Below are 144,179 nucleotides of genomic sequence, written 5' to 3'. Positions count from 1 at the left end.
AGAAGCCCAGGTTAACACCAGAACCTGGGCTTCTATGGCAATTCACAAGGGCCTATTATCAAGCCCATTATCGCAGCTTTATCAGCAGTTTCCTGCCGATAAAAGCAGTGATAATGTATCGCCCTTTCTTGATAACATGGCCCTAAGTTTTTAGTATGATCCCAAAGAGGCCTTCGCCTAGAGGCAGATAAATGAGGTCTGGTAAGTGAGACCTAAAAATACCCTGTGATCGCACTTGCCACATGATGGCCAGGCCATGGTTTGCAGGAAGTGGCAGGTACACCCGCGGAGAGGTGGCAGAGTTACAAGGAACATGTAAAGTGAAGTGTTTGAACGAAGGGCCCAGAATTGTTTTAAAAACTATGACTGCAGCCAAAACAAGGTGGCTGCAGTGTGAGAAACGCAACGGTGCATGGACTTAAGGGGGCCGTAAACACGAGGATAGGGAGAGGATGAAGACAGGGTTAAAAAAATAACATGTGACACAAACACAATATTGCATCTGTGGTAAAACAAACAAAAGAGGACAGTAGGCATGGCGGGTAATACATTTACTGACATTTAAACTGGTCAAAGACTGTGTCTCCATAATTCTTTTCTGGTTGTTGTAAACCTCACAAAGAAGAAACGAAAAAAACAAAAACATGAGTTTCTGCCCAAAAAAACAGTATTTATGGAAAGCAACAGAGTTGTGAGTAAAATTGGGTATACTTGCTCAGGGAGAGAAAAAACATTGACCTGTCTGAGCCACGGTCTACTGAGCATCATGGGATAGGTCAGCTTCCACGGTTCTAAAAAGTGCAGGGTTGGTTTAAGAGTGAGCGCAAGATTTTTTACTTTAGATTTTCTTTGAATATTAAATTCCTACATTTATATTTGAAGTCAAGTGTACTGATGTGGTTTATTGGAATATTGTGTGTCTATAAACTGGAGAGATTGTTGTACCAAAAGGCTAGCTTTCCTTTATGCTTGTTTGGAGTAAAAATGTCTCTTTTTTTTAATGTGGGATCCCACACATGCAAGGAGATATCCCATCTTGTATGAACTCAGACAGACAAGGCGCGATGGATGTTAGGATTGCAGGTAACGGGTAGTGGGTGTGCTGCTCATGCCACAGGGGAGGAATGGAACCTGGTGATCTCATCGCAAGAAGTCTGAGGGCATCTGTAGCTCAGATACCCCTGAGCCCAGCAGCACCTGAAGCCACGTCTAGTTCGAGACTCGCTTCTCTCCTCAAGGGAGCAGGAGCTACAGGACAATCGGTTTCAGATTCCATGTGCCTTCCACCCTTGACGAGTGTGCGGAGACTGCCACATAAGGGTAGTCACTGGAGAATCCCCACTCTGGAGTCAATAATGCTTGATTAATGCTGATTAGCGATGGTGAGGTCAGGAGAGGAAGGTTCTTACACTGTGGCCCAGACCACCAGACCATCGCACTGCCAAGACAAGATCTCTCGAGAGGTTCAAACAAGGTTTATGGAGCACAAAGCAGTCTTCAGAGACCTGTGTAACACAAAACACAGATCCCTTTAGCCCAGGACTTCTGGCAACCTTTAGACCTCTCATATTTTTCGGTAGGATTGCACATTTCAAGGTTGTGCAGTATGCAAACAACAAAGTGAGGTATTCAGGCTCAGACATTCAAATGCTTTACAATTAATTAAAAATTACTATGTTAAAACTGGGCTTTTAATGGAAAGAACATTTCCAGAAGAAAAAAGATTTCTTTTACTAGTAAATCATCACAATTTGGTAAAACGGTTGGTACATGATGAAGAAGTAGGTGATCAAACATGGCGGCTGCAGAGAGGACGCTGCTACGACTGGGACAGCCTGATGGATAAACACTACACACAATGTGTAGTGGTAAAAACGCTTATTACTGAGCACGAGGGTGTGAGAACTGCTCGCGGCATGTGCCACGAGGATCTTCTGCACTGGAGCTGCATTGGACTTGTGACACCTGCTTCCAGTGAAGGTTAACAATGGATCTCACGAAGACCTGGTGCAAGGAGAGGGACCCTCGTGGACAAGCGACAGGGAAAGTCCTCGAGCCTGTCGTAGGCACGAGCCTGGACTGAATACATGATATGGGAGTTCTGCACCTCCAATGCATTACATCGTCCTGTGATGAGCCGCGTAGTGCCTCCGAGACAGAAACATTACTAATACAAGGTCAAGGCATCCGTAAAAAAAAAGTGATTAGGAATTCATTATAGACAAAACCTACAAAAATTGGCACAGCTTGAATGCTGTATGTTTAAAATTACAAATGTATGTGAGCCCTTGATCTCAAAAGCACATCTTTGTAGCACTTCAGAGTTGCTGCTACCATGTATCCCATATCTGGTCTGGATTTAACACTGTGTGTAGGATAATCCACCATTTGTTGCTAACACAGTATGGGAAATGTCTGCCTTTGCAGAATAGGTCCACAATCCTGCAACACGCCCAAAGTGGACATCCATGAGGCTCCTGTGCGTTCTCGTTCGTGACCTGAGCATCTGCACGTATTAAAAGTTTCTAAAACATGAGGACAATCTATTTGTATAAATTTTGAAATGAAAAACATAGCGACGGCCAGCCAGATTCAAGAGCAACACAGATCTGCCAAATCACAGAAACAGGATCAATTCTTGCAAGCTCAAGCTGTGCTACAGCCAAAGTCAATTCTGTTCACAGATCGCTGTGTTCCCGGTGCATGCCGTGGAGATGCTGCTATGAAGGCCTGCCATGAACAGACATTCCCACCTCACCCGCTGTCCAACCTCAAGGACATGTCTTATGGGGCGTCTTCATAATTCCACGTATTCTTAAAGGTGCATAATTCGATATGCCATGGATAAGCCCGGACGTTGGCCTGCGTTGTGAGATTACACGGGTCACAATAGGACTCTAGGTGAACACAATACCTTCACCTGAAATGGCTGGCCATTTGTAGAATCCAGCGGATACGGCTAGGCCTGCTTCCTGGAGTGAGAGCACACCCAACACTACTCTCACAGACCCTTGCCTTAAGCTTCTTAGGCTGACCTTAAGTTACCATTACTTCCTCAACTTTAAAGTACACTTATGGAGTATTAACCCACATGAGAAGGGTAGCAGTCACATAGGTATATAAAACATATTTATTATAATGTACTTTACCAAACATAATCCGCCATCGACGGTTAAGGAAAAAACGCAAACAAAGCAGCACCTATCTCCATTATGCAATACTTTAGTGGCCCCAACAGGCTTCCCATATGTCCATAGCTTTCAAGGACAGCCCTTTTCCTAGTATGTTTTGCTTAAGTTACTGCTCTAGTTTTACACTTCAGCTTTTCTGCATGTCTTGTTTTCAAAAGAAAGGGTCATAGTTAAAACAAATAAAAACAATTAGCAATTAGTTTTAGTTCCCTCATTTTTTATTAGCCTATTTTAGGATAGTTCAACAAGATGATAACAATACTCTATATAAATATATATAAAAGTATAAGTGAATGTTCTTATTTCAAAATAATATATATTTTTAATCCTTAGTTTGCCACCATAATGGAGCAAAGTAACACCTACTTTTTTTTTTCAATTACATTTATTAGTTCAGAGTTGTATCTTGTTTCCAACGAGTCTGATAAAGACACTGGACTGACTTTTTTTTGTGATTTAACAAGCATTGTTTTGGTTTAGTGTTCTTTTTAGCTTTTTTTCTTGTAATATTTCTTTCTGGATTTATTTTTTTCTATCATCCTACAGTCTTTGTTTCTTTTTTAAGAACGAAGGCATGATGTCTTTTTTTTTATCAAAATTAATAATTGTTGCTCCCCTGTACAGTATTGGCCAAATCCTATTCCATATATTTTGGGTTAAATCTGGAAGTTTATCGTCCTGCTCCTTAAGTGTCTTCCTAGTAGAAAAATAAGTATTACCTTGATTATAATCTGATTGTATAAGTTGTTCTTAATGGTTTTCGGAGACTGTGTTTTTGGATAATGGCTCACACACTGGCTTTGTCTTTGGTATACTAAAATTCTTTTTGTTGTGTATTTATCTTATGTATTTGACCTTTGTAACTTTTTTCTACTGTGGTTCATTTAAGAGGGAATAGGCCCCTTTGTGAATATTGGTGCTAAGAAGAACAAGTTACTTACCTTCGGTAACGCTTTTTCTGGTAGATACTATATCTGCCTGTGGATTCCTCACCTTGTGAATATCCCCTTGCTTCAGCAACATTCGGAATTTCTTTTTGTAGCTTCGCGCCGGCGACGTCATAGAGGCACGGCATCGCGTGCGACTCCGCTGACGTCACCGACACCATAATAGGCCCATGCCGGCGTGATGACATCAGTTCCGCTCTTTTTTCCGTGCCTTCGAGGCACACGGACGGACCGATGACAGTAGATATATACATAGTATACACAGTACACAAATGTCAAGATAACACACACAGTGTGAAGCAAATGAAGTAATGCAATCGAAATAAAACATTTCCTTGACAATAAAAAATATTTACCTTACAATAAACTCAGGCATAGAAGAGTGGACAACGGGGAGGCGGGTGGGTCAGTGAGGAATCCACAGGCAGATATAGCATCTACCAGAAAAAGCGTTACCGAAGTTAAGTAACTTGTTCTTCTGATAGATACATCTGCCAGTGGATTCCTCACCTTGTGAATAGAGTCCCACAGCAGTCCCCACTCCCGGAGGAGGGTGTCCACTCTTCTATACCAGGAAATCCTGGAGGACAGCGCGAACAAAGTGTCCCTCCCTCCTCACCTCGGTATCCAAGCAGTGATGCTTAGCGAAAGTGTGGAGGGAGGCCCAAGTTGCCGCTCTACAAATGTCCTCAACAGGCACACCCCTAGACAAAGCAGATGTAGAAGACTTTGCTCTAGTAGAGTGAACTCTTATACCCTCAGGAGGCTCCTTACCCGCCAGGGCGTAGCAGATCTTAATGCAGAGGATAATCCATCTCGAGAGCGTGCACTTGTGTACCGCCTTCCCCTTCTTGCAGCCAGCAAATCCAACAAACAGCTGGTCATCCAACCTGAACTCTCTTGTCCTGTCCAGGTAAAAGCTCACCGCCCTCTTAGGGTACAAGCAGTGAAGTCTCTCCTCCACCTTGGAAGGGTGAGGGGGAGGATAAAAGGTAGGGAGGGTAACAGACTGCCCCAGATGGAAAGGAGTAACCACTTTAGGCAGAAAAGCAGCCCTGGTCCTAAAACCCAACCTTTCAGCATGAATGGATAAAAAAGGGGGCTTTGAACTAAGAGCTTGAAACTCATTTACCCTCCTTGCCGAGGTAATTGCTACTAGAAAAATAGTCTTAAAAGACAAAAGTCTTAAGGGACATTTGTGTAAAGGTTCAAAAAGGTGAACCCATCAAGAACGTAAGAACAAGGTTCAAGTCCTATTGAGGTACAATTAAAGGAGTTGGAGGAAATTTATTGGTAAGGCCCTTAATGAAATGTAATACAATAGGTGATTTAAACAAAGAGGGCTGGTCCGACAAACAAAGGAAAGCCGATAAGGCCGACAAATAACCCTGGATAGTTGCCACCGCAAAACCCTGCTGGGCCAAAGAAAGTGAGAATTGAAGTATATTGGACAAACAAGCCCCTTAAAGGGTCAACGGACTTCTCCCCACACCAAGCAACAAATTTAGACCATCTATAAGAATAAATGGACTTGGTGGAGTCACGCCTGGCCGATAAGATGACATCCACCACATCGTGCGGGAGAGAAAAGGAAATCAGGTTGTCCCGCTCAATCTCCAGGCATGAAGGTGTAAGGTCTGGAGGGAGGGGGGGAGGGGGTGGTGTAGAACCTGCCCCTCCATCTGAGAGAGGAGATCTGACCTGTGAGGGAGACGGAGCGGCGGGCACGAGGAGAGGTGGAGAAGATCTGTGTACCACACCCTTCTTGGCCAATCCGGGGCGATCAATATAACTTGGGCCCGATCTTGGCGAATCTTCCTCAGAACCCGAGGAATCAAGGGTATGGGAGGAAACGCGTAAAGGAGTTGCGAGTCCCAACTCAACTGAAACGCGTCCCCCAAGGCTCCCTGCATCGGAAACTGGAGGCTGCAGAATGACGGGCAGTGAGCATTCTCAAGAGTGGCGAACAGGTCCACCTGAGGAGTCCCCAAGTCCGAAAGACGTGACGAACTACCTCTGGATGGAGCCTCCACTCGTGGTCGGCGGAGAACTGCCGACTGAGACTGTCTGCAGGAATGTTCAGAACTCCGGCCAGATGATTTGCCATCAGACAAATCTGATGGTCCTGAACACAGGACCAGAGACGCGGAGCCTCTCTGCAGAGTCACTGCGACCCCACTCCTCCCTGCTTGTTGACATACCACATCGCGGTTGTGTTGTCCGTCAGGACTTGAACTGACTGACCGCGAATGGAAGGAAGGAAGGCCTTGAGTGCCAGACGTATCGCCTGCAATTCTAGAAGGTTGATGTGAAGGAACCTTTCCTCTGGAGACCAAAGACCTTTCACCTCCAGATCCCCCAGATGAGCACCTGTAACTACCGAATTTTCAGACCAGATAGAATCAGCTCACCAAGACACCACCAACCCAGCCGAAACGTAACCACCTCCCTCCTCAGAACCTACTTACCATGGCACCTGGGTACCTACCTAAGGATGGGGAATTAGCAATATACAAGCTTGGATCTTCTAAAACACCACACTCCTACCTTATAGTCTCGCGGCAACATAGGCCCAGACTAGACTACCCTGAGGCAGTTCCAATTACTTACCATTACACACTGATCACAATCAGTGCTCACACAAGCCACAATCCTGTGGGTATAGGCACCGTGTCCCCCCGGTGGTCTCACTCTTTCACACAAGCCACAATCCTGTGGGTATACACATTGACCACAGTCAATGTTCTCACTAACGCCCCTTTCCCTGGCGGCGATCTCACTACGCACCGTGTTCTTCCGGTGCTCTCACAAGCCACAATCCTGTGGGTATACACATTGATCACAATCAATGTCCTCACTAACGCCGCTACACAAGGACGATCACTGTCCTATGAATACCTTCAGCTTACTCTCTCTCTCTGTTGGGAAGTTTCTCTATATATCTAATATCTACTGGGGATGTCTCATATACAATTGTTATATTTTTTCCCAGAAGGCTATTTTATTCCCAGAAGGCTATAAGATCACCCGGAGGGACCGCACCGCCAACCAGACGGGAGGAGGCATCGCCATCATCCACAAGAACACCGTCCGCATCACGACTAGCACCGACGACACCCTAACCACCGCCGAACACCTGCATTTCCAGATCCACACCGACCCGAAGACCACCCTCAGAGGGACCCTGATCTACCGACCCCCGGGACCACACACTCAATTCAGCGAGGACATCGCCGACTTCATCAGCCCGCACGCCCTCCGCTCCGCTGACTACATCCTCCTGGGGGACCTCAACTTCTACCTGGAGAACAACAACGACCGCAACACCAGCACCCTGCTCGACAACCTCGCCAACCTTGGACTCAAGCAGCTGGTGTCCACCCCCACCCACCTCGCCGGACACACACTCAACGCCGTCTTCTCATCCAGCACAGACATCGCCTTCAGCCACGCCACAGGACTCCACTGGACGGACCACAGCTGCGTCCACTTCACCTTCAAAAGAACGACGATCCACCACCACCAGCAACAGGTTGCTCGAAGAAGCTGGAACAAGATCACAGCCGACCAACTCGCCGCCTCCCTGAGCCAGCACCCACCTGCCAGCTCAGAGAACCCCAGCCAGGCCGCCGACAACCTCACGAAGTGGATCAGCAACTGCGCGGACGAACTCGCCCCTCTGAGGACCCCGCCCAGCAGACCCGGCAGCAAGAAAGCACCATGGTTCACCGACGAACTCAAGAGCTCCAAGAAGAACTGCCGAGCCCTCGAGAAAGTCTGGAGAAGGGAACCTACACCGAACAACATGACCACCCTCAAGCTCGCCACCCGGAAGCACCACCAACTGATCCGCACCGCCAAGAAAACTGCATTCAAGGACCGGCTGGACAACAACGCACACAACTGCAAGGAACTCTTTAACATCGTGAAAGAGCTCTCCAACCCCAGCGCAGGAAACAACGACATCACCCCATCGCAAGACCTCTGCAACTCCCTCGCCTCCTACTTCCACAACAAGATCGCGGACATACACAACAGCTTCAGCAGTCAACCGACGCACGCCACGACCGCAGCAACGCCACCCACCACCACCCTCCGCGCCTGGACCCCGATCAGCACCGAAGACACGGTCCGCATGATGAACTCCGTCCACTCCGGATCTCCGACCGACCCGTGCCCTCACCACGTCTTCAACAAAGCCGACGGTATCATCGCACCCCACCTACGGGACATTATCAACACCTCCTTCGACTCCGCCACCATCCCTGAGAGCTGGAAGCACGCCGAACTCAACGCTCTACTCAAGAAACCCACAGCGGACCCCACCGAACTCAAGAACTACCGCCCCATCTCGCTCCTCCCGTTTCCAGCAAAAGTCATCGAGAAGACCGTCAACAAACAGCTGGCCGCCTTCCTCGAGACGAATGGATCCCTCGACCCCTCACAGTCTGGCTTCCGAGCCAACCACAGCACCGAGACCGCCCTCATCGCTGCCACCGACGACATCCGAGCCCTGATGGACAACGGAGACACAGCGGCCCTCATCCTCCTAGACCTCTCCGCGGCATTCGACGCGGTCTGCCACCGCACCCTAGTGCATCGCCTCAGCAACGTCGGAATCCAGGAGAAGGCACTGGATTGGATCATCTCCTTCCTCGACGGAAGAACGCAGAGAGTCCGCCTACCACCGTACAAGTCAGAGGCCACCGAAGTCATCTGCGGCGTCCCCCAAGGATCATCTCTGAGCCCCACCCTCTTCAACGTCTACATGAGCCCCCTCGCGGCCATCGCACGCCAACACAACCTCAACATAATCTCCTACGCCGACGACACCCAGCTGATCCTGTCCCTGACCAACGACCCCGCCGCCGCCAGAGCCAACCTGCACGAAGGGATGAAAGATGTAGCCGAGTGGATGACGACCAGCCGCCTGAAACTGAACTCAGACAAGACGGAGGTCCTCATCCTGGGCTCCTCGCCCTCCGCCTGGGACGACTCCTGGTGGCCCCCCGCCCTGGGCACCGCACCCAAACCGACAGACCACGCACGCAACCTGGGCTTCATCCTGGACTCCTCGCTCTCCATGACCAGACAAGTCAACGCCGTCTCCTCGTCGTGCTTCAACATCCTGCGCATGCTACGGAAGATCTTCTGGTGGATCACCACCGAGAACAGGAAGACCGTCACCCAGGCCCTCGTCACCAGCCGACTGGACTACGGCAACGCCCTCTACGCCGGTACCACCGCCAAGCTCCAGAAGAGACTCCAGCGGATCCAGAACGCCTCAGCCAGACTCATCCTCGACATCCCTCGCAACAGCCACATCTCCGGACATCTGAGAGACCTGCACTGGCTCCCCGTCAACAAAAGAATGACCTTCCGTCTCCTCACCCACGCACACAAAGCCTTACACGACCAAGGCCCGAGCTACCTCAACAACCGTATCAACTTCTACGCTCCGAAACGCCACCTCCGATCAGCCAGCCACGCCCTCGCCGCCGTCCCCCGCATCCGAAGAGCGACAACAGGAGGAAGGTCCTTCTCCTACCTCGCCGCCAAGATCTGGAACTCCCTCCTGACCGACCTGCGCCTGACCCAAGACCACCTCTCCTTCAGGAAGAAGCTGAAGACCTGGCTATTCGAGCAGTAACGGCACCCCCACCCCCCCCCAAGCGCCCTGAGACCCTACGGGTAAGTAGTGCGCTCTATAAATGTCTTTGATTGATTGATTGATATTTTATATGGTAGATAGACAGTTCATTCCTCTCACACAAGAATGGCCAAATTACAATATGCAAAGGTTATTCTCTGATTCAAGTGCTCCCCTGCTCCCTTGCACCATTTACCCGGACGGGAGACGCATCCGTCCACATAACAGCATCTGACTAGAAGAAAGGTTAACTTTATTATAAGAAAACAACAGTTACACAATGGTTCACTAAGAACTGGGGTCCCTTTATTAAACAGTAGTAAATTATAACAACAATATAATACTGAAATATGACATATAGCCTGAAAAGCAAAAGAAAGAATTAGAATGTGTGTGCACGCTAATAAGAAAGGGTCGACGTCACCTTATGAATACGAAGTCTGGACTCAGTTGTCATCCGGGTTCCCTTCTCGTCTGTGCCTTGGCTCCTCTTAGGATCACCCCTGCAGTCACGGATACACGTCTGCACCGCTATGCTCTGTCTCCTCTGCTCCCCTCCAAGTCACTGGAACCTCCTTCTTATTCTCTGTTTCGTCTGTTTCACTCTCGCTGTTCTGCACTACTCCTCTCTCTCCTCTCGATCACGGACTATCTTCACCTTCTGACTTCGATCTTATAACTTAGTTTCTACCTCTCTGATATTTGTTCGCTCCGCTAACTTCTTCACTCTGCATGCTCTGATCTCAGTATGAAAGCACGCCAGCTGCTCCAACTAAAATAACTTCAATCTTTCTGAGAGAGTATCAGCCCTCGGTCTTTTTCGGACTTCAATGAATAACTGACTTGAACTCCTGTGCTTTCGCTAATATGGAACCTTGTTCCTGCATGGAAATTTCCGGCCAGTAACCTGCCGCCCACCAAATTCTTGTACCACCCTGTGCCAAGGACACGTTCTCGGCCGGCCGGCCTGATGTTATGTCTTCGACACGAAGAAAAATACAGTCTTTCGATAAGGGCCAGCCTGAGCCGGTTCTCTCCAAGCGAACAACACCTTATAACTAAACATTACATTTGACCTAAAAGCATCTCAAGCAGCCGAGGCAGAAAGAAAGATGGAGTCTCTCCCGTTCGAGGCCTACAAGGCCCGAAATAAGCATAACTCCATCAGAAATATACTAGCAACCTTACAAAAGGACGTATTAATATTAATACTAAGGAATCTATCCCTTAACATAAGCTTATAAGCCCTAGAATAGAGAAAAGAATAGGGAATTATGTCAAACACCTTGTAAATAGGCCAGGTCTAATGTTCTAATCCTCCTATTGGAATGATAGCAGGCTAAAGTCACCTTCACTCAAAAAGGGGAACCAAAACTCAGTCAGAACATTTCACCCTTGACTTTAGACTACTAATCATTCGCTAAATGGAACTAACATCTGTCGAAGAATAATATGGAACCTTGTTCCTGCATGGAAATTTCCGGCCAGTAACCTGCCGCCCACCAAATTCTTGTACCACCCTGTGCCAAGGACACGTTCTCGGCCGGCCGGCCTGATGTTATGTCTTCGACACGAAGAAAAATACAGTCTTTCGATAAGGGCCAGCCTGAGCCGGTTCTCTCCAAGCGAACAACACCTTATAACTAAACATTACATTTGACCTAAAAGCATCTCAAGCAGCCGAGGCAGAAAGAAAGATGGAGTCTCTCCCGTTCGAGGCCTACAAGGCCCGAAATAAGCATAACTCCATCAGAAATATACTAGCAACCTTACAAAAGGACGGATTAATATTAATACTAAGGAATCTATCCCTTAACATAAGCTTATAAGCCCTAGAATAGAGAAAAGAATAGGGAATTATGTCAAACACCTTGTAAATAGGCCAGGTCTAATGTTCTAATCCTCCTATTGGAATGATAGCAGGCTAAAGTCACCTTCACTCAAAAAGGGGAACCAAAACTCAGTCAGAACATTTCACCCTTGACTTTAGACTACTAATCATTCGCTAAATGGAACTAACATCTGTCGAAGAATAATATGAAACAAAACTGACTGATCTATTTCTAGTACTGCATTTGCAAGTTTGAAGTAAAGAAGGAATACACTGAATAAAACAGCAAATAGCAACTAAGATACAAACAGTAAGCAGGATACCCCCTAATATCTGACGTAAAGAATGTAAGTCTGGTAACCAATTGAAGAGCCAGTCAAACCAGCCCTAGTCAATGTGTTTTCTAACTTCTTTGGTCAAGTCGTGTAATTTGTCAATGTGAGCCTGAATGGACCTAGTGTGGTCTGATAAATTGAAACAACAAAGACCCTCAAAGTCAGAACAGTCGGGGGGAGGAGCCAAGCTCGCGACCGCGATGGCCGCACTGTAGCTCGGCTCCGCCAGCCTTCCTGCCCACAACACATATCCTGTCAAGCATCCTGCCCCGAGACGACACACTCGGGAAGAAATGGAAAGGTGAAGCAACGCTCGTACTCACCGTCTGACCCGGGGGCTCCTGCGAGCCGTGGATCCGAAGCTGTGCTCCTGCTTGATCCGGGGCCTTCGCGGCGTGGAGACTGGGGACTTGCCTGTGAAGGTCGGCCGGAGTGACGGTGTTGGCGGCGGCCCCTGGTGGAGGAGAGGGGTCGGCTGGAAGAGGCCGTTGTGCGGTTATGCCGGTGGAGACTGACCGGGCCAGATCCAGCGGCCGGGGAGCCCCGTGGTAGGGCGCGGCACGCCGTGGATGGGGGAAGACCGCGCAGGAGGATACCCCCTTTGTTGCCTTGTTCGGCCATCTTGAAGCCCTGCGCTCGGAGTCGGCGTGTGACGCCCACGGGGCAGTGGCGCTGGCGGACCCTCCTTTTTGGTGGCTCTCCTTTCTGCACCCAGGTTGCCATTTCTGGGGCTCGAGTGAACTCCAGCGGTGGCCTTGCTTAAGAGCCCGCTCCAGAAGTTGAGGTGTGTGGAGACGCGGCTGGACCCGCAAGATGGCGGCCGACACCCTGGGTCACGGATTTACTTAGGGCGGTGAACTTGTGTCGCTGAAGTGCACGGGGCCTGGTCCTGTGAGCGTGAGCCCACGCTTGGCGATGTTCTTGACGCCCTACAGTCTTTACATGCAGCCATGGCCCCCATCGCCCCTGTGCAAGATAGACGGTCCGCCGCCATTTTCGTTGGGCCGTCCCTCATGAACGCGGCTCGAATTCGAGTGTGCGCTGCTTCGCCCCCCTCAGTTGCTGCGGGGAGTGATGCCGCCGTGCATCGACAAGACTGTACGGCTGCGGCCCCGAATCTCCAGGTAGCTTTGATTGTGGCGGGCGCGGGTGTGAGCTCCACGCTGGGGCCCGCTCCTGCTCGAATGTTCGGGGAGCGATGTGGATTGCCGATTCGATCTGTTTCGCTGAGGTCCCGTTGTTACTTTGCGGGGGAGACTCTACTTTCCTGTGCTGCGAGACTGCACCCGCACTGTTTGCTGCTCCAGTTGTCACTAATGGAAAGTTTGGACTGCGGCGAAAAGATCTTGCTTTGTTGCTGGTTGCCGGGGTCCCCTGGTGTACACCCTTGTCCCGTTTTGTTCCAATCGAGTGGCCTCTCCACCTTGAAATGTTTGCTGCCCACTACTTTATCACGTATGGTGGCGATGACTAGAAAAGGACAGGGGTGAGGCGGACTGAACCCGGAGGACTACTGGTTAACGGATGGAGATGAGAATGCCCCCAATTACGATAATATGGACGATTCCTTTGAGGGTTTATGATACCTGAGATTGTGTTGATCTCGTTTTGATATTGCATAAATGTGTGGGAGGGCGGGGGCAGGGGCTGAACGATTCGATTGATGGTCTCCTCCCCCCCCGGTTCTTTTTCCTTTTTGCCTATTTTGCTTCTATCCCTCTCTCTGCCTTTTTCTATATTTCGGGTTCTTATTTAGGGCGACAGGCACGCTGCTGGGGGGGGGGTAAGGCCATAGCCTTCTGCAGGGGTGCAGGGCAGGGTGGGTGGGTTGGGGCCTCTTATTTGTTCTTTTTCCCCTTAGTTCTATGGCTCTTTTGTATTCCTTTATCGGGGCGCCGTGTCTGTACGTGTCTCCCATGGTGTTATTGCAGGTGGGGATAGGGGGGTGAGTTGTTCTTCTTTCTACGGTATTGATTGCATATATACTAAGACTTGCACGCCCTACCCCGATAGCGTGATCCTCAGTCACTTTGCGCGCCTTTATCGCTGTGGGGCGCGTGCAGTAGCGCGGCGTTCTTTCTTTTCTTCTTTATAATATTCCCCCCTTCCCCTTTTTTCTTATTAATTGGGTTAGTATAGAGGATGACTGTAACCATTGTTGCTGTTCTGGTTCCTCCGTTATGTATCAGTATGATAATTAGGTGGTCGGTGGACAAGCGGCGGGCCACGGTGGGCACTGATTTGAACTATGGCGTCTATATCCTGACTGATGTGAACTGTTGCTGATAACTGTCTTTATCGATGCCTTTGTGTCTTGATGTTTGATTCGTGGCCCGCTACGGGAACTCAGATGATTAAAACTGCAACGGATCCTGCTATACTCCCTATTATAAAATTAACCTTCTTTGATCCTGTTTTCAGCGGTCGTGCTCAGCTTTTCTCAGACTGAACTACTTGCTTGCACAATGCTGGGTGCTACCGGGAAACCTCCTTTTAGCTTTATGTGCTTCTCATGTGTCGTGGCCGGCCTGACTGGTTGTAGGCCCGTATTTGTATGCCTCTATCTGCACAATAAAGGTTTAAAAAAAAAAAAAAAAAAAAAGTCAGAACAGTCATGTCCATGTTTAAGTAAAAGATAATCGATGGCAGCTCTATTTTGTAAAATAGCTCTGCGTTCACCCTGGGCATCCAATAGCATGTCAGATAGAATTGTAGAGGTGTGATTGATGGATTTAACCATCCAACAGGCCATTTTCCCAATAGATTTAGCATTGTAGACTGCCAGAGCAGGGACACCCAAAATAGAAAAAGCCAAACTAAGATATTCAGATTCAGAAAATAAATGTAGTGTAGAGTCACAATTGTCTTTTAACATTACTGCATCACAGACAACACGGGAATGCACATTAGGATGTGAAGAAAACATTAACAAGCTTAATCTAGTAATAGCACAAGGTCCTCCGGTGATATTTGCAGGGATGTAAGGCCAAGATGTATTGCCACAAGAGAAAAGCCATCCGGAAGGTAATAACATTGTACGATAATGGCTAGGGGTAACTACAAGACTTTTGCAGGTCATGTTATTTTTAAGAGAAACACACACTTTGGGCGATCTCCGGGAACATAGAGTTCTTTCATGATCTGTAAGGAAGAAACATAAATCACCCTGCGTGATATTATATGTCATTATTTGAGAATGAATCGGTGGTACTGGATCTAATAACACAGTACATAAAGGGCAGTATTTATGAGTGGCAAAATCCCCAAGAATAATATTAGGACAGGCATTTGATATATTGAAAATATGGGCAAGGGTCTCCAAAGAAGCCGGGACGCAACCAAACAGGTTGCTAATATGTCAGTCACCGAACGCATCGGTGTTAAACAGAAATGTGGGAAATTTGTCACCCTTCGTGCCAGGGTAGTCCAAAAGTTAATGATGAATCCCACGCAGCGAAGGAACGTGTCAACCAGAGTCTGGGGTTTCCTTCCTCTCCCGACGTAGCAAGCCAAAAGGAGTCCAACGCCGGCACAACCTGCAACAGCAATCCAGAGAATGATCTGAAACAAAATCAAATACAGGCATTATTCATTCTTGTAAGTAACATTTGTCAGCTGGGACAGCCTCCCAGCTATCTTTCCCTGGTCTCATGACAAGTACTGTATTATCATGACCGGTTGCAATAATTTCAGCTTGTTCAGGGGGATTTTTAGGCGATTGCACACACACTCTCGCTCCTGGATTATCAGTGGAGCCAAAACCTTTTTGTCCTCGAACAGTTAACAAAGTCGGGGCAGTGCCTTTCTGAATCCCACCACTGAAAACAGGCATAATTAACAATTGAGCAATTCGGTCAATCTTTTGAATCAGTAAATCAACCTCACTACTATTTAGCAGGAGTACCTTAATCTCTCCCTGATAATCACTGTCAATGACTCCTCCAAGCACTTGAATGCCTTTTAAGGCCAGGCCTGATCTAGAGGCTATCAGGCCAAAATTTCCAGTTGGTATACAGACACCAATGCCGGTTTCAACGATAACTCAATCTCTGCCTTTTACAGTAATGTCATTCATAGCATGCAGGTCCAAGCCTGCGGAACCTGGGGTTGCTCTGCGTGGAGCCAGGGCTCCAGGGGAAATTTCCCAATACATTACAGTGTTTTTAACTGTATTTGGTTTAGCATCAACAGCTGGAGGAAATAAACGCATTATTGGAGAATCAGCATTTAAAAAGGGACGATTATTCAAAATCAACAGTGCCTGAAACAAATATTCTCTCCAATTCTTATATTTATTATCAGTTAATTTACGTAATTGATCTTTCAGCAAACCATTCATTCTCTCCACAAGGCCTGCTGCCTGTGGGTAGTACGGTATGTGAAACACCCATTCAATGTTGTTCTCCACACAAAATTCCTGTACCAATCTTCCCTTGAAAAGGGATGCATTATCAGATTGAATTTGAAATGGGACACCATAATACAGCATAATCAATTCCAATGTTTTAATGGTGTTTACTTGGGTAGCTCGTTTACAGGGAAAGGCCACTAAAAGTCCACTGTACGTGTCAATGATGGTGCAAATATATTGGCAATTTTTACTCATAGGGAGTGGACCAATATAATCAATCTGCCAAATTTGAGCGGGTAATTTACCTCGGTGTAAATGTCCTCTAACAATTTGGGGTACTTTTCGTTGTCTAGAATGTTGACAGATAGGACAATGCAGTATAGTATCTTTAATCAAATTTAAAGGAATATAAATTCCTCGATCAGCAGCCCACCTGCTAGTGGCTCTCTCTCCAAAATGTCCTGCTTTCTGGTGGGCCCATTTCGCCAATCCCGCCAAATCAGAATCCTGCATGTCCACCGCTGCCTCAGCAATTTTAGATTTTTCATCTGCAATGTTGTGAAAGAATTTGTCAAGGGAGTCTATTGGTGTATGAGAATCCACATGAAAGATTGTAACAGTACTTTGCGGAAGTAGCTCCCAAATTTCTTGCCATAACTCTTTACCCCAAAGTTATTTAGAATGCAATTCCCAATTACGAGCATGCCATGTTGGTAACCAAACCGCCAGTCCATTAGCAGTGGACCAGGAATCAGTAAAAATGTGACACGTACCATGTAGTTCCTGCTTTAAAACTTGATAAACAGCATACAATTCAGCAAATTGACTACTTTTTCCTTCGCCAGTTGTACTCAGCAATTTTTGTGTGATAGAATTATAGGACACAGCCTTCCAATGCCTCTTCTCTCCTATGTACCTCGCTGAACCATCCGTAAACCACACATGGTTTCTATCCTCCGCGGACAGATCATCAAATGGCTTACCCCACTTAACAGGGGATTCCTGCACTATAGGTACGGAGCAATCACTTCCAGTCTCATTCCATGGCGCCTGCGCCACTTGCTCATGTAACGTCGCAACACCTTTCGGCCCCACACGTGCCCTGTCTTGTATGTACCATTTCCACTTAATCACACTCGCCTCTTGAGCATGTCCAATTCGATGAGTTTTCGGCGAACTCAAAACCCATTGCATAATAGGAATTTCAGGTCTCAACATCACATCATGTCCCAAAGTCAATTGCTCAGTATCCACCAGAGCCCAATAACATGCAAGTAACTGTTTCTCAAAAGGTGTATAACGGTCACCAGCATCCAGTAACTTTTTAGTCCAGAAACCTAGCGGTACTTTATTTCTGCCTTGTTTTTGCCTCAAACTCCAATTTGCATAAGGACCCTGCACAGACACATTCAGATCCACATCACCATCACGCACGGGCCACAGATCCAAAGCATACTGAATTGCTTCTTTCGCCAAATCAAACGCATCTTGCTGCGATTTACTCCATTCAAACGCATTCTTTTTACAAGTGACTCTGTATAAAGGGGCTAATATCTGACTCAAATGTGGATGTGTTGACGCCAAAAACCAAATAAACCAATACATTTCTGGGCTTCTTTTCGGTTCCGAGGAACCGCAAAATCAAGAATTTTCTGCTTCACCTGTGGAACCACTTCTCTGTTACCTTTATGCCAATTGATACCTAGAAATTTCACACTTTGTGACGGACCATGTAACTTGTCGGGATTGATTTCCCAACCTTTTTCACGTAAATGATCGATAACCTGATCTAACGGAGTATGAACTTGATCCTGTGTCTCACCTTGAATCAAAATATCGTCAATATAAGGACAAATTTGTATTTGTGGGTTTATTGGTATTTCAGATAAATGTTCCGCCACCAGCCGGTGACAGATCGTAGGACTATGTACATAGCCTTGGGGAAGACTTCTAAACGTCATTTGACGTCCATTCCATGTAAAACTGAATTGTTCCTGACACTCAGGGGCAATTGGGATTGAAAAGAAAGCATTAGCAATATCAATAGACGCATACAACATTCCTGGATGTTTCTGAATTCTTTCATTTAAAGTAATCATGTCTGGTACTGCAACAGTCAAAGGGGGTGTATGTTTATTTAATTCGGGGTAATCAACAGTCATACGCCAAGAATTATCACTTTTACGCACAGGCCAAACGGGAATATTCCAAGCAGAAGTAACCGAATTTTGACTCCTGCATTCACTAGATCCTGAATTGTAGCACTGATCTCTTCGTGACCACCTGGAATACGGTACTGTTTTTGGGAAATGACTTTTGTAGCCGGAGGAATCTTTATAGGAGGCATTCTTAGACGACCAACTCGTACAGGTCTGGATGATATATAACCTCTACTTCCAAATTGATAACAACCATCATCTAAATGCAATGTCATACCTTTTAGGATATCAATTCCAATTATGTATTCCAAAAGTGGCACAACTAAAACGGAATATTCCTTTCGGGGAATTCTACCTATTTTCATTTCAACATTTGTTTGTACTGCGGGGGTCTCCTTTCCACCTAAACCAGTAATTGTGAAAAATTGTCCTTTACATTTCTTTGATTTTCCATGAATTAGAGTGGCCTCTGCTCCTGTATCTACCAATGCTCGGGCCCTTTGTATATTACGATGTCTCCAAAAAATGTCAATATCTACATAGGGTCTATTGTCTTTGTGAGTCCAACTGCGTACTGGAGCTTGACCTATTTCCTAGTCATTTTTATTGCGTTCTGACAACCAAGACAAATCAGGGTAAATGCTCTAAAATGTTTTGGACGATATAATTTCCTGTTCATATCCATCCCCATTACGAAATGGATTTTTGTCATCTGCAAAGTATTGTGAATTTCGTTCAGAAAATCTGTGTCGATCCTCTCTTCTCCTCATCTCGGGGGACTGATCCCTTTCATCTCTATATCTACTTTTGACACGGTCGTCTCTCCCCCTCTCTCTTTCCCCCTCTCTCCCCCTCTCTTTCTCACGCCGAGGGGACACATCTCGCTCATTACGTCGTCTATCACGCCGATCCGAATTATCACGACGGCTATCATCCCCACTGTCATCAGAATATTCACGATCACATTCATTCTTCCGCACACGTCGAGCACCCTCCATCCGATCCAAACTACGCTTGCGAAACAAATCCCACAAGCGATTATTAGGTTCACCATCAATGTCTTCTCTCTTCACACCATCAGCCAGCAAAGCAAGAAACATATCACGTCTAGAAAACTGATAATTACCAGCAGTACGACCCTCAGGTCTGGACTGTCTTTCAGGTTTAAGCCATTCACCCAATTCACCAAGCTGACGTACAGATTCAAGCACTAAGGACAACGCGTTACCAGTTTGATTGATCAACTAGGTCATCATAACTTGTTTATATGCAACAGGGGAAGAATGGATAATACAGTTTCGCACAGAAGATGTCAACAAACCATCCAACAACCTGTCAGACGTATTCAGAAAAATCGCAGTTTTCATCACCTCCTCTTTCAGTCTTTGTGCCGCATCGCATAACGTATACCATGGCTTGTCATTCAGAGGCCAATCAGATTCAGTAGGATATTTATGATCACAACCATCAGTCGCTAACTGAAGCAAACTAATTTGGCCAGCACCATTATAGTTTTGGAAATTATCTTGTACAGTAGAATCAGAACTCAAAGAACAAAACTTCAAAGCATCTCCCGCATCTAACATGATGCCAGCAGCACCCAGTTCATAGAGACGCACCATCCAAGTAAGCAAAGCCTCACCGGACAGCTGTCGAAATCGTTGCAAAATGTCACTAACTTCGTGTTGAGTAAAGTCTTCTAAACTATCCAAAGGAATACCATTTGGATTACCAGGAGCCTGCTGTAATTTTCTACGAAAAACCGGATGCGCAGAAATTTCAGTACGAGCATCAGAAGAAGCTCGATCAGTAGAATTAGAGGGACATCTAGAGTGAGAAATGTCATCAGATTTAGAACACCAACCATGGACATCGGAATCATCAAGTTTGTCAAAAGTATTAGATTTACAGTCACGTCCGGTGCGAGAATTCTCGCGTCTGTCAGACTCGTCAGCCGAGGAGCCAGAATCATTCGAGTCCCAGATATTACCGTCCCATTCATCAGGATTCCAGTCCAGTCCGGATTTCGCCACGACCAGACGTACCTTCCGTTTACAACCACGACCACGACGATTCTTATATTTGTATTTAGCAATGCGAACAGCAGCTCTTTCAGCAATCGTCTGATAAGTCTTGAATTTGTCGGCAAGCAATTTATTCTGACATCTCAAAAGAGTGTGAGCATTCTGCACTTCAACAAACTTCTCTTCCATCTCCACATATTGTTTCTGCAATTTCAAAAATTTCTCATGTACAATCCTGTACGCAGATAAAACAATCCAACGTCTGCGTCCCAAAATAGAAAGCTCCTCACCCTTCACAACCGGCGCTTTTTGCAAACAAGCAATCACATTAGTTGGATCCGCCAGTTCCAAACAAGAATTCCAATTTTCACTCAAACCAGTAGAATCAGCCCACTCACGGGCCAATGCCTCGTAAGGCGTTGATTCCCAGCCGGGAATTTCAACAGGCAATTTAAAAGTAGATTTCGACCTTCTCAAAAACATCGTGCCAAAAGAAAATATATGTACAACTATAAACAAATAATATACAAAATGTACTCCGTACGTGCCAAGCGCAAACCAACAAGATAGAAACAACACCGCGCTAACAAGCTTACGTAAACGGTTCGTGACGCCAGATGTAACGACCGGATTTTCGGACCAGATAGAATCAGCTCACCAAGACACCACCAACCCAGCCGAAACGTAACCACCTCCCTCCTCAGGACCTACTTACCATGGCACCTGGGTACCTACCTAAGGATGAGGAATTAGCAATATACAAGCTTGGATCTTCTAAAACACCACACTCATACCTTATAGTCTCGCGGCAACATAGGCCCAGACTAGACTACCCTGAGGCAGTTCCAATTACTTACCATTACACACTGATCACAATCAGTGCTCACACAAGCCACAATCCTGTGGGTATAGGCACCGTATCCCCCCGGTGCTCTCACTCTTTCACACAAGCCACAATCCTGTGGGTATACACATTGACCACAGTCAATGTTCTCACTAACGCCCCTTTCCCTGGCGGCGATCTCACTACGCACCGTGTCCTTCCGGTGCTCTCACAAGCCACAATCCTGTGGGTATACACATTGATCACAATCAATGTCCTCACTAACGTCTCTACACAACGACGATCACTGTCCTATGAATACCTTCAGCTCTCTCTCTCTATTGGGAAGTTTCTCTATATATCTAATATCTACTGGGGATGTCTCATATACAATTGTTATATTTTATATGGTAGATAGACAGTTCAATCCTCTCACACAAGAATGGCCAAATTACAATATGCAAAGGTTATTCTCTGATTCAAGTGCTCCCCTGCTCCCTTGCTCAGTTACCATTTACCCGGATGGGAGACGCATCTGTCCACATAACAGCATCTGACTAGAAGAAAGGTTAACTTTATTATAAGAAAACAACAGTTACACAATGGTTCACTAAGAACTGGGGTCCCTTTATTAAACAATAGTAAATTATAACAACAATATAATACTGCAATATGACATATAGCCTGAAAAGCAAAAGAAAGAATTAGAATGTGTGTGCACGCTAATAAGAAAGGGTCGACGTCAACTTATGAATACGAAGTCTGGACTCAGTTGTCATCCGGGTTCCCTTCTCGTCTGTGCCTTGGCTCATCTTAGGATCACCCCTGCAGTCACGGATACACGTCTGCACTGCTATGATCTGTCTCCTCTGCTCCCCTCCAAGTCACTGGAACCTCCTTCTTATTCTCTGTTTCGTCTGTTTCACTCTCGCTGTTCTGCACTACTCCTCTCTCTCCTCTCGATCACGGACTATCTTCACCTTCTGACTTCGATCTTATAACTTAGTTTCTACCTCTCTGATATTCGTTCGCTCCGCTAACTTCTTCACTCTGCATGCTCTGATCTCAGTATCAAAGCTCGCCAGCTGCTCCAACTAAAATAACTTCAATCTTTCTGAGAGAGTATCAGCCCTCGGTCTTTTTCGGACTTCAAAATGGCGACTGTCTGCCTTAAGGTGATTAACTGCAATAATACTAACGATTAGCTGCCGTCTACTAACTGACTCAATGAATAACTGACTTGAACTCTCTGTGCTTTCGCAAATATGGAACCTTGTTCCTGCATGGAAATTTCCGGCCAGTAACCTGCCGCCCACCAAATTCTTGAACCACCCCGTGCCAAGGACACGTTCTCAGCCGGCCGGCCTGATGTTATGTCTTCGACGCGAAGAAAAATACAGTCTTTCGATAAGGGCCAGCCTGAGCCGGTTCTCTCCAAGTAAACAACACCTTATAACTAAAACATTACATTTGACCTAAAAGCATCTCAAGCAGCCGAGGCAGAAAGAAAGATGGAGTCTCTTCCGTTCGAGGCCTACAAGGCCAAAAAATAAGCATAACTCCATCAGAAATATACTAGCAACCTTACAAAAGGACGGATTAATATTAATACTAAGGAATCTATCCCTTAACATAAGCTTATAAGCCCTAGAATAGAGAAAAGAATAGGGTATAATGTCAAACACCTTGTAAATTGGCCAGGTCTGAGGTTCTAATCCTCCTATTGGAATGATAGCAGGCTAAAGTCACCTTCACTCAAAAAGGGGAACCAAAACTCGGTCAGAACAGCACCCCACCCTAGAGTGGATGCATCCGATATCATTGTGGCCACCGATGGAGGTAGTTGAAAAGGCTTTCCTTGTGACATATTGCCTTCCACACCCCACCAAGACAGATCCGCTGCAGTTTCTCTTGAGATCCTCACTGACTCCCTGAGATCTCCGCTGTGCTGATACCACTGCCTGCGGAGGCACCACTGGAGTGCTCTCATGTGCCAGCGTGCATGGTTGACCAACAGGATGCAAGAAGCCATCAGACCGAGCAGGCGAAGGACCTTCAGGACTGGAACGACCGCTCCATTGTAAAATAAAGGAATCATTTCCTGTATGTCGCTAATCCTTTGAGGACGGAATGCACAACACACAGTAGTGTCCAGTACCGCACCTATGAACAGGTTGCGCTGGGAGGGCACCAGGTGAGATTTGGGTACATTTATCAAAAAACCCAACCTGTGCAACAACTGAGTTGTCTCTTGCAGATGATGGAGCACTATCTCCGGATACGGAAATACCGGTATCCCCGATCTTCTGAGATGTGCAGCCACCACGGCCATCACCTTGGTGAAGACTCGAGGCGCAGTAGTAAGACCAAACGGGAGGACCGCAAACTGGTAGTGTTGCGACCCAACCGTGTAACAGAGATACTTCCTGTGCGACTTTAGGATAGGAATATGAAAATAAGCATCCTGCAAATCGATCGACACCATCCAATCTTCTTCCAGCAGCGCTTGAAGAACCTGCGCAAGGGTGAGCATCTTGAACTTCTCCCACTTCAGGTAGAGATTCAAGATCCTGAGATCCAAGATAGGACGATGTCTGCCATCCTTCTTGGGGATCAGAAAATACATGAAGTAGTATCCCTGACCCCTTTCCTGCTCCGGAATCACCTCTATCGCACCCTTTCTGAACAGTGCCAGGACTTCTTCCTGCACGAGAAGCAGGTGGTCCTCCGAACAATAAACCTGGCAAGGAGGGTATTTTGGGGGGAAATTCCCGAAAAGAAAGAGCATACCCATTCTCTACGAGATTGAGAACTCAAAGATCTGAAGTAATCAATTCACAATCTCGTTGAAAATGGGTAAGCTGGCCCCCCACTGAGCCCACATGATCCTGAATGGCGGATCTAGGGCTGCTTTGCTGTGGTGGCAGGGGGCTGGGAAGGGGAAGAGGAGGAGGAGGGGACTTGGCGACCTCTAGGACGAGCTCTCTGTCTGCCCCTGTATGACTTGTACAGCGTATTCTGCTGCTGCTGCGGCTGCTGCTGTGATTGTTTGTAGGCCCGAAAGGAAGATCTGCCAAATCCTCTGAATCGTTTTCCAAATGAACCCCTGGTCTGAAGGCCCAAAGACTTCGCTGTCGCTCTGCTGTCTTTAAACCGTTCTAAAGCAGCGTCAGCCTTTTTACCAAACAATCCTGACTCATCAAAGGGCAAATCCATCTAAGCGGACTGAACATCCACAGAGAATTCTGAAGATTTCAACCACGCAGCTCTCCTCGTGGCCACAGATAAACCTATCACTCTCGCCACCGAATCAGCCGTATCCAGCCCACTCTGGATTACCTGCCTTGCTGCAGCCTGAGTGTCAGAAATAACCTCCTGAAAATCCTTTCTATAGTTTTCAGGGATTTTAGGCACTAACTGCTTGACGGAATCCATCAAAGCATGGATGTATCTACCCATCAGGCAAGTTGCATTTGAAGACTTTAGCGCCATGCTGGCTGATGAAAAGATTTTCTTTGCCGCCTCGTTTTGTTTCCTTGCCTCCTTTTCCCCAGGAAACTGCGGAAAAGCACCTGTTGACTTCTTTGAGCAGGCTGCCTGCACAATCAAACTCTCCGGCAGGGGGTGCGTTTACAAAAAGTCCGGGTCACCAGATGCCACCCTATACCTCCTCGCAACAGCCCTTGAGACAGCAGGAGCTGTCAGAGATTTCTTCCAAACTTCATAAATGGGTTCAGCCAAAGCGTTAAAGGGAAGCATTGGTTCAATAACGGAGGAAGGCGAGTGAAGGACGTCAGTAAGAATGTTTGACTTGTATTCAGCGGTAGGCAGAGTAATATATTTAACAAGTCTGCAGCCTTCCTAATTACAACGTGATAAGGTGTCACATCCTTGGAAGGCACGTCTGACACAGAGGCCAAATCCCACTCAGGAGACAGTTCAAGTCCACTGGCCTCTCAGGTCATCAAAAGGATCCTTCGAAACCTGTAACTCTCCTTCCTCCATATCCGCATCCCGATACCTTTCTTCCTCCAGAAGTCTCTGGGCCTCACGCCTCGACCTCTCCTTCATAAACGAAGTCGACGGATCCAGGACAGACTCCGCCGGAGACGGAGCCGGCGTCGAACCCGAAGTCGGGCGAGGCAGCTTAACCCGAGGCCGAACGGGATTCTGCATTGGAGTCGTGGGCAACGGCGTTGATGGAATCGGCGTCGATGGAATCGGCGTCGATGGAATCGGCGTTGAAGGCCTCGTTGGCGCCGGGAAATGCCACTGCGGTGCTAGAGCCAGCATTTAAGGCATAAAGGGCGCAGGAGCATAAGCCTGGGGGACACCCAGGTTATACGCTAAAGGACCCGTGGGACCAACAGGCGCACCAGAGGGGTACATTGCCCTGGAGTAAACTCCAAACACAGCATTCAGGAACTGGGATGGATCCTGACCTGGAGCTGGAAAGGCTGGATAAGGGCCCCCAGGTTGCTCTCGAGGGAGCGGAGTCGTCACGACGTCGACCTCCTCCTCAGGCTGGTGCACCGGGGTCGACGGACCCGCAGGCAACGGAACTTCGCCTTCACCAACTTCCTCCACCTCACCTTCATCCTCCTGACCAGAAGGATTGGACGGAACCGGAGATGGATTCACTATCTGCTTTGGTGACCCAGGCGAATCCGCACGCAAAGCCTCACCCTCGGAGTCATGTGCTTCCGAAGCCGAAGACACCACCTCCTTCAGAAGTAGCTTAACCTGCGACTTCGGTCTCGAACTCGAGTCCTTCTCTGAATGATGTCGGGACTCATGGCTTCTCTTCTTGTGCTTCTTCCTCGAAGTCCTCGAAGCATGAGCAGAAGACGACTCCGAGCGCGACCTGGAAACGAGACCTTGACCTCGAACGCTGAGTTCGCGACTTCGAAGACTTCTTTTCTTTCTTACTTTTCAATTTTGCAACGAGGAGCTTTTTTCCCCGTCTCACGAAGGGCCTTCGGAGTCATCCTTAGGAGTCATCTTCTGACAAGATGTGCAATCCTTGATGTCATGGTCGGAGCTCAGACACCAGACGCAGCACTCATGCGGGTCAGTGATGGACAACGTCTTGCCACATTCCCCGCAAGCTTTAAATCCAGTCTTCTTCGAAGACATCTCGACAGAAGACAATGAAACACAGAAAAATACTACAAAGTAACAAAGTTACTGTACAGCTACAGCCGATCCGTTGAAACCCTTTAGCGTCGATGACGCGGAAAAAAGGGAACTGATGCCATCACGCCGGCGTGGGCCTATTATGGTGTCGGTGACGTCAGCGGAGTCGCGTGCGATGCCGTGCCTCTATGACGTCGTCCACGTCGGAGCAAAGCTACAAAAAGAATTTCCAAATGTTGCTGACGCAAGGGGATACTCACAAGGTGAGGAATCCACTGGCAGATGTATCTATCAGAAATACTTTCCTTATTGTGTTGATTGTAGTCATTTCACATTTTATTATTAATTTTCTAATTTGCTTGTGCCCATTTGGTTGTATTTTATAAATAATAGGGTGCAGGAAGCAGTGCTTTTGCCCTATAGGATGGTCTGAAATAGGGGCGGTGTTGGTTTTTTGTCATTTCAGGCGAATTATATAAATTTGAATAACTGCGGCTAGGCAGGTTTTATAGGTTCCATCCAGCGGTCATTTTGCATTATTTTTCAGAACTTCAGAATTATTTTGAGTAGCACAAATGAACCGTGCTTCTTTTAATTTTGTTATCATGTACGATAAAGAGTTCTTTGGGAGTCTTTATTAGAGTTTCTCGAATGTCCCGATTTTTTGGGATTTTTTTAAATTGTATTTTTAAGTGATGACTGTTGCCCAATCAGGTATAATTATAATTATACTTGTGATTAATTTAGTTGTTCAATTTTACTAGTATTTTTACGTCATGGCCTTGTGTATAATTTGATTTATTTTAGTGTTTCTGTGAGATAGAGGAGGAGAAATTGTGTTTACTATATGATGGTATTTTGTATCCTGCAATCATATCCGTCATTAATTGTAAATGGAGCATATTAACACATGGTTTGTTAGTCTTTTGGTTTTTCTTTTGATCATTCATAAAACAATAGTACATTTCCAAGAAATTAGATGACATTAAAAGTTCATATTGTTTTCACTTTAATAGATGATGTGCCTGTTTATTGTATTGGATTACTCTGGTAATTAACATTTTCTTTTCAACGGGACAAGCAGCAGAAAGCCTTACCTGCCACCACGACGGAAAGCTGCTCCTGGGGAGGGAACGCTGTAAGTCTCGCCGCCGCGGCTCTATCCTCACGGCTGGAGACTACAGCTCCCAGTGAGCTTTGCTGGCACTTCCTGCCTCGCGCACTCTTCGCGCCCGGAGGCGCTTCAAAGACCGGACGCTCCCTCGGTGGAGCAGGGGGACAAGCAGCAGAGCGCCTTACCTGCCACCACGACGGAAAGCTGCTCCTGGGTGGGGAACGCTGTAAGTCTCGCCGCCGCTGCTCCATCCTCGCGGCTGGAGACTACAGCTCCCAGTGAGCTTTGCGGGCACTTCCTGCCTCGCGCACTCTTCGTGCCCGGAGGCGCTACAAAGACTGGACGCTCCCTCGGTGGAGCGGGGGGACAAGCAGCAGAGAGCCTTACCTGCCACCACGACGGAAAGCTGCTCCTGGGTGGGGAACGCTGTAAGTCTCGCCGCCGCTGCTTCATCCTCGCGGCTGGAGACTACAGCTCCCAGTGAGCTTTGCGGGCACTTCCTGCCTCGCGCACTCTTCGCGCCCGGAGGCGCTACAAAGACCGGACGCTCCCTCCGCGTCACGGGACACGCGCGGCCGACGCCGGGCGGAGCCCGGGCAGAGGGCGGGCCATCTGTGGCCGTCCGGGGCCGACGAGGAACGGGACGGGCCACCTCCCTTACGCCCAGGATCCAGGACACAGGAACAAAATGGGTAAGAGAAAGTTACCCTCCCCTGCTGCTGGTGGGACCCCAAAGGTGAAAGCACCCAGGAACTCAAATAGTATTCTCTCCTTTCTTACTACGGAGGTGGGGAAATTGACCACAGAAATTGCTAGAACTGAACGCACACTGGGATTAGAACCATCGCCGATTAACAAGGGGGGCATTACCCAACCGCAAACTGGTATTACAACTATCCCCCTTGAACCAAGGATTGTTATTGCCCCGCCAAAGGAGACAGTTATACCTCCTACCATTGCTACCGTTGAGACTATTGGGGTGACCCCTAACCTTTCTTGTGCTGCCGGGGTAAGCACAGTTGCACGCTCAAAGCAAGCCAAAAGACAGTACAAGAGAAAGAACACGAATAAACCTAAGGGAGGAAAGGGCACTGTGGGTTCACTGGAAAATGCAATTAGAGACATGGTGGAAAAAGCTATTACTGAAAAGGTAGAGTCCACACTAACAAAAATCGCCTCAGACATCATTGACGTTTTACATCAGTGTGTTGATGGTATCTTAAGGAAATGTGAGCGCTTGAATGTATGCTTAAAAACTGTTGAACCTGCTACATTTGTCTTGAAAGGTAACACGCCGGTGGCACTAGGACCCTCATGCACTCAGCTAACTAGTTGTTGCAAAAGACCTAGGGAAGAATCCCCAGTAGCTAAGAGTGCGGCAGCCACTTCTTCTAGTGGCCCAGCCACCACCCGGGTAGACGCTCCCAAAATAGCAGGAGGGAACATTTTGTCTTCTAAATATGAGACTCCGGTACAACAGAAGTCATCTAACTTGCCTAACCCGGCACGTCAACCTATAATTAATTTTCCCCCTGAGGCTGCGCCTTTTGTAGCCATTCTGGTCAATGTTCCTCCACTTAAGCCAGGAGAGTATGAACAATCGCCCCAATTGTTAGCCAGGGCAAAGTCATGGTCAGACACGACTTGTTCGGGAGACAACGACATTTCCAGTGCGATTCTTTCAGCCCGGCGGGTGGGCTGGATAGGGCGCACAACCAAATCAGTAGAGGCCGATTGTGTGATAATAAACTTCAATAATCCTGGGGAGGCTCGCAGATTATTATGGGACGCTTCGCCTCTGGAGGGATTAGATGCTGGGCCCCGAGCTGTACCTTTGGGCTTCTTTTACCCTACTACCAAACCTCACTTAACTTTGAACAAGGGTTACGCCCAAGGAAAAGAACACGACAGGATAGCTCCCCTGCCTATTCAACCTGCCTACACTCCCCAGGAACCTGACTATAGCTGGACCATGAGTAATAGGCCGAACAACTTTAACTCTGGTACATATACACCATTGACCTTAAACAGACCCATACCCTTGCACAATAGATTCACGCCCCTGGCTTGGGCAGCTGAGCACAATTGACGCCCAGCTATTAATGATCCTTTGCCCATTCTACCCTTAGAGGACAATCACCTGCCAGGAAATCTTAGTAGAAGGCTTAAAATTGTAAGCTGGAACATAGCCGGGCTTCGCTCAAAAAGGGAGGACAGTACATGGCTGAATCTCTTAAACCAATATGACATTATAGCCTTGCAAGAAACCTGGGACTGCAATAGCAATTTTGGGTCCCTGTGTACACATCCTATTTTGTCCCAGCTATTACATCCCCCATTGGTAGGGATAAAGGGGGCCTTATGATCCTGATCACCGTTCATCTGGCGGGAACCGTTAAACAAATAACCACCTGCTCCCCCAACTTTTTATGTTTAGAGATCAGTTTAGCTAACGGTCTCAAATTCATTCTTATTAACTTTTATAACTCCGTACTAGACGGAGACCCAACTGAGCACCTTCGCTCCTTAGAGCATTTTTTGATTAATCATTATTGTTTGTATCCTCTGAGGCGGAAGCCGGAGGACTGTGCCCACAATTTGATTTTTAAAAATTGTTATTTCTACTCTTTGTGTGATTTTAAAACCTTGGAGCTTACCTGCAAGGAAGCGCTGACCTACACGCGCTGACACAGCCCTCATAGACCACCCCTGACACAGCAACCCCGCGCTGATAGAGGGAAACGCCCAAGGCGGTAGCCACGCCCACTGCGAGGCCACGCCCACTTCCAACCACTACAAAACGCTGAGAACAAGCGTATCGCTTCATTATTGTTTGTATCCTCTGAGGCGGAAGCCGGAGGACTGTGCCCACAATTTGATTTTTAAAAATTGTTATTTCTACTCTTTGTGTGATTTTAAAACCTTGGAGCTTACCTGCACGGAAGCGCTGACCTACACGCGCTGACACAGCCCTCATAGACCACCCCTGACACAGCAACCCCGCGCTGATACAGGGAAACGCCCAAGGCGGTAGCCACGCCCACTGCGAGGCCACGCCCACTTCCAACCACTACAAAACGCTGAGAACAAGCGTATCGCTTCATTATTGTTTGTATCCTCTGAGGCGGAAGCCGGAGGACTGTGCCCACAATTTGATTTTTAAAAATTGTTATTTCTACTCTTTGTGTGATTTTAAAACCTTGGAGCTTACCTGCACGGAAGCGCTGACCTACACGTGCTGACACAGCCCTCATAGACCACCCCTGACACAGCGACCCCGCGCTGATACAGGGAAACGCCCAAGGCGGTAGCCACGCCCACTGCGAGGCCACGCCCACTTCCAACCACTACAAATGTGCCGGCCATACCAGCGCAGCGGACGAGCGCAGCGGGAGCGCCTAAGGCAAGCCCGTCTGCGCCCGTCCGCGCACGACCGGGCCCAGGGCCAGAACCCCTGCCGAACACAGCTGACCCAAAGGTAAGCTACTCACGTCGAGAGCTACTAAGTCTCAGACCCCCAGCCTCCTCCTGTGAATATGTCCATGATCTAAATGGACCTTTCACTCGCTGCTCCCTTTGCAAGCCAGTCCAGCTCAAACTCCCTATAAAACCTCACAAGCCCGCCTCCCTCAAACTCGCATCGCTAAACTGTCGCTCGCTCCCTAAACATGCGACACAGATCAACCATCTTATAGAGGATCTGGAGATAGACATCCTCTTCCTCACGGAAACTTGGCTCGCCCCACATTCGCAATCAGATATGGCACTAGCAACCCCACCGGGCTTCCTTATTCAGTCCCTACCCCGCCCCCTAGGCAGAGGTGGTGGTGTCGCCATTATTCACCGGGACTATCTTCACTGTAAAACCAGTGATGCGCAGATCCCCGACTCTGAAAGCCTTCAGTTTACTATTAGGCTAGACCCGACCAACTCACTGACAGGAGTCCTTGTGTACCGCCCCCCGTCCTTCCAGGCCCTTTCGCTAGTTCCCTCCTGGACACTGTAACAACTCAGGCCCACTCCCTATCAAATTTCATGATAGTAGGTGACCTGAACATTCATCTCGATGACCCTGCAGACCCGGTAGCTACCGACCTGATCTTAGATCTGGCGGCACTTGACATCCGCCTCCTTAACTCCGGAGCCACCCACATCAAGGGTCACCTATTGGACCCGGTGTTTACCAGCTCCCCTTCGATGCAAGCGAAGGAGGTCCTTCCCCTTCCTTGGACAGACCACTTCTTAGTCTCCTTCCAACTACCAGGAACCTTCAGGAAACCTCAAAAACCGCCCACCTACATCAGGGACAGGACCTGGTCCAGACTCCCCACCGAAGAATGGGCCAAGATCCTAAAAATGACCACCCCTGCATACGCTGAAGACCCGGCTATCGCCGACAAAAAATTTAGAGAGTGGATCACCACCTCCCTGGACTCAGTGCTCCCACTTAGAACTAGGGAGGACAAAAACGGTAAACCCGGTTCTGCCCCGTGGTATACCTCGGACCTCCGACTACTTCGCAAAAAACTGCAAAAGAGCCGAACGGCTTTGGAGGAGAGACTGGCAGCACGCCAGCAAGGAAGCATACCATAACACAGTCAGACTCTACAAAGAGGCCATCAGGCACGCCAAAGCTTCCCACTACGACACGCGGATAAAAGAATCCTCCAACTCAGCCAGGGAATCCTTCCTAATTGTAAAGGAGCTGCTCAAAGTACCTAACACTCCTTCCTCCATCACCCCCCGGGTCGACCGAAGTAATGAACTAGCCACCTACTTCAACGACAAAATCTCCCACATCCTGGCTTCCCTCCCACCCCCCGGTCCCCCTAGCCACATGGACAGCCGTTCATCCCCCTGCCAGGCCGAAAGCAGTTTTCGCCCCATACTTGCGACATTCCGGCCAGTAACCTGCTTAGAGGTAGAACGAACCTTGATTAAAATGAAAAGCGGATCACCTCTGGACCCGGCACCCATCAGATTCCTCAAAACCGTGGCCTCTGTCATCGTTCCCACGGTCATGGAGCTTATCAACAGCTCGCTTGTCCAGGGATCTGTCCCTGACAGCTGGAAGAGTGCGATGGTAAAGGCACTCCAAAAAAACCCCAGCTCGATCCAGCGGACATATCAAACTACCGACCAATATCACTCCTCCCTGGAATCAGCAAGGTAGCCGAGAAATTGGTCAACGGACAATTATCTCAGTTCTTCGAGACCAACAACGTACTACGGCAATCCCAGACTGGATTCCGCCCGGGTCATGGCACAGACACCGCCCTTCTTGCCGTTATCGAGGAGGCGAGGCGCATACTGGATTCAGGAGGGTCAGTGGCAGTGATCCTCCTGGATCTCAGCGCAGCCTTCGACACAGTCAACCACCGTGTCCTTCTCCATCGACTCGCGGCAGCAGGGCTCACCGGGACGGCACTCAGTTGGATTGAATCCTTCCTCACTGGGCGCACGCTCCAGGTATGGGACGACAATCACCACTCGTCCACCCTCCCCCTCACAAGCGGGGTCCCTCAGGGCTCTTCCCTGAGCCCGACGATGCATATATGGCCCCCCTTGAAGACGTGGTGACACCATTTGACATAAAAATGGTAAGCTACGCTGATGACACTCAACTGGTCGTCTCCTTATCACAACTAATCGACCACCCAGAAAACCTGACCAACTGCCTCACAGAAATCCACAACTGGATGAGTGACTCATCATTAAAACTAAATGGGTCAAAGACGGAAGTGATGCTCCTGGGGAAACAATGGACGACCATCCCCCCAGCACTCTGGCCCGACGTGTTCGGGGAAATCCCCCCCCCCCGAAGCGTGAAATCAAGACCCTCGGTGTGTGGCTCGAACCAGAGCTTTCTATGAAGACGCAAGCAGCCAAAACTTCGGGCACCTGTTTCGGGCTCATGCGCACGACCCGCAAGATTCTCCCCTTACTGCCACCTGCTTCCAGGAAACTGCTTATCCAGGGACTAGTACTGTCACGCCTGGACTATAGCAACTTGGTCTACCTGGGAGCCCCTGAGGCCACCCTGACAAAACTGCAGCGGACACAGAACGCTGCAGCACGTCTGCTCACCAACCTTCCCTCCAGAGTGTCCGCCAAACCGGCCCTCAAGGCTCTGCACTGGCTCCCTGTGCGCCAAAGGGTGCAGTTCAAAGCCATGTGCACGACACACAAGCTGATCAACGGATCTGGCCCTGCGATCCTTAGCAGCAGGATCACCCCCTACAAAGCACCCAGATCCCTACGATCCGAGAATGAGCACCTGGCCAACATTCCCAGATTCAAAAGGACTCGCACAGGAGGACGACGTTTCTCTGTTCAAGCAGCCACTGGATGGAACGCCCTACCACGTTCCCTCAGACTTGAACCCAACTACCTGGTATTTCGCAAAAAATTGAAGACACACCTATTCCCTAAATAAATTCCCTTAATAACTGTCTCTCCTCTCTCCCTCTCCCTCAACTGGATTACAATTCCTATAGCGCGGGGATGCCCTTGGGTCACCAGGCGCTTTACAAATCGTTATTAAATTAAATTAAATACAGAACGTCAAACTACTTTTACGCACACAATAGTCATGGGGGATTTTAACACTCATCTCTGTGGGCTCTCCTGTCATATTGAAGATGTTGATTGCCCCACTTCAGCCCACTACCAACATTTTGAACACAGCCCAAAAGGTTATGCTCTAGAAAATCTTCTATCTATTGTTGATCTTTACGAACCTAGGTTTAATGACACTAGCGATCGTGTCATGACATATAGCGCTAGAAACTCTGAATCAATAATAGATTATATTTTTGTTTCCCCTGGTTTATTAAGTATGGTTTTCTTTTATAACGCAGCTGTGGCTGCGTTTAGTGACCACAACCCAGTTATCCTCGAGCTCGCTAACTCTGTTGGTTTGCTTAAGGAAGGAATTAATAAAATGATAGTGCCGGCTGTGCGGTCCACAGACCAAGGTAGAAGGGTCAAGTGGTCTAAAGTAGTTCCTGTAGACTTTTTTAATAATATAACATGTAAAGCCCGCAAAGAAATTGATATTTGTCTAGATAGCTCAAAACAGGGGGAGGAAGTGATCCCCGCTTATACCACCATGTGTGCACTAGTTTCTGAAGAACTAACTGTCAAATCCAGAAAGAACGCACAGCCACATAAGGGTTGGTTTGACAGAGCCTGTTCAAAAGCACACAGTTGCCTCTTGGTAGAACTTAAAAAATCACCAAGGGATAAGGGGGTAGTGTCCAGATTAAGAAAAGAATACAAAAATACTATCCGTGCACGCAAAGATGCACTTAAAAAGGATGCTTGGTCTGCACTAATGGAAAAGGCAACAGTAAGAGATAATGCTAGCTTCTGGGCCATAATAAATAATCCCCTCTTTTCCGGTGAGGTTAATGACAACTTGGAGGCCAATATCAGTGAGGAAGATTGGCTAGCACATTTTAAAATCATCTATGGGAGCGATCACGTATGTGAAATTCCCACTCTCTTTACAACTAACTCTCCCAAGTCGGCACTTTCCTTCTCCGTCGAAGAAGTTGAAAAGGCCATAACTAACACCGAAGGGAAAAAGCCCCAGGCCCGGATAGTGTCCCAGCCGACATGTACAAGGCCAACACCCCCTTTTGGGCCAAAATCTTGACCAATGTTTTTAACGCTGCCACCAACCATAGTTTGCCTGCTTCCTGGTCACACGCAACCATTATACCTATTTTTAAGAAAGGCCAACGGGGAGACCCGAGGTGTTACCGCCCCATCTCACTCATTGATTTTTCCTTTAAAATTTTGGGGAAAGTGATATTGGCACGAATCGATGAGTGGGCTGCTAGCAACAATATCCTATCAAATGCCCAATATGGGTTCAGAAGGGGAAGGGGGACTGAGGATCAGTGCCTTAACCTACACCTGATCCTAGGAAAGTATGCAGTGGCTTCTAGTGGATCAATCTACTTAGGGTTCATGGATTTGTCCACAGCCTTCGACCTGGTTAACAGGTCCAGGCTGTGGGAAATTCTCTTGGACCTGGGGATGGACCATTCCTTGGTACATTTTCTGGCTGAAGCGCACCGGGACCTGGAAGCCTCTATCAGGATGACACGGGGGGGAGCTTGCACCACTGGTTTTAAGTCCACCAGAGGGGTGCGACAGGGTTGCATCCTCGCCCCAGTGTTATTTACACTATACATAAACCATCTCGAATCCACACTGGGTCTGGCGACATTAGACGTCCCGCGCTTTGGAGGGGTTTCCACCCCGGTCCTCCTTTACGCGGATGACGCCGTGCTCGTGGCACGTACACCTCTTGGACTACAGAGATTATTGGCGGCTTTTGACGCCTTTATGACCTCCCTTGACCTAAAAATTAACACAGACAAGTCACACGTCATGTCAGTGGGCGGGAGAAAGAACAAAAACTTGATGTCCTTTTTTTGTGCCAACACACCAATTTCCAGTGTAAAAACTTTGACCTATTTAGGGGGAGTTTACGACGAAAATGGCACCTGGGTACCCCAAATATCGGTAAAAGTTAACGCCATGAAAAGATCTGTGGCTGCTATCGCTGGCTTTGCAAAACGACTGGGCGGCAAACCTACAGAAGCAATGCTAGCAATTTATAGAGCTAAATCAATTGCAATAGCAAGGTATGGGGCGTCTTTTTGGGGCTACACCAACAACGCAGTAGCGATTCAGGTAGAGGAAAACAAAATCCTACGTATGCTCTTAGGTTTGCCACAATCCACGGCTACCTTTTCTGTCCATACGGAATTAGGCCAGGGGTACATAAGTGACATTATTAAACAGTCCCCAATTTTGATGTGGCTAAGAACTTGGTTGAACCCTAACCTAACCCTGAATCATACAATCTTAAGGGATTGCCTACGTATGGACAACATGAAAAATATCCCGTGGTTAGCATACATTAAAAATACCCTAAGCTCCCTGGGCCGCCCTGATTTATTTTGCAAACCTGAATGTATTGTTAGAGCTGACCTGGAATGGTTCAAAACGACTTTTATTAAACATAGAGAATTAGAGCGGGAGAGCGGTGAGCTTGTGAAACCCACAGTGAGGGAGCACTATATTTCCAAGACAACCATAGCTATCGAACCATATTTAACGGTTGTGTCAATCCCGCTACACCGCTGGTTACTAACTAAATTAAGATTTAACCAGATTCATCTTTTGTTAAATGATTTTAAGGTGTGGGCTAAGCCCGAGGATTTGCCCGTCTGTAATTGGGTTAGTTATTCTCTGCAGGATACTTTACATTTTATGTTTTTCTGTAGTTTTTATGCCTTGCCTAGGAAAAAATATATTATCCTGCTGCTCAAAAACAAGGGGTTTGTCCAAGCCAAACCAGCTCTCCTTTACCTAAAACAGCTAGACTCCCCACTAATAATGTTTAGTGTTGCAAATTTTCTGGTGGCTGCTTTTCGCCTTAAAAAATGCATCAGGAACAGACAACATAACACCATTGGCGATAACTTATGAAATCATTGAAAAACCGTCCTTACTTTTTAAAAATTTGTAAATATTTTAATTGTTCAATTTTAATAGTGTCATCAATTCAATGTAATTGTATTCCCCTGATTATGTATTTGTGTCTGTGTGCTTTTTATGATTTGTTATTAATCGAAATAAAGTTGTTTTGAACTCAACGTATTAATGTAGAAATACTGTTTTCTTAGTTCTGTTGCAATGTCTTTTTTAAGACATATTATTTTATCATCTTCTGAACACTCAGAATGTTTTGTGAAAAACTATCTGCAGAGTTAAACAATAACTGTCAAAGACAATAGTTCTCTGCGTTTTACATTTGTAAGTGCTGTACATACATCTGCATACACATACTGTTGTTATATGATTTAAATTGAGCTAAATAGCAACATAGTAAAGTTGAAATAGAGGTGGAGTTCACTAGAGTTGAACTTGGGTTGCCAAAGTAAAATAGGTTGAAGAAAAGTTTGGTTTGAGAAATCATTTCCAGTGTTGTGTGGGTGGTAAGCAGTGCTCGTCAAATAAATTAAACATGGTTGGCATATTTAAGTTAACAAACTATGTAAATACTTGATATTTTTCTTGAAAATTTTGGTTTGAATTCAAAAGAGGTCGCAAGTGAAAGGGTCTTCCAGAGTTTTACAGCTGTTTACCTTTGATGGGGTGCAGCGAATAAACTGGGTACTTTGTTAGTGTTTTGTGTTTGTACATTGGTTTAACAGCTGAGTCTTTTTACCCCTAGGCCTTTGCTATAGAAATTCCGTGGTCTACTACCAGAAAGCAGGAGAGAAAAACAGGACTGGAAAATATATCTAACCAGCCATTGTCAAAGTCAATAAGTCTGGCTTTGGCTGCCTGCCAATTAGCTTTGCTAGTGCATGTTTTATTTGTGAATGTTTTGTTTGTATGAAAGCACACATTCAATGAAAACAAGCATTATCTAAAAGCCAAAATGTATATTTGTTTTTAAGTGAAAGCACACATTTCACCAGTAGTCTCTGTCTCTGAATGGGGGTGCTTATTGTACAGATGTGTACATTGTGCACAGCAGAATGCCATTACTCATAGTCAGGTAAGCTAATGATTGGAGTGGGCCAGCCCTGTTCGCCATTCTGTACTATATGGTAGGTAGAAGCAAATTGTGAATGACACAGCACTAGACCAATTGATGAAGAGTACTGGCTGAAATCCCTTATAAGTAAGTATATGTAATATATATATATATTTATTAAAAACAGAAGTTCTTGGCCAGTGCCAGACCTAAACAGCATGAGCACCGGCTTTGCTAACATAAAGTGCAGGATTCACGCCTTTATAAATATTCTGTGGTTCTCGGATCAGGTGCATTATACTGTTAAAACTACCTAAGCCGATTCTTGACAGATATTCTGTGGCGTGACCCACTGGCAAACTGTTGCATGAGCTGCAATAAACTGATAAACTGCAAGGGGTTAATAAATATTCTAGTCTGTCACTGTAGAATTCTTGAGTCTTATCCACAAGATGGAAAGAAGTACACACTATTGTCAACCTCCAACTACGTATATTTCACAACAGAAAATGAAAAAGGTGGAAAAGCCTTAAAGAAACGGCAGGCTTATACATGCCATATATGCATTAAACCCACCTGTTTTTTATATATACTAAAACTTCTAATACGTGCAACACTCCAGTGGAGTGGTAAAGTAAAAAGAGTTATATAGCAGTCCCATAAAAACAAGAATAGAGGTCTTTCAAAGCCTGTGGTATGGTCAACACATAGAAGCCCTATTGTGTCTTTGAAAACAGGAACACCGGACTGCAAATGCAGGAAACAAAGAAAGAATATCAACTTTCAAGTTGTGTATCTATCTCCTAAAACCTTTGTGGTGACTTCGTATGCGTTGGACAGATGATGTTGTGCAATGATAACTGTGATCTTGTATGTTTTTATACACTAAAACACAATCCAAAGGCCTAAATAACAGCAACAATTAATGAGATAAAAATGTCTCCCAATTCAAAGCATTCTCCACTTAATAAGCTGTTTGAAATGGCCATTTTAAAACACGAAATAGCCCCTTTTCCCAGGCACTTTCAATTTAGTAAGCGCCGCCCAAGAAAAAAACAGACTAGTGTTGGAGCATTCAAAACCAAATTATGCACATTCAACAGGACAATAAAAACACTTAGTAAAATTTACAAAACATTTAGGGACAGATTTACAAGAAAGTGACGCATCTGTAACGATGCGTCACTTCCTCTTCGCCACCAGGCGAAACCCTTGCGTCACTATGGATGAGCCGTATTTAAAATACAGCTCACCATGGCGCAAGGACTGACAGAAGCGTCAGAAAATCTAAAACATCTGTTGACGAAAAAGTCACGCATTTCTGGAGTCATGTCGCAAGCACACTGCAACTAAAGCAATGTGTGTTAAGGCCTAAGGTTTTGACGCAGTGGCATCCTAAAAGTCCTGCAGTGAAATTATGTAGATTTCACTCCGTCACTTTTACTAGGCTTTCCTGCGTGAGAGTGCCAACCCTGCATACACTATACTTGACGTAGGTATAATGTCACGAAGGGCTTTACAACGTGACGTATCTCCCTAGATGCGTCACGTAGTAAATGGGCTGTAACTTTTACGCCGCTGCTGCATCACAAAAGTGACCCAACGACAGCGCAAAAGTGACGCAAGGGGCTTGTACATCTGACCCTTAAAGTCTTGCCCTTGATTATACAGGTCATGTAACATATTTTGAAAAACCCGTAGCGACGGTTATGAGGCAATTGTTTTATAGAATTTATCACAACGTTTTCTCTTTTTAGTCAGATAGGGACAGAAAACACCTCTCCACTTTCTCGAAAGTATTTCAAACTCTGCAACGTTGCCAGCACCCCCAGGGCTCCCACCAGGCCTCTGAACTGGCCACATGCATCTGTGGTCCACCAGTTTTACAGTGTGAATGAGTCTTCCATTAAGGAGCCGTTGACCAAAGCACTAACCCACAACTGCTTCTGCCACTCTGCAAACAGTAGGAACTGTCCGGTTTGGAAAAAATATTAAATCACCTCTACAGTCCCTGCAAATGTTCTATTTTTACGCACACCCTGAAAGACCTACAAATCTTGGACGAACAACAGTGTTGTAAAAGAAGGACAATTCTGCGATGCATAGAGTGATGAACAGACCCCTCAGGTTCAGCCTTGTATGAAGACTCCAGAGTACAGATGGACAGTTACACAGATCACAATGAGCCCTGGGTAAGATGTCACCTATTAGGTCTCGTATTGTAGTCCTGTTACACGGCTGTGTATGTGTGCTCCTGGGTCTTTGTTTCTCTCGTAACAGCCCTTTGTTGCCATTTTACCCTGTCCTCAGCCCAGGAGTTCTGGTGCACTTCCTTCATTTGCAGTCTGACTCCGAAGATTCAGCTGAGATATGAAGGCTGCCCCACTCTTGCGTCTCAATGTTGCTAAGCCTGACAGAGGACATCTGTATCACAGAAGTACAAAAGTCATTGATCTATGAATTTCATAAACTTAACAGATTCACCACATAAGTACGTACCTTGTGTTAATACACTGAAATATAATATATTGTGTTAAACCAGCGACTCTGTACCCAAACTGCAAGAAGCCTTCTCACATGCGCAGGCAAGTGGGAATTACAAACATGAAAAGACTGGAACTGGAGTTGCTCATAAGTCTTTGTAAAGCTCAAGTACAGAAGCACCCAAAAGTCAGACTCAGAGTTTAAAGGCCCTTGTTGTGCTGGTGTCTCCTGTCCTGAGCTTCACTGCAAAACGTCCTTTCCTTGGTGGCATCAGCTGGACAGGAAGCTACACGCACAATCTTCACTGGTAAAGGTCATGCCAGATTAAAAATTGTAAGACGCATGTTAATAACAATGTTACTTAAGAAGATAGGGCTTTTTGTGACACATAACTGGTGGTGATAAAACTCTTTCACACTTCTCAAGTGGGACCACAATATGAGCGGCCGTAAAGGGATGGAAGGTTGTTGAGCCCCACAACTCTCAGGCCACAACTGAGTAAAGATCATCTTGTTTAACATTAAGCTGGAGTCTTTCTTTATACCATATACCAAAACACTGCTCGTGATAGCATGCCCTGCACATCACGTTTCCCAGGGAGGTTTAATTCACATGACAGAAGAGGGAGTAGGCTGAGATTCAGGGTCACGCCCTGACTATACCACAAATACACTATTCAGGACTTTTGACAATCTCGTCTAACGTATAAAGTGCCCACGTAGTGGATCTCTTTCTTCGTACATGTTTAAATCCTTTTTTGCCTTGTTTTGCGGGGGAGTGGGGTGCTGAGCTCCATGATCCTGGGTGATGCCTCAGCATTCCTGGCTCCTTCAGGGATTCGATACGGATCATAGCCTTCGAAAATTGATTTGCGCATCTTGTGCTTGGCCAGTTGGCAGACCCTGTCGGAAGCCAGATGGTTCTTGGCGGGTTCAGGCACCAGCCACTGCACTGGCTTCTGGTGGAGATACTGTGGGTGTTCAGTCTTCGGTACTATCGAGTCACATGGAAGAGGAAGAGAGCAAACCAGAGTCAGGTTCAGCTTGTGAAATTCAATGTCTAAATTCACAGCAATCAGGCAAATTAGCAACCCTCAGAAGAGTCTAAGACAATTCAGTTCTTTAAGTAAACAACCCTTCCACCTTTGAAGAAGGAAACTCACCATTCAGAATAAAAAACATTAGTTTACTCCACTGCAAGTATGAGAGCCTCGCCAGTTTTCTACAAAATGTCCATGAAGTGACAGAGATTCAGTGTACATCTCAAGATCAGACATGATTCTATGAACAATGTATCAGTCTTCAACCATTGTGTATTTTACTAGTAGACCCTTCTTGTGCACTCATTCATTTTCAATGTGTTTGTGATCCGCGGATGGAGCTCAGTTACACCACTTGATTTATTTATTTGTGCAGTTTTATGTAGCGTGTAGCGTGAACATATCCCAAGGGCATTAGCGCAGTTTACAATACCATAGAACTTTACGGTAGGTAACAAAATAAAAACATAAAGCACAGGTTAGAAAAATGTGGGATGTAAAACTAAGAATGAAAGCTTTAGAGATTGAGGGTACTATACCATCTGAAAAAAACTCTCCGGAGCCTTTTGGCTAGGTTTGCACTGTACATATACCACATACATGCAGACTGGCACCAGGTCATTACAGAACTGCGATGCGAGTGAGCAGAGGAACATAAAACACGGAATGATAGCAAGACTACTTTCACAACACAAGAACAAAAATAAACTAAGGGGGAAAGGCATGATTATCAGAGATGTTCATTTCAATGGGGGAACATGTTAGAAATGTCAGTATGTAGATGGTGCAGAAGTCATTTATTAATTTATTTATTTTTTGCATTTGTATGGCGCTCAGCTACCCAACAAGGGTTTCCCGGCGCCTATGACATTCAGATGGTTAAAGGAAAATGCAGATTAGGTAGTTTAGCACAATTGTTTCTGAAACAGCCAGGTTTTTACGTATTTTCGGAATTTAGTGTAGCTGTCCTCCTTCCGGGTGTGAAGGGGGAGTGAATTCCATGAAATTGGTCCTCTGACAGAAAAGGATTTCCCTCCAGTTCTTTGTAGTTTAAATCTGGGGACGGCGAAGTTCGGGGCCGTTTGAGAGCGAAGGCTTCTTGTTGGCAGGTAGGGAAAGGATAAGGATTGTAGGCAGGAGGGAGCCGTTTTGTTTTTTATCTTAAACATGTAGCTCAGTGTTTTAAAGCTGATCCGATGTTCAACCCTGAGCCAGTGTAATTCGTTCAGGTGTTTTGATACTCTTTCGTACTTTTGAATTCTACACAAGAGTCTTGCAGCAGAGTTTTGAATCATTTGGAGTCGCTTGATCACTGCTAAGTTGGAACCTAGGAAGAGAACATTTCCGTAGTCAATACGCGAAGTTACTAATGCGTTGACTACGTTTTTTTGCGTATCAAGGGGCAGCATCCAAATGATTTTTTTCAACCATTTTATTATGGTGAAACAGAGTCCCGCAACTTTATTTGCCTGCTGTTTCATAGAAAGGGTATTGTCTAAGATAACCCCTAGGTTTCTCACCTGAGTAGCTGGCGGGGGAATGTTACCCAGCTCAGGCGGCCAGTGGGAGGGGTTCCACAGTTCCTTGTTTCTTCCCAGTAGAAGAACCTCCGTTCTATCCCCATTTAGCTTCAACTGGTTGGTGGTCATCCAGTTGAAAATCTCTTGGAGTCGTATTTCAGTAGGGAGGGGGCTAACGGGTTTGACTCGGAAAGGGAAAAAATTATTTGGGAGTCGTCGGCGTAGGTCATTAAAGTCAGGCCTACGCTATCGGCCAGGTCTGCCAGTGGTCTGAGGTACAAATTGAAAAACAGTGGGCTCAGAATGGAACCTTGTGGAACTCCATGTGGAGCGGGGAAGATGTCTGAGCTTGCGATATTGGATTTGATCTGGAAGGTTCTTTCGGAAAGAAAGGACTTGATCCATTGTAAGGCGTCCTTGCTGCGAATGCCATTTTTCTCTAGGGTAGCCAAAAGAGTTTTGTGTGATATGGTGTCAAACGCGGCACTCAGATCTAGAAGAATGAGTGCGACCGTTTGACCTTTGTCCAGGAGTTGTCTAATTTTTTCTGTCACACCCAGTAGGGCAGTTTCCGTGGAGTAACCTGCTCTGAAGCCTGACTGTGAGGGGTGAAGGAGATTGTTGTCTTCTGAGAAAGAGGAGAGGGCGGAGTGAATGTGCCTTTCCATGAGTTTGGAAAAGGCAGGGAGCAGAGAAAAAGGTTGGTAATTAGAGAGAACTGTGGGGTCATGGAGTGGCACACCTGGGTTACAGAATTGGGAAACATTCATACATAAAAGAGGACAGTGAACATTTTGAGAGGTCCGCTTGAGGCGCAGGAGAAGCTCCTATTAGGAGATTTAAAAGGAAGAGAAGGTGAGGTGATGATATGACTTACTGAGTTAGTTACGGCCAGTGGCAGTATCTTTAGAAAAGTTGGAGTTTGGGCTGTTTCTGAAACAAAACCATAGATTGAATAGTGCACATGGCAGGAGGGTGTGGGTTTAAATTCTAGTCACACTGCACGAGAGGGACTGAGCCATCAAGTACTGTTTCCCGAATGTAGGGTGTTCTAAGAGAAGCATATCTGCACTGCAAAGAGAGCATCAGCCACTTGAGACGGTCAGCTTGTTAGTCAGGAAGTGAGGAGTAACAAAGTGGATAAACTTATGTGTGATGCACGCATTCCAGCACACGGATCTAACCTCAATAGGGATCTATAAAAGCATACATAGAAGAGGTGAAATATGATCAAATGTACTACTTCCCGCAAAATAAAGGAGTCACTGGAGGCAGGACTGCCTTCAGAGGGACACGGTGACCTTTAGGTCCACCTGTCAGCATGGATTCTAGTCGGTAATTAATAGCGCCAGGGATTGGACTAAGGACTTGATTTCAGATGCACCCATTGTTATGTACATTTCATCGTGGGGGCGGGAAACCCGACCTTCTCAGATTACAGTTAATTATTGTGGGGTTGGAAAGCATTGTCTGGGTGTTCTGATTACATAGATAGGCAGTTACCGATGCAAAGCCGGTTGGAGGTTGGGGGAGACAATCTCGGCAATTGTATTCAATGTTCATTGTATGATTCAACGTGGAGTACCTACTGTGGTGCAGCAGTGTACTACATATTTGAATGCTGTGACTTTTTGTATTATGGAAATGGAAAATAAAGTTTTAAAAAAACTAAGGCCTTGAAATTTGAGATGAAGTGATGGATTCCACACAAAAGCCTCAGTTTGAACTGTGCACTCTTGGCCATGGAGTTCATTTGAAATTGACATCAAGTATTTTGTCCAAAGAGACACCCAGTGATTTTGCACTATCAATGAAAGTAGGTTTGTGTGAAGGAATGCCTCTTTTTGCATGCCTGCCCCCACAATTTTGGACTGATGCTGCTGGTTTTTCGACTCCGAGAGTGGACTGAGGTCTGCTAACCACACCTCAGTGCCAGTGTTCTATCTAGCTCATTACAAAAGGTATGTTGAATTGACCACCCCGAATTGGAACAGACTGACTTACTTATACATCTCTAGTTTATGGTATCCAGGTTACCCAGGACACATAAGAGAGAGTGTCCACCCAGGGCTACAGCACTGGTTGTGCCACCCTGTGTCTGATAAAGTACAAAATAGCTCCCAGCCTGCTACTGCAAGCTGCAAGAGCAGTTTAAAACTGTTAGTTCGACTTTACCATTTAAACCAATGGCAAAGCCCCCACTTTCCTTAACAATATACGTAAGTCTCCTTTAAAGGAGCCCTAAGGCAGGGGGGCTGTATATTATTAGGTAGGACATATATCCTTAATATGCTCGAAGAGAAAAACCTTCAAATTGCCATTTCTGCAGTTGAAGAGTTGCTAGCTGCATTGGCTAACACAGAGTCACCTGCTAATCTTGCAGCCTGGCAAACATTTGAATGGGTGCTCAGAGGTATCAAATTAATCATGGCATTAAACGCAAATTGCTGCCAACGTCTAATTTAATGACACTTTTAAGGAAAGACAGCTTTTATAAAGTTACCACTCTGTGTCCAGTTTGTCCAGTGGCCTTACACATCTGTTTGCCACCAGCCATGAAACCTGCCTTAGGGAAAGGTGTAAACTCCCCTTGCAGGAAGCCACTCAGGGCATTGACGCAAAAGTCGAGCTTCAAAGGTGAGGCTGCCTTTAGTTGACAAATGATGATCACACTCCTGAAAGGGTTGCCCATTTGGTCAGGGAGACAGGCTGGCCCAAATCAGTAGCCACACCTCTAGGGTGAGCTAACAAGCTCCTAACATCCAATGAAGAGTTCAGACAATTTTGGAGTGGGCAGAATAGTGCACCCTGACATTGCTAGATACCCCACACAGCCGGAAGTCGTCACAGGCTAGTAACTGCATCATCCCCCCCCAGAGCACCTTCTGGGCATACATATGGCACTCCTGGCACCCTGAATCTCAGATCACTATGGAAATGGAGAAAGAACCAAAGATGAATTGCCCGGCGGACCCCTGGACTTAGCAAAGAGAAGCAGCACAATCTGCTAGACTGTACCTGCCGCACCTTGGACTAGCGAAGAGAGGACTGTGCCTGTGGCTCCTGGCTTGAGGAAAAGTCACTCCCATGCCCCAGACCAAAGAAGTGACGTCAAGGGTCAATTGACTGATCCCCTCGAACCAGTAAAAAGATGATCAAAGCTGAAGTAACCCAACTCTGCAAATTTGTAGTAATTTCTGGGGAATTGCGCTGAACGCCCCTAGAGACCGATCCTCGATGGGCAAAAGTTGCACCCAAGTCTTCTGGACCCGAGAGTATCATCTGAGTTCATATTGATCATCCAAGAGGGACACTAGCCTCCACCAAAGGATACCCCTGCACCCGCTGTGAACGGGTACTAGCAGCCCAGCAGCACCTGGCCTTCTATTGGGTCAAAGAGGATTTTGAGGTACCCGACCTCTGTAGCCAAAGTCGTACCAACTGACTGGTGGACAGAGGAGTAACCGCAAGGGCACCCCCATCGACTGCACAGCACTCAGAGCATCCTCCATCTCCTGCATCCTAGGCATCAGGAGTCAGGACCACTCCATTAACGTCTCTGGCGGTTTTGATGTAAAGTTCAGAAGTGGACTGGAGAACACTTTGGTGACCAGGTAACTGTCCAAATACTTTTTAGTGGCTCCCCCTGACCTTCTCGCTGCTGGATTTGGTTGCCCTAATCAGGCCAGAGTAGCCAAACACAGCTCTTTCAAACTTTTCAAACGTTTCTGAACTTTACGGTTACCAATGCTCGTTTGCAGTTGTGACCTAAATTATTGAGATTAAAATTTACTTTTAAAATCTATATCTCTGGAACCCTCCATTGTCTTAAAAATTAATTAAAATATAATCTATTTTTATAAATTGGTGTTGGATTTCTTCCATGTTGTGTGACTTACTTTTTTAGTTGTTTGGTGCTTCAAATTGCTTTATGTTAGTTCCGTTGTATAAGCCTTGTTGCTCAAAACCACAGCTACTAATTTTTGCAAGTATATTACACGATAAGGTTGTACAACCAAACTATATAATACACCTAAACCCTCACAATTTGTAATAGAAAATGTAAAAAGAATCAACTCAGGATTGAACTGTCATGCTAGAATAAGTCTGTGAAATTAAGAGAACTTGGTCTTTGAAGGGTTCAGCTACAAGTGATGGTTAGTTATGCATTTTTGTTCATCTGTTAGTGTGAGGGCTAGGATCCGGGCACTGTTGGGATAGGAGATCTTAAGAGAGAGATGTGTGTCATCACCATACTGGTGACAAACAATTCTTGACATCTTGAGTAAGGCTCCAACATGGTCTATATAGAGAGTAAAGAGAGGAGAGCTGGGGCCAAGATAGAGTACTGACGAACACCCAGGGACAAGGGAACTGAGGGTTCGAAGCAGTTACTAAGTTTCACTTGCTGAGATCGTTTGGTGAGGTAAGAAACAAACTAGTTCAGGATTTTGCGTCTATGCTCACATACTATATTATGTTATGTTAAATGTCTCTTGTATAGCACTTAATTACCAGTGGTCTCTTAGCACTTGTATGAAAGTTCCAGGCTAACACCAGTTATTACTTGTCAAAATGCCCATTCGATCAAATTTCATCGTGACTGAAGGCCTGCTTGAACAAAAAAGATTTCAGTTTCTTCCAGAATGGAAGAATAGTCTCCCCTTATAAACTTTCCAGCAGTCTGTTCCACAACTGAGGTATCAATACTGAGAAAGCCCGTCCACCCATAGTTGATTTGTCAAATTGTGGACAGGTTAACAAGTTTGCCTCGGACAACCGAAGGCATCGTCCCAGAACATATCTCCTTAGAAGGTCCTTAATAAAAATTGGTACCGTCCCATACAGGGTTTTATGCGCAATACATAAGCCCTTGAACCTGATCCTCTGCTTGACTGGAAGCCAATGCAATTGTTGCAGCAAGGATGTAGCATGTAACCGCCTTGGAAGCTTGAATATTAATCTTGCAGCATCATTCATGACTACTTGAAGCTTGCCCAGTAAATTGTCTGGAAGCTCAATATATAGCGCATTTCCATAGTCCAGTCATGACACAATGAGTGCCACCACCACAGTTCGCATCGTCGAGAAAGATAGAATAGGTACCAATTTCCGAGTGTGCCTCAGTAGTCCCACGCAGTTTCCTACCACTGACGTCACCTGCCTATGTCCTTTCTGAAGGACGTTAGGTGTTTGAACACATTGGTGGGTGCCTCAGAACAAAAGAGGCTTGGATTCTCTACAGCAGTGTCTTATCAAGTAGTGGGAGCTCAGCCTTTTACTCCACTGTTCCTCCTTGGACATTTCACCAGCTAAATCTTCCAATATGCATGGTGGAGAAAATAGGAAATTACAAAGGAATCAGGTGAGGTATTTTCCATTCCTACTGTTATTTCACATTTCTCACGTAACTCTTGAGATACAATTAGTAATCCTGTAGAGTACTTGTATCCAGAAATGACTGACATTAGCATCATCTATAACTTTGAGAAAGGGAATTTTGATGCCGCATTCCTGCATAACTTGTGATGGAGCCCCAATGTTTGCAGGAGCAAATGAAATACTTTCCAAGCCATATCATTTCCACACCTTCTTTCCTTAAAACTTGTGTCAGTCATTTTGCTGCCTTCAGGTTAGTCCTAGAAATTCTGGTGCATGCTAAGTGGAGGTACGCGGTCTGGGTTAAGGGACCCAAATCCTTGGATGTTCGCCGCTACTCTGCTGGAACCAGCAAGATCATATTACTCCTATTCTGCATTCACTCCATGGGTCCTTCAATGAGGTCAGCTGACTGATTGACACTGTGGTAAGCTTATAAAGCCATTCATCTGAATCCCACCCCCACTTTCTTCGTAAGAAGCCTTGATCCACTATGGAGGATCAAATGCATCCAGAGTTGGATTATTTGCACCTAGCAGTTCTATATTTCTATATAAAGAAGCCTCTCACCTTTTCTCTGTGTTCGCAGCCACATTTTAGCACCCGGTGGATTTTAGAACCAACACAAACTACTCACCATTAGGGCCACTTTGAGGGGCAGTTCAGTCACTATTTTACCACATTGTTCTGTATAGCTCTCTGATGCCTTTGGCCTGGTAGGCACTTTGTGCCAAAAAAATCTGTCTATGTGGATACTCAGTAACATCTCTTTTCATGGGTGAAGTGTGATGTTCCTTTTCTGTTGTTGAACTACTGTCTCTCATTTCTCAGGCAGGTGATATGTGATCAGGTCCCTTCATGCGGGGAGCTTTCATTTCACTACTTGCCACTGATAAGTTGTCTCTGCTTGTGTTCTTGTGAATCAGGTATTGCGTGATTTATTTATGTCCCCTCCTGTGAGATGTGTAGTATTTTGATGTGTATCCAGGAATGCCCTATTCAGTGGGTGAAGGAATGTATAGCCCCTCCATGGATGTTTGGTGTTAGTAATGTCTCCTGGTGTGGATTACCTCTGATGTCACACCTGGGCACGATGAGTGATTTCTTCTCCTGTGTGAGACCGGTCAACTAGTTATTTTTTTTGTGGGACTTCCCTCCTGTGGATTAGTGACAGAAAAAAACTATTTGAGACAGCCAAAAGAACTTGATGGTTAGGGAGGCAAGAAAGGGGAAGGGACATTTTATAAAAACCATGCTGAGTGGCGTATGGCACCTAACAAGGAGTGAAAGAAAAAGCACCGAAAAAAAATAACAGCCACCACCAACACAATATGGTGTCCAATGCAATATACCAAACTAAGGAGCGTGTGGTTCTGAAAATTATGGACCCCGCTATAATGTGGTACCGAAGCCCAATACCCGTGTCAGAAAATATTATGATACCATGACGAATTTGGTATTGGCAGCCCGGTAATGACTTGGACATTATACCTGTGCATTTGCGTCGTGATCGAGCAATGCAATCACCTTAAAACAGTAGTCTCTGTCTTGAACCTTCGAGGTTCCATTTTGTGAGCGGCATCCATCTTGTGGTTGCCCTTACATAGTCAATTGACCAAGGCCGAATTCGAGCTGAAAGGACACGTCCACCTTTCCTGACTCTTCTCTGACCTGGGCAAGCTGCCTCCACTGCCTCCAGCCAAACCTGTTCGGGCAGTCCCCAACCCACTGGCCGAGCGAGATTAGAATCAAGGCACAACATGTCATAAACCATTCACTGCATACAAACCACGCTTATCATACACACACCTGTCCCTGTTTTCTTCTTTATGGCTAGTTTTACAAGGAGGAGGTGCCCGATTTTATTGGGGTTTCATCGATATCTGATGGAAGTTCTGGGCCTGGCCGGGTAATCTATCACGAACTGGACATACGAAAATGTAGGCTGGCCATCATGACTTTGCTTTTTCTTTGTTGTAAAAATATGTATATGGTTGCATCATAAAACAAAGAATTCTTGCCTGAAGTGTAATATTGTGTATAAAAAGAGAAGGCTGGCTCTGTAAAAACGAACAGTCTTCTGAGAATATACAAACCGTGCTGTTGTACTTCTAGGACGCTTGTTACTTAGTTGCAGCCAATAAAACTCGATCTTTGACATCACCTAGAAGACTCTGTGTTTCTGTGGTCCAGAACAGGAAGAACTCAAGAGGTCTTTGGGTGTTTTCCCCTGGCACCACGGGGTTCCTAAAAACCCGGTACCTCAGTTTGGTGCCCAACGTGGGACAGTATCAAGCGGTGTCGGTCCTAGCCAGATGTTCGTGAGTAGCTTTGTGTGAAAATTCCAGAGGACGGCCAGCCACTTCAGCGACCCCTGTATGTCGATGTGGTTCCGAAGGTCTTTGCTGCGTGGTTCCCCGCGTCCCGACGGCTACGAAGGACTGCTGCCCTGACTAGCGCCCTGTTTTGGACCCATCGATACTTGGTAGAGCGAAACGATAGACGAGTCTTCTAGTGACGTCATCGATCATCAATACTTCAGTTAAGTATAAGTGGAGCGTCTCCCAGTCCTTAGTTTTGTTCTTAGTTTTGGTATCCTCGAGATACACTTTGTTTGGAACTTGCAAGCGCCAAAACCAAGGGATTCGTGTATTCACGAGACTATCGTAATCGATAATCCTTTGAAGTTTGAAGCTAGACTAGTGAGCGAAGATGCCTAGTTTTAGCAGACTTGGAAACTTGTTTTGTCTTGCTTGTAGTAAGGACTCCCGATTAGAGGATTCGTGTCCGGTTTCTCCAATTGGAACTCCAACATATGAGCTCTACGTGAAGCATGGAGTAGGCCCCATCACATACAATGACGTGTGGATAAAATACACCAGAAAAGATGGTGTTTTAAAATGGCCCCAATATGTTAGCTTTGATACAGAGATTTTAGATAATCTAGAGGTGAAACTGTTCAAGAAGAAAGCCCGGCCGGCGATGTTTGATTCTTTTCGCCTATGGCGCAAAGAAGCCACATAGAAAGAAATGAAATTAGCAAAGAAAAATAAAAGAGGTATGTCAATGGTACAAGCTGCCGTTGCATACAGGGATAATGAGGAAGAGCAAGAGAGTGAACAAATGCTTAGAAGTAAGAAGCTAGCAGTAGATAAATGCTACCCAGTGTTGCCACGTAGAGGACAAGGATCAACGGAGAAAATTGATAGCGATCCTCTAAATTCCCACTTGTTGAGTTCACCACCCCGCTATGCACAAGATGCTACTGCACCCACGCGACGCTTTGTTATACCGCGCCCCGGCGCACGAACACCAGTTCTTACTCAAGCACCAGCTCCTCTTCAGCTGGTTTCTACTCCTCCGGTGCAGCCCTCTCAAGGGCCGCCGGCTTCGCTACATACTCCATTTACTTTTTCTGCGACTTCGCCTACTGCTCGAATTGCTTATCCTGATACTCTTTCTGCTATTGCCTCGACTTCTACTTTACATCAGCCTGTCTTTTCTGGCACATCTGCCATTCCGCAAGCTTCTCCTTCTGTTCGACAGAGAGTGGCAAGTACTGTCACTGGTCTTTTCTCACCTTTCATTCGGTCGCCTAAGACGACCCCTAATATAGAACGCAGACTGTTGCGGAGTCAACTGCCTGACTATCAAGAGAGAGAAGTACTGAATGAGTTAGCACGTAATTGGGTTACCAATACTGCAAAGTATGACACTCAGTCCGTTATGGAAGTCTTCAGTCAGTGGGAAGCATCTACACAGAGATATGTATTTGAACAGATGTGTGCTCTGTGAAGATTTGAAGGGAAATGATCCAGAGTACAACATGAATAAATTATTCCGTATGCGATTCAAGTTTGGGGAAGGCATGATTGTGGGTGCCGATGTTGAACCAGCAATCGACATGTTCTTGTCATATAGGAGTAAGGGAAGCAATTCCTGATTACTGTCTGAGTATGACATGCCAGGTAGGAAAAAGGTGCGACAGTACCCCATGAGAGAAGTTCCTCCAGTTTGGAGGGAAGTTGATGCGAATGCGAATCCAGCAATTCCTCCGCATTTCCAGCGTGTATGGGTACATGTTCCCTGGAAAAGATCTGAAGTTTTAGCCCTAAAACAGACATTGCCTGATCCTCGCAAAAATCCTGCAGGGTATTATAAAGAGTTATCACAGACTGCCAGTTCATGTATCATGAATCTAGCCGATGTAGACATGTTGTTTGGAAATGTTGTTCCACAGCCTTTATGGGGAAAGATTCGTCATGCAGATCATGACCAAGAGTTAGGTGATACAAGGGTCAATATTGCCGCTGCTGATGCTAGACAAGTTGGTGGCTCCAAGCCCGAGCCTTTGGTAGCAGAGCTTCCTGGTAGAATTATCACGTATATGAAGACTTTAATGCCCGAATTGCGTGTGAATTGTGACAAGTTGTCGGCATGCAAGCAGAAGAAAGATGAGAATGTGTCTGACTTTTTCACGAGGTTTGAAGAGACTTTCGTCGATCATAGTGGTCAGGATATGGCTACTGAGGGTGGCCAAAGATTGTTTGTAGACAAGTATGTACATAATCTGCTTCCTGAATTATGTAATAAATTGAAAGATTCAGAGTGCTTGGGCTGTTTCCACGTCAGTGCAGATTTTAGCCACAGCCCAGTACTACGAAAATAGACGCAAAGATGAGCTAGAGAAGGCAGATTAAAAAGACTAAAGATTTGAAAACTAAAGTCCTTCTCCAGCAAGCCTATCCGCCTCGTACTGCTAATCAGCACGATTATCAGCAACCTCAGCAGTATTCGAGAAACTCGCAAAGAAATGAGTCTTCTCAACAGCGTTTACCATATGGTCCGAATCAGTGTGCGTATTGCAAAGAAGAGGGTAATTTCAAGAATAGTTGCCCAGCTTTATTGTGACGTTTGAATGGTGTTTCTGGTGCAAGGGGTAGAGGTGTTCAACAGGCTCCTACAGGCAGGGGCCGTGGAAATTTCCCCCAGAATGCTCCTTCTTTTCCGCCTCAGAATTCTATGAACAGCTTTGATCAGCAGAATAATGCGTCTTCTAGGACAGCTCAGTACTATGCTGATGACTACTATGCAGAGAACGAGAATGAGGGTAATGATTGCTAGGACAGCCATGGACAAAGAGAGGGAGTTGTTTCAGTTCCAGTAGATCAGAATGGACCCCATGTTGAGGTGATTACATCAGGTGTGTCAGAACCTTTTCTGATGGATACTGGTGCTACAAAGAGTTCTATTATGCACTCAAAACTTCCTGGCGCACCTTTGTCTGGCAAAATGAATGTTTCAGTAGGTTTTTCTGGCGCCCCGGTTAGGAACCCGATCTCTAGTCCTATGCCCCTTTCTGTTGGGCCATGTGAGTTAGAAGCACCCCTCATTCTTACAACTGGTTGTGGTGAAAACTTGTTAGGATTGGATCTATTAAAGAGATTATATGCGTTTTTATACTGTTCTCCTACGGGAGTACAACTTACCCTAGGTAAGAAAGTGGTTTCTCCAATGTACTTGTTAAGGGAGAATATTCCAACAGAATTGTCTTCTCTTCCAGATATACTTTGGGCTACTGGTTCTAATGATGTGGGTCTTTTGGAGATAGCGCCATATGTCATAACATTGAAAGCCAATGTTAGGTTGCCACGTATTCCCCAATACAAGATCTCTAGCGAAGGTGAAAAGGCGTTGTTAGCAATCATTTATGATCTGATTGAGAAAGATGTCATTGAAGAGACAACAGGTAACGTTTGTAAAAATCCTGTTCTGCCAGTTTTAAAGCCTACTGATCCGTCTCAGCCACCTGTGTACAGATTTGTGATCGATCTTAGAGAAGTGAACAAGATTGTTGTGCCACAGTTTCCAGTTGTTCCCGATATCTCTGCCTTATTGACTATGGTTCCAGCTTCAGCCACTTGGTTCTCGGTGATTGACTTTAAGAATGCTTTCTTCAGCATCCCGATTGCCGAGGAGAGCAGAGATATTTTTGGCTTCAATATAGGAGGGCGAAGCTTCCGCTTCAAACGCGCTCCTCAGGGCTACTGTGAAAGTCCAGCTATATTCAGTCAGGTTCTGAAATCACAACTTGACACGATTGTTCTACCTGATGGTGCGACTTTTATTCAGTACGTAGACGATTTGCTACTCGCTGCAGATACTGAGGAGATTTGCAAACAAGCCACATTGTCATTGTTGCGTCATTTATGTGACATGAAGCACAAAGTCTCTCTTTCGAAATTGCAATTTTGTCGACAAGATGTGACCTACTTAGGTCACATCTTATCGAAGGAGGGAAGGAGACTGACCCCAGAGAGAATACAGGCAATTGCAAATTTGAGTGTCCCAAGGACACAGAGAGAAGTGCGTGTTTTCTTGGGCATTACATCATATTGCAGACAATGGATACCAAATTTCTCATTGTTGGCCAAACCTTTGGTGGCATTAACTTGCAAGGATACACCGAAACCCATTCCATGGTCTGAAGAATGTCAGAAAAGTTTTCATGAATTGCGTGATGCATTGTGTTCGGCTCCTGTGTTGGGTAACCCTGACTACAGTAAGCCTTTTACATTATATGTGCATGAGAAGGAAGGTTGCGCATTATCAGTCCTGACACAATGTTTTGGGGACAAACAGCGTCCATGCGCGTACTTTTCAGCAACTCTAGATCCCGTAGCTAAGGCATTGCCAAGTTGCTTGAGGGCCACTGCTGCAGCAGCATTCTGTATTCGACAGTCTGCTGGGTTAGTAATGAATAATACACTAATAGTTATGGTCCCACATGCAGTAGACATTTTGCTAAACAGAACAAGGACACAGCACTTAACTAGTGCTCGACTGTCAAGTTATGAGCTGACACGGTTATCGAGTCACATACACATAAAGAGGTGTGATACACTCAACCCAGCCACGTTATTGCCCATTCCAGCAGAGACAGATGAGGTCGAAAGACATGACTGCTGTTTTAGGACAGAAGAAGAGACAAAAGGGAGAGTAGACTTACAGGACACTCCTCTTCCTGAATGTAATGATGCTTTATGGGTTGATGGTTCATGTTTCAAGTTGCCAAAAGGTGATACGACTGCAGCATATGCTGTGACAACATTGCACACGATTGTAGAAACTGCACGTATCCCACACAATTCTGCGCAAGCAGCAGAGTTAATTGCACTTATAAGAGCATGTGTGTTGGCAAAAGGAAAACGAGTGAATGTGTACACAGACAGCCAATACGCCTTTGGCGTGGCTCACAGTTTTGGACGTTTGTGGCGTGAACGTGGGTTCTTGACATCGCATGGCGCAAAAATCCAACATGGTCAGCTAGTAAATGAGCTTCTCGAGTCACTGACCTTGCCACTACAAGTTGCGATTGTGAAATGCAGTGCACACAAAAAGATTCAAGATGATGTTGGTCGTGGAAACGCATTTGCCGATGAAGTTGCAAAAGAGACTGCAAGGAATGTGATGAGTCGAATGTATGTTGCAGGTCCCGCGAGATGGATTTGTGATGTGGGTATGTGTGAAGACACAGTTGAAAGTGTGAAGTCTATACAATCCGAGGCCACTGAGAAAGAGGTGAATGAATGGAGAGAAAGCAAGGGTAGATTGGATGCGAATGGTTGTTGGGTCGAATTATCAGAGCATCAGAGATGGCTTTTACCCGACGCGTATGTGCTTGCAGTGGTGGCAATGGCTCATGGGATGGCTCACATCAGTGTGAAAGGGATCTGTAAGTTGTTGGCCCCAGTATGGCAGAATAGTGGCATCCCAAAATGTGCAGAGAATGTGGTCAATAACTGTATGGTGTGTTTGAAGTACAATCCTGGTAGGGGAACCCCAACTCCAGCTGGTCATTTTGCTCCTCCAACGTATCCGTTCGGGGTTTTGCAGCTAGACTTCATCCACATGGAGAGGTGCAACAACCTGAAATACGTACTCATTGTTGTTTGTGCCTTTTCCAGGTGGGTGGAGGCGTATCCCCTTAAGGACAATACTGCCTTGTCCACAGCTAAAGCCCTTGTCAAAGAATTCTTCCCTAGGTTCGGAATGCCTCGAGTGGTCTGGAGTGATAATGGGAGTGAATTCGTGGGACGAGTGATGAAGAGAGTGTGTGAGAGTCTAGGCATACACCAGAAGTTTCACGCTGCAAATCACCCCAATCAGCTGGATTAGTAGAGTGCTATAACGGCACTCTCAAGTTGAAATTAGCCAAGATCCAAGCCAGCACAGGCCTTAAATGGCCTGACGCACTGCCTTTGGCACTCCTATCTACCAGAATGACCGTGAATTCTAGAATGGGACTTAGTCCGCACGAGATTGTGTTCGGCCGCACGGCCAACATATGGGGAGTGCCAAGACCCAAAAAGCTCAGTGAGATAGAGCACCCTGTACTGCTTGACTATTTGCACGAATTGACAACTAAATTGCGTGTTTTACACCAACAGGTCCACAGTTCCTGTCCGCCAGCGTCTGATGATCCAGGCCACACAATTGAACCTGGCACCTGGTTTCCTGGTGAAAAACTTTCAGCGAACAAAGAACGAACAGCCCAGGTGGCCCACACCTCGTCCTTCTTTCCACAAGATCAGCCGTTCGGGTGGAAGGAAAGAAGAACTGGATCCACGGGATCCATTGCAAACGGATCCCTCTACCTCTGCCCTATGACCGGTGGGTCCAGGAGGGTGTCGCCGACTCAGAGACTGAGACTGTGCCTCGCTTCTTACCCTTCAGTGATGCACGTTTGAAAGGGACTACTACAGAAAAGGAGAGCGATAATATTCTGCAAGGATTTGTCCCACCGTCAATGCAGTTGGACACTACAGAACCTGAAATCTTGTTCGAAGACCACACCGTGCCAGGAAAACAACGGTATAATCTGAGGCCAAGAAAAACGAACTAATAAAAATAAACTAATAAAGTTTTCTTTTCCCCCAAGAACTATTTTTGATTGTGCAGCCCTCCCATCCAGGAAACGTACTAATTTTTGATTTTCGAACCGCCATCCGGTTCTGCTGCTAGGGTCGCGGTTGCCACAGTCTTTGTAGTGCAGCTGAAGACGGTTAGGTCGACAGTTCTGGTTGGTCTAAGGGAATTACCCTGGACTGAACAGAGGAACTCCTTAGCAGAATCAATCTCCCACCGCAGGCAGCAACTTAGAGGATGGAGTTTCCAAAGATGGAGAGACCTGCTAGATCAGAGAATTTTGAAAAGACAATATGCACTGCAATGGCAAGAAAACAATTTTTAGTAATATGCATTTTAATGTTGTGTAGCATAATGACGTTTTTGGTGGGCTATGCTTTGTTCACCTTTCGAGTCACATTTAAACATGACACTCAGCCCACACCTCCTCCTACTGTTTCCCCGAACTCCTTTCACCCTCTACCTGAACACGAGTCTGCCAGAAGATTAGAATTTGTATATAACTCATTCGTCCAGCTCTTACACCAGCACCAGTCTGTAATGAACACCATGAATTGCTGGGTATGTGGCCTCATGCCACACACGACAGACAAGGGTATACCGTATTTTGTCCTGCCATTTGGCTACCATGGTTCTCTGTGGGCATTTCGAGCAATGTTCCTGTTTGCCCTCGAACCATATGTCCCAGGGAAAAACTCAAGCAACAAGGCACTAGTGGCGGGAATTAGAAATATGAGTAGGGATGTCGACACGTAGAAAACGATTCCCAGAGATGAATTGACGCCTTACAGCAGATGGAATATAACCCAATATGGAATTTCCTTGACTGAGAGTCAGAAATCAAAGAAATCCTCCCCAATCTGGATAGTACCCCATCAAGGTCACCTAGGTCTGCAGGGAAATGGCAACAACGCTAGAGCTCAGTTAGGGAAGAGTGTCTGTACTGAGACTTACGTTTTCTCGTCTCAGACCTCTCCCTCATTTCTAGCAGCTAAGCGTACCTACTTCGTCTGCCACGACAGGGCATATACATGGTTGCCCCCTGACTTCTCGGGCACATGTTTTGTCTCATTCCTGCTGCCACCCACCTACACGGCCGAGGCAGACTACCATCGGACAAGGACAGTTAGAGGTGTTGTGAGTAAAGACGACACTGCGGAACAGGAGTTTGAAGATTTTGCAAAGGGTTTTCTGCCGTTTTGGGGGCCTATGGTGAACAGCAGGAACATTCGCCAATTGACGAAAGTAGTTGAATCCACCGTGATTGAAACGGCTGGTGCCCTTGGTAACTTGACTGCGGAGTGTAGGAGCGTGGATACCTGACTATGGTTACCCCCAACTTTTTTGCCTGGTGTTTTGCTGGTTTTTCGACTTAGTTGACCTGGGACCCTACTATTCATGGCCCCAGGCCTACTGCTCTCTCTGTAAAATGGATTCCATGTACCTTAGGTACATATCTAATTGGATAACTGAGTCACCTTATCAGTCCCTGTAAAGTGTATCTTAGGTACCCAGGGCATAGGTGTACCCAGGGCCTACCAGGGGCTGCAGCATGTATTATGCCACCCCTGGCTGGCCATCCAAATCTGACACAACTGGCTGCACGACAGCTGGGGCAAGGTGGTGTAATCACCCTTTGCTTTAGATATAGTATTCCTATATCTAACCCTAAAAAGGACACATATATTCCTATCAGTCACTCCTATGGCAGGCCTTATCAATCCTGAAGGCAGAGTGCTTGGAATTATGTGAGATGGTGCTCTGGCATGAGCTGAGCCCGTTTGCAGCTTGCGGAACCAAGTCCCAATAGTTGTTCCATGATAACGCGTACCATATACTCTTAAGTGCATTATAATCCTCGCGGTTATTTGCCAACTTTGGTATTGCTTTATCAAAACATGTTGAGTAAGGTGTCATACGAATTGGAATACTAACCCCTCGCCAATTCTGGCGCCGGGGTTAGCATTCCACCCTTCTAGAGGGACAAAACATGTATGTAACTGTGAACCCCGGTTAAAGTTAACTCGAGCCTCAGCATCACAAAATGGATACTGCCACCACAGACACAAGTCTGACCTCCTGCTGCTGGGAGTCCTTCCAGCGAGGAGAGCTTGGACAAAGGGTTTCCTGTCAGGGGCGGTGCTAGCACCATCCCAGACAGGGTTTTGTGTATCCCAGGTAGGCAGGGCTGAGAGGAAGGTGACTGCAAGTGGCACCCCGGTGCTCACTGTGCATATGCCGGCTTGAACCAGTTCCAGGGGCACACCAGCCCCTGAGCTGGGGAAAGTCCGGACAGGGGAGAGGGGTGAAACCACCCCCCTTCCTGGTCCCACCCATGGGCAGGACCAAGTCGCGTGCCAGCCCCTTTCTTTAGAATAAAGGTAGGAGCGGGGACCCTTCCAAATTAGATCACCTTTGAATCCTGAAACTACTTTCTACGAAAGGAACTCTCGACTTCTTCTCAAGATTTCTCCCTTGTGACTAAGGAGTAGTCACCCTGCAGCCGCAGGCACCAACTAAGTATCTTGCGGTTTGCTGAAACGTCCTTCCTCCGGAACCAGACTGACCAGCACGACGAGACCCGGACTCCCTGCCCTCTCTGACCTCAACCTGCCTCTACAGCACAGCTGAGAATCGTAGGTGCGACGAGACCAGAGGACCCGGCGATCATCAGAACCAGCACGAGACTGAACCAGCACGACCACCAAGGGATCCTCGAGTGGGTGCACTGGGGTAAGAGAAGCCCCAGCCCCAAGCAGCACGAGCACCGAAGTCCAGCCCCCCAGCATCCACCAGATCTGCGTGGGACCCTTTTGCTCCTGGGTTGCTGCTACGTTGTCCGGTCACTTGCCGTTGGCTAGTGACCCTCCAGACGACGCCCTACGTGTGTTTCACCGCTGGTCTAGCTCCTCTAGACTAGCCCAAGTCTCCTCCTGAAGGGGACCTTCCTTGGACCCTCCTGGTCCACTCCAGATGCCATTTTGTGTCGCCACGTGAGCTTGCCTTAGCCAAGGCTTGTTGCCTCCTTCACTGGATCCAGCATCGCCAGCAGCAGACATCCGACGTGGGACAGCTCGCAGACCCCCAGCCTGGTCGACATCAGCGCCCTGGTCCGTGCAGCAGCAGAATCCAGTGTCACCTCTTCGCCTGGCTGAGTGACCTTGTCCGGTGCCATCCTGGTGCCCACCTAATCACTTGCTAGTGATTCAGAACTCGGTCCCTTCTGCTTACAGGTACCCTTCTTCACTGATCCAGTCCTTGGATCAGCCCGGAACATCTTCACTGGTCGCCTGCCAGCAACTTCCACTTCAGGCTCCTGGTTCGTCAACGAGGATTCCCGACGACACTTGAACCCTATGCAGCCGCAGCCCCTGGGCTAGGTAAACCGAGTACCACGGTGCTCCAGCGTAGATCCACTCTCTAAGTGTCTAGATCCACTTTCGTTTTTGACCTACCTAGTCGGGTTCGCCCGAGAACACTAACTTTGCATTTACTAGCATCCATAGACTTTGTCCCGCATTACGCGTGAGAGTTTCCACTCTGCACACGACGTCCCTAGGCCTCCTGCTTCTAATCTAAGGGTTCAGCATTGTAGGCCCAGCGGTTCTAAAGCCTCTGAGAGTAGTACTTACCTGCTAGTAATTTCGCATTCCACTTTTGTAGTATATGGTTTTTCGTGCCCCTCGGGCATTTGTGTAAATTGTGCGACTTTCAGTATTTCTTTAAGAGTTTTGTATTGTGCTTAGCGCCCTGTCCTCATAAAGAGTCCAGGGTTGTTGTGTTATAAATAAATATCCTTTTATTTTCATAACAACTTGTGTGGTGTCCTTTCACTTGGTGTTCAAGGGGTATATGTGATGGTATAACAGCTGGCTTAACACGCCCTCTAGAGTTTAGCCTAAAGACTGCTCTTGTCCATGCTACTAGGATAGCTGGTCTATAAGGTTGACTTACAACCAATCATCAATAAGGGTCGTTTGGTATGATACATAGTGATCACTAGAATAGTGAGCACTGCATATCAGGCCAACTTTTCACACGGAGCTCCTGTCGGACCGCCTTATGACTCTTCAAAACAGGGTTGCCCTAGACGTCATACTTGCAGACCGTGGTGGGGTATGTAGAGTGATCTAATCCAGTTGCTGCATTTTCATCCCTGATAATGCTCCGACAGTATACCAGGCCATCTCCAAACTGCACAAGATCTCTGATTCCATTCACGTGGATAAAGGGGACTGGTCCTTGCTGGGGTGGTTCTGGGAACTGATATCTACCTGGGGATGGAAAATTCTGATATTCATTGGAATGATCTTACTTAGCCATTCTGTTTTTGTTCTGCCTGTGTGTGCAGTGTGCTCCTGCAATATGTGGCCTCTGTGCTACATCCTGTGTAAGGAAGCCTGTGTCCAGGGACGAACTGAGCAACAGGATGATGCTACAGCAGCATCTCCATGACTTCATGAATACAGATTTGGACTCAGATTAGCGTGAGTTATTGCCTATATAAGGGCAAAAGGAGGGCCTGTGGTTCTGAAAATTATGGACCCCGCTATAATGTGGTACCGAAGCCCAATACCCGTGTCAGAAAATATTATCATACCATGATGAATTTGGTATTGGCAGACCGGTAATGACTTGGACATTATACCTGTGCATTTGCGTCGTGATCGAGCAATGCAATCACCTTAAAACAGTAGTCTCTGTCTTGAACCCTCGAGGTTCCATTTTGTGAGCGGCATCCATCTTGTGGTTGCCCTTACATAGTCAATTGACCAAGGCCGAATTCGAGCTGAAAGGACACGTCCACCTTTCCTAACTCTTCTCTAACCTGGGCGAGCTGCCTCCACTGCCTCCAGCCAAACCTGTTCGGGCGGTCCCCAACCCACTGGCCGAGCGAGATTAGCATCAAGGCACAACATGTCATAAACCCTTCACTGCATACAAACCACGCTTATCATACACACACCTGTCCCTGTTTTCTTCTTTATGGCTAGTTTTACAAGGAGGAGGTGCCCGATTTTATTGGGGTTTCATCGATATCTGATGGAAGTTCTGGGCCTGGCCGGGTAATCTATCACAAACTGGACATACGAAAATGTAGGCTGGCCATCATGACTTTGCTTTTTCTTTGTTGTAAAAATATGTATATGGTTGCATCATAAAACAAAGAATTCTTGCCTGAAGTGTAATATTGTGTATAAAAAGAGTAGGCTGGCTCTGTAAAAACGAACAGTCTCCTGAGAATATACAAAGCGTGCTGTTGTACTTCTAGGACGCTTGTTACTTGGTTGCAGACAATAAAACTCGATCTTTGACATCACCTAGAAGACTCTGTGTTTCTGTGGTCCAGAACAGGAAGAACTCAAGAGGTCTTTGGGTGTTTTCCCCTGGCACCACCGGGTTCCTAAAAACCCGGTACCTCAAGCGGGAGGCAGCGAATAGGGATATGAGCCATGGTTTGGCAAAATGAGGCAGGCCACATCTTCTAGCAGAGAAACAGATGTCAGGAGTGAAACTGCTGCCATAGCTCTTAAAGTCGGACTGACGGGCAACACGGGAACCAAGGCCACGAAGAAGCAGCGGATGCAGGACAAGTGGGTGGCTGCAGGGGCCAGGATCAGCACGTTTAAAACAAGCTCATGGCTAGAAATCAGAAAGGCAGGTCTAATGAGGTTTGGCTCCACCTGCGTTGGCAGAACCTTTTAAAAGTCAATGTCTCCCTCTTTCACGTAGGCAGTTGCGTCAGGGTGGAGAGAGAACAAAAAAGTCACAAGGACATTAAAGAATGGTTGAGTTGGAGTATATAAAAGTAGCATGATATACTAGGCTAGGAGGGCAAAAATTAACAACTTATTAGAAAGAATTATTGGTTTGCAACTTCTATGTGTGCTGCATTAAACAGAACACATAGAAGTTACAAAACGCAATTTGAAGATTGTTTATGTGCAGGAAGGAAAACCTTGCTGCACATAAACAATCTTCCCCTCAACACAGTCACCTTCACACTATGGTGCAAGGGTGCCTGCGTTGGTGCTAGGCAGCTAAATAAGCGCCAGCGCAGGGGGAAACGTAGGGCTGCACCTCTTAGGAACTACCAGGCCAGGATCGTTGAAGATCACGCATGCCCAAGCGTGACTCTGGGGAGTGGTTGAGCGCACCATATTCTAAGCTTGGGTATATGTTGTTGAGACGCTGTGAAGAGTCTAGCATCATACACATGCCCCCATGGCTTCTTTTTCTAAAGCCTGGCATGTAACTATAATAGGAGAAGGTCACTATTAGCATGAAGCCCCACTTTGCACAGAGCACAAGCTCTCCTGTAAGCTAGGGAAAGTGCAAGAAGGAGGAACTCTGGGTTTCCCTAAAGGAGACACCATCCTAAGCTTGCGTCTAGCCCATTTAGTTTAGTGAACACATGTTTCCTTCTTCTTGGAATTTAAACCTTGTCCATTTGTTTTCTGATATCCTGAATCTCCTGCTTCCAGTGCTTTACTTCTCTTTATGGTCTATAACAACACATCAGCTTCAAATGGTTACTTTGGCCTAAGCAATCTCCAAGAACCCTCCTTCACATGCTGGTCAAAATTCAAAATCTTTCAAAATTACTTAGGAAGAAAGCTACAAAACCACTGGGAATCACAGAATTGTTTCAAAGCATGGTTTGTCTAAAACTCAACTTCAGGGCCAAAGATGACATTCATTAGCCAATTCCTGCATAAAGCGCGTGGCGTAGACACACTTGCTTTGTTGCAGACCAGTAAGATAGGAGTGTGCCTTTAGAAAGTCACAGAGCTCGGTTATAACATTGTACGACACCACTAATAAACAGAGAGGGAGATTTATCTGGGAGGATGTGGGTCTGGTTGCTAGAAAGGGAAACACAGGTGTAATCCACACTTAGAATAGTAGATCAGAGTGGAAAGTTGCAATGCACATGGGTGACTATTAACATGGTCTTGTAAAAGTATTTATGGTCACTGCACTTGTAAAGTGGTGTCCGTGATCTGAGATTAATACATGCTTATTTGGAGAAGGCAAATTTACTGCACCTTAATATAGCAGAAAGAGAAGATTGGGCAATCTCTGACCAAGGAGGAACTCAGGCCCCCTTTAGGACTTATGAAACAGAGGAAGACCCCTGAACTCGATGGACTACCCACACAGATTTATAGAAAACACTAAGGGGTACATAATTTATAAACTACATGAGGAAAGCAAAGGAAATGCTTCTTGGCTGAATGTTCGTGGCACTAGTTGTAGCCGTCCCCAAACCGGGGAAAGACCCAGAGGGCTTCCAATCTGTTCATCCTTTATCAAAGATTACAGTAGATGCCGAAATCCTCAGCGGACCTATAGTTAAATGATTGCTTACCTTGAGCTCCAGCTTAATGCATTCATATCAGTCGGAGTTCGTACCATGATGTATTACTATACATATTTTAAGACGACTGGCACATGTGAAATTCCTCTGAGACGTGTCCAAGGGTGAATATGCAGTGGTATCTCTAGATATTAAGAAGGTTCATAACACTGTGGCTGGAAATTTCTGTTTCGGGTTCTCAACAAGACTCCTATATTCTGAAATAGATCCGTTCCTCTAGTGAGAATAGCTGGTGCTAGTCTGGCCAGAGGACGTAATATCTAAATCACGGATGATGTAATGTGGTACTTGCTAGGTTTGTCCATTATCGCTCTGGTAATGGATCCTCTAGCCAGTGTGCTGAAGCATTAAATGAAAGACAGTAACATACCAGTGATTGCTATCTACCATATAGTAAAATAATTAAAAGACCGGCTGGTTTCAGTGTTGAATCTGTTAACTATCCTGGATGAATACGGAGAACAATTGGAGCTGTGTACTATTTGGGCCAAGTCCTGGATCTTCCCACTCAGCATGTATTATTTCGGCAATTACCCCATTGCTGTAGATGCGTCACAGTGTTCTTTACCTTGTGAACGAGATGGTTGTTTTTAGAACCTTGGGTGCACCTCTATCACCCTCTACTGGTTCTCTTCACCAGCTCTGCTCCACATCTATTGATAATGACATCCATGAACCGAAGTCGACCTCTAACATCCTCAGCCACCGGTTGTCTTAAGCCTCACCATGACTGCCCCCTCCAAATCCACAGCGTTCCATACTGTCCGCCTATACCCTGCCCTCACCAGAGACTCTTTCTAGTCTCGTTATTGGCCCGTGCACCTGAACCACCCACCAGCACTTCGATTTCTTGGCGGTCTTTTTGCCTCACCACACATTTCTTTCTATTGTCCCTCCACCATAATCCCATCCAGGAAATAATCTCCCACCCTCCTCCCACCTCATAATACTGCTGCCGCCATGCACCCTAGGATCCTTTCCCCACACAAAATCCCTCTGCTCTGTTAATACATCTAACCCAACCACTCGACCGTAACATATCCCAACAGCTAAAACCCTTCTATTCTCGATGTCCATCACTACCGAATGCTCACCACCCTATGATCCAACTCAAAGCCACCCCCTAGTCCACCTCCTCTGCCTTGTACCTCCTGACCCGATCTTTCCTCCTTCTGCCATGCTCCACCTTACATTACTACCCACACAAGCTTTCCATCCCACACAAGCCCTGCCCAAATCTATGCCCCTAACCAATCCCCCCACACACTTCACCGTACAATCTAGATCCTACTCCCCCCTCACCACCCCAGCTTTTCTGTTCCACTGATGTCATTCCCATCTTCAAAGTTCACTGTTGTTGGACATGGCCCCTTCTTAGGGAATTTCCTAAAACGTTTGGCTTTTTTTTACCACTGGTTTTTGCAGATTCTCTTTTCATGGTCTGAGGGCTATGGGCACTTTCCAATTGTAATGCAGAGTGATAGCATGCACACCCTTCCTATACATGCTAGGTAGTGGTGCTTACTTGACTGGGTTAGGTGCCGTACCTGTGAAGACCATGTAAAGAGGTATACCACATACACAGGGCAGGTACTACTCTGGCCCCTAGTGGGCCGCAGTGCTGATTGTGCCACCCACAAGAATAGCCTTTCGAACATGTCCCAAGCCTGCCATTGCAGGACTGTGTATGCTCAGGTTGGCATTTCTAAACCATTAGCCAACTCTGAGTAGGCCGTTCACTACCACTAGGACACCCCTGGGTAAGCCCTGAGAGGTGGGGCAAGTGGTAGGGGAAAGGCATGGCAGACACACACATGTTTTTTCCCTTCCCAGGTAGTGAATAATCCCCATGTAGTTTTTCCCTACCTAGAAGGTCTGCTCTCCCCATTCGTCAACATGGGGGAAATCGCTGAGTGACTTGAACTACAGTTTTAGCTTACAGCAGGGAGTAACCTCGTGGTATTTCCAACCATATTTCAAGCCTGCCATTGCAGGCCTGTATGTGCGGAGTTGCACTTGTGTTCAGGATGGCCTTGCTAAATCATTGGCCAATGCGAGGGTGCCTTCCACTAACACTAGAGCACCCCTACGGGGAGCCCTGGGTGGATCAAGTGATAGGTGAAAGGTAGGGCAGGACCACATGTGTATTCCCTGCACAGGTCCAACATGCAAGTTTTCACTACCTATGAGGTCTGCTCTCCCTATAGGTTAACATGGTGGAATGGATGAGATTACTTTAAGCTGCAGTGGTGGACTAAAGTGGAGCAGTCTCTTGTTGTTTACTATCATTGGATTCACAATGACAAATCATCCCTTGTGGTAAAGGTGGATTTGTCATTAATAGCTTAGAGATGCCACTTTTACAATTGGGCATTTCTCTGCGTTAAAACTCTTTTGTGTGCCTTTTAGTTTGACTCCAGTTCACACTGGACGCTGGGGAGCACTGTGCATTTCCCAGAGGCATCCATAAACATTGGGCATGCAACTGGAACGACAGACCTCTGCCAGTTGAGGATTTGGCTGGATAGATTGGGGGATAGATTTTGGCATGTGGCCTCTGGGAAGCCAGATCATGGCCCCAGTAAAGAATAAGATCTGCAGTCCAAGGTCTCATGGAAGACAGACTGAAATTTAGGGATACATGTGAGGTTCAAAGGAGGACTCACTGAACCACCTCCAACTTCAAAGGCACACTACAGTATAACTACTGGTGCCGTACATCAGGTGCCGTACTTCAGCAGGGCAGAAATTAACTTGAGGGGATGTGGGACCAGGCATCCTGGACTATGTGGTGCACACTGCCAGAGGAATCCGTTGTGCACAAGAAGGAGACTGCCATTGGAAGGGACCGTACACCCTGTATGAATAGTGACTGGCCTGGGCCGATGACCTGCTGCTGTATGGCACCATTAGGTGTGCTCTCCATGGGCTTGTTGGCTTGCCCCCTGTGCTTTGTGGAGATTTCAGGGACATCAAAGACCTCCCGTGAGGGACCTACACTGTCTACATGTTTCACCAGGACAGTTGATGCTCTCTTAAGCGCCTATGTCATCAGCTGGATCTTGACTGCAGCGCAGTGTGAGCGTTGAACTAAATATTGTGCCTGGAGGAAGGACTGCATTGTGCAGAGCACCAAACCATGCCCGCTTCTAAGGAGTGTGGCCCCTGCAACGAGGCCTCAGCACGCACAAGGGTTTCATTGGTGGTGAGTGGATTCACAGGTTGCGGGACTGAGCGTGGCCCGCTTCGTTGTCCGTACCACAAGTCTCTCGTGCAACACGCCAAATGCATGCTGATTGCGTGCAGTGTCAGATCTACAGGTTGCGACCCTCGGAGGGAGGAAACATCTGTTGCAGTGCCTCATTCAATCTCATGCGGTATTACTGAACTTGCCATTGTGTGTGTGGGACCGCATTGTCTGGTGCGACTCGTATCATTGCACACAAAACATTGTGCCTCATTCCAGGAAAGGACGATGAACCAGACTGTGGGTTGATTGAGACTGGTTTGTCAGGTGCAACTCGTATCATCATGCACTCAATGTTGTGCCTCATTTCCAGGGAGGTACGCAAACCCAACTTTTGGTTCACTGTGACGGGATTGTCTGGTGTGCTTCGTATCATCGTGCACCAGACGTTGTGCACCCTTTTCTGGGCAGTACAGAGACCCAGACTCGTGGTTCATCGGGACTGGATTGTCTGGTGAGACTCTGAACAATGCTCACCAGACATTGTGTATCACTTCCCCTGAGGTGCAGGGACAGCTGCACCCCCAATTCGCTGAGTGCTCCACCTTGTCCTTAGTGCGGAGAATCAACAGCCCTCTCCTCACCTGGCCCGACCGACGACTTTGCGCTGCCAGGTAGTATCGCCCGGATCGGGTCTGGGTGGTGAGAGTAAGTAGATGGGTTGAGGAACACTTCAGAGAGCGATCGGAAGCGGGTCGAGAGACTGCGTGACCCACTGTGGTGTGCAGAACTGGGTTGGTGCTTTAAGGCGAATGGAGAGACCACTTGATTGAACTGGGACAGCCTGTAGCCGCTTCTGGTCAGCATAAAATGGGTGAACTTTCTGAATGGTGGCCAACACCCCATTTGTTGACTGTTGCCTAGTTACCTCGATAGTTACTCCGGCCTTCTCCCCTGGCCCCCTGACTAAGTGTGACTCTGGCCTTCAAACAGTATAGTAGGTGGCGTTTTTTTGTTCTCTAACCTGTGGGCAGATAAGTATGAGGGTAACTGAGAGGTGTGTATCAAAAGGAGGGAGATTAGAGAAGATCAATCGATCAACGGACACGGTTAACCACCCACAGGGTGGGTGGAAGGTCCAGTTGCAGCTTGTGTCCGTGTTTTGCACTAAGGAAACAAAAGGGGTCGCTGTACTGTTCCTATGGGAAATAGGGGGAAGTATCTAGCTGGCATGACCACAGATGTTAGAATAACATCCTGGGGCATCCATTTTGTTGGATATAATGGCCTCACACACCCCGAAGGATGTCATGCTTCATCATCGGCAGTTGCTCCTCGTCGGGGAGGCGGTGCAATCCCCGACGGGCTCACCTCAAAGAGGGGCTCTTTGGCGGAGATCTTTTTCCAACTGCCTTATGGTGAGGTGGGGGTGTGTGGACCGGGCTAGGTGTGGTGGTGTGTGGGGTATTAAAATGTAGCAAGGGGTACCGGAATTCAATTTATTCTGGGGGTCCCCTGGCTGCAGTTAAAAGGAGGGGTTAGGCTCACTACGAGTCAACAAGTTAGGTCAGGTGACCCTAGCTGAGGCTAAAGGTGATGAAGGTCGACATGTTTCACGCTATGGGTATAGTCACCCGCGATTCATCAGGACCGTGTAAAAGTGCAGTGTCAAACATGCTAGTGTCATGTATGTCTTATGTTTACCTCTGTGGGTACTCCTATGCCTAAAGGTCCGCGCAGAACGACCTACCCTTACCCGCCGAACTCGAGCTCGGCGGGTAAGGGTAGGTCGTTCTGCGCGGACACTGGAGGTACGAGCTGAACCTTGGGCTCCCCCTGATGTCTAAATCCCGCCGACCCCTCATGTGGCAGTTAGTCCTTAACCTTTAGGCATAGGAGTACCCACAGAGGTAAACATAAGACATACATGACACTAGCATGTTTGACACTGCACTTTTACACGGTCCTGATGAATCGCGGGTGACTATACCCATAGCGTGAAACATGTCGACCTTCATCACCTTTAGCCTCAGCTAGGGTCACCTGACCTAACTTGTTGACTCGTAGTGAGCCTAACCCCTCCTTTTAACTGCAGCCAGGGGACCCCCAGAATAAATTGAATTCCGGTACCCCTTGCTACATTTTAATACCCCACACACCACCACACCTAGCCCGGTCCACACACCCCCACCTCACCATAAGGCAGTTGGAAAAAGATCTCCGCCAAAGAGCCCCTCTTTGAGGTGAGCCCGTCGGGGATTGCACCGCCTCCCCGACGAGGAGCAACTGCCGATGATGAAGCATGACATCCTTCGGGGTGTGTGAGGCCATTATATCCAACAAAATGGATGCCCCAGGATGTTATTCTAACATCTGTGGTCATGCCAGCTAGATACTTCCCCCTATTTCCCATAGGAACAGTACAGCGACCCCTTTTGTTTCCTTGGTAACTGAGAGGTGTAGGAGGGATTGTGTCACAGGGTCCGTATTGATATTGTCAACTGACCTGCCGGATATCATTTGCACTGCGTTACAGTGCTGTGTGAGTGTGGGAGTGCGTCCTGCATGAGAACAGCCTGCTAATAGTTGCACAGTGCAGTGTTGTTTTGTTTGTTTCACTACCTAACGAATACTCCATTTTGACATTGGTTTTACCCAAGCGGTCTTGATCCATAGTGCTGCTGAAAAGTGTCATAGATTCCTATGTATAAACATTTCTGATATTGTTGTGACCTGGGGTGCAACCTAGAAATGAGTGGATTTGAATTGTGTTATTAGAGTGTGCCCAGTTCCCAAGTGTGCATATTACTGATGTCATTTTAACACTGTTGGTCCTAGTACTACCAGTAATATTTCCAAGTGTGATTCATGCCCAGAAATACATGATGTTCATGTTGTGCTAATTAATGTGTGTGTTGAATACAATCTTTATTTACCTACACCAAAGTGTGATGTCTCTTTTGTGACACTAGAGTGCTTTGCCAATTCTTTACATTTTGCCTCTGTGAGAAGCTTAACTGCTCAGTGCCAAGCTACCCAAGGGTGAGATCAGGTTATACAGGGAGTGTAATTACCTGACAAGAGTGGTAGGTTCTGCATGGCTTGGGCACCGCCCCAGCCAAACACAAAGTACCAGTTCCAACAACCATATGTTATGTCTTTTCCCACACACTCTCCTTCCTGTCCTACCTTACATTCCCACCTGATCCATCCTCCTCACCTCCAGTTCATTGCCCACCTACCTTCGACTCCTCCTTTCATCTCTATCCCCAGCCCTACCTCATCTTTCACCTTCCCTCGTGCAAACAACTGCAAGAATAAACACCAACAGTACCAATAGGCCAAGTACTGAATGTCCACTATAAAAACCGAGTAGCATGAATGAACAGAAACGTTTTACAGATTTCTATTTTTGGAAGAGAGAAATAAGCACTCATTCACAATATGTTCCTCTAGCACATAACAGACACCAAAAGGGACTTACCTGCCAGGAGTTCAGCTTTGCTTATGAGCTTTTGCTGAGAGTATGATACGGAGCAACTGTCACCAGCACTTTGGTCCACATCGTCAACTTCTGTCATCAAGGGCACGCTGCGCGTCTTTGGCTTGGCCAGTTCAACCGTCCTCGACCTGGGAACAGCAGAGAGGGCTCCTCTGCTCACCTGCAACCAATACACACGTATTTCAGGGAGGCAACTGAGACATGTCTGTTGTAATTAAATAATACTCTTCCTACTGCAAACAGGAAAGGTTATTAGCACCCACATAAAAACACGACCTACTGTACAAACTTCTGTGAAATGTGGGTCATACTTCTTAAGAAGAGTACTTCTTTTTGAAGTAATGTGCTACTGTGGTCAAGGTTTCAAGATTTTAAGTTGTGTTATTGTGCAATAACTCAAAAGAAGCATTTTTCAAATTCCTCATCACCATATAAAATCTCTTTACAACCTCGACAATACACTCAGATTACCTTTTTTTTAATGCCCCACTCTTTTAGGAGTTTCAAGTACAAGAAACACGGTGCTTTGAGTAGAGTACTTGCTGGGAAAAGAGAGTGTTTCCTTTTTTTGTACTAGCTTACTCTTTGTGGGAACAGTTAGGACAGTATTATGCTTTTGTGACAGTATTTCAAGGCAAATCATACTTGAGAGACAGGCTGCAAGAGATACCAATGTGGCACCAGCCAGGACTATCTTGTCAGACTTGCCGCCTATATGCTTCCCACATTTGTATTTCTGCTGAACTACGATTTCTTTTGAAGCTTCTCACCATGGTATTGTATGGACCGGACTGAGCTGGAGAAGGATGAAGTGTACCATGGTCGAAGGTCACCTTTCAAAGGCTAAAACATTTCCCTTCAACAAATAATACAGAATTGTTACCTCTGAAGAATAAGTTATTGTTGGTATTTTCTTTCCTGATGAGCACTCTATCTTGCCACTTTTAGAAATATTCCTTGATGTAAGATGGGATCGGGAAAGCTCTCAGGAGCTCATGCCTGGGTCATTACTTGGTGCCGGTGCAGCGCCAGCCATGGATCTGCCGTGGCGTTAAAGCCGGAAGTGTCCTCATAGTCCATAAAGGCACTTCAGGTGATCACTTCAACAAACAAGCATTTGCAATGCAATAAGTCTCGCATTAGGAAAGTTTGAGCTATTGGTATTGTTAATGACAATTTTTTTATTTATGAAAATAGCGTCATTTACAATGCCAATAGTTATAACTTACGCAAATGTGACACCTATAGCATTTGTAATGCAATATGTGTTGTATTTACGTGCGGGTGATTGAGGGTGAGGGGGTGTGAGGGTGAGGGTGTGAGGGTGAGTGAGGGTGTGTGAGGCTGTGCAAGGGTCAGGGTGTGTGAGGGTGAGGATGGGTGAGGGTATGTGAGGGTGAGGGGGTGTGTGGGTGTTTGAGGGTGAGGGGGTGTGAGGGGGGTGAGAGGGGGTGTGAGGGTGAGAGGGGGGGGTGAGAGGGGGTGTGAGGGTGAGAGGGGGTGTGAGGGTGAGAGGGGGTGTGAGGGTGGGTGAGGATGTGTGAGGGTGAGGGTGTGTGAGGGTGAGGGGGTGTGAGGGTGAGGGGGTGTGAGGGTGAGGGGGTGTGTGAGGGTGAGGGTGGTGGGGGTGCGGGGTGTGAGGGTGGGTGAGAGGATGTGTGAGGGTGAGGTTGAGAGGGTGTAAGGGTGTGTGAGGGTGAGGGGGTGTGAGGGTGAGAGTGAGGGTCTGAGGGAGGGTGAGGGGATGTGAGGGTGAGGATGGGTGAGGGGATGTGAGGGTGAGGGGGTGTGTGGGTGTTTGACGGTGAGGGGGTGTGAGGGTGAGAGGGGGTGTGAGGGTGAGAGTGTGAGTGAGGGTGGGTGAGGATGGGTGAGGGTGTGTGAGGGTGAGGGGGTGAGTGAGGGTGAGGGTGGTGGGGGTGCGGGGTGTGAGGGTGGGTGAGAGGGTGTTTGAGGGTGAGGTTGAGAGGGTGTAAGGGTGTGTGAGGGTGAGGGGGTGTGAGGGTGAGAGTGAGGGTCTGAGGGAGAGTGAGGGGATGTGATGGTGAGGGGGTGCTGCAATGGTGTTTCTGTAGTTGTCAGTCTATGATATTGCTTTTATCTTCCAGACATCATACGTGCTAAATAAAAAAAAGCATTACATGCATGTTCAGGATAAGAGAAGCACAATGTGAGAATAAACAGGGAGATGGAATATTTACTAGGTGCAGTATTACTTCATCATTCTGAGGTCTGCATCTTGCGAAAGAGGCGTAAGCACTAATTCCTCCTGTTTCCCCAAGGTCCAGTGTGCTAAAACTCAGAATGGTGTTGTTCTCCATCACCAATTCCGTTACGTTATTTCCAGACAGAAATCTTACAGGGAAACGCCCCTGAGTGCGTTAGGAGCCGCATAACATCAAAACCCAATTCGGGTGTAAATAGGATTGTAATGAATCCCTTTGTATAGCGCTTACAACCCATGGCGAGGCGTTGTGTGGGAGTGACATAATTGGTACCACAATATCAAATAATTCTGTATGATGGTGTCGGTGGAGACAGCAGCTCACTGCTGAAACAGAATGTAGTGCCATGAGCAAGGACACGTCTGAGGAGCTCGGGTCCAGCTGTGTGGGTCCCTATCCTGCACAAGAAGGGGGTAACGTGGGTCACACATGGGGCGCTCCGGTAGAACTGCGGGGGGGCGGAAGGGGATCTTGCAGCACCCAAAGGGATGTGTCGAGCACTGCACATAATGTCTCTGGCATGAAGCTGAGCTGCCGGGCCCTGCACCCTCCTGTCCAGCTTCCTTGAGCTCAGAAATGTATGCGGCAGCGACATACGTTTGGTGGCATGATCTGTGCACGGGTACGGCCTTCCTCTGCTATTTGGAAAATGCCTTTGAGTATGTATCGTGTTCTGCAGAGCACCCCGTCCCGCCCTTCGAGCAGACTAGGAGGATTCAAGCCGCCTAGTTTTTGGTACACCTGGGAGCTGAGACCTGTACTCGAACCCGGGCACCCTGCCCCTTCATTACGTCAAAAGGGTAGAAATATGCTAATTTGCTCACTCTGACCTAAAGCCACGCAAGCACCTTGACCCATAAAGTTTGGCGTTGCAGCGAAAAGGATATTCAATTAAAACAAGCAGCCCGTACATGTTACGCCACTGCTGAAGAAGCAGTGTTGCCGGCGGGGGCGAAACCAGGAAGTCAGGCATCCTTGCCCGTGACATGGGCGGGGCCTGTGACGCGGCCGGAAGAGGCCGGTGTTGCTCGTTGATGCGGGGCTCCCATCATGGAGGGAGAGCCACGCGGTAGCGTGAAAATCCAGAGAAGTGCCCCGCGTGTGGAGATGCGCCGGAGAAAAGGAGCGCAGTGAGGCGACGCGACAAAAGAGCACGGTGGGTGAAGGGGGGGATATGTGTGTCTGTGTGTGCGCGTGAGCCCGTGAGTGGTGCTGGGGGGGGCGTGTGTGTATGCAGCGTGTGTGTGTGCGTGTGTGCCTGCCTGCGTGCCTGCCTGCGTGTGTGTATGTGTGTGTGTGTGTGGCTGTGTGTATGTATGCGCGCGCGACTGCATGGCGGACTTCCTGGTAATCTGAGATAGGATAGGTGTCGGCCGTGCGCGCCCACGAGGTGCAATCGGCGCGTGGCCGAACGCTGTCTCAGATTCCCAGGAAACTGAATACAATAGTTGGCGAGCTAGACCGCATGCTACGCATGCGCAACTCTATCTCGCCCTAAAAAGGGGACCTGGAAGGGAGATCTGAAATCTACCAGGAGATACAACATCTTAGGACAAAATATTGTCAAACGTTCAATGATTATTTTTCTGATGGATACTTCTTCCGGCAGACTTCTTATCTGGAAAGATTCCCCTGAAAGGAGAGTTTGAGGAGCACCAGGGTATAAACCAAACTAAAGATTGTCCAAAACCAACCTTGCTCCCCAACGCACATTTTAGGCAGTAACACTATGAGTGACTCTGCTGCAGAGGACTGAGATTGGCACCTTTACAAGGGAGCAGACACAGCTGACCCACCCTTCGTGGAGTGACTCCTTGTCTGTTCTGGAGGGTCAGTGTGAACCAATTAAAAGCAGAGTTTGATAAAAAACATGGCCCATCTAGATATCGTCCTCTTCCTTAGAAAGGGGTTGTGGTGGGAAAAAACAGGCAACTAAATAATTTTAGGGAGGATAAAAGACACCACTTTGAGTCAAAAAGACACTTTTAAGGTAACCTTATTAGTACCATTTCAATGGAGTCATCAATCACATGGTGAACCAAAAGGGAAAGTGGAGGTTAACTGGTTCCCTTACTGATGGGTGATCCTGGCGAGTTTGCAGGACACTGGGGCAATCCTGACTGGTAACCGTATAAGTGCCGGAGGGGCAAGTGTAGCCCCCATCAGAGCCTTAGAGGAGGGATGCAGTGGCTGTAACGTGTTTCGAGCTGGTCACAAAAACTTTTTAAAACAAATCTGTCTTCACCTCTGTACAAGAATGCCCCAAGACGGGAGCTAATTCCATGATAAACCTGTTCCTACAAAGGTGGTAGTGAAGGTTCCAGAAAATCACCCAGCAAAGCATCCAATCCACATTCTGAAGTACTGAAGAGATGCCAGAGACTTCCACTACAACCCTCATCTATGCCGTTTTCAAAATTACATCTCATCAATCATCAGACTAATAGAATGGACTGGTGCCGTCGGCGCTGCATCTGACTTTGCAGACCTCCTTCTTAGTGCCAAAATGTAAATGTAAATGTGTTGTATTTGTATAGCGCGAACAGTAACCCGTAAGCATCCCGGAGCTTGTACTCCTACCACAAGGGAACCCCTCCTGGCTTTTCCTTGTGAGGTGTCCACTCCTGGGCATCCCATGGTGAAACCAGGCATCCCTTGTGTATCGTGGGCCGTTGTGGAGACTAAACAAGCTATTGCCCAGAGTTGCAGCATGGGGCCCATGCTTAGATTCGGCACTGAGGCGAGAATATCCGGTCAGAGGAATTTAAGCCCGATCCCGCCAAGGCGGGAATCGAACCCTGGTCCCTGGTCAGCGCTCTGCATCAAGGTCTGCCGCTCTAACCATTGAGCCACACTTCTCCACTTCTCCGACTCCGAAGGTGTCTGAGGATGTGCATAAGGCAGCCTTGTGGGATGGATGGCTCCTTCTTGTGTTTTCAATTCTTTCTCTTTTTTTGAGTCCTGAGAAGGAGATCTTTTGGATCTGGGATGGAGTATGTGGACTGCCAAGACAGAGGCCTTGATTTAGATGGCTCCTTCTCCCGGTGCAGAGGCATGATCAGTTTTGCTGTTCATTCCCTGACTGGTTTAGGATGCATGAGGGCACCAATGTCAAAGGAACTGCAGCAGTACCTAACACCAAAACACCACTTGGATGGATGAATGAATGAATGAATGAAAATGCATTTCTACAGCGCGATTGCTGCCCTGGGGCGTCCAAGCGCTAGGGAACCAGAGGGGGGTGTAATGAGGCTGACAGAGACTGGGAGGAGGGGGAGGGGGCTGAATTGATTACGGGGATTTGAATAGATGGGTTTTAAGTTGCATGCGGAAGGAGGCAAGGTTGGGGTTAGATCTCAGGTGAAGGGGAAGAGAGTTCCAGATTTTTGAGGCGTTGAAGGTGAACATTCTTCCGCCTGCTCTAGACCTTTTGATTCTGGGGACTGTTGCCATAAAAGCCTGACTAGAACGTAGTTCACGGCCTGGGTGGTATTGGCTAACTAGGCTGCGCATGATTTTTGGGCCCGAGTCCCAGAAGGCCTGATGGGCGATACACATTGCTTTGAAGGTGACTCTTTTTCGTACTGGTAGCCAGTGAAGGCTGGTCAGTGCCTCTCTGACTGGGGTTCTTCGTGGAATTTGCAGTAGGGTACGGGCCGCACAGTTCTGCACCAGTTGCAATCTATTTAATGTGTACTCTGGGGCTCCCAGGTAAAGGACGTTATTTGAGTCCAGGCGTGATTGTATTATGCCCTGAATAGCTGTTTGTTTAGCCTCCATTGGGAGCAAGGGGAGGACCTTCTTCAATGTCCGGAGGAGTCCAAAGCAGGTGGCGGAGAGCTTTGTGGCCTGGGTGTTAAAGGTAAGATTCCTGTCCAGCCATACCCCCAGGCTTTTGATGTTATCTTTCGGAACCGGGGGGGCCTAGACAGGTGGGCCATAATGACTTGAAGAGGGTCGGATCGGCCGGGCCTAACAGCATGAGCTCCGTTTTGTCCCCATTTAGCTTTAATGAGGACAGCGTCATCCAGGACTTCACCTCCTCCAGGCATTTGGTTAGGCCCCCCGATGGAGAGTGTTGGGCTTCCTGCACTAAGGAGACCACCAGCTGTGTGTCGTCCGCATAGGAAATGATCTTAACTCCATACGGACGAACTACCTCAGCCAGTGGCCTCATATAGATATTAAAAAGCGCAGGGCTTAGAGAGGAGCCCTGGGGGACTCCACACTTCATGGGTATGCTGGAGGAGACGGCTTGTCCGTCAAACACCTGGAACGACCTGTTGCTTAGGAAGGATTTTATCCAGAGCCAGGCCTTATCCACAATGCCGACGTTTGCTATACGGTTCAGTAAGGTGTTATGACTGACCGTGTCAAACGCCGCACTAAGATCAAGGAGGACCACTGCCACTGATCCTCCTTGATCGGTGATTTTCCTGGACTCCTCGACGACCATAAGGAGGGCAGACTCTGTTCCATGCTTAGGCCTGAATCCTGTCTGGGTAGGGTCTAACAGCTGATTGCTTTCCAGGTAGTTGACCAATTGGAGATTGATGTATTTCTCCGCAATTTTGCTTACCCAGGGGAGTAGTGAGATCGGGCGGTAGTTGGCAAAGTCCGAGGGATCTAGATGAGGCTTTTTTATATGTGCTCGAACCATTGCCCTTTTCCAGGCAGGAGGAACAGTGGCAGAGTCAATGGACGCATTCACGAGATTCTTGATGATGGGTAGAACCGTCTGGGATGCAAGTAACATTGTCTCTGGGGGGGCCGGGTCTGTTGGTGAGCCGGATTTCACTTTCCGAGCTGTGGATTCAGCTGCTTCTAGGTCCATGCAGGTGAAGTGGTCAAGTGTGGGTGGGGAGGCTAGCTCGGGGTCTGACCCTCCGTTGTTATGAGGTGACGGGGAGGCGGTGCTGGTTGGGAAGGAAGTGTATATCTTGTTCACTTTGGCAGAGAAGAATTCTGCCAGGTCGTTACATTGGGCGGTTGATTTCTCCTCGTGAACACTGGAGGGGGGTGGTTTAATCAGGGTCTGCAGGGTTTGGAAAATTTCCCTGGGTTTGGAAGTTGAGGTAAGGATCTTATTCGAGAAGTATTTTGTTTGGGCAGTTTTTATCTCCTCTTTATAAGTTTTTATTTCTTCCCGATATCGGGTTTTGTCCTCCATAGAGTAGTTTGAGCGCCATTTTCTTTCTGCTTTTCGGCAGTGTCGCTTTTTGTCTCTAAGGGCTTCCGTATACCATGGGGCTGTTTTGTGGGAACGTTTAGCCGATGATTTCTTGAGGGGGAGAATGGTCTCAAGGGAGTGCAGAATCCAGCTTTCGTATTCCTGGTTTGCCAGACAAGGGTCTTCATTATTTGAGGGGAGATTTTCCAATAGTTTGTTTGTCCATTCATCCACTTGTATCCGTGCCCACGATCTCGCGTATCTAATCGAGGGGGTAGGGAGAATGGGTTTCTCAGTGAGCTAGGTGAGGGGCACCAAGGAATGATCAGTCCAGGGGAGGGGAAGAGGGGGTTCGGTTGATAGCTCAGCGCAGTTGCTAAATACTGGGTCCAAGAGGTGTCCCTTCGTATGGGTAGGAGTGTTCACTCGTTGAATAAGTTGTAGTGCGGCCAGGTCGTCAGTCAAGGTAGTGGCCGTTGCGTCTGATGGTGAGTCAAAGTGTAAATTAAGGTCGCCTAACACAATGAAATTGGCAGCAGCGCAGATGCGAGGTGCTACTGTTGCTGGGAGACTACTGTGAAATTGTTTCGAAGGGCCGGGTGGGCGGTATATCAAGGTGCCCGAGAGGCAGTGGTTGGGGGAAAACTCCAGCGCGAAAGCTAAGTTTTCACAATCTGGGATGTTTTCCGTGATAAGTCGGCAGCGATATTGGTCTTTTACTATGATTGCTAGTCCTCCCCCTCTGCCATCTGGGCGGTCTTGACGAGTGATTTGATAACCAGCGGGGAGAGCGGCAACCACATCAGGGTCAGAGTCAGACGTTAACCATGTTTCCGTAAGAAACAGTGCGTCTGGCTTGCGTTCTTCTAGTAGGAGGGATAATTTCCAAACTGTGTTTGGGGAGGGATCTACAGTTTAAAAGAAGCATGCGGTATTCATGGCGTGGGGGTTTTCTCTGCCTTGTGGGGAGGGAAGCACTGCATTTTGGACAGTTGGAAGGAAGGGGTGTGGTATCAAGAGCGTACCTTCGACAGTCATGTTCCATGGGTCTCAGGTCGTGGATGGCGGCCGAGCTGTAGGCCAGGGTCTGGTTTGCCTGGGTAGTAAGTGGTGTGGCCCCTGGCCCGGACTCGGCGCGGACGAGCGCAGACGAGCTTGCCTTATGCGCGCCTTCGGCGCGCATTCGTCGCGCCTGCTGCGCTCGTCCGCTGCGCTTCCTGAATGGGCACATTTTTATAGGCAGTAATCGGGAAGTGCGCGAGGGGGCGTGGCCTGTCCGGTGGGCGTGGCCTATGTGGTCACAATGGCGGCGAAAGTAAACAAACACTCTCCGGTGGCAGCGTATTGCTCAGCTGGCCTCCCGGGGGTTTGTGCAGCGCGAGGTGCTCAGGAGGGGGGTAAGTGCAGCGGATGCTGTATTAAAACAAAGCAATTCAGTTTATGGGATGGGCCATAAAGGTCACATATGGACATTAGCCTCAGATTGTAGGAACCTTGTTTTACAAGTTAATGATTCCCGTGACAACATTCTGGGAGAGGGAATCAATGAGAAAAACATATAACAATTGTTAGGAATTTGGCAGAAGGAACCAGACAACACTGTTGTGTAGATGTCTTTGTGGAGATGCATCCTCATGTCCAGCAGTGACCAGGGGATGGGGAGAAGACAGGTCCCTGGTGCTGCAACTGTGCTTCTAAGAGCTTAACAAGTCACTAGTTGATGACTTTCTGGCCCCGGCAAAAAGCTGGAGATACGTAAAGAGAAATTAGTAAGAACTATCCAAGAGATGTAAAGGGGAATTAGTCAGGATTTATACTTGTTATTGAGACCAAGGGTTGGCGAGTAAAGGAGGCAAAATGAGGGTACAGAATCAACGTTACCAGCATTTGGAATACGTACAATGCTGTGAACGGAACGATCCTGTTTCCATTCCTTGCTGTGTGATTTTGGTTGCGCTAAATGCTCCAGCCGAGGTGACGGGGCAGCAAGCATTGCTGAATGGCTCACAGGCCACGTGGGTGACAATCTGCTAAAAAATAAATGCAATAATAGGTCATTTTAAAGAAATGTAATAAAAGAGAAAAGAAAATCAGAAGAACTTTTTTGCAAGAGCTAATCAATTTACCAAGCGGGAAGAATAGACCAATGGGCCAGAAGTCTGAAGCACTCCAGATAAAGGGACATGAGCTTTATGGGGTGAGTAGTGCGTGGTTGCAGTAAATATTGAATCTGCGGAGACCGTAGCAGTATGGTTTGAACAGCAAAACAGGCAACAGGAGAAGTGTTGACATCACTGATTGGTGTAATGCAAAGGTGATGACTTCAGGGACTTCACGGCATTGTAGAGAAAAATGGGAAAGAAGTGTTGATTGCAGGGAGGTTATCACACTTTGAGGATTAGAGCAGAAGTACAGGCTTCAGGGAGCAGGGCATTGCAGGCGGGAAAGAAAGTAAACCAAAGCTCTGGACACTGCATTAGCACCAAATCACAATGACCACGGGTTGAGTACATTCTTTGCATAAATCTAGTCTCACCTGTCATTCTTGTTGATCCTTTTGGGCCGTGCCAGCTCTTCTTGCCTTGCGGTGACAACTGCAAAATAAAACTAGATTGGTGAATTAGATATTTCACTTCAGACAACACTTCAAATGTTAACTCACTGTAAAGCTGAAAATACCAATACTCTCCTTGGTACAGAACTATTATATTGCAGCGCTCCCAGCATCAAATCTCATGTCTATAGCAAAGTAAAAGTTCTGGGAACTGGGCTCCAATCCGAAGGTTAATCCTCAAGCTAAGACCCACAGACCCAATCGAAGATCCACAAATACAGAGTTTGTAGTGACCTCAAAGCTAAGGTCTGGACGCAAGGTCCGCAGCCCAGCGAGAGAGAGCTTAAGCATTTAGCTAACAAAACACAATCCTAGAGCCACAACTCAATGACCCAAACAAAGGGCTGAGACTCAAGGCCCTGGCTCAGAGTACACAAACTGAAAGAGACTTCTGGGTCCTTGTTGGACTGCCCACCTGGTAAGGAGCCCTTGTGCTGGGTCTGTGGACCCTGCAGTTGGTGCAGCAAGGGCACACAAGAGTCTGTGAGTTCACTTATTCAAACTGTGGCCCACAATAAAAAAACATAGTAAGCCAGCACTTGGCCATCCAGTTGGCGTGCGCAGAACGGGATGGCTGCAGGTCAGGTCCTGCGGCAAACCCCCACTATCCTCTGGAAGATGCTTTTCATCACAGGTGTTGGCTACCTAGTGCTAGTTGGGCACAAGGCTATGGCTAGTGACCTATTTATGGATTTCGGAAATAACCATTACTGGTGAATGTCATCGTTTTTCGGTGGTGCTGTGTAACCATAACTTCACTTTAACTATTTGTGGTTTTGCAAGAGAATTTCATATTTTTTTTAAACATATGCTAAGGTGTTTTAACCAATCCTAACCATGACTTGCTTTAACTGTAGTTCTTTTGGAGAATTCCTTGTTTTATGCTATATCACATCCAACTTCAATCAATGTATTCCCTTTGCTACTTTGCACAGCCTTTGGGTGAGTGGAAGAGTGTTGGCTGCAGGGCCTGCCCTGCATCTAACCCTTGCTGTGAGTGGCCTTTGATAGTCAAGCAGGCGTCACAGTTATTTTTTTTTATAAATTCCTATTTTATTTTTTAGGGGTTCATACATTCCAATGTGAATTTGCAAACCTTATGCAGGCTTCATGAAAACTGGCAAGGGGTCTGTGAACCTGGCCGTGGGTGTGGAACGAGACATGGTATGTGAAAACTGGTGCCTCATTGCTGGTTCACAAACTTTGCTGAGGATCCACGAAGCACTTGGAAAAAAACTATTTTTTGTTCATTTTTTGCTCCGGGAAGTGTGGCCCCTATGGGTTACCCTTACCTGGACCAGAGAGTAAATTGAAGTCTCCCACTCCCCTTATGGCTTCTTCACTTTTTTTTCCGGGCATGTAGACATTTCCCCACATGCTGAAATGGGGGCACGTTTTTTTTCTGTTATGACCAGCCAATGTGAGGCTTCCGGTTCATGGACCCAAAATGAGTTATTGGGAAAAAAGCTTCTGCATCAAATTAGATTTCGTATTTTGTTTCATTTGGGTCTGCAGACAGTCTGCAACCACCCCACAGACTAATGGTTTGGATATCTTATCTTTTAAGTCCATATAACATATTTTTGTAACTCTAAAGTGTGGTTTAATTCTGTTTTTCCTTTTTGAGAGAGTAAAGAATCCTATGGAGTTAAAATGGGAAGTTACATTTTTATGCCACTCCCCTAAAGGATCTGCATGAATCTTGCAATACAGAACCAAAAGGGGATGGCATTTTTATTTGAAAGTTTGTGCAGAGTCATCAGACGGCGCCAAAGACATTAAGAAAACAAAAGAAATGATTTTCAATAGTAACTCTGACTCAACCATAACTACACACTAGCTATTGCCATTTTATTGGGGGGGGAGGGGTGTAATATATACATCTACACATACATATAACCTTGTGGTGTTCTATTCAATGAGCACTGCTTTCAAGATCATCGGATCTTAGTTTGTTAATAATTTGCTATCCACTGGCAAAAAGACATGCACGTTTTGCATGCTTTTATCTTTCATAGCTTTTATGAATTCCAACGGGTTTTCCAGGCTCACTTTCGGCAACTCCGTGTTTCTTTTGCCCTACTTGCTGCTTTTTCATGGGGGTCAAGGACGTTTGCCTCTCGCTCCGGCTGCCGCATTTCTGCATATTGCTGCCTTGGTGGAAGGGCGGCCAGGTGGAAGGACTACAACATCCAGCAGCCTTCCTCCGCGCCCACTGACGCCATCACATCCTAGCGCCAGGAGGTGTTTAAAAACACCTACAGCCTCCCGCAGCGCGGGAGAAGCCCGGGCAAAGGGCGGGCCGTCTGTGGCCGTCCGGGGACGTTGGTGGACGGGCCGGGCCAAACCTCTTTAACTTTATTAGCGGACCCTGTTCGTACTCTTGGCAAAAGCAGATCTAAGCCATGCCACTCTCTTCTGCATAGGTAAATTATACCACTGTAGAAACTATTGCAATTGACTCCTCGTATTGTCTTTTTAGAAAACTCTTGTGCTAGTAGATTTGTAGATCTCTGTATTACTTTTAAAGGTGTTTTTGTGCAAGGCATGGGGAAACGCAAATCTATGGAGGGAGGGAGAGGGCCGGTTGAACCAGGGAAACGCCCAAAGCAAAGCAAAAAAAAAAACAGAGGGGAGCATCTAAACACGCTGCTATGAACTGTGTGCTCGAGAGGATTGACGCAATTGTGGATGTTTGCCATGATATCTTAACGGGTGAAACAGTGTCTCCTGGGCCCTGCCCCTGAGAAAGGGGGGGGAACAACTGTAGGGCAAGAGGTAGCTGGCACATCTATCAAGATTCCTGAAATGTTTAGACCACAGCCTAAAATCTCTGTGAACAAATCGCCATCTAAAACAACTAAAGGGCTTTCTGGAGGAGGGGGGAAGAGTGCCCATCAAGGGGACAACAATCCTGACCAAGACTCCCCTCTGCAAACTCTAACCAATAATGACCCTATCCCATGCTCTAATAGATTCACGATACTAGCAGATATACAGCACGAGGAGTCAGAAACTATCACTAGACAAGCACCTAAAACCTTAGAAGACTCCACAATAGGACCCAAAGGAGAACTAACACGAAACTCAGAAGGTTTGGGGTCCTTCTGTGATCTAGTAAAGCTAGTCTCACTATTGAGAGACGAGATCGAGGCCATGAAGCTATTAATTATTAATCTGACCTCGGCAGTAAAATTTGCACCGCCTAATTCAAGGTCACTTTCCAGGTCTATTGAGAATAATGTAACTGCTTATCCTATTAAAAGCAACACTGCCCCTCTTGATAACGGTGGAGTCACTGGAAACAAAATTCCCCAGATTCGACCATCAGGTGTGGGTGTAAAAAATCCCCCAACCAGCAACAAGGCTATCATTGGCAGGGCACAGGGCCCACTATTATCTGCAACAAATAGGCCCGTTAACAATTGTATGCCTAGAGAACAGAGGACACAAAGCAACACCAGTGAGGGTAGTAGGCGGCCAGAGATGTCCCAGATGAATGCAATAAGACCAAGAGAAGGGCCTACACAAAGTAATATCTCTAATCATCAAACACAAGGGGCATTTAATCAAAGCAGGGTGTTTAATAGGGGTGACGTACACATTGCGCGAAATTCTACATCTCGCAAAATTTATATGACTAATGCTCCAAGGCTAGAGAATCGGGCCAAAGGTCACACGGAAGGGGTAGATTCTCTGACAAACAAAGCCATACATTGGCTGCGCCATGTCAGGGGATGTAGATCAGTCATAAGAGAGGACATAGTTAAAGCAATGAGACTGAGCCTCCCTGGGGAAACCTTTTATGTCATCGAACTCACGATGGGCTCTGAGGTGTTAGCAGAGAACTTATTTCAATTGGAGTTTAGATCTAGTCCGCCCAGTTATTCAGGTATCCAGCTCAGGAAGGTGCCCCCTCTACCATTTTCACATATTTCTCCTGGGTCACCAACTAGAAATAGGTTTAGGAACAGGAGCTCGGGGATGGATAATTTAGATTGACTGCCCAGTAACGCCATGGGTAATTTGACTAATGGAATTGCGGGGAATGGGGAGAGAAACACCAATGTCGCTACTGAAGGGGGAAAGAGTATTGTCAATGTGGCCCAGCAAAGATTCAGCTCGGTTAATGACATCGCCTCAAATAGTAGTGAAAGGGAGGTACACCCCGAGAGGAACCAAGGGTTAGATCTAGGAATTGAACCTTCAGGGGTAACTATTTTGAATTTTTTTAAATCCAGCTATCTCTGGGCCCCAGCAAGAAAACAGAGGGGTTAGGGGTAAGATAGTTTCCTGGAATATTGGGTCCCAGACTGCAATCACCAGAATGGGTCTCATTCATTAGGGGTTTTGATATTTGCCTTTTCCAGGAGACTTGGGCGTGTGAGCCCCAGTTTCTCTATGGCTTCTTGAATTTCTATGTGCCGGCCCTTAAGGGACCCAAAGGCCGCCCGAAAGGGGGGCTTACTATCTGGCTAAGACAGGAATTTTTTGATAGAGTAGTTGAGATTCCAACCAACAATAGAGATATTCAGCTGATTAGGCTACCAACGGGCTTGTCGGGCACTGTGGATATTTATAATCTGTATGTCAGAGGGCCGGGTAGGGGGAAATCTCAGGTCCTGGCAGCCCTAGACCATCTGATTAGCCAACAGCCACCCGAAAACAACCTGATAATTGCAGGTGATTTAAATATGACTTTCGAGCCACTTGTAGCGGTGATTGGTATTCGGGGTAGGAAGAAGACTCTCGCTGGGGGATTCCTAGATTGGATCTCAACCCAATAGCCAGATGGTCTGACAGCATAATACAGGTTAATGCACTATGCTGTGAGAGAGGAGTTAGGGCTTTGAATGACTGAATGCCTAGCGATAGCCAGGGGGTAGACACTTTTGATAACGGGCGATCAAAAAGTAGGATCGACTATGTCTTTTGTAACATGGCTATCTGGAACCTTATGGAAGATATGAAGGTAGTTACCAGGCAGGAGAGCGACAACAACCCTTTATGTATTTCACATCAGTTGTGGGGAAGTAACATAGAGGGGACAAGCAACGATGAGGAACCCGTGGCTGATATTGTACCAACAAACAATATGAGGCGGGTCAGGTGGGCTCAGGTCGAGATGAATACTAGGGTGATGGAGAGTATTAGGGAGGAGCTAGACAAAGTAATTTCCGCCATGAATACTTTAGGGGACAACGAGAACGAGAATGTTTTAGGGGGTATTACTAACCTACATGAGAAGTTTTTTTAAAGTTTAAGGGGGCATTTCTTCAAGCTAATAACTAAGCCCAGGGGCAACCATAGAAGGCCACATAGAGAGAGTTGGTATAATGCTGCTTGTAGGCGGGCAAGAAAAGCCCTAGGGAGTGCAATCAAAAGAAGAGTCCCAGATGAGGTCAGAACAGCCAGGCAGGACTATAAGAAAAGAATACACAGGTCAAAGACTCAATGGGACGACCAACATTGGCAAGATCTCTTAAATGCATGCTCGGCCAAGGACTCAAAAGTGTTCTGGAATATGGTCAAGTGGGGGCAGGGAGGTTACCCCGAACCCCCTTCTAACCATGTGACACAGAGTAGCTGGTTAGATCATTTTTGTTCCCAATATGTAGCCAGTCCTGAGAATAGGACTGGGGAAACTACAAATATAACTTTATGCACCTACAATGTTTTCACCACCAAGGATGTAGCGATGGCTCTTTCGTCTGTTTCTAGGGGTAAGGCACCTGGGCCTGATGGGGTTCCTGCAGATGTTTTCCTCCATGACAAAACTCTCTGGGGTATTTATATAGCGAAGTTGGTTAATGCCGTCGCCCAAGGGGCACCAGTTCCAAAATCCTGGCAAGGGGCCACAATAATCCCCATATACAAGAAAGGGGACAAAACACACCCGGGGAACTGTAGGCCTATCAGCCTGATTGATACGGTCCAAAAAGTAATCGGAAAAATGACCCTGGGGAAAATATTGGATTGGGTAGAAGGGGGGGACATCTTGTCAACTTTCCAGGCTGGCTTCCGCAGACTAACTAGCACCACCGACCAGATATTTCGTTTCATCTTACTTCACTGGAAGACGGTGGTGCTGGGTAAAGGCAGCATTTATGCTGCCTTTATTGATTTGCGAGCAGCATTTGACCTGGTCCCACGGTCCCAGCTTTGGAATGTACTTGCCAAGATGGGATTGCCTCCTGAGATCCTGACTCTAGTGATGAGGCTGCATGAGTCTAATTAGGAGAAGGTCCAATGGGGAGGTCAGGGCCAAGTTACGGTTGAATTCCCGGTAGAGCGTGGGGTGCGCCAAGGCTGTGCTATGGCCCCCACGCTCTTCTCTTTGTTCATCAACTGGATAGTGGAACGAATGTTGCAGGAATGCATAGATGCCCCTACCGTGGGGGGGCAAAAACCCCTATTTTACTTTTTGCAGATGACACGCTCATCATTTCCAAAACTCCAAGCGGTCTGCAGCGAGCCATGAACATTTTTGAGGACTTTTGTGCTGACCACGGGTTGGAAGTTAATATTGCAAAAACGAAGCTGATGGCATTCAACCCGCACCGTGGTTTTAAAGGGAATTTAGTTATGAATGGCCAAAAGGTGGAAATGGTGTCGGATTTTCTCTATTTGGGCATCCATCTGGACAAGGGGATAAAATGGGGTAAACACACTGAATTGGCAGCATTAAAACTTCGCCAAAATGCGGGAGTAATATCTGTAGAGCACAGCAAATCCCTCACCAAACCCATCCAGCCAGCCCTTCGTCTGTATGAGGCAAAAGCCTTAGGTTCTGCACTGTACGGTGCAGAGATTTGGGGTTACGATAATTTAACGCCACTAACACTTGTTGAAAACAAGTTTTTTCGTAACCTTGTGGGTCTCCCCAAAAGCACTCAGATGAAACCATTGCGGTACGATTTGGGGAGAAAAGCATTAGCCGATGTGGTCAGATTACGACCTCTTTTATATTGGCGGAGAATCTGGGTCACCCCGGAACTCGCTCAATATGCCCAGGGTTTTTTGGAGGTAATCAAAATGGACAAATTTCATAAGATAGTGTGGTTGAAAGAGTTGAGTAAAGCCCTGGGGGAAATGGGGTTGAAGGGGCTTTGGGAAAACCCAGAGCTAGCCCACTTCCCATCGAAAAACAACTTAAAGGAAAAATACTGGGAAATGGTCGCTCATCGAAATTGGAATGCCACTGACCCTTCTACCATGGAGGCCCGTTTTCTGGAAATTAAGGCTTCACCTAGTTTTAGCCATTTTGGGACTGTATTACAAAACCTAGGGACAGGAAGCTTTATTTCCAGTTCAGAGTGGGGTCTCTCCCAATAAGAGCACTAACTGGCAGATGGGCGGCTGGCAATTCTAATATGTGCTTGGCCTGCAACAACGAAAAAGAGACCACTGCACATATTCTTTTTGTATGCAGGGCCTACGCTAATCCAAGACGAGTTTGGCTCAAAGCAATGTGCAAGTTGTTAGGCACTAGGGATAGTAGGGTGGCATTAAGACTAATTTCCACCAGCAGCCTACCAGTCATCACATTCGCTGTTGCAAAGTTCCTTGGCTGGATGTGGACCATCAGAAATGAATTTCTTTCCACTGAATGATATTTTGTCCTGGGTGATGTGTGAAATTCTTTTGTATAATAATGTTTTTAAAACATACTAGTGTTTTATGGGTATTTTAAACTTAATTGATCAAAATGCTTTTTTATTTTAATGATAAACCATGCTTTTAATAGAACTGTCAAAGCGGTTACTGTAACTATGGAGCAGTAACAATGTCATGTCTGTATTTATGCTTTTATGAGTTTTTTACCTCGAATAAAGCTAAATTTGATTTGATTGAATTCCAACCATTTTAGCCTTTTGTATTTCTCTCGTTTGCTCTCATTCATATTTCTTCCCTTGTGGCTGCCTTTTTAATTTTGACTAGAGTTGAAACTCCTTTCCACCTACTCTGCCCTGCTAGCAAGTTATGGGACTCATTGTCTTATTAATGTAGCCTTTTCTGTGTAACTAGGTACTGTGTCTTTGCATCATTTTGCACCAGAGCCATATTTCTGTTGGTATAAAATATAGTTGCCTCCGAGACATTGGATTAATTTGGGGGTCCTATGTCCCTCTCTCTCCTAGACAGTTTCCCACCTTTGGACCAGCTTACGGTGTGCTGGTGTGAGCATGTCTCCTAATCTCAGCCTTTTACCATTCCGAAGGGACCTCTGACCTCTACACCAACCCCTCATTGTACTAAAAGTACTTAGTTGTGGTCTCCCTCCTAGCTTCTGACGCCTCCTTGTCTTTGAGGTTCTAGTCATTTCTTTCCGTCTTTTTCTTGTACGGGTCAGTGCTAAGCTTTCGGATATTCCCTTTGATTTGAAACCCACTCCAATGATTCTTGGGAACTCCTCACTGCATGCAGGGGTATATTGGTGGGTGCCACAGTAATACGATTACTGGCTACTCCTGGGTCCATCTGTCTCATTGCATCTATCAGTCTGAACCCCCTCGCAAACATGGCCAACCTTGTGTGGTCTCCCTTCCTGCTTGAAAACCACTTGTTGACATCCATCATATCCTTAAGGTCGCTCCTACAATGTGCCCCATGTCTGGGATGTCAAGCAGTATTTGGCCTACTTCTACCAAAACTCTGTCCTGGAGTGCAAGGGGATGTGGACTCTGATGAATATGTATGCCTGTTTTCCCAATATGTCTGTAACCTGGGTAGAAGCCATTTGTGTGTGTCAATGTTGTCATGATTGTCAAGGGAAGCTTTTCACACCAAAACACCACTCTCCATGACCCCTCCATAAATCCTGCCATTACCAACAACTTCTCAAGGAATTACCACCTGGTGCCTGGCATAAGCGTCTCTTGAAGGAGTACTACATCCAGCTGTTCTCTGCCCACTTTTACAGCAGGAAAGCATTTAAATGTGAGCACTCTGTTGTTTGCACAGGGTGTGCCTCAGTGCACTGAGGGATTCCCATCTGCCAATGCACAAGTTCTCATTAAAGAATCACATGCACAGGCAGGTTTGCAGGAAAGTAGTCTACACATATCATGACCCCACTGGGCCCTTAGTCAAAGCATGGGAGAGCTCCAAGGACCATCAGTCTATCACAGGTATCGTGTGGGGGATGGTTACGTCAGCGTTGGACTTGCTCTCCTATGCGGGTAGGTAGTCAAGCCCTCTTACAAAGAAAAGCAGGCGTGCACTTGCACACTCTTTAAGCGTACGTGAGACCACCGTTGCACACACTTCAAGCATAGGAGAGACCACACTAACTTTATGTGAGCATGTGCACTCAGTATTCGCCTCTTGCGGAGACCCTAGAAAGACTCAAAATATTGTTTAGGTGCCACACACATGGTATGACATTTTAGTACATGCATAAAGTGTATTTCCATTGTGAGTGCTCAGAGTGTAACTTTTTGGTTATTGTGGTGACCAGTGAGTGTTTGTGCATGGGTGTGTGTTTGTGCGTATGTATGTGTATGTATGATGCTTCTGTGGGTGTACACACTTAGTACAGAAGGACTAATAATTAAGGTCTGCAGTGGATGCTCGGCCATCTAGTAAATATTTTCCACCTCAATGGTCTGCTTATGATGCTCATTCTCTCAGATATCGAAGGTTATTCTGTTCCTCAGCGGACTGTGTCCGGACAAGGGGAATTGACCCCAACCTGACCGCTTTTGGTTCAGAGTTGGAAGTCCATTTATTGGATTGTAATGCCATCACACACCCTAGGGGGTTATGCTTCATCATCTGGGATGCTCCTCGTTGGGTAGGTGGTGCAATAGCCAACGGGCTCCCTGTAGTAGGGGCACTTTGGCGGAGATCTTCTTCCAATAGCCGTATGGTGAAGTGGGGGTGAGGGTCCAGAGCTGTGTAGATGTATGATTTGAGTGGGTGGTTTTAAAATAGGGCTCGAAGTACTTGTGAGAACAATTTTTAATCAATAAGTCTCCTACCCTAGCTAAAATGAACAATGCAGCGCTTGGCTAAGTGTTATCTTAGGTCTAAGCGTCTCTATTGGTGCAATGAGGTCAACATGTTTCTCACTCTATGTAAATGTATACATGTGAATCTTCAGGACCTATAATGTGAAGACTATTTACACTCTAGGGTTGGTGACAAGGCAGCATACTCACATCAACCAAACTACAACCTATTAGTGTACCTGTCAAACCTGGAACTACCCAATTGTGTAAGTTAACCAGGCATCAGCAGTACCCGGTAGGTCAGACAAGAGGAGTTCCTCAAGTGCTAGACATATTTTTTGTGCTATTGTCACGTCTCAGATCGACCTACCCACATCTACCGGGTCCGGTCTCTCAGACCTCGCTCATAATGCTCATCTTAGGTCTGTGAGTCAGGTATTGAATCTGATTTCCAACAACTGAGGTGCTCCCCCCTTTGCCATGTTACCAAAACTTCCTGTGGAGCAATGTATTCATTCTACCTACCTGGAACTGTTATTTGTTGGGGTTTCGGAGGCAGCTTATCCAGCCAATATACGGATTTTCTGAAATGACAACCAAATGACATTATCAGTTAACCTATAGTTTTACATCCTAAGATCACAAGCTGTCTAAAAAACTGCCTTCCTGCTGTGTTTCGAAAATCTATGCATGAAAAATTGAGCAAGGCTTCAAACGAGTGAGTTCCTCTATCCTTCCTTATATTGCACGTCTCTTTTCTTACCATCCATACACTGCATGCCTTACTCTTTCGGAGTGTAGCATACCCTAGGTCAAATGTCTGTCTGCCTTTCTTGCTATTACTGTATTTCTACAAACTGCCCACACCTCTATTCACATATCCCAAACTCTCCTTTGAAACCATTATCATGAAATGTAACGATAACAAATCTCCTCTAGCCTGTCTATTCACTGCACAACCAACAGAGTGAACTCATATCCCCGACCCTCGCACTGATGATCACGCCTAGCTCCTCTGAATGTAATCTATAACAGAAGAACTAGAGTAGAGGGTCTAATGGTGCCCTGGAGCAAACACCAAAATAATCAATAACCACACCATTAACCACTAACCTTGGGTTCCGAAATACTACCCCTGATGAGGAGTTCACGCACTATATGATGGGTAATGCTCCCATGCTTTGTCAGGGGTAGCAAGTCCTATAAAAATGCAATTATAGCACAATACACTCTGAGAATCTAGTGCCAAGTGCTATCAAGATATGTGTGGTTGGCACCTCGCAGAGTCAAGAGTTCCTTTATCTCACCCTCAATACACATTGCTGTGTTTTGGTTCAGGTGACAGTGCTGAACAGCAGTCCTATTATCAGAATGCGGCTAAATCTCTGGGCTTCACCCTCGACAAATGCATTAACTTAGACTCTCAAAGTAACCCATTGTACAGAAGGTCACAATTTAAACCAGGAGTTCTTTGAGGTATCAAACTGTTACTCTTGGGTCCAGAATTCAAACAATTAGTTTGTGGTTAGTATACTCACTCTATATCATAAAACACTGCACAGGGGAACCCCTGCAACTTTCTGTGTAGGCTGATGAGATGGTTCAAGGAAGAAAGACCCTTTTCTTTGCCCTCCTCATGGATTATTGAGACAGTCCAGCGAAGAGAGTCTCCTCCCCTAAACTCCTGTAAGTATTTATAAAACAGCACATAAAATAAAGACAGCAGTCCAGTGTGGAAAGCTGTCCCGTGCCATGGAAAAACGAGTATGTGCTTGGCCTCCAATGTGGCTAAGTAAAACATTCAATAGAAGACACTTTGTTTAGTGTCCTGTGAGAAGTCCATTGAAGAAAGGCCTCTCTCTCAGCCTCCAACATGTGCTGAGGCTCTCCAAGATCAGAACCTATATGGGACAAAAAAGATGATGAAGAGAGCCCCCTTCCTCATCTTGTATTGTACTGCCTTCTTCTCTATCCTGCCTCTTTTAATCTCTTCTGGGGCCTAATGTGCCTCCTGTAGCCCCTGCGGCACAAGGCCCTTGACCCTTTAGGAGGTCCATTCAGCTCAATGCAATTGCATATCTGCGAGATAGAGGAGATTTGTGGGCTCCTCATCCCATTCTATTGAATCTAGTGTAGTAACCAGACATCCTACTGAGAAGAGACATCGCCATTACATTTCTCATGGGGGAACTAGAAGATATTCCACAGTAGTAATTCCTCGGGTGCTAAGGAAGACACATTTCTGATAATTAGACACCCAACAAGGAGAGACACCCAACATGTGCTAATGAGACACCAAGGGAAGACCTCTCATGTGATAAGATGACTCCTACCAAAGGAAGATTGAGAGTCCACCAAAGAAAGATCCTGACTGTGATGAGAAGCAGGGCCATAGCTACTGGGTGCCCAGCCTATATTATTCTGTGCCCCCCCCAAATATTACATTTATACTTGCTGTTTGTGTTGATGTGCCACAACAGCCACATTATATTTATAATTTGGGTTTAGGTGGGTGGTGAAGACCTTCAATGAGGAAAATCCCTCTTGTGCTAACTAGACACACCAAAAAAAGATCCCTCGTGTGAATATCAAAAACCCACCAAAAGAAGATCGTTCTTGTGCTAACATAAGTCCTACCAAATGAAGATCGTTCATGTACTGACATGAGTCCTACTAAATGAAGAGCGTTCATGTGACAAGATGAGTCCTACCAAATGAAGATTATTCATGTGCCAAGATGAGTCCTACCAAAGGAAGATCGTTCTTGTGATAACATGAGTCCTACCAAAGTAAGATCGTTCATGTGCTGACATGAGTCCTACCAAAGGAAGATCGTTCATGTGCTGACATGAGTCCTACCAAAGGAAGATCGTTCTTGTGCTAGCATGAGTCCTACCAAATGAAGATCGTTCATGTGCCAACATGAGTCCTACCAAAGGAAGATCGTTCTTGTGCTAGCATGAGTCCTACCAAAGGAAGATCGTTCATGGGCTAACATGAGTCCTATCAAATGAAGATCGCTCATGTGCCAACATGAGTCCTACCAAAGGAAGGTCATTCATGTGCTAACATAAATTCTACCAAATGAAGATCGTTCTTGTGATAACATGAGTCCTACCAAAGGAAGATCGTTCATGTGCTGACATGAGTCTTACCAAAGGAAGATCGTTCATGTGCTGACATGAGTCCTACCAAAGGAAGATCGTTCTTGTGCTAGCATGAGTCCTACCAAATGAAGATCGTTCATGTGCCAACATGAGTCCTACCAAAGGAAGATCGTTCATGGGCTAACATGAGTCCTATCAAATGAAGATCGCTCATGTGCCAACATGAGTCCTACCAAAGGAAGGTCATTAATGTGCTAACATAAATTCTACCAAATGAAGATCGTTCATGTGCTAACATGATTCCTACCAAAAGAAGATCGTTCATGTGCTAACATGAGTTCTAACAAATGAAGATTATTTGTGTGTTAACATAAGTCCTACCAAATGAAGATCGTTCATCTGCTAACATAAGTCCTACCAAAGGAAGGTCGTTCATGTGCCAACATGAGTCCTGTCAAAGGAAGATCGAGGCTGCATCAAAGATCAGTCACGTGCTAACCAGACCCATCAAATGATGCTGTCTTGTGTGCTAAACAGATCTCAGCAAAAGGTGATCTCTCTTGTAGCCTCTTATTTATGTCAACTAAAGGGCTCACCAAAAGAAGAGCCTTGTCGCTAACTAAAGAGATGCCTGACAAAAGGCAATCACCCCCAGAGTCTTCTCATGTCCAACCAAACACCTCAATGAAATAAGACCCATCCTCATCAAGTGATTAATTTGTGCTAGAGGTTACAGGTGGTGGCACCAGCACTCATACTTTAGGCCAAGTACTTATTTTTCAAGATCAGACTTTGAGTCAAAGCAAGAGAAAGAAAGGCGGAAAAGCCAGAAAGGAGGTAGAGAAAGATGTGCTTTGATGAAGGGAGAAAGCTTTGGTGAAAATGAATCTGAAGAATGAAAGAAAAGACTGGAAGTGTAGGGTAGGGGAAGAAAATTGCATGAAGGGAAATCAAGACTCCTTGAAATTCATTGGTTCTAACATTTTGTAGCAATACAGCGAGCTCCTAAAAAACATTTGTCCCCTGCTCTTATTTTTTTATACAAATTAAACACTCCTGTTCTTGTTTGTCCTAAAGCTTACACTAAACTTCCCATCACAGGAAGAATGTTTTTGTGCCAATGACATCCCCCTAATATTGGAACACCCTCTTTATACGCCATTGAGTCTTCATCTGTAGCAACTGAAGACGCTGCTCATGTGCTATTGTCCCCTCCTCAAATACAGACACTCCATGTGTGCTATTGAAACATCATAAAGGAAGACCATAGCCATGAGTGATTGGCTATCCAACAACCCAATGACAAGACTCTACCCAGGTGGTTTGAGAATCTCGTTAAGCGGACCAACTGTATTTTCAAATGGGACACCATCTTCAACAAAGTGAGATATTCATGTTTGTTATTTGAAGACCCTGAGAAAAGGGAGACCCTCCCCATTTGGGGTGAGGATCTTACCCACCCTACCACAAGTAGACTCTCTTTATGTATTATTGGGACACCCACTGAAAGGAGGCCTTACTCATATGCTCAGTGGACCACACCAATCAGAGAACACCTAGCATGCCATTGAGAGCACATCAAAAGGAGAGTTTCCCTGCATGGCAGTGAGCGTTCATCAAGGGATGCCCCCCCCCCCACCAACGGAAAGCCTATTTTTATCCGTCCACAGAAGTAAGTATGTAATAAGCAGGAGTTCCAGTGCCGATAAATGAGTGAAAGTTTCCTTAATATCTTAAAAACTGAAAAGTTGTCAGGGCCCTTCTTAGCTATTAGTACATCCCAGTTATTTTATAGTTGCTTTTAGAAGCAACCTTAGAATGGGGGAGGGTTAGCATATGATCCTCAGGCCCAGAGTTGCAAGAAGACAATCTCTGGTAAACAGCGGGCAGGCCGGACACAGTCTGGGGCTGGCGTACACCCTCTGCAGTCGAAAGACACATGGGTATTACTTACACACTGCATTTGCAGATAGACTTAGGGTGGGACATGTGCATTCCAGAAAAGCCCTATCCAGGAAAGCATGTAACCTTGTGTTAAAACAGTTACTACAAGTGCTATGAGAAGGAGACATGGTCTTGGGGTTAAGTTGTTAGTTCTGGACCTCAAAGATCTGGGTTAAAATCCTGACTTAGGTAGTTGACCGAACAAACTGCCTGATCCCTGTGTTTCAACCTGTAAGTAGGTATAATGCACGGTCTAGAGTGCTTTCATGTGCTTTTCCACTCTTCATTTTCACTCTCCCTTAATTATCACACCTTGTTTCGGTAAGCTTCTCCAAGCGGACACTGAAAACACAATACTTTTTATGTACAGAATCTCATTTCTAAATGTTTTTACAAAAAACATTTCTCTATGAAGCGTGCCTCAATCTTATAAGAAATTGTTTTGTAATATCATGTGCCTACAATACTAAATAATGAACGTACAAAGACCAGATCTGCAGTAAGCCATTTCATACTGTATTGGTTAGACTGCAACCACAAGGAGATGATGGACGGAGTGCTCACCCCCAGTCACAGATCTGGGTTGAATCCATCATCGTTCTTTAGCTCACTTCGCCACATCAGTTCAGACACATCCTTGGATTACACTGTACCCATCACTTCTAAAGACACCGCCTGGTTATCTACCTCCAGCTTACAAAACAAACGACTAAATATACACTCACCTTGGTTTAAACTTTAGGAAATCGACTTTTGGTTGAGAAAGAAAGTCCAGCCTGCTTTCGTGAGGAACGTAAAAATAGGCAGCAGCCATGGGAATCCACGACAGGCGGAGCACGCAAGGCGAACAGCGCAGGCTGGTGGGCTCAGTTCTTTCACACTACACTCAGCTTTGCGTCACACAAGTAGTCAAGCAGAGTTCACCACAGTTCTTCACGAAATATGTACCTGCTAGGGAATGAAGGAACATGGTCTTACACAGTGGCAGCTTACAATCCTTGAAAGTGGTCAGGTGTACTGCTTGCCTTGAACTCCAGTGAGTGCCTGATTTCTTCTAAGGTGGATCCCTCCCATCGATTAATGTGCAGTGAGTGTCCCTGTATGCCAATAGTTTCCTCCACTGCTCCATGGCCAGCATTTTGCCCTGGGTTCCCCTTATTCCAAAAATGTTATACTATATGCTGAGGCTAGCCCTTTGACACATGTGCTCCGTACACCAAGAATGACCATTAAAGTGCCATGTTCACCATTTGACCAGAGGTGCACCCTATGAAACAGATTACCTCCAATATGCCTGTGCCCGCTTTGACCATGGGTAATCCATATGCCAAGAATTACCTTCAGTACGTTAGAACAAGTGCGAGACTGGCAAGAGAAACACACTCACTCTCTGATGCTCACTTACATTCACTCATTTGGACTCGATCTCACTTACTTACACTCCTCTCATTCTAACTCACTCACTTTCTCATTCACACTCACTTTCACTCAATCTTACTCTCACTTGCTCTCTCACATGCTCACTCAAGCAAGCTCACTCTCACTCAGTTTCACTCACTGGCACTCACTCTTGCTGACTTACTTTCACTCATACACATACATACATACATACATACTCACACATTCTCTCCCCCGCAAGCATGCACACTGTTGCTAGAGTTTTTCCCACTTAAATTCAGCTGCTTGCGCTGGACTATTCCAGCTCCTCAGGGTGCCTCCAGCGCTGGATAGGCAGAGCTCCCTCCTGCCTCAGGCACTGAAGCAGGAAACTGAAAGTGTGAGCTTGCACAGTGATACCTTGTGCTTTTACATCTCGCCCTCTCCCATCTTGTCAAAGCTGTGTGTGGTTCATGAGGCTCCTGAATGTACACTTCCCTGTGACGAGATGGGAAAGGGTGAACGTACAGGACGGTTGATACTACAGGGCGGAAAGCGTAAAACACCAGGGGCTATCTGGGCCCTGGATAATCCGTCTGAGGACTGGCAAAGGCACCTTCACCGTTACAACGACTTGCTGTAGGTGGCACTGGATGTTGGAATAGTATAATTTACTATTTCAGCTCCAGTCTGTGCAGCAGTAGGGAAGGTGTTGGATTATAAATCCAACACCTTATGCCCCTTCAGCAAGTCGTTGTAACAACCGTGTTGTAATAGTTTGCAATGTATCGCAAGCGATGTAAAGGATGTCTCCCATTCGCTACATGAACCCCTTCCCCCGCCCTCCTTTTCATTCATTTCAGGTCAGGCATTTTCTGCTCTTTTCTTCTCTCTCCACCCCTAATCTTTCTTTGCTGTTCTCCCCCATCCTTAATCCTTTTTGCCCTTCACAGGTTCCATTCCTCAAATTCTATCTCCCCTTCCTTCATCCTCCTTCTTCTCTGATCCTCCCCTTTTTCCTAATTCGCCGGCCTCTCTTTCTTGCCATTTTTAAATTCCTAATCCTTCTTTTTTTTACCCTCCCCTCTGACTGTGCTCTCCTCCTTTCAATACTTGTTCCTTCCTGCTTTCCTCCCCACCTCCCCTTCTTCAATACCCAAACCCCTCTTCCCTTTTGTGGTACTGACTTCTCTTTCTAGTCTACCTTGATGACCTGTTCCCCCTTCCTTGTCTGCAGGGCTAGGCTGAGATAAAATAGCTGCATTATAAATTCTACTAAAATCAACCCGCTATTAGACTGAGCTAGCCAAGCCCACTCCATGAAGCTACTATGGTCTGCAAAAAAATGCCATACAGTACCCAGAAGCAGTTGTTCCACGGTTGGAAATTGGGCTTATTCATGCATGAAAAATGTGGGCTACGTCCTCAGGGTTGTTTGAGATGAGGAAGTCTCAGACCTATATTCCTAAGACCAGAGCCCTAACGCCCCAGCCTACTGACAGGGCTGGTGTGACACATGGCCATAATAGCCAGTCTCTTAAAGAGCCACCAGCCAAGGGTAGCAACCTGTGCCTCTCGAATTATTAAAATGATACAATTGGTGGAGGAAGAGCTGGCAAAATGCACCTTCGCAGAGGGTGCCATAAACTTGGAAGCAGAGGCTTTCCCCCTTTTTCCTTACCATCAGTCTTTGAACTGTAATTCTTACGGCCAAGATATCGTCTTAATGAGGTTGTATTCTGGGCTCTATAAATGCACAAATATAATGCAGTAATTTGCTACTGCTAGGAACCCCTTCCATCTTCTTTGGCTCATACCCCTCTTCTCCGCTGATCCTCAATGTTCCATCTTTGTCCTCTTCATTTTGTCCTTACCGCATGTTGCCCTCTTTGGCATCCCCTTCCCTGTTATGCAATGTTCACCTCTCTCCCTTGTTCTTTCTTCCTTACTTTTCTTCCAGGCATAGGTATTGGTGGCCTGATATGATGTTATATTATGGTCATTTGTACAGCACACTAATCACCATGGGGAGCATCCAGGAGCTTGGATAGGTGTATAGGTGTGTGGTCCCCAAGGTGCTTATATGAAGAGCCAGGTCTTCAGTTTCCTGCGGAACTCAAGAAGAAAAGAGGAGGCTCTGATCAGTGCAGAGCAGAAATATTGACGTAGAAATATCAAGGGACCTAAATATAGCTGTAAAAATATTGTGGAGAAGAAATATCGACAACAGAAGTATCGTTGACAAGAATATTGACTGACAGGTAATTAACCTCATAGATGCTATTAAACATTCCTCCCCAGTGCTGCGCTGTCCATTGGAACTAGTGCTGAATGGACGTCCAATGGTCGTGCGCAGCACTGGGGAGGTAGTGCTGCCGTCGGCCAATGCACCGAGGCAGCACTTAAGGGGTTAAAATCGATTTTAAAAATATTGATGTATTAAATATCGTTTACAAAAATATAGTTTACGAAAATATCAAATTATTAATAATGTTATGTATTTTTGTGGTTTTAATGAGAATTGTTTGTCATTTTATTATGTTTTAAAATTGTAGTAGTTATTAATTTATTTTAAGTTTAATTTTGTGTTTTTAGTTCTGTAGCGGGTTGTGGGTTTATAGGGGAATAGGGTGGGAAGTAATTTAATTATATAACATTTATAGAATAATGTGTTAATTGATGAATCATCAATAGTTATTATTTAGTTGTTAAATAATTTCAATTAATTAATTAAAAAATAATTATGTTAATTGTTTAATTAATTTTAGGTGTGTGTTGTGGTGTTTATATGTGTACAAGGTGTGAAGGGTGGTAAGTAATTAATGTTTTCATAATTATTAAATATTTATAAATTAATTTCCATTAATTAAGTATTAATTATTAATTGTAATTGTGTAATTAATTTTAGGTGTCTGTTGTGGTGTTTATATGTGTAAATGGTGTGAAGGGTGGTAAGTAATTGCTTATTGATTAAATATTAAATATGTATACATTAATTTATATTAATTAATTAGCAATTATTAATTGTAATTGTGTAAATAATGTTAGGTGTGTGTTGTTGATATTAGTGTTAATTAATATGTAAATAATAATGTTTTATTATCTTTGTTAATAATATATTTAATTGTATACATTATGTTAATATTGGAATTTACATTTAATAAAAATGTTGATGTTTTTGATTTATTGTTGTGGGATCCAGCATTTTCCCTACTGTTGCACTCATTGGAGTGGGAATAGTAATTTTTACCCCAACGCTATCCAACGCTTTCCCTACTGTTGCACTCACTGGAGAGGGAACAGTAATTTTTACCCCAACGTTATCCAGCGATTTTCCTACTGTTGCACTCACTGGAGTGGGAATATCAATTTTTACCCCTACGCTATCCAACGCTTTCCCTACTGTTGCACTCACTGGAGTGGGAATATTAATTTTTACCCCTCCGCTATCCAGTCCTTTCCCTACTGTTGCACTCACTGGAGTGGGAATAGTAATTTTTACCCCCTCGTTATCCGTTTCCACTACTATTGTGTTTATATGGTTATTAAATATGTTTTTTTTATAGTTTAATGTGTTAATAAAATATAGAATATTTAATTTTAAATAATTTATATATGTGTATTTTTTATGTAATTTAAAAAGTTTATAAATTAAATGAAGATAAAATGTAAATATATGAATATGTAAAAATGTTCTGCGTTTATATTAATTAAATTAAGTTTATTAGTTAACATATAGATTACATTTAATTAATTTAGTTAATTATATTAATATTATTTAATTACTTTTATTAAAGTTATGTCATTTTTTAAAGTTGATGTTTTTTACTTCTTTATTTTTTACAGCGATATTTTTGTGTCGATATTATTGTACTTACCTGTTTATGTACAGGAAATCAATATTTTTGTTATTTATATTTTGAATATCTATATTTTAACATGGAACCGGCTCTGATGTGTAGAGGGGGGTCGCTGTGTGTCTTGGATGTGATGTAGGAGAATGAGCGAACTCCAGCTTCAGTGGATGCAAGGCTTGTGTGCGAGTGAGAGTGAGGCAAAGGGTAGGTGTCTATTGGGTTGGTGAAAGTGTATGCGAGTCTACAGGGATTCGGGTCCTGTGTTGTGTAGGGATTTGTATGAGTGAAGAAAAGTTCGAATTGGCTGCACTTGCTAATGTGGAGCCTGGGAAGCTTCTTGAGGTGTTGCGGTGCGTCAAGGAAGTTTGAGTGAGTCTTGCAGTGGTGTCCTGGATGGTTTGAGGTCTGTGTGGAGTTGTTTGGAGATTGTGGCATCAAGTGCTGCCGTAGCTCAGCTTGCAGGTAATGACTGCTTGTGTGAGAGTCCGTCTGGTGTTCTGATACAACCATTTGAAGATCTTTTGCAGCATATGTAGGATGTGGAAGCAGGAGGTGTACACTGTGTTGATTAGAGCAGCCACGTTAATTGAACTACTTCTGTGATTTTCAGGTGTCCCCTGTCTCTAAGACTCTGACTCAATAGTGTCATGTCCACAGGTCAAGGTTCACTCCTCCTTCACACCTTTTCTTCTCATGGCCACAATGTGTTTGCTTCTGTGTGCTCCTGGGCCCCAATTAAAAGGGTGCCCACGTGTTTCAACCTCACCACCCACCTTTGGAGCCTTGGCCCCAATCTTTAGTCATTCCTCATTTATTCATTTGTGCTGGCCTTCTTCTGCTCTCCGCCCCCTCGTTTTTAGCCCTCCATCGCCTTTCTTACCCAGCTCCCTTCACCACCCTTTGCTGTAACCCCTTCCTTCCATTTCATGTTCACCTCTTTTTATCTCACTCCCCAGTCCTTCTTCGCCCTGCTACTTCTTCCTTCATTTCTACCTCCCTCTCCTCTCCCTCCCTTCCCCCTCATGTCCTCTCTCTCCCTAGGCCTCCCTCCTCTCCCTCCCCATGCTCTCCTTCTCTCTCTCCCCCCAGGCCCCGGCTGCCCTCCCTCCCCATGCGCACCTTCCCCCCCTCTCTCTCTCGGGCCCAGGCCCAGCCTGCCCTCCCCTCCTCTCCCCGGAGAGGGCACACGTGTAAACACTGGCGGTGCACCCGCCCTCCACACCCACATTCCTGCCCCTCCATACCTGCCTCGGCCCGGCCTTCCTTCCTCCGCCCGGTCCCCGCCGCTCCTCCGCCGCCGCTGACCGCAGAACCCCGGCCGGCTGTGCCGTTACCAGGCGACGCTGGACGCCCGGCGGTCACCGGGGCAACCGCCTGACGTCACACTGACCGTTCCAGGGCTTCCATCACGTGACAGCCTGGGCGGCCTCAAGATGGCGGCGCTTCAAAAGAGCGGGAACGCTGCAATCAGAAGCACCTGGTGCACGTGCTGCGGTGCGAGGAGGCTGGAAAGCAACCAATCGGAAGAGAGAGCGCGCGACAGACAACCCTACACCGTCCAATCAGAAGCAAAAACGTGCACATGGGTTGAGAAGGGCCGTCGAATTTTGACCGTTGGAAGGAGTACCGACGGCAAAGGGCCCTCTGCAGGTGCACGCGGCCCGGGGCCGCCTCAGAACGCGGCCCGCTTCTCAGCACCTCGTTGTACCGAGGCAGCACGAGGGCGAGTATGTCCTCATTTGTTTTTACTTTGCAAAGCAAGCATTCCCTGAAATTCAGAGGCCCTGACGCAATTTTAAAATATTTATTTATTTTTGCCCTGTTTTTTGCATCCCTGTCGTATCTTCTCTTTACTGCTTAGGGAATGCACTCAATATTTTTTGAAGGCAACTAAGTGTTATAAGTGTTACAGCTGGATAATATTCACATAATATGAAGACTGACCAATTTGGACTTTGACACCACCAGACCCCATTACAAGGGCTAACAAGACCTAAGTTTCACAAATATGTACCTGCACCTCATGCCTTCAAAAATCCCTAGCGCCACCAGCACAAAGGGTGACTCTTGTGTAGGCAAAACTGTGAAAAATGTGGATAAATGATAAAACGCAACCAAACCAAGGACTGGGTACTTATTACACGGTCTCCCCGCTTTTTCATGATGCTTGGTGTTAGGCCTTCCTTCATTCACCTGTTAACATCTGTGAACACTTAACATAGAAACATCTACAGAAAAAGTGGGAAATTAACTTTGCATTAGAGTCAGAAACAAAATTCAAGTGTTATTACATTGTGGGACTCACCTGCCGAAATCAGGATTGTTGGCATGTATGTGAGAGAGCCTCAGAGCTCTAATGGCAGACCAACACCAGCATTGTAGACTAGGGAATATTTATTCAACACATTTATTTTTTCGAAATATTGACTAGGATTGTATATATAAAAGTCAGCCGCTGTTGGTAAACTTTGAGTGTTGTGGGGCGTAAGTCCCTTTTTTGAATTGGAGCATGTGAGTGACTGAATTAAGTGAGCGCGAATGTTCCTTGGGGTTATTTCTCCCCCTGAGAAGATTTTGACTAGAAACTGGACAAAAGGGTGCATGATCAATTTACACAGACATTTAGTGAAAACGCCCTGTCCTGAAGGAGCACATTTATGCTGTGCCAAGCAAGCTTTACCTTTAGAAGGGGTCACAAAACTCACTTTACCCTAGTAAATGTTCACAAAATAGTTGTAAAACAGTCAGTTTTTCAATGTAATCGCCCCTAAAAGTTGTTTAGAACTTTGTGAATTAAAGCAGTACCGAGAATCTCGTTATGCACATTCAAATGCCTTATCTACTGTCATAATGGACGTTGCAGCTTTATGCCCCTTTCATTTTGATTGCTGATTAAAATGTTACTGCAGAGACTGAGATAGGCTTACACATCACAAGTTATACAGATTTCAATCACAGGATGCGGCTAGCACAGCTGTACAGATGTTACAGGTTCACACAAATAGATCACACATTCGGACAGCAATGGGACCAAACATCATCATGTCCCGTTCACGGTGCACCCACACACACTAGTTCAGATTCTGCCTTTCTTGTCCATTCGTCATCAAATTCTAGGCGTAGTGTATGGTAAATATTCTCACTCTCCTTGTGAAAGGGGCAGCCAGAGGCGCGTCATGAAGGGAGTCGGTAATTCAAGGAGGGACAGCGTGTAAACCCAGGTCACCTTTATAAGGTGGGGCCAAAGGTCAAGTGGCCTTTTCAGTTCTGACCCCTGCTGTTTCTGCCCAACAGCACTGAACGAGCCATCGTTCCTACCCACAGCAGCGACGCAAAGCTGAGCCCTGTCCTGATGAATGCGTTCACACGCGTGCATTTCAATGTGATACATCTCCAACCAAAAGATATGCAGCCTTTTTATCCTCTCGAGCCGTGAAGCCCAGACATGATGAAGTGGCGTGAAGGCACGGAGATTGAAATGTTACTGCCCCCATGCACCAGCATTCGGGCCACTGCAGCTTCTAAGCGCTCTAAATGGTAGCGTCATTGCTGTTCACGCTAATGGTTCCTTTTTATCTCCCTCAGAAGACTGACAGGATAAGACGATTTTGCCCACTTACACCCACTGAGGTCTCCTCCAACATTATATCCTTTCATGACACTGTATCATCGAAGACCTTGTACACAGGGCCGGCGCTAGGCATGGGCAGCGTGGGCAGCTGCCCAGGGCCTCGCACTCAGCCCACCAGCATGGGGCTACGCACTGGTGATGTGTCCTGTCGGTTCCCTGGCGATCCATTTCAAAGAAAAGTGTCACCTTTCTTTGAAATGGAGGGGCCCCACTCCCTTGGCCTCTCAGGGATGGTATCTGGATACATAAGGGAGGGAGACGCTCCCTTCAATTGAAAGGAGACCCATTCACAGACACTGTGGGAGGCCCATTGTCCATTATTTTGGTGCCCCAATAGTTTTAACTTTTAGCTCACAAGCAATTCTCACACCTATCGGACTGAAGGTGTGAGAAATGCTTGTGGGCTCAAAGTTAAAACTGTGGGGGGGGGGTGACTAAATGCTGGACAATAGGCCTCCCACAGTGTCTGTGAATGGTCTCCTTGGAAGGGGTCACTTATCGCCATTAGAGGGCCCTCGCACATTCCCTTTTAGGCCAGGGCCTCGCAAATCCTAGAACCGGCCCTGCTTGTACCTTTTGGGAGACTATTCCCTGCTTCTTAATAAAACCATCAGGATCTGATGATTGGATTCATGCCTTCCTTGAGCACACAGAGCTGACCCAGGGGCCCGGCTTGGCTCTGTGAGCCTCAGCAGGAGCCGAGTCAACAACATATTTAGCATGTACACTGAGCACAAAAATGTCGAGTGTGATGGGGACTTCTCAAAATTCTAAAACTTGTCACTTTACATCATTAGATTGTAAAACTGCATAGACTGTTATTTAATAAAAGTGATAGTTTCTTTTATACAAGAACACACTAGAAATTCTGTTACAGGGTTTCTAAACATGGGCTTAGAAGCATACATACCCACCCCCACGGTTCTGTTACAATGCCGTGAGTAAACCAATGGGCAGATCCGTATTCACGTCGCCCCTATAGGTGACATAAATTGTCATTATACATGGAGCAATGTAAAGACCAGTAAAACAGGGTCTTCTCGGCTCACGCCCTCAACTGATGTATTTCAAGGGTCTCAAATTCTATTAGTGATTTGTTTCTGGCACGTATTTTGAAAGGTGATATCCTTTGACACGTTTTCCTTTCTAACATACATAGTGATGCAGTCTCCGGTGCATATGTTGTTGGGTGGGGCTTCTGTTTCATATTTTGTTCGGTGGGGCCTCTGTTTCATATTTTGTTGGGTGGGGCCTCTGGTACATATGTTGTTGAATGGGGCCTCTGGTACATATGTTGTTGGGGGAGGTCTCTGGTGCATATGTTGTTGGGTTATGCCTCTGGTGCATATGTTGTTGGGTGGGGCATCTGGTGCATATTTTGTTGGGTTGGGCCTCTGTTTCACATTTTGTTGGGTGGGTCCTCTGGTGCATATTTTGTTGGGTGGGGCCTCTGGTGCATATGTTGTTGGGTGGGGCATCTGGTGCATATTTTGTTGGGTGGGGCCTGTGTTTCATATTTTGTTTGGTAGGCCTCTGGTGCATATGTTGTTGGGTGGGGCCTCTGGTGCACATCTTGTTGGGTGGGGCCTCTGGTGCATATGTGGTTGAGAGGGGTCTCTGGTGCACATTTTGTTGGGTGGGGCCTCTGGTGCATATGTTGTTGGGTGGGACCTCTGGTGCGTATGTTGTTGGGTCCAGCCTCTGGTGCAAATGTTGATGAGTGAGGCCTCTGGTGCATATGTTGTTGGGTGAGGCCTCTGGTGCATATGTTGTTGGGTGGGGCCTCTGGTGCATTTGTTGTTGGGTCCAGCCTCTGGTGCATATGTTGTTGGGTGGGATCTCTGGTACATATGTTGTTAGGTGGGGCCTCCGGTGCATATATTGTTGGGTGGGGCCTCTGGTACATATGTTGTTGGGTGGGGCCTCTGGGGCATATGTTGTTGGATGGGGCCTCTGGTACATATATTGTTGGGTGGGGCCTCTGGTGCATATGTTGTTGGGTTGGGCCTCGGGTGTATATTTTGTTGGGTGGGGCCTCTGGTACATATGTTGTTGGGTTGGGCCTCTGGTGCATATGTTGGGTGGGGCCTCTGGTGCATATGTTGTTCGGGTGGAGGCTCTGGTGCATGTTGTTGGGTGGGACCTCTGGTGCATATGTGGTTGGGTGGGGCCTCTGGTGCATATTTTTTTGGGTGGGGCCTCTGGTGCATATGTTGTTGGGTGGGGCCTCTGGTGCATATGTGGTTGAGTGGGGCCTCTGGTGCATATTTTTTGGGATGGGGGCTATGGTACATATATTGTTGGGTGGGGCCTCTGGTGCATATGTTGTTGGGTAGGACCTCTGGTACATATGTTGTCGGGTTGGGCCTCGGGTGCATATTTTGTTGGGTGGGGCCTCTGGTACATATGTTGTTGGGTGGGGCCTCTGGTGCATATGTTGGGTGGGGCCTCTGGTACATATGTTGTTGGGTGGGGCCTCTGGTGCATATGTTGGGTGGGGCCTCTGGTACATATGTTGTTGGGTGGGGCCTCTGGTGCATGTTGTTGGGTGGGACCTCTGTTGCATATGTGGTTGGGTTGGGCCTCTGGTGCATATTTGTTTGGGTGGGGCCTCTGGTGCATATGTTGTTGGGTGGGGCCTCTGGTTCATATTTTGTTGGGTGGGGCCTCTGGTGCATATGTAGTTGGTTGAGGCCTCTGTTGCATATGTTGTTGGGTGAGGCCTCTGGTGCATGTTGTTGGGTGGGGCCTCTGGTGCATATGTTGTTGGGTGGGGCCTCTGATGCATATGTTGTTGGGTGGGGCCTCTGGTGCATATGTTGTTTGGTCCAGCCTCTGGTGCAAATGTTGTTGGGTGAGGCCTCTGGTGCATATGTTGTTCGGTGAGGCCTCTGGTGCATATGTTGTTGGGTGGGGCCTCTGGTACATATGTTGTTGGGTGAGGCCTCTGGTGCATATGTTGTTGGGCGGGGCCTCTGGTACATATGTTGTTGGGTGAGGCCTCTGGTGCATATGTTGTTGGGTGGGTTCTCTGGTGCATATTTCAATCAATCAATCCGCAAATTTGTAGAGTGCGCTACTCACCCGCTAGGGTCTCAAGGCGCTGGGGGGAGGGGGAGTCACTACTGCTCGAACAGCCAGGTCTTGAGTTGTTACCTGAAGTAGAGATAATCCTGGGTCAGCCGTAGGTGGGTGGGGAGGGAGTTCCATGTCTTGGCCGCCAGGTAGGAGAAGGATCTTTCTCCGGCGGTGGATCTGCGAATTCGTGGGACAGTGCCGAGGGCAAGCCTGGTGGATCGAAGCCGGCGAGTGGGTGTGTAGAATGCGAGGCAGCTGTTTAGGTATTTGAGGCCCATGTCGTGGAGAGCCTTGTGTGCGTAAGTGAGGAGTCTGAACTTGATCCTCTTGTTGACGGGGAGCCAGTGCAGGTCTCTCAGATGAGTCATGCAGAAGTGTTCTGTATGTGCTGGAGTCTTTTCTGGAGTTTGGCTGTGGTTCCAGCGTTGAGGGTGTTCCCGTAGTCTAGTCGGCTGGTGACGAGGGCCTGGGTGACCGTCTTCGTGGTTTCGGTGGGGATCCACCGGAAGATCTTTCGGAGCATGCGCAGGGTGTTAAAGCAGGATGACGAGATGGCGTTGATTTGCTTGGACATCGTGAGGGAGGAGTCCAGGATGAAGCCCAGGTTGCGAGCATGGTCCGTTGGCTTGGGGGCGGTGCCCAGGGCAGGGGGCCACCAGGAGTCGTCCCAGGCAGAGGGGGATGGTCCCAGCATGAGGACGTCCGTCTCGTCTGAGTTCAGTTCCAAAAGGCTGAGCTTCATCCATTCTGCGACGTCCCTCATTCCTTCCTGGAGGCTGGCTCTGGCGGTGGTGGGGTCGTTGGTGAGGGAGAGGATCAGCTGGGTGTCGTCAGCGTAGGAGATGATGTTCAGATTGTGTTGGCCTGCGATGGCTGCCAGAGGGCTCATGTAGACGTTGAAGAGGGTGGGGCTGAGCGAGGATCCTTGCGGAACGCCGCAGATGACTTTGGTGGCCGTGGATCGGAACGGGGGGAGGCAGACTCTCTGAGTTCTTCCGCAAGGAACGAGACGATCCACTCCAAGGCCGTTCCTTGGATTCCGGTGTTGCTGAGGCGCTGTATCGGGGTGCGGTGACATACGGTGTCGAAGGCTGCTGAGAGGTCCAGGAGGATGAGTGCAGCTGTTTCCCCGTTGTCGAGCAGGGACCTGATGTCGTCGGTAGCTGCGATGAGGGCGGTCTCGGTGCTATGGTTTGCTTGGAACTGGACTGCGAGGGGTCGAGGGGTCCGTTAGTCTCGAGGAAGGCGGAGAGTTGTTTGTTGACGGTCTTCTCAATGACTTTGGCAGGAAAAGGGAGGAGCGAAATGGGGCGGTTCTTGAGGTCCGTGGGGTCCGCGGTGGGTTTCTTCAAGAGGGCGCTGAGTTCGGCATGTTTCCAGCTCTCTGGGAAGGTGGCTGATGTGAAGGAGCTGTTAATGATGTCCCGCAGTTGGGGTGCGATGATGGAGTCGGCTCTGTTGAAGAAATGGTGTGGACAGGGGTCTGTGGGGGAGCTGGAGTGGATGGTGTTCATCGTGCGGGTGGTGTCTTCGGTGCTGATCGGGGTCCAGTTGCAGAGGGTGGTGGTGTGGGCGCTGGTTCGGTAGTTGGGTGTGTGGTCTGTGCGCCGAAGCTGATGTGTATGTCAGTGATCTTGCGGTGAAAGAACGAGGCGAGTGAGTCGCATAGGTCTTGCGAGGGTGTGATGTCGTTGTTGCAGGCGCTGGGGTTGGAGAGTTCTTTAACGATGTTGAAGAGTTCCTTGCTGTTGTGGGTGTTGTTGTCAAGACCTTCTTTAAATGTTATCCTTTTGGTGGTGCGGATCAGCTGGTGGTGTTTGCTGGTGGCGTTCTTGAGGGCTGTCATGTTCTCCGTTGTCTGGTCATGGCTCCAGGCTTTCTCGAGGGTGCGGCAGGATTTCTTGGAGTTTTTGAGGTCGTTGGTGAACCACGAGGCTTTCTTGCTGCCGGGTCTGTTGGGAGGGTTCTTCAGTGGCGCGAGGTCATCGGCGCAGTTGGTGAGCCACTGTGTGAGGTTGCGGGCTGCTTTGTTGGGGCCCCTCGTGTTGGTGGGGGGGTTATGGCTGAGAGAGGTGGTGAGTTGGTCGGCGGTGATCTTGCTCCAGCTTCTGCGGAGAACCTGTTGTGGGTGGTGGTGGGTTGTGGTTCTCCTGAAGTTGAAGTAGACGCAGCTGGGATCTGTCCAGTGTAGTCCGGTGGAGTGGCTGAAGGAGATGTGCTTGCTGGAGGAGAAGATGGGGTCTAGCGTGTGACCGGCGTAGTGGGTGGGGGTGTTCGCCAGTTGCTTGAGTCCGAGGTTGGCGAGGTTGTCCAGGAGGGCAGCGGTGTTGCTGTCATTGTTGTTCTCCAGGTGGAAGTTGAGGTCTCCTAGGAGGATGTAGTCAGAGGAGATAAGGGCTTGCTGGCTGATGAAGTCTGCGATTGCTTTGCTGAATTGTGTGCGTGGTCCCGGGGGTCTGTAGATGAGGGTGCCTCTGAGGGTGGTCTTGGGGTCGGTGTGTATCTGAAAGTGGAGGTGCTCAGCGGCGGTGAGGGTGTCGTCGGAGTTGGTCGTGATTCGGATGGTGTTTTTGTGGACGATGGCGATGCCTCCTCCGGTTTGGTTGACGCGGTCCCTCCGGGTGATCTTGTAGCCCTACGGGAGGGCTATGGCGATGTCAGGGGGGTATTAGACCTTCCCAGCAATGCCCCCAGGCCCCTGCAGCCACCCGCCAAAAAGCAGAACACCCTTAAACAGGCAAAAAGCAAAAATGGGCCTACCTTCAATTCAGTCCAAATACGCTCTGCAGCTAGGCCCTAACTCCCCTTTTCCACCATGGATTTTCTGAAAAAAAAATGCAATCGAAATTAGACTGTGCCAGCAGTGCTCCCAGATCCCAAAACCCACCAATAACCTAGAAGCCCCCCAAACAGCACCCCAAAAACAGGCAAGTGAGCAAAAACTGAAAAACTTTTTCACCATGGATTTGGTCCAAAACACTTGATTCCGATATTAGACCTTCCGAGCTATGCCCCCAGACCCCTGCAGCCACCTGCAAAAAAGCAGAACACCCCTAAACAGGCAAAAAGCAAAAATGCAAAAAACTCATACTTAGAAAATTTTCAGCCAACCAGTCAACATCGGTCCAAACGCGCTCTGCAGCTAGGCCCTAACTCCTCTTTCCCACCATGGATTTTCTTCAAATCACTTCCAATCAAAATTATGCTATCCCAGCGGTACCTCCAGACCCTCCCCCACAAATCTAGAACACCTCCAAACTGCCCCCCAAAAACATGCAATACTGGTATATTCAAAACATGGCAAATTGCGCTGTTCACTAAACATTGCTGTTTTCAGCACTTCCACTACTTCGATCCTCTTGAAATTTACCTGGACAGTCACTTGTTCCAGCGATTCACAAGAATCTCAGCAAGGCAGAACAAATGCGCTCTAAGAAGAAGAAGAAGAAGAAGAAGAAGAAGGTCTACGACTAGTTTTCACTTAGTTTTCACCCAAACACACGCGCCCGCAAAACACCCAAAAGGCCAAAATTCTGCCAATTCTGGACCAAAGAACCCCAAACCTCCATAAAACATTGCCAACATCATTATGAACGAGCCTGCATCGGGCCCGAGCCCTAGAATCAGCGTGAACCATTCTAACTTAAACCTAAAAACCCTAGTAAATCGCACTGAACCCTAAACCCTAGATATGCTTTGTCTGTCTGTGTCAAAGAGCCTAGGTATGCTACATCAGGAGGATACTTCACTCAGTGGTGCCTGCCTTGACCGTCTGCATGGCCCTACCGCAAGCATGGGCCAAAAATCCGTTCCGCTCAAGAATTTGCGATTTTTCAGTAATTTCGCGAGATTTGCGAAATACCGAAAAACAGCAAATTTTGCAAACATAACGGATGTTTGGCCCAAGCTTGAGGCAGTGCCATGCAGAGGGTCAAGGCAGGCACCACTGAGTGAAGCAACCTGATGTAGCATACCTAGGCTCTTTGCCAGACAGACAAAGCATATCTAATTGTATGCAGCAAGCCACATAGCCCCAATTTTAAATGAACTGCTGTCTGGAGTGGATTCTGCCTGGCATAATAACGACAGTACACTGCCTCGCCCTCGACCAATACATACGACGAATAGACAGACATGTAGTTCTGCTGTAGTAGTTGTTGTAGACTGGTTTAGCTGTTTGCCACTCACAAATTGGCCATAGTTCTTCCGTAAACCGACGCTGATGATCCATCCATCCCAGTGAGTGACTGTAAAGAAACAAGCATTTACAATGCAACGGTCTCGCCTTTGCAAAAGTTAGCGCTTTTGGCATTGTAAATGACAAATGTTTTATTTATGTGTTGGTTTTGGAAACAGATAAATAAATGGCATTGTCATGAGCAGTAGAGAGTGAGTAGTAGAGAGTGAGTAGTAGAGAGAGTAGTAGAGAGAGTAGTAGTGAGTAGTAGAGAGAGTAGTAGAGAGAGTAGTAGTGAGTAGTAGAGAGTGAGTAGAGAGTAGTAAGTGAGTAGTAGAGTGTGTAGTAGAGAGTAGTGAGTGTGTAGTAGAGAGTAGTGAGTGTGTAGTAGAGAGTAGTGAGTGTGTAGTAGAGAGTGTGTAGTAGAGAGTGTGTAGTAGAGAGTGTGTAGTAGAGAGTGTGTAGTAGAGAGTGAGCAGTAGAGACTAGTGAGTGTGTAGTAGGGTGATGAGTGTGTAGTAGAGTGGTGAGTGTGTAGTAGAATGTGTAGTAGGGAGTGTAGTAGAGTGTGTAGTAGAGAGTGTGTACTAGAGAGTAGTGAGTGTGTAGTAGAGAGTGTGTAATACAGAATGTGAAGTAGAGAGATTGAAGTAGAGAGATTGAAGTAGAGAGATTGAAGTAGAGAGATTGAGGTAGAGAGATTGAAGTAGAGAGATTGAAGTAGAGAGTGTGGAGTAGAGAGTGGAGAGTCTGTAGTAGAGTGTAGTAGAAAGTAGTGTGTGTGTAGTAGAGTAGTAGAGAATGTGTAGTAGAGTAGTAGAGAGTAGTAGAGGGTGTGTAGTAGAGTGTGTAGTAGAGCGTGTGTGTAGCAGAGTGTGTAGTAGAGTGTAGTAGAGTGTGTAGTGTAGAGTGTGTAGTGTAGAGTGTGTAGTGTAGAGTGTGTAGTGTAGAGTGTGTAGTAGAGAGTGTGTAGTAGAGAGTGTGTAGTAGAGAGTGTGTAGTAGAGAGTGTGTAGTAGAGAGTGTGTAATGTAGAGTGTGTAGTAGAGAGTGTGTAGTAGAGTGTGTAATGTAGAGTGTGTAATGTAGAGTGTGTAATGTAGAGTGTGTAATGTAGAGTGTGTAATGTAGAGTGTGTAATGTAGAGTGTGTAGTAGAGTGTGTAGTAGAGTGTGTAGTAGAGTGTGTAGTAGAGTGTGTAGTAGAGTGTGTAGTAGAGTGTGTAGTAGAGAGTGTAGTAAGTAGTGACTGTAGTAGATAGTGTGTAGTAGAGAGTGTCTAGTATAGAGTGTGTCGAAGAGAGTAGTGGATGTAGTAGTGAGTGTGTAGTGAGTGTGTAGTAGAGTGTGTAGTAGAGTAGTGACTGTAGTAGAGAGTGTGTAGTAGAGAGTGTGTAGTAGAGAGTGTGCAGTGATTTGAGTTTTACATCAAATTAAAAACGGGAACGGAACAAACTCATCCTATACATTATTGTGGTAGGTGCCCACGCATATAGGGTTAAATGATGCGTTAGATGCCACAGGTCCCACCAACACGCTTCCTTTATGATAGGAGAATGCCCAACATCTCGGAGATTTGCTCTCTGCTCTTCCCGGATATTTGTATTTTCAAATGTATAATGTTATCCTGCTAAACGAAGACGATGCTCAAACTATAAAAGAAGAGGGTTTCACAGATATGTTAGTCCTTCCGGGCAAACGAAATGACCCAAAGAAAGATCAAGTGACAGTTTAGAGCTCCAAGTGAGTCTTAATAAAATCAGTGTCTGGAACGCATAGCATCAAAAAACGAGCGGGGCATCAAACTGCAGTGTCATTCAATCAAAGCTTCAAGGCTTCTGAGCGCTAGCCGAGAATTATTTTTTGTGAAGCACTAATCACTGTGGAAGGTGCCCCTGCTATCCCAGATGTGAGAAGTCAGTCTGATATGAAAATAAGCAGTATTTGGAATGAATGTATTTGGCAGGGGGAAGGTGGGGCGGCGCAAGACCGTACTGACGAGTGAACAGGAGCCATTTTGTACCGAGTGATTCTGCCTGTGTGCATGTAGACAAACCAGGCAGCAGCATGAGCATGTGATTCGGTAAAATAACAAGCATTTACAATGCAATGGTTTTGCCTTTGTTAAAGTTAGAGCTATTGGCATTGCTCTTGACACTCTGAAGCTCCACTCTGCATTCTGAAGCTCCACTCTGCACTCTGAAGCTCCACTCTGCACTCTGAAGCTCCACTCTGAAGCTCCACTCTGAAGCTCCACTCTGAAGCTCCACTCTGAAGCTCCACTCTGAAGCTGCACTCTGAAGCTGCACTCTGAAGCTGCACTCTGAAGCTCCACTCTGCACTCTGAAGCTCCACTCTGCACTCTGAAGCTCCACTCTGCACTCTGAAGCTCCACTCTGAAGCTCCACTCTGCACTCTGAAGCTCCACTCTGAAGCTGCACTCTGAAGCTGCACTCTGAAGCTCCACTCTGAAGCTGCACTCTGAAGCTCCACTCTGAAGCTGCACTCTGAAGCTGCACTCTGAAGCTGCACTCTGAAGCTGCACTCTGAAGCTCCACTCTGAAGCTCCACTCTGAAGCTCCACTCTGAAGCTCCACTCTGCACTCTGAAGCTCCACTCTGCACTCTGAAGCTCCACTCTGCACTCTGAAGCTCCACTCTGCACTCTGAAGCTCCACACTCAAGCTCCACTCTGAAGCTCCACTCTGAAGCTCCACTCTGAAACTCCACTCTGAAACTCCACTCTGAAACTCCACTCTGAAACTCCACTCTGAAACTCCACTCTGAAACTCCACTCTGAAACTCCACTCTGAAGCTCCACTCTGAAGCTCCACTCTGAAACTCCACTCTGCACTCTGAAGCTCTACTCTGCACTCTGAAGCTCCACTCTGAAGCTCCACTCTGAAGCTCCACTCTGAAGCTCCACTCTGAAGCTCCACTCTGAAGCTCCACTCTGCACTCTGAAGCTCCACTCTGAAGCTCTACTCTGAAGCTCCACTCTGAATCTCCACTCTGAATCTCCACTCTGAAGCTCCACTCTGAAGCTCCACTCTGAAGCTCCACTCTGAAGCTCCACTCTGAAGCTCCACTCGGAAGCTCCACTCGGAAGCTCCACTCTGCACTCGGAAGCTCCACTCGGAAGCTCCACTCTGCACTCTGAAGCTCCACTCTGAAGCTCCACTCTGCACTCTGAAGCTCCACTCTGAAGCTCCACTCTGCACTCTGAAGCTCCACTCTGAAGCTCCACTCTGAAGCTCCACTCTGAAGCTCCACTCTGAAGCTCCACTCTGAAGCTCCACTCTGCACTCTGAAGCTCTACTCTGAAGCTCCACTCTGCACTCTGAAGCTCTACTCTGAAGCTCCACTCTGCACTCTGAAGCTCCACTCTGAAGCTCCACTCTGCACTCTGAAGCTCCACTCTGAAGCTCTACTCTGAAGCTCCACTCTGCACTCTGAAGCTCCACTCTGAAGCTCTACTCTGAAGCTCCACTCTGCACTCTGAAGCTCCACTCTGAAGCTCCACTCTGCACTCTGAAGCTCCACTCGGAAGCTCCACTCTGAAGCTCCACTCTGCACTCGGAAGCTCCACTCAGAAGCTCCACTCGGAAGCTCCACTCGGAAGCTCCACTCGGAAGCTCCTCTCTGAAGCTCCACTCTGCACTCTGAAGCTCCACTCGGAAGCTCCACTCTGAAGCTCCACTCTGAAGCTCCACTCTGAAGCTCCACTCTGAAGCTCCACTTTGAAGCTCCACTCTGCACTCTGAAGCTCCACTCTGAAGCTCTACTCTGAAGCTCCACTCTGCACTCTGAAGCTCCACTCTGAAGCTCCACTCTGCACTCTGAAGCTCCACTCGGAAGCTCCACTCTGAAGCTCCACTCTGCACTCGGAAGCTCCACTCGGAAGCTCCACTCGGAAGCTCCACTCGGAAGCTCCACTCTGAAGCTCCACTCTGCACTCTGAAGCTCCACTCGGAAGCTCCACTCGGAAGCTCCACTCGGAAGCTCCACTCTGAAGCTCCACTCTGAAGCTCCACTCTGAAGCTCCACTCTGAAGCTCCACTCTGAAGCTCTACTCTGAAGCTCCACTCTGCACTCTGAAGCTCCACTCTGAAGCTCCACTCTGCACTCTGAAGCTCCACTCTGAAGCTCTACTCTGAAGCTCCACTCTGCACTCTGAAGCTCCACTCTGAAGCTCTACTCTGAAGCTCCACTCTGCACTCTGAAGCTCCACTCTGAAGCTCCACTCTGAAGCTCCACTCTGAAGCTCCACTCTGCACTCTGAAGCTCCACTCTGAAGCTCTACTCTGAAGCTCCACTCTGCACTCTGAAGCTCCACTCTGAAGCTCCACTCTGCACTCTGAAGCTCCACTCTGAAGCTCCACTCTGAAGCTCCACTCTGAAGCTCCACTCTGCACTCTGAAGCTCCACTCGGAAGCTCCACTCGGAAGCTCCACTCGGAAGCTTCACTCTGCACTCTGAAGCTCCACTCGGAAGCTCCACTCTGAAGCTCCACTCTGAAGCTCCACTCTGAAGCTCCACTCTGCAGTCGGAAGCTCCACTCTGAAGCTCCACTCTGAAGCTCCACTCTGAAGCTCCACTCTGAAGCTCCACTCTGAAGCTCCACTCTGAAGGTCCACTCTGAAGCTCCACTCTGCACTCTGAAGCTCCACTCTGCACTCTGAAGCTCCACTCTGCACTCTGAAGCTCCACTCTGAAGCTCCACTCTGAAGCTCCACTCTGAAGCTCCACTCTGCACTCTGAAGCTCCACTCGGAAGCTCCACTCGGAAGCTCCACTCGGAAGCTCCACTCTGCACTCTGAAGCTCCACTCGGAAGCTCCACTCGGAAGCTCCACTCTGAAGCTCCACTCGGAAGCTCCACTCGGAAGCTCCACTCTGAAGCTCCACTCTGAAGCTCCACTCTGCACTCTGAAGCTCCACTCTGAAGCTCCACTCTGAAGCTCCACTCTGCACTCTGAAGCTCCACTCTGAAGCTCTACTCTGAAGCTCCACTCTGCACTCTGAAGCTCCACTCTGAAGCTCTACTCTGAAGCTCCACTCTGCACTCTGAAGCTCCACTCTGCACTCTGAAGCTCCACTCTGAAGCTCCACTCTGAAGCTCCACTCTGAAGCTCCACTCTGCACTCTGAAGCTCCACTCTGCACTCTGAAGCTCCACTCGGAAGCTCCACTCGGAAGCTCCACTCGGAAGCTCCACTCGGAAGCTCCACTCTGCACTCTGAAGCTCCACTCGGAAGCTCCACTCTGAAGCTCCACTCTGCACTCTGAAGCTCCACTCTGAAGCTCCACTCTGAAGCTCCACTCTGAAGCTCCACTCTGCACTCTGAAGATCCACTCTGAAGCTCCACTCTGAAGCTCCACTCTGCACTCTGAAGCTCCACTCTGAAGCTCTACTCTGAAGCTCCACTCTGCCCTCTGAAGCTCCACTCTGAAGCTCTACTCTGAAGCTCCACTCTGCACTCTGAAGCTCCACTCTGAAGCTCCACTCTGCACTCTGAAGCTCCACTCTGAAGCTCCACTCTGAAGCTCCACTCTGCACTCTGAAGCTCCACTCGGAAGCTCCACTCGGAAGCTCCACTCGGAAGCTCCACTCTGCACTCTGAAGCTCCACTCGGAAGCTCCACTCGGAAGCTCCACTCGGAAGCTCCACTCGGAAGCTCCACTCTGAAGCTCCACTCTGAAGCTCCACTCTGAAGCTCCACTCTGAAGCTCCACTCTGCACTCGGAAGCTCCACTCTGAAGCTCCACTCTGCACTCGGAAGCTCCACTCTGAAGCTCCACTCTGAAGCTCCACTCTGAAGCTCCACTCTGAAGCTCCACTCTGAAGCTCCACTCTGCACTCTGAAGCTCCACTCTGAAGCTCCACTCTGCACTCTGAAGCTCCACTCTGAAGCTCCACTCTGAAGCTCCACTCTGAAGCTCCACTCTGCACTCTGAAGCTCCACTCGGAAGCTCCACTCGGAAGCTCCACTCGGAAGCTCCACTCTGCACTCTGAAGCTCCACTCGGAAGCTCCACTCGGAAGCTCCACTCTGAAGCTCCACTCTGAAGCTCCACTCGGAAGCTCCACTCGGAAGCTCCACTCGGAAGCTCCACTCTGAAGCTCTACTCTGAAGCTCCACTCTGAAGCTCCACTCTGAAGCTCCACTCTGCACTCGGAAGCTCCACTCGGAAGCTCCACTCTGCACTCGGAAGCTCCACTCGGAAGCTCCACTCTGAAGCTCCACTCTGAAGCTCCACTCTGAAGCTCCACTCGGAAGCTCCACTCGGAAGCTCCACTCTGAAGCTCCACTCTGAAGCTCCACTCTGAAGCTCCACTCTGAAGCTCCACTCTGCACTCTGAAGCTCCACTCTGAAGCTCCACTCTGCACTCTGAAGCTCCACTCTGAAGCTCCACTCTGCACTCTGAAGCTCCACTCTGAAGCTCCACTCTGCACTCTGAAGCTCCACTCTGAAGCTCCACTCTGCACTCTGAAGCTCCACTCTGAAGCTCCACTCTACACTCTGAAGCTCCACTCTGAAGCTCCACTCTGCACTATGAAGCTCCACTCTGAAGCTCCACTCTGAAGCTCCACTCTGAAGCTCCACTCTGAAGCTCCACTCTGAAGCCCCACTCTGCACTCTGAACGGTCAGACTCCAAAAATCGGCCCTAATCACAATAGTATTATTTCACCTGCGTGAATATAAGTCTTTGAAATTCTGGCCAGTGGTAATACACACAAGTAATATAAAATTGTTGTTCCAAAGAGCATTAAATGGAAATAAAACAAGTACCAGACCCATTGACGCCTGCACCTTAAAAGTGAAACTGACTGAAGCAAGCGCCAGGGCCACGTTGAAAAAAAAAGCCACACACATTAGATGCAGTCAAGGCCGCTCACGAGGTCAGAAGGCACTCCACATGAACAACTACCAGACACATTGTTTCATTTCACTTTGAAAGTGCAGGCAAAGTGAAACTGACTAAAGGAAGCGCACGGCCCATTAGATGCAGTCAAGGCGCGCTCACGAGGTCAAATCTCCAAAGGAGAAGCTCGTGACAGCCTGACTACAGCAGAAAAAGCTCGTAACAGTCTGATGTCCACAATATTCCCAGAAAAGTGGCAACATAAGTTGTCTCGCATAGACAGCAAAAGCTTCGCTTTTGCTTTCGTCTAGGCGAGACCTAAAAAGATATATTATTTAATCAATCATCATGGTATATTTGCAAGTGAGTCCGCTCCAAGGACATTTTGCATATTGTGAAATGCAATATAGTGGCCCCTGAATTTGAAGTACAATTTTAATTAAACAAGGTAAAAAAAACAGCATTGTTGACATGAGTTACAATTACTGTGTGAAAGATTAAATAATAACTAAGACAAGACATATGAATCATCATTTCATGCACAAAAAACAAACAGCAATTGGTTTCATCAGAGCCAGACAGCCATTGCTGTCCACTGCATGCCATCTTCTCAATTATTCATTACCTGTTCTACTTTTTGTCCGCATCTTCTTTGGAAAGTGAGGGCCCACAGGGCAGCCTCTCCTGTCAATATCAGAAGTAACTCTGTCAGCAATCAGCAAGCATGTAGTCAGTCAGTAATTTCAGTCCCACTTGAGGGAACTCGTCGTAATCCATCCATCTGCCTTGAGGGAAATGGATAGGTGGAGTCTGGAGGAGGAGTATAAAGGAGCATGATTGAGTTGTGAACTTGTGAACCTCAGGAGTGCAGACTGTGGCACCTTCAAATCAATAAGGAATATAAGATGAAGACAGTGCTGCTGATGGACTTGTTGTGATTAGGTGATTAGAGTTTTGTTGTGGTAAAAGTTGCAAAACAAAGAAAGACACACAGGAATAAAAGTGAATAAGGATGAAAAAAAGGAAGTCATTTTCAGGGCTCGTGTCAGGGAAGTAGAACTCGTCCTCAAACTCCATGAATTGAGACGGGAGTAGGTCAGGTAACAGAAAAGAACTCCTGTCACCTAAGTCGGTGTCCTCTTCTTCCTGCATGCATTCACGTACTTTGTAATCTGGTGGTATGAAGTGCTGATTCATCTTGATCAGTTTTAACCTCTCCACATTTTTGGCCGAGAGGTGGGTCCTTTTTGAAGTTACAATGGCACCAGCAGCACTGAAAACACGTTCAGAAGACACGCTTTCGAGCGGGCAAGACAAATAATTTATAGACAGGTTGGTGATCAGTGGCCATAGAGCCATTTTCCTGTACCAATACAGCAATGGGTTCTTATTAACAAAGACCTCTGTTGGGTCATCCAGATAGGCCTGCACCATCGACTCAAGGTTCTCCATGGTTGCTCCACTTTGCGTACCATCTGTGGCCTTTGCAGCACTGGAACGAGCAAACCCTTGATGAGTTAGCCAATCTGCTTCCGACAATATTATGGCTGGGCCTGGTGCAGGTGAGGATGATGATACGGTTGCTGCTGGTGTCGTTAACGGCTGTGAGGGAAAGTGACTCCCTTCGCCCACAGATTCAGAAGTGGAACTTGAAGCTGGATGGCCTGCTGATTCAGTTGGACTTCTGCCGGCTCCTTGAATTTTCTGCCGATCTTTTTCGAACCGAGTGGCTGACACAGCTAGCCAATGTTTGTACTTTGAAACATCTGCTTCATCAAAAGGAATGAATGCTTTGCTGGCCACTGCCTTTTTGTACCGTGGATCCAGAATAGTGGCACAAATGCAATGTTGTTCTGTATGTATGTTTTTAAGCCTTCATTGGCAACTAGGCGGCTTAATAACCTTTCCGCCAACGGATATGCGTCTTGCTTTTCAACATCATCTCTGAACGTGGAAGACACAAACTTCAGTTGGTGCTCTAGCATGACCAACAATGGGATAGCTTTGCCCAAAGAACAGTCCTCCCTGCTGACTTCACGTGTGAAGACCTCAAAAGGACGAAGCATGTCTGTCAGGCTTTTAACTAGCTTCCATTCCTCCAACTCTAGCCTCATGTCTTTCATAGTAGAACCTAGTTGAAAGACATACTTATTGATTACCATGCACTGCTCAGACAGACGCTCAAGCATGTAAAAGGTTGAGTTCCAACGTGTTGCCACCTCCTGGATGAGTCCTTTGACTGGCACTTTACGTTCATGTTGAATGCTCCTCAGCTCCTTCCTGGCCTTAAAAGAATGGCTGAGATGTGTGCAGATTCTTCGGTAGGTGGTCAGTAACTTCCTGACTGTGTTTTCACTTTTCAAGAAATCTTGCACAACCAGGTTTATACAGTGCGCCCATCACGGCACTCTGAAATAGTCACCTTGCTGCATGGCCTTAACTATATTACTGCCATTATCCGTGGAAACATAACCAACTATGCGATTTCTTGGTTGCAGCCATTTAGAGACCTTACTGTTAAACTCCTCCAAAATGTTTTTTGCAGTATGAGTTTTCTCCATGGCAAACATGGCTAATGTTGCATGTTTCCGAGTAGCTTGAAAAAACTGTGTCCAGGTCAACAACTGCACTTGACTTGTCTCTAACCCCTGCAAAAGACCCTGCAAAAGAGACCCAGTGTGCAGTGATGCACATGTAATCAAGGGCTTGGCAACTGGTCCACATGTCTGTTGTCAAGTGGATAGTGTGAACAGCACTCTTCTGCAAAGCTGCCCCAATCACCTCCAGCACATCTTGATGTAGTGCTGGAACCGCAACTCTGGCAAAATAGGACCGGCTAGGAACCTTCCATTTAGGGCAGACCCTTGCCACTAATTCTAGAAACCCCACCCCTTCCACGAAAGAAAAAGGGGGAAGTTACAGCGCTAGCATTTTAGCCAGCTTTGCGTTATACAGACGTACCGTTGGGTGGTTGCGTTCAAATTGCGCCTCTGACCACAACATTCCGCGAATGGTGGGCTGGATCATTTTACGTGATGTTGATGATGACGTCTTCAAACCAGTTAGGCCCAGTGATATAGTTTTTCGCATTGGTGTCTCTCCCAGACTTTTAGTGTGCCTCATACATGTTGCAGGGGTAGAGGATGTGGGCGCTACCACTGCAGTGCTGCTGCCAGGGGTACTGGGTGTACCATAAAAAATGTCGCTCGATTCTTGACTTCCCCCCTGCACAATCAGCCCCTCGTCAGCATCAGATGCAATGTGAATGGATACATTTGGATCAGTTCTACTTTGTTGGGCTTCCTCGGTCTTACTTAGGTGCGTATACCACTGGATAGGGTGGTGTTTTTTGAGATGACCTCTCTGGCCTCCGGTACCATAGTTGGTACCAAGCTTACCCCGACTAACGGATACTTTACAAATCGAACAAACGACCATGTTTTCTGCCTTTGCGCTAACAGTAAAGAAGTCCCAAACTGGGGACTGGCGATGTCTGCTGGTGGTGGAGGTGCTACTTTGACTTTCAATGCCAGATGAAGTGGAGGATGGGCATGGCTGAATTTGTTTCTGTTGTTCACTTACAGCACCACTACTTGAGGTCGAGCTGGATGGAGGTCCATGCCGGCCCTTCTGACTAAAAAAGATGTAAGCTGCAGGTCGTGTTGGTGTTGTAGTTAATGGTGGTGGTACCAGTGCCACGGCGCCCATATCCCGCTCAGCAGCCATTCGGTATAGGGTAAAATTGTTTGCCTGCTGCATGCCCGCTGGGGCTGGAGTGACGACTGTGATGACTGGGTCGTCGTCAGACTGTTCATCAGCAGCAGAAGATACCACTTCTTGTTCGTCGTCATCACCCATAAGTCGAAGCCTTGCGGGAGCCTTCCTTTTCGGCTTAGCTACCTTTGTCGGCTCATGGCGTGACTCACTCTCAGGCTGCATTGCTGGGTTCCAATAACGATCAAGGTCATCAGAATGAAGGGGGCTTGAAGAAGAACTTGTAGTAGTAGTAGTATCCCTCCTTGACGTTTTTCTTGCTGGTGATCTGGAAGACAATGGATCATCATCAGGAGGAGTGGCTTCCTCGGATGATACCTCCTCTTGAATATCAATTTCCTGATGTGCCCCTACTTCTGGAGGAACAAGCGTTGTAGGCAGTTGTGCCGCTCCATGAACCTCTAGTTGCACCTCTCCATGCACCTCTCCATGTGCCTCTCCTTGCTCCTCTCTTTGCGCCTCTCCTTGCGCCTCTCCTTGCGCCTCTCCTTGTGCCTCTCTTTGCGCCTCTCCTTGCCCATGTTCTTGCGCTTGTACTAGTTGCACCTGTGTTTGTGGCTGCGGTTGTTGAACACTCGTCAGCTGAAATACACCCGGCGTTGATTGGATGGTACTTTCTTGTGATGAGCCAAGATCAGTGGTCGATGGTGATTGAACAACCAAAGTGGCTGCCGCAGCAGAACTCATGTTCTTGGACCTAACTTGGCGGGGTGGCACAGAGCCCAATGAAGCGGAGGTGCTGCTTCCAGCTTGGTCCCCGGCGGACACCGCTGCTGCTGCAGGCGTAGTTTTTTTTCCCCAAAAATGGTGTCGTGGGCACACCAGTCTCCTTGGTAGGTGGTGCCACTTGCTTCTTCTGCTCCTTCTTACTGGCAGTGGCACTGGCAACTTTTTTCGCTGAGGCGCTACGGCCAACTTTCTTTGGGGCCATCTTCTTGAGATGTCCGAATAGCAGGCGCAGTTGCACGAGTTGCAGAGTTGTCTTGTCTGTGGCCACACGTGACGTCACGTGACGTAGTGCTGCACACATTGCTGCAGGACTTCTTCCAGGCACTGGTGGTTCTCTTGTGCACCTAAAAGCAATGGAAGGCAGAGGAACATCAGTTATACACTCCAAAAAGTCGTAAAACACTCATAAAATCACCACAATCCAATGCCATCCATGCTCTCATTGATGTTTAAATTCAAGACACCCTACAGAAAGACTAGGCCAATGCACCACTGAGTACCCCTGGGCATAATGGTTGAAAGCAAGGCAAACTGGGTGCAGGCCTGAGCACACTGCCTGGCTTCAAAATGGCCCCTTGACCCCCACCACATTGCCCCAATAACACCAACCCAAAAAGTCGAAAAACACAAAAATCAACACAATCCCATGCCATCCATGCCCTCAGTGATGTTTAAATTCAAGACACGGTACAAAAGGGGGTGGTGATGGACGGAGCATTTGAATCAATCAAACACTCACACCCAGTCAAAAGATCTGGGTTTAATCCATCACCGTTCTTTAGCCCACTCTGCCACCCTAGTTCAGACATGGCCATATGCAAATCAGTATGACCCTGTGCCTCATGGGAACAGTCCAGCCCGAACTGCCAAGCCATGTCTTCCCTGGACAAGAAACAAGCTTCCGAGGACCGGTTTCTGGCATTCCAGCCGTCTTCAGCCCGGCTTGCTTGAATCTAGTGGCAAAGTGAGCAAGGGACTCACGTCTGAGCATACCCTGCCACACTTATGGCGGCCAAAAGCGGTACAAATGGGGGTGGTGATGGACGGAGCATCTGAATCAATCAAACACTCACACCCAGTAAAAAGATCTGGGTTTAATCCATCACCGTTCTTTAGCCCACTCTGCCACCCCAGTTCAGACATGGCCATATGCAAATCAGTCTGACCCTGTGCCTCATGAGAACAGTCCAGCCCGAACTGCCAAGCCATGTCTTCCCTGGACCGGAAACAAGCTTCTGAGGACCGGTTTCTGGCATTCCAGCCGTCTTCAGCCCGGCTTGCTTAAATCCAGTGGCAAAGTGAGCAAGGGACTCACGTCTGAGCATACCCTGCCACACTTATGACGGCCAAAAGCGGTACAAAAGGGGGTGGTGATGGACGGAGCATCTGAATCAATCAAACACTCACACTCAGTCAAAAGATCTGGGTTTAATCCATCACCGTTCTTTAGCCCACTCTGCCACCCCAGTTCAGACATGGCCATATGCAAATCAGTCTGAACCTGTGCCTCATGGGAACAGTCCAGCCCGAACTGCCAAGCCATGTCTTCCCTGGACCGGAAACAAGCTTCCGAGGACCGGTTTCTGGCATTCCAGCCGTCTTCAGCCCGGCTTGCTTGAATCCAGTGGCAAAGTGAGCAAGGGACTCATGTCTGAGCATACCACCAACCCCTTTTGTAAATTCAAGTCACTTCACAGAAAGACTAGGCCCATGCACAAATGAATAGCCCTGGGCATAATGGTTGAAAGCAAGACAAACTGGGTGAAGGCCTGAGCACACTGCCTGGCTTCAAAATGGCCCCTTGACCCCCACCACACGGCCAGGCCCTGCCTGTCCAAGGCCTCAAATGGCCCCCACCCACATGGCCAGGCCCCAACAGCACCCCAAAAAGTCGAAAAACACACAGAAATCACCACAATCGAATGCCATCCATGCCCTCAATGATGTTTAAATTCAAGACACCCCATAGAAAGACTAGGTCCATGCACCACTCACTACACCTGGGCATACTGGCTAGTGAGGCTTTACAGGCACCCAAAATTAAAAAAAAATCATCAACATATAACAGTGAGCTAAAATTCCATGACATAAATGAGAATTAAGTTTAAAAAAAAATCACAGAAACAGTTGTATCATGCACCCATGACTAACCCTGGGCCTACTGGATACTGTGGCTACCCACAATATATATTTTGTTAAAGTTGTGAAAAAAGTTTTAGAACTGTAGTTGCCTCAACTGCAATGCCCCAAACAAACAGCACCAACTTACTTGTAAAATCTCAAGTCCAAAAGTGATCCAAACTCCAAAGTCCAAAAAGTCCTCAAATACAAATATCCAGCAGCAGCCACAAAAAGTAATCCTTCCAGCTCCACATCCAAATCAAAAGTGACCAGGACATGGACAAAGCACTGGGAGGAGCCTGCTGGACAGGAACAGGAAGTTGGAGACTCTGGGGCACTTCCTTCCTCCCACCCCACCCCAAAAAATGTACTCCTGCACCAAAAAGTGCAGCCAAATGTCAATCTGAGAAGTTATTCTGATCAAAATCACCATTTTCACAAGGTTTATGCTTCCTGCGGTTGATTTCTTGTGCAGAATTGCAATTTTTGCAATTTCGGGAACGCGAGCTGTTCACATCTCCCGCCGGAAGTCAGCTGTGCGCCGCATCTACGTGTTCGGCATTGTTTACTCCAGCAATGCGTGATCGCGGGCCTTTATGACGTACTCGCGTTGTCAAACTCTCGCTGTGCAAGATGGCAAGCCGCGATAACGTAATTGCGTTCGAAAAACTCTCGCGCGATCAAGCAGCAAGATCGAAAATGGCGCAGCACATGCAAACCGGGAGAAAAACACCTCGGCGGACTCAGAATCACAGTAAGTCAACGCTGCGCGCGCGATATTGTATTTTTCAAGCGCGCCCAGGCAAAATAATTTGTAGCTTGCGAATTTGCGGATTTTTTGGCAAATTCGCGCAGATCGCTAAATTGCCAGAAATCCGCAAATTCGCCCGCGAAACGGATTTTACGCCCATACTTAGTGCATATGTTGATGGGTGAGGCCTCTGGTGCATATGTTGTTGGGCGGGGCCTCTGGTGCATTTGTTGTTGGGTCCAGCCTCTGGTGCATATGTTGTTTGGTGGGACCTCTGGTACATATGTTGTTAGGTGGGGCCTCCGATGCATATTTTATTGGGTGGGGCCTCTGGTACATATATTGTTGGGTGGGGCCTTTGGGGCATATGTTGTTGGATGGGGCCTCTGGTACATATGTTGTTGGGGGGGGCTCTGGTGCATGTTGTTGGGTGGGGCCTCTGGTGCATATGTTGTTGAGTGGGACCTCTGGTACATATTTTGTTGCTTTGGGCCTCGGGTGCATATTTTGTTGGGTGGGGCCTTTGGTACATATGTTGTTGGGTGGGGCCTCTGGTGCATATGTTGTTGGGTGGGCCTCTGGTACATATGTTGTTGGGTGGGGCCTCTGGTTCATGTTGTTGGGTGGGACCTCTGGTGCATATGTGTTTGGGTGGGATCTCTGGTGCAGATTTTGTTGGGTGGGGCCTCTGGTGCATATTTTGTTGGGTGGGGCCTCTGGTGCATATGTTGTTGGGGGAGGCCTCTGGTGCATATGTTGTTGGGTGAGGCCTATGGTGCATTTATTGTTGGGTGAGGCCTCTGGTGCATGTTGTTGGGTGGGGCCTCTGGTCCATATGTTGTTGGGTGGGGCCTCCGGTTCATATTTTGTTGGGTGAGCCTCTGGTGCATATGTTGTTGGGTTGGGCCTCTGGTGCATATGTTGTTGAGTGGGGCCTCTGGTGCATATGTTGTTGGGTCCAGCCTCTGGTGCATATGTTGTTGGGGGAGGCCTCTGGTGCATATGTTGTTGGGTGAGGCCTCTGGTGCATATGTTGTTGGGTGGGGCCTCTGGTACATATGTTGTTGGGTGAGGCCTCTGGTGCATATGTTGTTGGACGGGGCCTCTGGTACATATGTTGTTGGGTGAGGCCTCTGGTGCATATGTTGTTGGGTGGGGCCTCTGGTGCATATTTTGTTGTCTGGGGTCTCTGTTTCATATTTTGTTGGGTGGGGACTCTTGTGCATATTGTGTTGGGAGAGGCCTCTGGTGCATATTTTGTTGGATGGGGCCTCTGGTACATATGTTGTTGGGTGGGACCTCTGGTGCATATTTTGTTGGGTCCAGCCTCTGGTGCATATTTTGTTGGGTGGGGCCTCTGGTGCATATATTGTTGGGTGTGGGGCCTCTGGTGCATATGTTGTTGGGTTGGGCCTCTGGTGCATATTGTGTTCGGCGGGGCCAATGGTGCATATTTTGTCTTGTCCGGCCTCGGGTGCATATTTGGTGGGTGGGGTCTCTGGTACATATGTTGTTGGGTGGGGCCTCTGGTGCATGTTGCTGGGTGGGGCCTCTGGTGCATATGTTGTTGGGTGGGGCCTCTGGTACATATGTTGTTGGGTGGGGCCTCTGGTGCATGTTGTTGGGTAGGGCCTCTGGTGCATATGTGGTTTGGTGGGGCCTCTGGTGCATATTTTGTTGGGTGGGGCCTCTGGTGCATATGTTGTTGAGTGGGGCCTCTGGTTCATATTTTGTTGGGTGGGGCCTCTGGTGCATAATTTGTTGGATGGGGCCTCTGGTGCATATGTGGTTTGGTGGGGCCTCTGGTGCATATTTTATTGGGTGGGGCCTCCGGTGCATATTTTGTTGGGTGGGGCTTCTGGTACATATGTTGTTGGGTGGGGCCTCTGGGGCATATGTTGTGGGATGGGGCCTCTGGTACATATGTTGTTGGGTGGGGCCTCTGGTGCATGTTGCTGGGTGGGGCCTCTGGTGCATATGTTGTTGGGTGGGGCCTCTGGTACATATGTTGTTGGGTGGGGCCTCTGGTGCATGTTGTTGGGTGGGGCCTCTGGTGCATATGTGGTTTGGTGGGGCTTCTGGTGCATATTTTGTTGGGTGGGACCTCTGGTGCATATGTTGTTGAGTGGGGCCTCTGGTTCATATTTTGTTGGGTGAGGCCTCTGGTGCATATGTTGTTGGGTGGGGCCTCTGGTACATATGTTGTTGGGTGGGACCTCTGGTGCATATGTTGTTGATTGAGGCCTCTGGTACATATGTTGTTGGGTAGGGCCTCTGGTGCATTTGTTGTTGGGTGAGGCCTCTTTCATATTTTGTTGGGTGGGGCCTCTGGTACATATGCAGTTGGGTGGGGCCTCTGTTTCATATTTTGTTTGGTAGAGCCCCTGGTGCATGTGTTGTTGGGTGGGGCCTCTGGTACATATGTTATTGGGTGGGGCCTCTGTTTCATATTTTGTTGGGTGGGGCCTCTGGTGCATATTTTGTTGGGTGGGCCTTGTGCATATTTTGTTGGGTCCGGCATCTGGTACATATGTTGTTGGGTGAGGCCTCTGGTGCATATGTTGTTGGGGGAGGCCTCTGTTTCATATTTTGTTGGGTGAGGCCTCTGTTTCATATTTTGTTGGGTGGGGCCTCTGGTACATATGCTGTTGGGTGGGGCCTCTGGTTCATATTTTGTTGGGTAGAGCCCCTGGTGCATGTGTTGTTGGGTGGGGCCTCTGGTAAATATGTTATTGGGTGGGGCCTCTGTTTCATATTTTGTTGGGTGGGGCCTCTGGTACATATATTGTTGGGTGGGGCCTTTGGGGCATATGTTGTTGGATGGGGCCTCTGGTACATATGTTGTTGGGGGGGGCTCTGGTGCATGTTGTTGGGTGGGGCCTCTGGTGCATATGTTGTTGAGTGGGACCTCTGGTACATATTTTGTTGCTTTGGGCCTCGGGTGCATATTTTGTTGGGTGGGGCCTTTGGTACATATGTTGTTGGGTGGGGCCTCTGGTGCATATGTTGTTGGGTGGGCCTCTGGTACATATGTTGTTGGGTGGGGCCTCTGGTTCATGTTGTTGGGTGGGACCTCTGGTGCATATGTGTTTGGGTGGGATCTCTGGTGCAGATTTTGTTGGGTGGGGCCTCTGGTGCATATTTTGTTGGGTGGGGCCTCTGGTGCATATGTTGTTGGGGGAGGCCTCTGGTGCATATGTTGTTGGGTGAGGCCTATGGTGCATTTATTGTTGGGTGAGGCCTCTGGTGCATGTTGTTGGGTGGGGCCTCTGGTCCATATGTTGTTGGGTGGGGCCTCCGGTTCATATTTTGTTGGGTGAGCCTCTGGTGCATATGTTGTTGGGTTGGGCCTCTGGTGCATATGTTGTTGAGTGGGGCCTCTGGTGCATATGTTGTTGGGTCCAGCCTCTGGTGCATATGTTGTTGGGGGAGGCCTCTGGTGCATATGTTGTTGGGTGAGGCCTCTGGTGCATATGTTGTTGGGTGGGGCCTCTGGTACATATGTTGTTGGGTGAGGCCTCTGGTGCATATGTTGTTGGACGGGGCCTCTGGTACATATGTTGTTGGGTGAGGCCTCTGGTGCATATGTTGTTGGGTGGGGCCTCTGGTGCATATTTTGTTGTCTGGGGTCTCTGTTTCATATTTTGTTGGGTGGGGACTCTTGTGCATATTGTGTTGGGAGAGGCCTCTGGTGCATATTTTGTTGGATGGGGCCTCTGGTACATATGTTGTTGGGTGGGACCTCTGGTGCATATTTTGTTGGGTCCAGCCTCTGGTGCATATTTTGTTGGGTGGGGCCTCTGGTGCATATATTGTTGGGTGTGGGGCCTCTGGTGCATATGTTGTTGGGTTGGGCCTCTGGTGCATATTGTGTTCGGCGGGGCCAATGGTGCATATTTTGTCTTGTCCGGCCTCGGGTGCATATTTGGTGGGTGGGGTCTCTGGTACATATGTTGTTGGGTGGGGCCTCTGGTGCATGTTGCTGGGTGGGGCCTCTGGTGCATATGTTGTTGGGTGGGGCCTCTGGTACATATGTTGTTGGGTGGGGCCTCTGGTGCATGTTGTTGGGTAGGGCCTCTGGTGCATATGTGGTTTGGTGGGGCCTCTGGTGCATATTTTGTTGGGTGGGGCCTCTGGTGCATATGTTGTTGAGTGGGGCCTCTGGTTCATATTTTGTTGGGTGGGGCCTCTGGTGCATAATTTGTTGGATGGGGCCTCTGGTGCATATGTGGTTTGGTGGGGCCTCTGGTGCATATTTTATTGGGTGGGGCCTCCGGTGCATATTTTGTTGGGTGGGGCTTCTGGTACATATGTTGTTGGGTGGGGCCTCTGGGGCATATGTTGTGGGATGGGGCCTCTGGTACATATGTTGTTGGGTGGGGCCTCTGGTGCATGTTGCTGGGTGGGGCCTCTGGTGCATATGTTGTTGGGTGGGGCCTCTGGTACATATGTTGTTGGGTGGGGCCTCTGGTGCATGTTGTTGGGTGGGGCCTCTGGTGCATATGTGGTTTGGTGGGGCTTCTGGTGCATATTTTGTTGGGTGGGACCTCTGGTGCATATGTTGTTGAGTGGGGCCTCTGGTTCATATTTTGTTGGGTGAGGCCTCTGGTGCATATGTTGTTGGGTGGGGCCTCTGGTACATATGTTGTTGGGTGGGACCTCTGGTGCATATGTTGTTGATTGAGGCCTCTGGTACATATGTTGTTGGGTAGGGCCTCTGGTGCATTTGTTGTTGGGTGAGGCCTCTTTCATATTTTGTTGGGTGGGGCCTCTGGTACATATGCAGTTGGGTGGGGCCTCTGTTTCATATTTTGTTTGGTAGAGCCCCTGGTGCATGTGTTGTTGGGTGGGGCCTCTGGTACATATGTTATTGGGTGGGGCCTCTGTTTCATATTTTGTTGGGTGGGGCCTCTGGTGCATATTTTGTTGGGTGGGCCTTGTGCATATTTTGTTGGGTCCGGCATCTGGTACATATGTTGTTGGGTGAGGCCTCTGGTGCATATGTTGTTGGGGGAGGCCTCTGTTTCATATTTTGTTGGGTGAGGCCTCTGTTTCATATTTTGTTGGGTGGGGCCTCTGGTACATATGCTGTTGGGTGGGGCCTCTGGTTCATATTTTGTTGGGTAGAGCCCCTGGTGCATGTGTTGTTGGGTGGGGCCTCTGGTAAATATGTTATTGGGTGGGGCCTCTGTTTCATATTTTGTTGGGTGGGGCCTCTGGTGCATATTTTGTTGGGTGGGGCCTCTGGTGCATATTCAGTTGGGTCCGGCCTCTGGTACATATGTTGTTGGGTGAGGCCTCTGGTGCATATGTTGTTGGGTATCGCCTCTGGTGCATATGTTGTTGGGCGAGGCCTCTGTTTCATATTTTCTTGGGTGGGGCCTCTGGTACATATGTTGTTGGGTGGGGCCTCTGGTGCATGTTGTTGGGTGGGGCATCTCTTTCATATTTTGTTGGATGGGGCCTCTGGTACATATGTTGTTGGGTGGGGCCTCTGTTTCATATTTTGTTGGGTGGGGCCTCTGGTGCATATATTGTTGGGTGGGGCCTCTGGTGCATATTCTGTTGGGGCCGGCCTCTGGTACATATGTTGATGGGTGAGGCCTCTGGTGCATATTTTGTTGGGTCCAGCCTCTGGTGCATATTTTGTTGGGTGGGGCCTCTGGTGCATATATTGTTGGGTGTGGGGCCTCTGGTGCATATGTTGTTGGGTTGGGCCTCTGGTGCATATTTTTGTTCGGCGGGGCCAATGGTGCATATTTTGTCTTGTCCGGCCTCGGGTGCATATTTGGTGGGTGGGGACTCTGGTACATATGTTGTTGGGTGGGGCCTCTAGGGCATATGTTGTGGGATGGGGCCTCTGGTACATATGTTGTTGGGTGGGGCCTCTGGTGCATGTTGCTGGGTGGGGCCTCTGGTGCATATGTTGTTGGGTGGGGCCTCTGGTACATATGTTGTTGGGTGGGGCCTCTGGTGCATGTTGTTGGGTAGGGCCTCTGGTGCATATGTGGTTTGGTGGGGCCTCTGGTGCATATTTTGTTGGGTGGGGCTTCTGGTGCATATGTTGTTGAGTGGGGCCTCTGGTTCATATTTTGTTGGGTGGGGCCTCTGGTGCATAATTTGTTGGATGGGGCCTCTGGTGCATATGTGGTTTGGTGGGGCCTCTGGTGCATATTTTATTGGGTGGGGCCTCCGGTGCATATTTTGTTGGGTGGGGCTTCTGGTACATATGTTGTTGGGTGGGGCCTCTGGGGCATATGTTGTGGGATGGGGCCTCTGGTACATATGTTGTTGGGTGGGGCCTCTGGTGCATGTTGCTGGGTGGGGCCTCTGGTGCATATGTTGTTGGGTGGGGCCTCTGGTACATATGTTGTTGGGTGGGGCCTCTGGTGCATGTTGTTGGGTGGGGCCTCTGGTGCATATGTGGTTTGGTGGGGCTTCTGGTGCATATTTTGTTGGGTGGGACCTCTGGTGCATATGTTGTTGAGTGGGGCCTCTGGTTCATATTTTGTTGGGTGGGGCCTCTGGTGCATATGTTGTTGGGTGGGGCCTCTGGTACATATGTTGTTGGGTGGGACCTCTGGTGCATATGTTGTTGATTGAGGCCTCTGGTACATATGTTGTTGGGTAGGGCCTCTGGTGCATTTGTTGTTGGGTGAGGCCTCTGTTTCATATTTTGTTTGGTAGAGCCCCTGGTGCATGTGTTGTTGGGTGGGGCCTCTGGTACATATGTTATTGGGTGGGGCCTCTGTTTCATATTTTGTTGGGTGGGGCCTCTGGTGCATATTTTGTTGGGTGGGCCTTGTGCATATTTTGTTGGGTCCGGCATCTGGTACATATGTTGTTGGGTGAGGCCTCTGGTGCATATGTTGTTGGGGGAGGCCTCTGGTGCATTTGTTGTTGGGTGAGGCCTCTGTTTCATATTTTGTTGGGTGGGGCCTCTGGTACATATGCTGTTGGGTGGGGCCTCTGGTTCATATTTTGTTGGGTAGAGCCCCTGGTGCATGTGTTGTTGGGTGGGGCCTCTGGTACATATGTTATTGGGTGGGGCCTCTGTTTCATATTTTGTTGGGTGGGGCCTCTGGTGCATATTTTGTTGGGTGGGGCCTCTGGTGCATATTCAGTTGGGTCCGGCCTCTGGTACATATGTTGTTGGGTGGGGCCTCTGGTACATATGTTGTTGGGTGGGGCCTCTGTTTCATATTTTGTTGGGTGGGGCCTCTGGTGCATATATTGTTGGGTGGGGCCTCTGGTGCATATTCTGTTGGGGCCGGCCTCTGGTACATATGTTGATGGGTGAGGCCTCTCGTGCATATGTTGTTGGGTGTCGCCTCTGGTGCATATGTTGTTGGGTGGGGCCTATGGTGCATATGTTGTTGGGTGGGGCCTCTGGTACATATGTTGTTGGGTGGGGCCTCTGGTGCATGTTGTTGGGTGGGGCCTCTGGTGCATATGTGGTTTGGTGGGGCCTCTGCTCTGGTGCATATTTTGTTGGGTGGGGCCTCTGGTGCATAATTTGTTGGGTGGGGCCTCTGGTGAATATTTTGTTGGGTAGAGCCCCTGGTGCATGTGTTGTTGGGTGGGGCCTCTGGTAAATATGTTATTGGGTGGGGCCTCTGTTTCATATTTTGTTGGGTGGGGCCTCTGGTGCATATTTTGTTGGGTGGGGCCTCTGGTGCATATTCAGTTGGGTCCGGCCTCTGGTACATATGTTGTTGGGTGAGGCCTCTGGTGCATATGTTGTTGGGTATCGCCTCTGGTGCATATGTTGTTGGGCGAGGCCTCTGTTTCATATTTTCTTGGGTGGGGCCTCTGGTACATATGTTGTTGGGTGGGGCCTCTGGTGCATGTTGTTGGGTGGGGCATCTCTTTCATATTTTGTTGGATGGGGCCTCTGGTACATATGTTGTTGGGTGGGGCCCCTGTTTCATATTTTGTTGGGTGGGGCCTCTGGTGCATATATTGTTGGGTGGGGCCTCTGGTGCATATTCTGTTGGGGCCGGCCTCTGGTACATATGTTGATGGGTGAGGCCTCTGGTGCATATTTTGTTGGGTCCAGCCTCTGGTGCATATTTTGTTGGGTGGGGCCTCTGGTGCATATATTGTTGGGTGTGGGGCCTCTGGTGCATATGTTGTTGGGTTGGGCCTCTGGTGCATATTTTTGTTCGGCGGGGCCAATGGTGCATATTTTGTCTTGTCCGGCCTCGGGTGCATATTTGGTGGGTGGGGGCTCTGGTACATATGTTGTTGGGTGGGGCCTCTAGGGCATATGTTGTGGGATGGGGCCTCTGGTACATATGTTGTTGGGTGGGGCCTCTGGTGCATGTTGCTGGGCGGGGCCTCTGGTGCATATGTTGTTGGGTGGGGCCTCTGGTACATATGTTGTTGGGTGGGGCCTTTGGTGCATGTTGTTGGGTAGGGCCTCTGGTGCATATGTGGTTTGGTGGGGCCTCTGGTGCATATTTTGTTGGGTGGGGCTTCTGGTGCATATGTTGTTGAGTGGGGCCTCTGGTTCATATTTTGTTGGGTGGGGCCTCTGGTGCATAATTTGTTGGATGGGGCCTCTGGTGCATATGTGGTTTGGTGGGGCCTCTGGTGCATATTTTATTGGGTGGGGCCTCCGGTGCATATTTTGTTGGGTGGGGCTTCTGGTACATATGTTGTTGGGTGGGGCCTCTGGGGCATATGTTGTGGGATGGGGCCTCTGGTACATATGTTGTTGGGTGGGGCCTCTGGTGCATGTTGCTGGGTGGGGCCTCTGGTGCATATGTTGTTGGGTGGGGCCTCTGGTACATATGTTGTTGGGTGGGGCCTCTGGTGCATGTTGTTGGGTGGGGCCTCTGGTGCATATGTGGTTTGGTGGGGCTTCTGGTGCATATTTTGTTGGGTGGGACCTCTGGTGCATATGTTGTTGAGTGGGGCCTCTGGTTCATATTTTGTTGGGTGGGGCCTCTGGTGCATATGTTGTTGGGTGGGGCCTCTGGTACATATGTTGTTGGGTGGGACCTCTGGTGCATATGTTGTTGATTGAGGCCTCTGGTACATATGTTGTTGGGTAGGGCCTCTGGTGCATTTGTTGTTGGGTGAGGCCTCTGTTTCATATTTTGTTTGGTAGAGCCCCTGGTGCATGTGTTGTTGGGTGGGGCCTCTGGTACATATGTTATTGGGTGGGGCCTCTGTTTCATATTTTGTTGGGTGGGGCCTCTGGTGCATATTTTGTTGGGTGGGCCTTGTGCATATTTTGTTGGGTCCGGCATCTGGTACATATGTTGTTGGGTGAGGCCTCTGGTGCATATGTTGTTGGGGGAGGCCTCTGGTGCATTTGTTGTTGGGTGAGGCCTCTGTTTCATATTTTGTTGGGTGGGGCCTCTGGTACATATGCTGTTGGGTGGGGCCTCTGGTTCATATTTTGTTGGGTAGAGCCCCTGGTGCATGTGTTGTTGGGTGGGGCCTCTGGTACATATGTTATTGGGTGGGGCCTCTGTTTCATATTTTGTTGGGTGGGGCCTCTGGTGCATATTTTGTTGGGTGGGGCCTCTGGTGCATATTCAGTTGGGTCCGGCCTCTGGTACATATGTTGTTGGGTGGGGCCTCTGGTACATATGTTGTTGGGTGGGGCCTCTGTTTCATATTTTGTTGGGTGGGGCCTCTGGTGCATATATTGTTGGGTGGGGCCTCTGGTGCATATTCTGTTGGGGCCGGCCTCTGGTACATATGTTGATGGGTGAGGCCTCTCGTGCATATGTTGTTGGGTGTCGCCTCTGGTGCATATGTTGTTGGGTGGGGCCTATGGTGCATATGTTGTTGGGTGGGGCCTCTGGTACATATGTTGTTGGGTGGGGCCTCTGGTGCATGTTGTTGGGTGGGGCCTCTGGTGCATATGTGGTTTGGTGGGGCCTCTGCTCTGGTGCATATTTTGTTGGGTGGGGCCTCTGGTGCATAATTTGTTGGGTGGGGCCTCTGGTGAATATGTTGTTGGGTAGGGCCTCTGGTACATTTTCTGTTGGGTTGGGCCTCTGGTACATATGTTGTTGGGTGGGACCTCTGGTGCATATGTTGTTGGGTGGGACTCTGGTGCATATTTTGTTGGGTCCGGCCTCTGGTACATATGTTGTTGGGTGAGGCCTCTGGTACATTTGTTGTTGGGTAGGGCCTCTGGTGCATATGTTGTTGGGTGGGCCTCTGGTGCATATTTTGTTGGGTCCGGCCTCTGGTACATATGTTGTTGGGTGAGGCCTCTGGTGCATATGTTGTTGGGGGAGGCCTCTGGTGAATTTGTTGTTGGGTGAGGCCTCTGTTTCATATTTTGTTGGGTGGGGCCTCTGGTACATATGCTGTTGGGTGAGGCCTCTTTCATATTTTGTTGTGTGGGGCCTCTGGTACATATGCTGTTGGGTGGGGCCTCTGTTTCATATTTTGTTGGGTAGAGCCCCTGGTGCATGCGTTGTTGGGTGGGGCCTCTGGTACATATGTTGCTGGGTGGGGCCTCTGTTTCATATTTTGTTGGGTGGGGCCTCTGGTGCATATTTTGTTGGGTGGGGCCTCTGGTGCATATTCTGTTGGGTCCGGCCTCTGGTCCATATGTTGTTGGGTGAGGCCTCTGGTGCATATGTTGTTGGGTATCGCCTCTGGTGCATATGTTGTTGGGTGAGGCCTCTGTTTCATATTTTGTTGGGTGGGGCCTCTGGTGCATATTTTGTTGGGTCCAGCCTCTGGTGCATATGTTGTTGGGTGGGGCCTCAGGTGCATATGTTGGGTTGGGCCTCTGGTACATATGTTATTGGGTGGGGCCTCTGGTGCATATTTTGTTGGGTCCAGCCTCTGGTGCATATTTTGTTGGGTGGGGCCTCTGGTGCATATTTTCTTGGGTGGGGCCTCTGGTACATATTTTGTTTGGTCCACCTCTGGTGCATATTTTGTTGGGTCCAGCCCCTGGTATATATGTTGTTGGGTGAGGCATTTGTTTCGTTTTTTTTTTGGGTGGGGCCTCTGGTACATTTGTTGTTGGGTGGGGCCTCTGGTGCATATTTTGTTGGGTGGGGCCTCTGGTGCATATTTTGTTGGGTGGGGCCTCTGGTGCATATGTTGTTGGGTGGGGCCTCTGATGCATATGTTGGATGGGGCCTCTGGTACATATGTTGTTGGGTGGGGCCTCTGGTGCATGTTGTTGGGTGGGACCTCTGTTGCATATGTGGTTGTGTTGGGCCTCTGGTGCATATGTTGTTGGGTGTCGCCTCTGGTGCATATGTTGCTGGGTGGGGCCTCTGGTGCATATGTTGTTGAGTGGGTCCTCTGGTGCATATTTTGTAGGGTGGGACCTCTGGTGCATATTTTGTTGGGTCCAGCCTCTGGTGCATATGTTGTTGGGTGGGGCCTCTGGTACATATGTTGTTGGGTAGGGCCTCTGGTACATATGTTGTTGGATGGGGCCTCTGGTACATATGTTGTTGGATGGGGCCTCTGGTACATATGTTGTTGGGTCCAGCCTCTGGTGCATATGTTGTTGGGTGGGGCCTCTGGTGCATATGTTGGGTGGGGCCTCTGTTTCATATTTTGTTGGGTGGGGCCTCTGGTGCATATTCTGTTGGGTGGGGCCTCTGGTACATATTTTGTTTGGTCCACCTCTGGTGCATATTTTGTTGGGTCCAGCCACTGGTATATATGTTGTTGGGTGAGGCCTTTGTTTCGTATTTTTTTGGGTGGGGCCTCTGGTACATATGTTGTTGGGTGGGGCCTCTGGTGCATGTTTTGTTGGGTGGGGCCTCTGGTGCATATGTTGTTGGGTGGGGCCTCTGGTGCATATGTTGGGTGGGGCCTCTGGTACATATGTTGTTGGGTGGGGCCTCTGGTGCATGTTGTTGGGTGGGACCTCCGTTGCATATATGGTTGTGTTGGGCCTCTGGAGCATATGTTGTTGGGTGTCGCCTCTGGTGCATATGTTGTTGGGTGGGGCCTCTGGTGCATATGTTGTTGAGTGGGTCCTCTGGTGCATATTTTGTTGGGTGGGACCTCTGGTGCATATTTTGTTGGGTGGGGCCTCTGGTGCATATGTTGTTGGGTGGGGCCTCTGGTGCATGTTGTTGGGTGGGACCTCCGTTGCATATATGGTTGTGTTGGGCCTCTGGTGCATATGTTGTTGGGTGTCGCCTCTGGTGCATATGTTGTTGGGTGGGGCCTCTGGTGCATATGTTGTTGGGTGGGGCCTCTGGTACATATGTTGTTGGGTGGGGCCTCTGGTACATATGTTGTTGGGTGGGGACTCTGTTTCATATTTTGTTGGGTGGGCCTCTGGTACATATGTTGTTGGGTGGGGCGTCATGTACATATGTTGTTGGGTGGGGCCTCTGGTGCATATGTTGTTGGGTGAGGCCTTTGGTGCATATATTTTTGGGTGGGGCCTCTGTTTCATATTTTGTTGGGTGGGGCCTCTGGTGAATATTTTGTTGGGTGGGGCCTCTGGTGCATATGTTGTTGGGTGGGGCCTCTGGTGCATATGTTTTTGGGTGTGGCCTCTGGTGCATATGTTCTTGGGTGAGGCCTCTGGTGCATATGCTGTTTAGTGGGGCCTCTGGTACATTTTCTGTTGGGTGGGGCCTCTGGTACATATGTTGTTGGGTGGGACCTCTGGTGCATATGTTGTTGGGTGGGCCTCTGGTGCATATTTTGTTGGGTCCGGCCTCTGGTACATATGTTGTTGGGTGAGGCCTCTGGTACATTTGTTGTTGGGTAGGGCCTCTGGTACATATGTTGTTGGGTGGGCCTCTGGTGCATATTTTGTTGGGTCCGGCCTCTGGTACATATGTTGTTGGGTGAGGCCTCTGGTGCATATGTTGTTGGGGGAGGCCTCTGGTGCATTTGTTGTTGGGTGAGGCCTCTGTTTCATATTTTGTTGGGTGGGGCCTCTGGTACATATGCTGTTGGGTGAGGCCTCTGTTTCATATTTTGTTGGGTGGGGCCTCTGGTACATATGCTGTTGGGTGGGGCCTCTGTTTCATATTTTGTTGGGTAGAGCCCCTGGTGCATGCGTTGTTGGGTGGGGCCTCTGGTACATATGTTGCTGGGTGGGGCCTCTGTTTCATATTTTGTTGGGTGGGGCCTCTGGTGCATATTTTGTTGGGTGGGGCCTCTGGTGCATATTCTGTTGTGTCCGGCCTCTGGTCCATATGTTGTTGGGTGAGACCTCTGGTGCATATGTTGTTGGGTATCGCCTCTGGTGCATATGTTGTTGGGTGAGGCCTCTGTTTCATATTTTGTTGGGTGAGGCCTCTGTTTCATATTTTGTTGGGTGGGGCCTCTGGTGCATATTTTGTTGGGTGGGGCCTCTGGTGCATATTTTGTTGGGTCCAGCCTCTGGTGCATATGTTGTTGGGTGGGGCCTCTGGTGCATATGTTGGGTTGGGCCTCTGGTACATATGTTATTGGGTGGGGCCTCTGGTGCATATTCTGTTGGGTCCAGCCTCTGGTGCATATTTTGTTGGATGGGGCCTCTGGTGCATATTTTGTTGGGTGGGGCCTCTGGTACATATTTTGTTTGGTCCACCTCTGGTGCATATTTTGTTGGGTCCAGCCCCTGGTATATATGTTGTTGGGTGAGGCCTTTGTTTCGTTTTTTTTTTGGGTGGGGCCTCTGGTACATTTGTTGTTGGGTGGGGCCTCTGGTGCATATTTTGTTGGGTGGGGCCTCTGGTGCATATTTTGTTGGGTGGGGCCTCTGGTGCATATGTTGTTGGGTTGGGCCTCTGATGCATATGTTGGGTGGGGCCTCTGGTACATATGTTGTTGGGTGGGGCCTCTGGTGCATGTTGTTGGGTGGGACCTCTGTTGCATATGTGGTTGTGTTGGGCCTCTGGTGCATATGTTGTTGGGTGTCGCCTCTGGTGCATATGTTGCTGGGTGGGGCCTCTGGTGCATATGTTGTTGAGTGGGTCCTCTGGTGCATATTTTGTTGGGTGGGACCTCTGGTGCATATTTTGTTGGGTCCAGCCTCTGGTGCATATGTTGTTGGGTGGGGCCTCTGGTACATATGTTGTTGGGTAGGGCCTCTGGTACATATGTTGTTGGATGGGGCCTCTGGTACATATGTTGTTGGGTCCAGCCTCTGGTGCATATGTTGTTGGGTGGGGCCTCTGGTGCATATGTTGGGTGGGGCCTCTGTTTCATATTTTGTTGGGTGGGGCCTCTGGTGCATATTCTGTTGGGTGGGGCCTCTGGTACATATTTTGTTTGGTCCACCTCTGGTGCATATTTTGTTGGGTCCAGCCACTGGTATATATGTTGTTGGGTGAGGCCTTTGTTTCGTATTTTTTTGGGTGGGGCCTCTGGTACATATGTTGTTGGGTGGGGCCTCTGGTGCATGTTTTGTTGGGTGGGGCCTCTGGTGCATATTTTGTTGGGTGGGGCCTCTGGTGCATATGTTGTTGGGTGGGGCCTCTGGTGCATATGTTGGGTGGGGCCTCTGGTACATATGTTGTTGGGTGGGGCCTCTGGTGCATGTTGTTGGGTGGGACCTCCGTTGCATATATGGTTGTGTTGGGCCTCTGGAGCATATGTTGTTGGGTGTCGCCTCTGGTGCATATGTTGTTGGGTGGGGCCTCTGGTGCATATGTTGTTGAGTGGGTCCTCTGGTGCATATTTTGTTGGGTGGGACCTCTGGTGCATATTTTGTTGGGTGGGGCCTCTGGTGCATATGTTGTTGGGTGGGGCCTCTGGTGCATATGTTGTTGGGTGGGGCCTCTGGTGCATATGTTGTTGGGTGGGGCCTCTGGTGCATGTTGTTGGGTGGGACCTCCGTTGCATATATGGTTGTGTTGGGCCTCTGGTGCATATGTTGTTGGGTGTCGCCTCTGGTGCATATGTTGTTGGGTGGGGCCTCTGGTGCATATGTTGTTGGGTGGGGCCTCTGGTACATATGTTGTTGGGTGGGGCCTCTGGTACATATGTTGTTGGGTGGGGATTCTGTTTCATATTTTGTTGGGTGGGCCTCTGGTACATATGTTGTTGGGTGGGCCTCTGGTACATATGTTGTTGGGTGGGCCTCTGGTACATATGTTGTTGGGTGGGGCGTCATGTACATATGTTGTTGGGTGGGGCCTCTGGTGCATATGTTGTTGGGTGAGGCCTTTGGTGCATATATTTTTGGGTGGGGCCTCTGTTTCATATTTTGTTGGGTGGGGCCTCTGGTGAATATTTTGTTGGGTGGGGCCTCTGGTGCATATGTTGTTGGGTGGGGCCTCTGGTGCATATGTTTTTGGGTGTGGCCTCTGGTGCATATGTTCTTGGGTGAGGCCTCTGGTGCATATGCTGTTTAGTGGGGCCTCTGGTACATTTTCTGTTGGGTGGGGCCTCTGGTACATATGTTGTTGGGTGGGACCTCTGGTGCATATGTTGTTGGGTGGGCCTCTGGTGCATATTTTGTTGGGTCCGGCCTCTGGTACACATGTTGTTGGGTGAGGCCTCTGGTACATTTGTTGTTGGGTGGGGCCTCTGGTGCATATTTTGTTGGGTGGGGCCTCTGGTGCATATTTTGTTGGGTGGGGCCTCTGGTGCATATGTTGTTGGGTTGGGCCTCTGATGCATATGTTGGGTGGGGCCTCTGGTACATATGTTGTTGGGTGGGGCCTCTGGTGCATGTTGTTGGGTGGGACCTCTGTTGCATATGTGGTTGTGTTGGGCCTCTGGTGCATATGTTGTTGGGTGTCGCCTCTGGTGCATATGTTGCTGGGTGGGGCCTCTGGTGCATATGTTGTTGAGTGGGTCCTCTGGTGCATATTTTGTTGGGTGGGACCTCTGGTGCATATTTTGTTGGGTCCAGCCTCTGGTGCATATGTTGTTGGGTGGGGCCTCTGGTACATATGTTGTTGGGTAGGGCCTCTGGTACATATGTTGTTGGATGGGGCCTCTGGTACATATGTTGTTGGGTCCAGCCTCTGGTGCATATGTTGTTGGGTGGGGCCTCTGGTGCATGTTGTTGGGTGGGACCTCCGTTGCATATATGGTTGTGTTGGGCCTCTGGAGCATATGTTGTTGGGTGTCGCCTCTGGTGCATATGTTGTTGGGTGGGGCCTCTGGTGCATATGTTGTTGAGTGGGTCCTCTGGTGCATATTTTGTTGGGTGGGACCTCTGGTGCATATTTTGTTGGGTGGGGCCTCTGGTGCATATGTTGTTGGGTGGGGCCTCTGGTGCATATGTTGTTGGGTGGGGCCTCTGGTGCATATGTTGTTGGGTGGGGCCTCTGGTGCATGTTGTTGGGTGGGACCTCCGTTGCATATATGGTTGTGTTGGGCCTCTGGTGCATATGTTGTTGGGTGTCGCCTCTGGTGCATATGTTGTTGGGTGGGGCCTCTGGTGCATATGTTGTTGGGTGGGGCCTCTGGTACATATGTTGTTGGGTGGGGCCTCTGGTACATATGTTGTTGGGTGGGGACTCTGTTTCATATTTTGTTGGGTGGGCCTCTGGTACATATGTTGTTGGGTGGGCCTCTGGTACATATGTTGTTGGGTGGGCCTCTGGTACATATGTTGTTGGGTGGGGCGTCATGTACATATGTTGTTGGGTGGGGCCTCTGGTGCATATGTTGTTGGGTGAGGCCTTTGGTGCATATATTTTTGGGTGGGGCCTCTGTTTCATATTTTGTTGGGTGGGGCCTCTGGTGAATATTTTGTTGGGTGGGGCCTCTGGTGCATATGTTGTTGGGTGGGGCCTCTGGTGCATATGTTTTTGGGTGTGGCCTCTGGTGCATATGTTCTTGGGTGAGGCCTCTGGTGCATATGCTGTTTAGTGGGGCCTCTGGTACATTTTCTGTTGGGTGGGGCCTCTGGTACATATGTTGTTGGGTGGGACCTCTGGTGCATATGTTGTTGGGTGGGCCTCTGGTGCATATTTTGTTGGGTCCGGCCTCTGGTACACATGTTGTTGGGTGAGGCCTCTGGTACATTTGTTGTTGGGTAGGGCCTCTGGTACATATGTTGTTGGGTGGGCCTCTGGTGCATATTTTGTTGGGTCCGGCCTCTGGTACATATGTTGTTGGGTGAGGCCTCTGGTGCATATGTTGTTGGGGGAGGCCTCTGGTGCATTTGTTGTTGGGTGAGGCCTCTGTTTCATATTTTGTTGGGTGGGGCCTCTGGTACATATGCTGTTGGGTGAGGCCTCTGTTTCATATTTTGTTGGGTGGGGCCTCTGGTACATATGCTGTTGGGTGGGGCCTCTGTTTCATATTTTGTTGGGTAGAGCCCCTGGTGCATGCGTTGTTGGGTGGGGCCT

At 47.7% G+C, this 144,179-nt stretch overlaps 1 protein-coding gene across 2 annotated transcripts; it reads right to left on the bottom strand.

Moving 5' to 3' along the window:
- Positions 1–41,190: 41,190 nt before the first annotated feature.
- On the bottom strand, positions 41,191–103,203 carry SPMAP2 (sperm microtubule associated protein 2). Of its 2 annotated transcripts, XM_086946750.1 has the most exons (7): positions 103,040–103,203; positions 97,287–97,512; positions 92,036–92,094; positions 81,480–81,537; positions 80,844–80,973; positions 71,531–71,708; positions 41,191–41,605 (listed from the first exon to the last, which is right to left on the bottom strand). In XM_086946750.1, the coding sequence occupies exons 2-7, from the start codon at positions 97,373–97,375 to the stop codon at positions 41,358–41,360; spliced, it is 762 nt and encodes a 253-aa protein (XP_086802876.1). In that variant the 5' UTR covers positions 97,376–97,512; positions 103,040–103,203; the 3' UTR covers positions 41,191–41,357. The 2 variants fall into 2 exon arrangements, with proteins under 2 accessions (XP_086802876.1, XP_086802877.1); XM_086946751.1 differs by lacking the exon at positions 103,040–103,203 and having other exon boundaries at positions 80,844–80,970; positions 97,287–97,506.
- Positions 103,204–144,179: the final 40,976 nt, after the last annotated feature.

The sequence above is a fragment of the Lissotriton vulgaris genome, chromosome 12 (genome assembly GCF_964263255.1).
Source record: "Lissotriton vulgaris chromosome 12, aLisVul1.2, whole genome shotgun sequence".
NCBI classification, from domain to species: domain Eukaryota; kingdom Metazoa; phylum Chordata; class Amphibia; order Caudata; family Salamandridae; genus Lissotriton; species Lissotriton vulgaris.
Note: the sequence above shows the minus strand (reverse complement) of the source record. Positions and strands in the feature narration are given on the sequence as shown.

Coding starts and splice junctions, on each gene's coding strand:
- SPMAP2 (XM_086946750.1), bottom strand. CDS start 97,375: ATGGCTGCTGCCTATTTTTACGTTCCTCACGAAAGCAGGCTGGACTTT. Junction 92,095..97,286: donor TTCCTAAAGTTTAAACCAAG/GTGAGTGTATAT, acceptor TTGTCATTTCAG/AAAATCCGTATATTGGCTGG. Junction 71,709..80,843: donor ATCGTTCCGTTCACAGCATT/GTACGTATTCCA, acceptor TATTGGTTGCAG/GTGAGCAGAGGAGCCCTCTC.